At 44.7% G+C, this 104129-nt stretch overlaps 10 protein-coding genes across 14 annotated transcripts; 4 read left to right on the top strand and 6 right to left on the bottom strand.

Annotated features, from left to right (window-relative positions):
- Window positions 1-3603: 3603 nt before the first annotated feature.
- On the bottom strand, window positions 3604-26038 carry LOC132071669 (24-hydroxycholesterol 7-alpha-hydroxylase). 3 transcript variants are annotated; one of them, XM_059469348.1, is made up of 12 exons: window positions 25851-26038; window positions 19268-19403; window positions 18299-18473; window positions 16562-16711; window positions 15638-15731; window positions 14087-14185; window positions 12115-12205; window positions 10938-11071; window positions 10010-10105; window positions 8083-8171; window positions 5175-5262; window positions 3604-4462 (listed from the first exon to the last, which is right to left on the bottom strand). In XM_059469348.1, the coding sequence occupies exons 1-12, from the start codon at window positions 26025-26027 to the stop codon at window positions 4391-4393; spliced, it is 1401 nt and encodes a 466-aa protein (XP_059325331.1). In that variant the 5' UTR covers window positions 26028-26038; the 3' UTR covers window positions 3604-4390. The 3 variants fall into 3 exon arrangements, with proteins under 3 accessions (XP_059325331.1, XP_059325332.1, XP_059325333.1); XM_059469349.1 differs by having other exon boundaries at window positions 8083-8184; window positions 25851-26033; XM_059469350.1 differs by lacking the exon at window positions 8083-8171 and having other exon boundaries at window positions 25851-26033.
- A 3275-nt stretch (window positions 26039-29313) lies between these two features.
- SLC25A27 (solute carrier family 25 member 27) lies at window positions 29314-37062 on the top strand. Of its 2 annotated transcripts, XM_059469351.1 has the most exons (9): window positions 29314-29549; window positions 31050-31220; window positions 32017-32101; window positions 32767-32889; window positions 33596-33708; window positions 34341-34425; window positions 35016-35108; window positions 35405-35507; window positions 35930-37062. In XM_059469351.1, exons 1-9 carry the CDS (start codon window positions 29447-29449, stop codon window positions 35999-36001), a joined length of 948 nt encoding a protein of 315 aa, XP_059325334.1. In that variant the 5' UTR covers window positions 29314-29446; the 3' UTR covers window positions 36002-37062. The 2 variants fall into 2 exon arrangements, with proteins under 2 accessions (XP_059325334.1, XP_059325335.1); XM_059469352.1 differs by lacking the exons at window positions 35016-35108; window positions 35405-35507; window positions 35930-37062 and adding an exon at window positions 34573-34968.
- Window positions 37063-39477: 2415 nt separating this feature from the next.
- TDRD6 (tudor domain containing 6) lies at window positions 39478-49909 on the top strand. The gene is made up of 5 exons (XM_059467525.1): window positions 39478-46087; window positions 46539-46657; window positions 47558-47647; window positions 48069-48126; window positions 49536-49909. Exons 1-5 carry the CDS (start codon window positions 39478-39480, stop codon window positions 49595-49597), a joined length of 6939 nt encoding a protein of 2312 aa, XP_059323508.1. The 3' UTR covers window positions 49598-49909.
- Window positions 49910-50683: 774 nt separating this feature from the next.
- On the bottom strand, window positions 50684-60941 carry PLA2G7 (phospholipase A2 group VII). Of its 2 annotated transcripts, none has more exons than XM_059467527.1 (11): window positions 60470-60941; window positions 60173-60300; window positions 57993-58143; window positions 57319-57412; window positions 56617-56685; window positions 55985-56132; window positions 54482-54595; window positions 54115-54206; window positions 53533-53706; window positions 52386-52534; window positions 50684-52040 (listed from the first exon to the last, which is right to left on the bottom strand). In XM_059467527.1, the coding sequence occupies exons 1-11, from the start codon at window positions 60861-60863 to the stop codon at window positions 51937-51939; spliced, it is 1617 nt and encodes a 538-aa protein (XP_059323510.1). In that variant the 5' UTR covers window positions 60864-60941; the 3' UTR covers window positions 50684-51936. The 2 variants fall into 2 exon arrangements, with proteins under 2 accessions (XP_059323510.1, XP_059323511.1); XM_059467528.1 differs by having other exon boundaries at window positions 60537-60768.
- A 101-nt stretch (window positions 60942-61042) lies between these two features.
- On the top strand, window positions 61043-63166 carry IMP3 (IMP U3 small nucleolar ribonucleoprotein 3). The gene has a single exon (XM_059467529.1). The coding sequence runs from the start codon at window positions 61066-61068 to the stop codon at window positions 61621-61623; it is 558 nt and encodes a 185-aa protein (XP_059323512.1). The 5' UTR covers window positions 61043-61065; the 3' UTR covers window positions 61624-63166.
- Window positions 63167-68501: 5335 nt separating this feature from the next.
- Window positions 68502-75240, top strand: ANKRD66 (ankyrin repeat domain 66). The gene is made up of 4 exons (XM_059469380.1): window positions 68502-68553; window positions 68665-68881; window positions 70230-70458; window positions 74818-75240. Exons 2-4 carry the CDS (start codon window positions 68743-68745, stop codon window positions 74996-74998), a joined length of 549 nt encoding a protein of 182 aa, XP_059325363.1. The 5' UTR covers window positions 68502-68553; window positions 68665-68742; the 3' UTR covers window positions 74999-75240.
- Window positions 75241-77464: 2224 nt separating this feature from the next.
- LOC132071443 (taste receptor type 2 member 40-like) lies at window positions 77465-78424 on the bottom strand. Its single transcript, XM_059469023.1, has one exon. It carries the CDS (start codon window positions 78422-78424, stop codon window positions 77465-77467), a length of 960 nt encoding a protein of 319 aa, XP_059325006.1.
- A 2080-nt stretch (window positions 78425-80504) lies between these two features.
- On the bottom strand, window positions 80505-81458 carry LOC132071344 (taste receptor type 2 member 9-like). Its single transcript, XM_059468905.1, has one exon. The coding sequence runs from the start codon at window positions 81456-81458 to the stop codon at window positions 80505-80507; it is 954 nt and encodes a 317-aa protein (XP_059324888.1).
- Window positions 81459-84823: 3365 nt separating this feature from the next.
- Window positions 84824-85777, bottom strand: LOC132071355 (taste receptor type 2 member 9-like). The gene has a single exon (XM_059468916.1). It carries the CDS (start codon window positions 85775-85777, stop codon window positions 84824-84826), a length of 954 nt encoding a protein of 317 aa, XP_059324899.1.
- Window positions 85778-96037: 10260 nt separating this feature from the next.
- On the bottom strand, window positions 96038-96991 carry LOC132071452 (taste receptor type 2 member 9-like). The gene has a single exon (XM_059469032.1). The coding sequence runs from the start codon at window positions 96989-96991 to the stop codon at window positions 96038-96040; it is 954 nt and encodes a 317-aa protein (XP_059325015.1).
- Window positions 96992-104129: the final 7138 nt, after the last annotated feature.

Genomic DNA, 104129 nt, shown 5'->3' with positions numbered 1-104129 from the left:
CCCATGTGACAATCATTTGCCCATTTGCTATCACTCTTTCCTCACTTGCCTTTTTCAAAGCTGGAAAGATAATATATGGTGTCTCTAGAGCAGGGAGAGTGCAGCTAGGAATGTTAGAGTATAAATGTAGTTCCTACTCACAGGCAGCTGCTACTCAGCCTTCTAGACAATGCTCCTCCATTGGGATTGGTTTTATGAAAGGAAGTTATCTTTCCACTCAACAAGAAACTTGTCCATAGTCTTTAAATGCCAAGCTTTGCATTAAAAACAAATTATTTCTGAAGACTGTGGGTTACAGCTGTTTCATCATCCTCTTAAAAACTGTGAATTAAGAGATTTAAAATGCTTCTCCTGAGTGTTTTGACTGTAACTCTACAAGCAGCATAATTTACCAGCAGCACACATCAGGAGGACATGTAGCTCATCCAAAGCCTTCCAGCCAGCCATTGCTATCAATAACCAGGCAGGAGTGCTCTGATGAGTGGGAGCAACAGCTTTTAAGCCATACAGACTTTGCAGCAGTAGGTAATTGTCATTATTACCCCAGAGTGAGGAAAACAGGGATGAAGTGATTCACCCAAAGAGCACTGTGAGTCAATAGGGGAGCTGGGAATAGAGCGCAGAATTCCCTGCATTATCCATTGGAGGCCTCAGATAATATCATTTCATAAATGCTCTATCTTTGTAAAGACTTTAGTGCTATAATTATCTTCCCAGGACTCTCATGGAAACAAGATATTTATAACTCCATTAAGCCTTTCCTGGTAATTTTATGATCAAAGTGAAAAACCCAAATAATGCTGTGCCAATCAGTCGCATGCCCAATGTCATCCAGAAAGGCCACATGATGAAAGCCTCTCCTTGGCTGTTGCAATTAAGTGCTTGCTATCTTCTGACTGCCTTTTCTGTGTCCAATTCCCCTTCTACCACATGGTGGACAGGGAGTATTTTTTGCAGTGTGATGAGCCACACATTTAGAATGTACCAAATAACTGGGAAAGATGCTTGTTGCCAACAAAGCCTACTGGTTTGGGCTATAAATGCTTCCTAAAATCCTTCCATGTGTGCCAGGTTCACCTAAAATGAGCAAAGCCATCTCAGTATTTCCACTAACCTTTGTACGTCCTTAAAATTGCAATGCAGATGCCAAGACTAACTGTAAACAACAGGTTAGGGACTGAGGCTTTTGGACCCTGGTTCAGCAAAGCACTTAAGCCTGTGCTTAAATCAAAATCCATTCTTATTCCCCAGATCCATTTTAAGTGTTTGTTTAAGGCAAAACACATGCTTAAGTTGAGTTTTGCTTGGCAAAGTGCCTAAGTCCAGCACGGAGCAAGGGCCTTAAAATTAATTTCTTTTTGAGGGAAAGTCATTATTTTTAGCCCACCTCTCAATGGCACAGCACTATCTTTTAGTCCCCAGACAGCTATTTTGAGGAGGGTTATGTGCCAAGCTGAAAGATCTGGGTTCTGTGACAATCAGTGGCACAGAAAAAAGAAAGACCACTTGAAATACTTGGCTTGAGAGGGGCCTTTGGGGAGGCTCATTAGAGGGAAGACATGAAAGAAGTTGTGATTATTCTGGGAGGTGGCTGCTGATACTGTGGGTGATCTTTTCACTGTGCTGACTGGAGAAGATTCACTTACAGGAGGTCAACAATTTTAACTCAAAATGTTTTCAGAAGTTTTGTATTTCCACAGGAAATTCATTATTTCAGTGAAAATGTTTATACCCTCTTCAAAAGTATATAAAAGAATTGTCTGGAATGTGTTAGTTTCCTTATTTTTTTTCCCTGAAACACTTCTCTGAAGTACAATTATTAAAGGAAAATTCATGTAACAGAGTTTTATTTCTCATTCCTTGTAACACTACATTTCCTGTCCCATTAAGACAATTCTTACCATTGTTTCAATGACTTTGACACTGGAATTTATCAGGTAGATCTGGCCTTTGCCACGTCTGGAGGAGGAACAGTTACATTTTCTAAGATTTTTTTTTTGAGGGATGCTCTACTACTTTCCTTTTAACCCCCAGACTTCATATAGAAGGTAGAAATAAAAAAGGTAGCTTGAAATACATTTTATTTCTCTGTGGGCTTAAAAATCTTTGGCTTCTTACAGTCTTGTGGTAATGGCATGGATAAAACCTTACTCTGATTCCTGCTATGCCCTGATATGTAGGACAGCTTTCTAACAGCAGGGAGAGTCAGGTAAGAGGACAGATTTCCCATGGAAATTTGGCACTGCTGTATTTAAAAGCTGATTGAGCAAGCACTTGAAGAGGAATAATTTAGATACTCTTAATCCACTCCTGCACAGGGTATCTCAATGACCTTTTAATGCCCGTTTAACCCTGTCCCATGGGAAAGTCTTTCCCTCCTCCAGAAGCTTCTGGATTATTTCCAGGCAGAAGACCCCTTTTAGCTCTATCACTTGACCATCACATTGCTTTACTAATCCACCTCCCTTGTTTTTTTCCACCTTGGAAAATACAGTGAGTGCCTGGAGCTGTGATCCACAGCAGGGCAGTGATGGGAACCCACAGTCAGGCCCACTTTTCTTCACCTCTGCCATGAACAGGTATTTCTTTCCTGCCAAAAGCCTGCACTCGCAATAAAAACATGTCCTGCCTTTCAGGACCAATATTTTCATGGCTGATTCACAACTGATGGGGAGTTGCTAAATCCAGTAGCCCCAGAGAGGTGAGGCTGCTGCAGCTCCACGACTCTGCATCCAGCAGACACATCTACAGATGTGTAAATGTGTGTACCCACTGATGGTTCCAGTGGCCAGCTCAGACAGAAACACTCAGCACTCAAACAGCACCAGTGGCCTCAGCCTGCCCCCTGCTCTTGCAGATCAGGGTGGAGGTCTGGTCTGTGAGTGCAAAGTATTTATAAAAATCGTCACAGAACCACAGAATGGTTTGGGTTGGAAGGGACCTTAAGGATCACCCAGTTCCAATCCCTTGCCATGGGCAGGAACACCTTCCTCTAGATCAGGTTGCTCAGAGGCCCATCCAGCCTGGCCTTACAAATATTATGGTCATTTCCAAATTTTAAAAATAAAATATACACTTCCAGGTAATACCATGCATGAAATCCAAGGGAATGGCTTTCAGTTATGGAATAGACAGTGGAACAGCAATTAAGATTGCAACTCATACACAGTTAACCATTATGAGCTAAAATAAAAGTTGGATGAATCACTTTCCAGCCATATAAATCACTGAAGTTGTTCTATCCATCATGAAGGTAAGCCAACCATGTAATGAATTATACAATGTGTTATTTTCCTATGCATGTTGTTCCCATAGTTTGTTCTGCTGTTCAAAGTCTATTTGTATTTTTTGCAAATACTTTTAAAATGATGTATAATTACTTATAGGACTAAAAATACATGCCAGCTATTATTGTATATTCAATCTGACAGCAGTTAAAGTGTTGGTATCTGAACTTATTTGACAGCATCTTCAAACAACTTTTACTAGGTACTCTTTACAGGATTAAAAATTCTTAGATTTGTGCAATTTGTTCTATAACTCATGGAAGGGAAAGGAAAAGCATTCTAGATAAAATAGACAACCAGTCTCATGAGCAGGAACAGCTTTCCTTGCAATCATTTTTTATTGGGAGCTAAATATCGTCAAACTTTCATTGCAAATTCAGGCAAGGACCGATTCTGAATCCTGTGGAGCAAAACAAAGCTCAGCAGAAATTTCAGGTGTTCCAGTGGAACAAGATGCTACTTGCAATTTTTCCATTACAAATGCATTTTATTCACAAGATGCCGGCACTGGTTGCAGGCAGAGCAGGCCAGACCTTCACCTGCCCACACAGGCAGTGACACACAAGTCCCCACAGTTTATCAGGATGGAGCTGATCCAGAGGTCTCTGCTCAGACTGTCCTGGATTTTGTGCTCACCAGCACCAGGGAGCTGTTTGTTGTTACCAATGTGATTTCTTAGCATGAGGCACCAGTCTGGCCTTGGTTTGAAGCACCCTGCAGGAAGCAGTGACCTGGCCCAAGGGAGCTGCTTCTCTGCTGGTACTGGCACAGCTTCCACACAGGATTTCCAGACACTGAAGCTTTTTGTCCTGAATGTTTGGATGGTGAGTTCAGTATATCAGATTTGCAAAGTCAGTGAGTAACTGGCCCACAAATTATGAATGCAGCAGGAGAGCCTGGATTGAAGCACTGGGAGCTGGGCAGCCAGGGCAGAGCACAGGTATGACTGCACTGGTTTGGCACAGCACAATGTACAGCACTGAAAGCTGAAATCAAGAACTGTGCAGGCAGAGAAGCTGTCTGAAGATGTGGGATGAGGAAGCAGCTCAGTAGTCCATCCATCCAGCCTGGGCTGGCAAAGAAAGCTCAGTGCTGGACAACTCTCATTCCCGGCATTTATACCGGACCTGTAATGGTGCCATGGGTTGCTGTGTCCCCACCAAGTGTAAAGGGCTCTGAAAAAAGAAGAAATTCAGAAAAAACACATCAGTTAGTTGAGTTAATGGAATTACCATTGTGCTTTAATGTTAAGATATTCTTGCATCTTCAGTCTTAGAGAGCCAAGACCAAATAACAGTAATTATTTCTTGGCTTTGCTGAAGCCATTGAGTAGGACCTTCATGGTTAATTATTATTCCAGTCACTCTGTCAGGGTGACACATGAGCTCTTAAGAAATCTCCACAGTTTTGAATACTTTCAAAATATTCAAATAATGAAGTGGCAACTGTGCTGTTCTACCATAAGTGTAAAACCTTTCTGTGTCTCAGCTGCTCATTCAGTCTCACTCTAGTAATTTCCCTTCCACCCCTGAATGTGGAGTGGAAGAGCATTACAAGTGTTACTTCTGGTTCCATATCTTTAAAGTATTAGTGATCTCACTCCATATTTACTGTTTTTGTGAGCAACAAGTATCAAATCTTTGGTAATGTTTAGGCAACGATGAGACAAAATATTCTTGTAAGCTCTTGGTTATATAGCCAGTGCAGCCCCCACTAACTGGAACTGCTGGAATTACTCTGGATTTTCTGAGTTAAAACAAAGATACATGTTTTATAATACTCCTCTCAAAATTTATGTAAGCACATTTGAGCATGGTTGTTCAGCTGAGCCTGATGAATTAAGGGTATAAAGATGGACAATGCTACACAAGTGCATGGATCTCTTACCTCCTTTGGCACTGCATCCAACAGCACAAATTCATACTTGTACAGGAACAGCACAACCAACAGCTGGATTTCCATGATTGCAAACCACCTGCATGAAAAAGGAGGAAGCATTGACCAGACTGACCATGACATGTGTGTTATTATCAGGTAAGAAACAGGGTGTCTTTGAGACATTTTACACTCTGTGCTTTAGTTCTGCCTGAAAGTTTATCTTCCATAGGGAAACTGCTGTAGTTTGGGTTTGTTGCTCAGCAAAGAACACAAATGTGGCAGCTGCCCCTTCTTTCTCTGGTGAAACACTGGACTGACAGTATCCTTCTGACACCTATTTTAAACCAGCTCCTTATCATTATGGATTTTTCCACTGTATAAACATTTATGTTCTCCACTTGCTGACTTGAAATAACTTCCTAGGAGTGAGAAGGCAGTCAAACAGAAAAGGCCATATGACTAATTGTGCTATATAAAGTTATATAATACAGCTGGGAGCCTGGTGACATCAGAGAGCAGTGATAGTGGGAGTTATTATTTAATGCGTCAGCATTAGGATGCAGTAGGAGACCCAAGGGCACGGTTTCTTTTTTCCGTAACACTCTCCCAAAAGTATTTCTTAGGCCTGAGAAGATTTTGGATAATTGCAGGTGAAACACTCCAGGCTACTGGTTTTTAAAGCTTGTGTGTACAATGCTTTCTGCATTCACCAGTGTGCACCTATGCCAGGTCATGGGATTACTCACTTGCAGAGTTTAGACACAAGTCTTATATACCCAGTTAAAATAGTAACACCACCTTGCTCTTGTACAGAGAAATGCTGGGAAACCTGGATGAAATAGCTATGGGGGAATTCACAGGGGAAGAGGCTACATGACTGCACATGGAGTTGGCTGGCAGGTGTGAAGGGAAAATAAAAAGCCCCACAGACCCTAGGTAACTCCTGCAGAGCCACCAGGCTCTGCACATGGAGCCACCCTGGGCTCTGGAGTGGGATATCCTTGTTTGTTTCAGCATAGCTTCAGACGCAAATTATCCCTGTGATTTCACACTGCAATTGCCTTGAGCTTTTGGTGGCCTTGGCTCAGGGGAATGGAGTGCAGGGATATTCTGATGGTTGTTAGCACAGCTCAGGTGGGATGTAGCCCAAGCTCCAAGCCTGCAGCACCATGCAAGGCTGGGTCCTTCCAGTCCCAGCTCTGTTTGCACAGCAGGGCCCTGGAGCCCAGTGCTTGAGGGGACAACAACCCATGCAAGACAAGCACAGTCACACAAGCAGTAATCATCTGGTTTGACCAAAACAGTCAAACTGACATCAAATTTTTCTCTTAAGTAAAAAATATGGCACAGAAATGGCTATTTTGGAGCTCTTCCCACATCAGTTTGGTAGAATATTTGACAGCTAAGTTATTTACCGGCTTTCAGTTTGATTATAGTAGCTTTTAATTTTATGCTGAACTCTTGCAATGGAGAAACTAAATGTTACATATATTTAATTTATAACCCTCGTTAAGGAAATAAATAAAAATGCATCTTAAACTTGAAATAGCATTCAGTTGTATGAAGGTAATCTGCAACCTGAATCTTTGATACAACACTTGATTTATTTTTCTTTTTTTTTCAAGACCATCACATTATTCTTTTACAATTGTCGCTGAAAAACCTGAAGGTGTGTGTTACCACGTGGACTGCCAAAGGGTCTGAAAGGGCTTTTTTGTTTCTCAGCAAGAACAAGATTCTCTATCTGTGGTCTGTGTAGAAATGTTATACTTTCCTCTCTAAACAAAAACTTATTTGAAAGATGTTATCAGAGTCCAGAGAACAGCCTGAACAAAGATATAGGTCAGGATACATAAACAAGCAGCTTTCAGAAACATTGTTTGCAGCTTTCCCTGTACCTGCAGATGCCTCTTGTGAATTTTGCTGTTGCCCTTGCTGGGAATGAGGCTGTGCTCAGATTTAGCTCAGGAATGTGGTACAAGCCACCAAGGTACAGCAGTGAGTGAGCACTTCCCTCTGACAAGCCTAAATGGTGAAAGAAGTTTTATTCATTTTGCTCATGTCTTTAGTGCCTTCACAAAGTTTATCTGGCCCTCATCTCTAGCCTGCCATAGGGCACAGATTACAGAATGCAGATCCTCTGCAACACCCTCCTGATTCCTTGCTCCACATGGAACTCAAGGTAAAACAACTGGTTCTAAGCAGATTTTTGTCTCGGAGGAGCTCAGGTTTTGAAGGCAGAGGATTGAGCACAGAGATGTTTGAACACAGGAACAAGGAGCAGCTGGCTCCCTGGGACTTTTTCCAGGAAGAGGGACAGCAGAGAAAACAGCAGAAGGAATGCTGGAAGTACCAAGGCTGGCATTGCTGGAGGAGTGAAGTGAGACAGGATCTGCAATTTAAGCCATTATACAGTTCTGTGCGCCCTAATGCAAAGACCAGATTCAAACACAGAGGAGACAGTTAGGATACCTGAAGATCAGCAGAAATGTCAATAGCATCACAGAGAATGGAAAGAGTCTCAGACCTGAGAAATGTTCTGTAGGTCTGTTTAGAACTGGTTTAAGGCAACCTAAGTAACTGTGTCTGTAAAATGGTGTGTATGGAAGTGGAGCAACTCTCCTTTCATGAAAAGAAACCTCAGCAGGGGCAGAGCCAGGTTGAATTTCTTCCCTGGGTGGGGGGCAATATCCCTTGATACACTGGTCTCAGATTCTGCCTGTTCATTGTGACTTCACCTGTCTTTTCCAGGAGTGAAACCACTTTCAGATCAGTTTAAACAAGGTGCAGATGGTGCATTAGGAGACAGACAAAGAGCAAAGCAAACACGTTATCTCCAAGAGTAAGAGAAGCCCAGTTCAAGAGAGTTGTTCTCTGCAGGGTTTGGGAATAAATAAACTCCAGCTGTTTCACTGACCTTCCTGGACACTGATGCTTCCCTCCTCCAAATGCCACAAAGCTGTCCAAGAAAGCATTCTTCTCTAAATTTGCCTCTTTCCAACGATCCTGTGGGAAGAAACTTTTTTTTTCCAAATCAGCCTTATATAAATAAAGCTTAACTTTATTTCTTCAGGCTAAAAATGACCTTGGACAGCTAATCCTCAATACAAAGTTGCACTAATACCATTTTTTGCATTCAACCTGTTAGTATTAGAGTCTGGATCCAAAAGTCAACACTGAATCAGGGAAAGAAATGAGGGTCCCATTTGAAGCACATTTAGGTGCCTTAAAATGCTGGAGAAGTTTTCAAAATTACCCCTAAAGCAGTTTCCCTATACGTCCTCATTTCCTAAATCCTGCATCTTGAGCTATTAAAATGCAACCTTCTCTTTTTAAATGTATCTACAAATGCAAATGTTCAACCAGTACTGAGGGAAGCCTCAGCCACAGAAGTGTGCCACGACACACAAATAGCTCACACACATCTTGCACAGAAAAAACATTTCTAAGACAAATGCAAGGTCTATGAGCTTTAACTGGTGTAAGCCAGTGTGTGAGAAGATGAAAGACTCTCCACAAAAAACAGCTTGTCTGTACCCAAAGGGATCCCTGCTCCATCCTAAATTGCTTTGAGAGGAAAGGGACTACACAAGGAACAAGGCAATACTGACTGAAGTTCTGGTGGGTGACACTGAGAGAAGCAAATCTCATGACTGCTGGGTGACAAACTGTACCAGCCTCCACAAACTCAGTGCTACTCTGCCAAGTAACACCCTGTCAAGCTTCTGCTGGTGAACTCCTCTGATGAAGCTGTCCCAGAGAAGACATCATCTTGCATTTATCTACTTTAGAGGTTTTTTTCAGCTAGGGCTGATTAGAGATTTCTGAGGAAGAAACTTGTCAGCATCAAAATCCAATAAAGAAGAAAAAAAATCTCCATGGTGATGAAGCAAGGTCATACATTTGGAATGACAATGTCCAAGGGGCACTCATCTATTCCTCTTGAAAAAAAGGGAGAGTTTCTAAAAATCAAACTAACTTGCTCTTTAGAAAAAAAGTTACTAAAAAAATAAGCTGCTGCATCAGAGTTTCAGCTTCAGATTTCAAAGAAGCAGGAATTGTTAAAAGGGATTTCAAATCAGGAAGAGTTTGCTAGAAGGGAAGTTTTGTTTAAATTACTTCTTGATGTATTTCTATAAAAAAGACAAACTGTTCTATATTGGATGGTGCTAAAAAGAGCAGTTACAAGCCTGCCCACACAGCCACCTGCAGTGGAATAATAATCAAGAAACTAGATTAACTACTGAATTAGCAGAGATAATACCTACGAGAAATCATCCAGGAGGGAGAGGAGAATACTTGGAATCACAGAATTGGTTAGGTTGGAACAGACCTCTAAGATCATTGAGTCCAACATTAACCCAGCACTGCCAATCCACCACTAAACCACATCCCCAGCTGCCACAGCTACACAAATCCCCTCCAGGGACGGTGACCATTTTCCTGGGCAGCCTGTTCCAATGCCTGACAGCACTTTCAGTCAAGAAATTTTCCCTAATATCCAATCTAAATCTTCCCTGGCACAATTTGAAGCTGGTTCCTCTCATCCTATCAGCTCTTACTTGAGGGAAAAGACTGACTCCTACCTGGCTGCAATCTGCTTTCAGGGAGTTACAGAGAGTGATAAGATCAGGATCAAAACGACACTAAAATAGTACCATATTATCTGCAACATGTCACTGAAATTAAAAGACATTTTATTTCCACAGGCTCCTCCTTTATGTCCCTGTATTCAAGGCCATTCTCCAGCCAGATTTAAGCCCATTCATCCATATACTTTTATTGTAAAATAAGTGAATGGAAGAAAAGGCAGCAAAATATCCACACTAAGAGTGACAACTTACAGGTTTGAACATTTCTGGGTCAGGAAAATATTTTGGATTCCGGTGCAACCAATATGGTGACAACATCAGCATGTCACCTGCAGGGATGGTGAAATTCTGAAAAGAGAAAAATCTCTAAGAAAAGAACTAAAAATCTCACAAAATAGTCCCTCCTTGGTAGTTCTCTTCCATCAGCAGAAGATTCTAAGAAAAGACAAGTGAGGGTGATAAAGCCATGGTGGCCACATTACATGTCTGAAGTTTCTTCTTGCTGCTGCTATTTTTTTCCATAAAACCTAAACAATGGGGAAGTTGGAAAGATTATTTGTGTTCTAATTTGGGTTTTTATATATCAAAAGATCAGAAGCATTATTTCTGTCTTTCCTGCTTCTTGATTTATCATGTGAGCTGTTTTCTTTTTCCTAAATATTTTGTTAAATACTTCCTTCAATGCAAAGAAACTCAAAGAAAGCCTTCTATGACAATAGATAGATTATACTGATAATTTGATCAGTAATCTTAAATAGTCACAAGCACTGATTCCTTAAGAGAGTGGATTTTTTCCCAAACATTTCTTTGCCAGATTCCTGAATGCTGGCACCTCCCTTCTGAATGGTAGTGAATAGGACAAAAAAGGAGTCTTATCAGTAACTAAAATGTAGATCCTTCAACTATTTTTGTGGTGTCTGATTCCTCTTTTATATGCCATCAGTATCTGTAGTTCAATTCAATTCAATCTCAAATCAATTCAAAACTGAAGGCAAGACTGTGAGCCAGACAATCCAAACCACTCATAAATTAATGATAAACAAATCTATTAAAAAGAATATATATGTGAGGCTGGGGAATATCTCTGTCACTGTAATTTTACCCAGATCTATTGGGAGGACCTTTTCCAGACAAATCACACAGCATTCTTTGGGGGGAAAACCCCACAACCAAACCTCACCTTAATTCTAATTGGGTTTATGACTTTCTTGGTGATGGCACCTGGAGACCTCAGCCGTATGGCTTCCAAAGTGCACCATTTAATGAAAGGGATCTTCTTCAGGTCTTCCTCAGACACCTCCAGTGTATCCTTACCTGTTGTGGCATGAGAAAGAAGACTCCATGTAAAAATTACATTTCATACTTGCTTTGATACAGGCTGGCATGTCTTGCTTTAGGACTGTGGGTGAAATACTTCAAGACCTCAAGGCATTGTTTACACCCAAAAATTGTCTTTATATTTCAAAGTAAATAAACAGACTCAAATCAGTAACATTTAAGAAAAGCCACTGGACATAATTCAATAACTCTAAGGTATAGATATGGCATTAGATAGAAGGGGCCAAACAAAGTCATGTTGGAAGTTAAAAGTCTTCAGAGTTTTTCTGTGCTTTCACAGGACACTGCATGGAAATCTCAGGGACTGTAGGCACCAAGACAAGAAGCCATGGCTGAGCTCTTGGACTCTGTTAACGTTAGAAAATGAAACAAGACCAGGAGAAAGACTTCAGGAATTTTTTTTATTGGTTAATTACTGGCATGTTTTAACCCATGTCAACAAAGAGCTCCTCTGAAAGTTTAACTCTGGTCCAAGGGACTGCATATGGGAACAACTACTCCCAATAGGTGACTGCTTTTTGAGGGAAAGAGGTTACTCATGGGGGGTCAACCATGCTGGAAAAATTTGCCTCTGATGACAGAAAAGAACATTTCCTGGTCCATTTTTTAACCATGAATAGCTGTAACTCTGGTGAACAGCACACCATGAAAAGCACCTGAACTGAAAGACCTCAACTATTAGTTGCCTGGAAAAAGCAAAAAAACTAGGAAATACAAATACAAATCTAAGTTTAAGTGATAGGAATGAAGAAACACATAGTGTTCTTTTCTGATAGGAACAAAGAGACAAACACATACTGTTCTTTTCCTACTTCCTTCTGCTAACATCAGAGATGGGTTTGCTTAGAAATACATCTTGATCATATACTGAGTAAAGACCTGAGAGCTGTCTATGCTATCAGTAGCACCCTTAATTTGAATACTCATTGTTCCCAGCCACTGACCAAGTGTGCCCTGTGCTGGGCCAACACAGGATAAATCACTTCCAGCTTCCAGAAGGACAAAATCACATTTATTACCTGCTTTGCCAAAAACAGAAGCCAGGTCTTCCATGACTTTCTTGTAAATGGCAGGATTAGAGAGTATGAAAGCAAGGGTCCAAAATGCAACCTAAACAGAATGGAAATCCTTGAACTGAAGGACATGGAACAGAATGACAGTATCTTTTTAGCAAATCACAGAGGCAGGTGAAAACATTTGGCCTTTTTAGTGTGTGCCTCCTGTGTTTGAGATGCATGGGAAGCTGTGCTTCCTGGGTAAATCCACATCTAAGGGCTCAGCTCCTGGGAGATTATGTCTAGTCATCTGCTGTGTACTTATCTTTAGGGAACATTATATAGCTTTGGCCTTGAGCTTTGAAACACAGAATCCTTTATTTTCAAATAACTAGGTGTTAAATGAACTACTAAATCATCATGCATGATTAGTTTTAGCTGCAGGAATGAAAGAAAAATAAATTCATACATTCATACTAGCATTTGCAGAAATGAGGTAAAATAATTTGCAGGGCATTGTCATAGTGAGTCACACTAAAATGGGCAGGAAAAGTTTTAATTAACAGCAAAACAAGGAGTAATATATCCCCTTTAGAAATAATTTGCTAACTGATTATGCAATGAAGTTGAAAATCAAAAAACTTAGGATAGGAGAAAATCCTCTTAAGCAGGATGAAACCAGAAGGACTGGCAGCAGTGCCAGGAGTCTCTCTCCTCTTGCTGAGCTAGCGGGAGGTGCAGCCTGCACACAGATCTGGTCGTGGGCCATCTGTGCTGGTGAGGGATGAAACTCTGACTGTTATTTCCCAAACACACTGACATGGATGCAGCCCTCCTTCTGAAAAGCAAATCATGTAGCTTAGCCTTCCTGTACAGCACTTGGACACTGTGGCTTCTCTCCATGGGCTAAGAAGGGATAACTGAATTGTTTCAGATAAAAGGGTTTAAAGTGCTTGTAAAAAATGCCCTTGGAAGGTGAAAGGCCTTTTCTTTCGTCATTCCATTCCCCAGATCAGTGGTTGTTACTATTCTGAGAAACAGAAAAATATCTGTATGTCTATTTACAGCTGAATATTACAGAAGAAAGTGTTGTGGAAGGAATGTCAGTTATCCTGATAACAGACAGCAAGCTATGCCTCCCACTTATGCCAACACGTGAATCCACAGAAACCTCACTGAAATGGATGAAATTCCCTTAGGCTAAACTGCAGTAATATCCAATCTCCAAAAAACATAGATATATCCGTTAGGGGAACATATAAAAATAACTCACTATCATGTTTTTCTAAATCACATCTGTAATGGACATAACTGTGCTGGAAAGAGCTTAGTAGTCATGGTAAATAAAGGATGTTTTTGCTGCTATGGATTTTTCATCTGAGAAATTCCTGTAAATGTCTTTGGTCAGCCTAAGCTGTCTTAGATATATTGGGCTTGTTAGCATACTTATATCAGTATCATTAATCCAGCAAATCCTTTTCTAACACAGAAAAAACTTAACAGCTCTAGAATCAAACTACTGCTTTTCTTCCACTGGCATTTGTACAGCAGATTTCCCAAAAATGAAAGAGAAAAAATCCCTTGAGGGTTTACACACAGATGAAGTTACTCTATATTATGCTTTTGATATTCTTTACAATTGGTAACACCAGGGTATCTGAAATAGTCTTTTCTATAATACAGCCACAGTGCTTCAAAACAGAGTTAAATGCTCTTCACAGCTTAGGACTGTGATCTTAATAGCTGTGAGGCTTATGTTCCTGAAATGTTATGACAGGGGACAACATAATTTCGGAAAAATACAAGAAGAGCTTTTCTTGTCATTGCTTCTGTGACATTGCAGCCTGGGTATATTTGTAGTGATGCATGTGGGCGTGATAATCCCTTCTTTGGAATCCATGGAGTGTGTGTGACCTCTGCTTCAAAGCCTTTCCTCCCCAAATCCAGGCTTTGGAGCAGGAGAGAGAGAAGGTGTTTCTGCAGCTGATGTACTTACAGGCACAGCATTTGCTTGGGCAGCCCAGAGCATCAGGAGACCATACTTGGGAGCTAGATGTTTTCCCTGCAAGTTATCTAGGAGATGTTGTAGAAGTGTCTGTTAAAAATAAAAGAAAATAATCTGTATTTCCAAGAATATATTAAAATGTAGTTTGGGGCAGGGCTTACTAGAGCTCAAGGACTAGCTTCTCAAAGAGAAGTAATGTTAGTTATGGCTTTTTTGGAAGGCACAATGTAGAGATGACAGATATTAAAAGAAAGTGAGACTCACAGGCAGAGGGCAAGAGGAACTCAGTGCACCACTTGAATTCCTCCTGAATACTTTCACTGCTCTCCATTTCCTTAAAGTTTTAGAGGATTGAGTTCCCTCAGTCCCTATTGTTGCTTGTACGGAAAGAAAGGAAAAAAAAAAAATCTCTATTCTAATCCCTTCTCTACACCTCTGCTTTAAAGAACCTCAAAATGGGAATGAGCCAGTTGAACAAATGGAAATGAAGAAAATGTTCTCTCTGATCATGCCCAGAAGTGCTTGTTATAAAGAGATGGTCTGACACATCAGCAAACTCCCTAGTTCAGGCACCTTGTTGGCGACCTAAGCAGTGACTTCAATGGGCTGATATTTGGAACTATAGCAACTGTGCAATTAGGATCAGCTTTTGTTTATAGTATTTCCTTAAATGCAGGGCAACCATGCACTTGAGGCAAACCTTCCTGCCTACTTTTCAGAGGGGAAAAGGCCAATCTTGAATTTAAAAAATTGCTGATTTTTTCCAAATTCCCATCCAACCTAAGACACCAAGTTTGTGCTGCCCACTTCCTGCACCTTCTTTACCTCCCACCAGCTCCTCTCCAGCTTTCTCTTTCTTTCTGCTGATCTGGTTTATTTTATTAAATAAATTGCAGTATGTAAAGCTTTTGAAGTCTAAATAAAACCTGTTTTGTTTAATGATCTGTCCTACAACCATTTGGTAGATCAAAATTCCCAGGCCAGTCTGCCGTCACATCTGTCAGCCCTATCGGCAGAATTCCTGCCAGAGCTCAGGAGAATAACCAGGGGAACAACTTATCTCAGCTTTGACACAATCAATATTTAGGGTACTTGGCTCCCAAGCCAGTAATCTGCCATTTTCTACCAGTCTGGCTGTTGAAGGATCTCCTCACTCTGCACCAGGGTTTATAAATAGCACATGTAAGGTTTTGAAGTTTCACAGCACGGTGCCCTCAGTGGAACAACTGAAGGGTCTTTCTCTCACCTCTTTCAACTGCTCACTGCAGCGTGGGATTGCAGGCTCTGACCTCTTGCCTTAAAATTCCCCAGGGGAAGATGTTAATTCTCAGAATTGCTTAAAAGGAACTAAATGGAGGAACAGGAGTCTAAGTTATGGGTCTGTCCTTCTGCAGGTGCCAGCAATACTGGAACATTTGGGTATAACTATAAAAGCTGACATATTTGACTTACTCCTTCCAGTACTGAAGTAATTCCTGCCCTCCATTGCTTCAGTCAGAATATACAACAAAGTCATCTTATTTCCTAGCCTTGGATGTTTACCTTGGATGTGGTCTCTGAAGGGTTGGTCCTTTCAGCATCCAACACTACTTTCTCAAATAATTTTAGAAGCCATTTTTTGGATTTAGACCAGTTCCTGTAAAGAAAAGCAACAAACAAGAAGCACTTTACTGAGGCAACACAAACCAACATTTTCTTTTCCAGGAGAAGCCCTCCTTGGGTTGTTTTCCAAAAGCCCCTGGGCAGCAGTCAGCTGATGAACAGCCAAGTGATGACTGGCATGAGGAACAGCACGTCCAAGACCTTGGCCAGACCTCCTCTTGCAGCCAGGACCTGGGACTGCAACACTCCTACATCTTCATACTTTTTTATTACAGGTTTTCATTGTTGACTTGGACAGACTGCTTAGGCCAATCATCTTGAAGAAAATCAAGGCCATTTTTTTAGAGCATCCTCAATTCTTTCTGAAGTTATTCTGAGGTGCTAAAGGTGCAATGATGGCCCATGAGAGCACTGACACCGTCTGGAAGCACCTCCCCAGGGTTTAGGTGTTTCTACCCAAGGTCAGTTCTGTGACAGTGCAGACATGTAACCTGGGATTGGTATTGGGAAAACAGCTGAGGTGTGGAAAAGAGCAGACAGACACCTCATTGGAGGCCCCCTGAGCTTGGGACTCACATTTAGGCTCAGGCCTTTGCTCTTTACCCCATTCTGCTACTCCCTGATAGGTCCAAGCTGGGCTCTGCTCACCTAGCCAGGTTATTTCTGCTTTATACCAAGAAAATGCACAAGACAAAGTCAGAACTTTTTTGAAGCATTTAGCTAAAAACCTGCTTCACCTGAGGGCACACCATCAGTATAAACTGGGCAACATCCAGGGGAAATGTCTCCCCTCCTATGGTTGACCCTGCAGCAAGATAAATGTCTGTAGTGGGTACACCACAATCATCAGCTCTGCCCCTTTACCTCAAGAAGCACTCAGGCATCTGAGAAGCATATTCAAAGTCCTCATCATACTTCTGGAAATGCTCTTCAAACTCCTTGATTTCACTCGGACTGGTTGGGCAGATGCCCTTCCCAAACAGGGTGTTCACCACTGCTGGATACATGACATGCCTGCAAGGACAAGATGCCCAAGACTTAGGGGCCACAGGGAAGCTGTTGCAGCAGTTTTAGAGCAGGGTGCAGCATGTTGGATTGCCCACCCTGGAAGCTGTGGGACTCAAGGGTGACACCAGTATGGAAGGGTTGGCACAAGGCTCACATCTCCCACACTTATAAGCCCCACACTTATTTCAGATTTTAGACAGAGGCAGGAGATTCACAGAGCTCAGGCTGGTCCTCTACACATGGCTGAACTTCACCAGCTGGGGTTTTGTCACTCGAGTAGAAGCAGAAAGGCTCTGGCCACTGAGGTCCCCTTCTCCCCATGAACCACCCCTCTCATTTCAGTTTGACCCACATGAACCTTCTGGGCACTGCACAAACCCCTCTGGACCAAACATCCTGAAACATCCTCCCTCTAGCTGCAGCTTTCCTGGGCAGATAATGCTTTTTTGGTTTCTTTTCATCTCACTCTTTCATGCTTGCTCCTCTGTTATCCTGCAAACTCTGAGCTCCTTCCTCAGACCCTTCTGTACTCCAGGAAACTCTTGTGCAGCCTTTGCTGTGTTCCATGTGTTGCTAAATGGGTATTTCAGGGAACAGTGCTCACTTTTCTGATTTTCAGATTATTAGGAAGAGGGGGCCATCTGGTGGCTCTAAGGATTTAATTCTAAGACAGCTAAATAACATTTATTCAGAATGCTGCATTCCAATACTTTTACTTTGCCTTGTTTAGCAAAGCAGAACCAATCACCTCCTCCAAGATTTCAAAGCTGTCTCCTCCATATTTTTCCCAGTTAATCTAAATTGCAGTAACTGGAGTGAGAGGTGCCAAGTGATTTAACTGCACTAACAGCTGTATAATGCAGGAAAGGGCAGCAAAAGACAATGTGAATGTGAGGTGTTAGAAACAGGTCCAAACCAAAGGCAGTACCTGTCCCCATCCCTGGGAGTCTTCAAGGCCAGGCTGGATGGGGCTCTGAGTGACCTGCTCTAGTGGAAGGTGCCCATGGCAGGGGATGGAATAAGGGGATCTTTAAGGATCCTTCCAAACTAAACTATTCTAGGATTCCATGAATATTCAACTTGTAGTACAGATGGACAGACAAGATACAGGTGTTATCCCAGATAATCAGGAAGAAGAAAGAGTTAAAAGCTTTGTTGCTGTCACATGAAACAATTTTTTTTTAACGTGAAGTTCTGGCAGCCAAGTCAGTCGCAGAAGGTCATAGTTAAGCTTCAAGCTAAGCTTGGCTCAAACATGGAAACTTGTCAAACTGCAGAAGATTAAGCATTTTTTCTAAGTTCTTTATAAATAATGTGAAGCTTTTATCCCATCTTTTGGGAAACAGGGTTTGTTGGAACATGCTGTGTTTTCTTTTTTCTTCCAAACAGGCAGTTCAGATGCTTCCTCTAACTGGGAGAAACACCTTTCCATGAAACCCTGTCCACTCTGTGAGCCACTTTGAAACCATGAAGCTGTGATGAGCACCCTGACAAAACTTTTCTAAGACTTTTGAGCTCCAGCTGCTTTACAGAAATATTTCCCTTCCATGAAGGACATCCCTGAGTTAGAGATGTGCTGCAAGTCTCCCTTACCTTACCAGGGCATTGAGGTCTCCCGTGCCCTCTGTGCCCAGGTGAGCCATGTGCTCATGGAGCTCCTTACACAAAGTGCCTGAGAACATGTGCAGGTTACTGGGACTCATCTTCCCCTTCATCATGCTGTAGAGGTTACCATGGTTCTCATAAAATGCTTCTGCAGGAACAGAGACTAAATACAAAATGAAACAGAAACGTTTTGGAAAGCAGATTTTTCACTGAAAGATAGAGTGAACATTTTTACACTTAACTTCTAATTGAAATGCCTTAACCCTCATTATCCCAAAGTAAAATTCCCTGGAAGCTTCCTTGTAACCATGTAAAGATTTTGGTAATGACTCTGCTTCTCCCAGCCTGTGTAACATCTTCCTGCCTCGTTGAGCTTCAGTGCCAGAACCAACAATCCAGAGATTTCCCCCCAGTGGGAGGTACAGAGATGTGCAGGCAGCCACAAAACTGAATGAAGTGAAAAAAACCAGTTTGTGTCTCCATGCTATAGAAGTACATCCTCATAAACACCTCATCCTTTTCTAATGACTGTTGCACTACTGTGTAGCAACTAATTATTGCTGCAAGTAATTATTGCTGCAAGTAATTATTGCTGCAAGCTGATTTTCCAGTGAAGTGATAGAATTACCTACAACTGCTCTTAACAAAGTACATGCATGTGGGGTGTCCAGCCACAGCAAAGGACCTGATCTCAAACTGGGACTGCTGGATGGTGAAAATAGTAACATTCCCTGGATCAGAAACTTCTCATTCCTTGAGACTGAATCCAAACCCCTCAGCTGGTTTACAGTACTGGGTCATCATGGAGAAATTGAATTTCAGCATTCCACATCACAGTCATGGATTAAAATAAGCATTTAAGGCATGATCAAAAAGCCAACAGGCTTTTGGTTGGGATTTAATCTTCCTGGGTAACTAGATTTGGTTTCCTTTAAAAAAGAGACAGGTCTCAGTTACCTGTATTCTTGACAGCTTGCTGCACTGCCTGTTCAAAATTTAAGTCTTCAGATTTAAAAAATACTTCAGTTCCTTCTTCCTCAGTAACAAAAGTGAACCGTTTTCCCAGAGCAAATATTGTGAACACAGGTCCATGCTGGAACAAACAGAGATTTCCTGTCAGTACACTGTTAACACATTTTGCAGGAGCCCCAGCACGACTTCAGTGCTGCTGAGAGGTCAGGAGGGAGGACCTGGTCATTCCTGCCCTCTGCACACCTTGGCTCAGAACTGCACAGGATGAACATGAATCAGACCAAAATTTGCAGATTTATGACCAGAAGGGAATGTGCTATGTGTCTGACCTCTTGCAGAGTAAAGACATTTCTTCTCTTAAATTAACACTTTATATTTGAATTACCTTGCAGCTCAAGCAATACAACCTATGTGGATTTAGAGAAGTCAAGGTATGGGTTATTTTCTGCACACTCTGGCTGACACAGCAAAGTACCAATACTGTAAAAATCCATAATCCTACAGTTTCAGTCTACACTGTTTTAGCAAAAAGTCCATCCTCCTACATATTTTTAATATTTCCCTTCCCTTCCCTTCCCTTCCCCCTGTCTTTTCTCCTAATACCAATGATTTCTTTCTTGTAGAGATTAATATCAAAATAGCTAACAACCTTTGAGCAGAACAGATTGACTGACATTCAGGAAAGGTTTTTGATGCCATTAATCATTATTTCATCTTCCCTTAATCTAATATCCTATAGCGTTCTTGAAACTTCCAGCAATAGGAATTCAATTCTGAGTTCCTACACTGTCAAAATTAACACTGATGTTTGTAAATACTCTAAACTAGAAAACAAATGTGTAATATCTTCTGTCTGCCAGATGTAGGCATAAAAAGATCATTCTACCTTGCTCACATTGTTTATGCCATTGACTTAAACCATTTCTTTTGCTGTTGGTGTCTGTAGTGTAAATCCTTGCTTCATCAAAAGCTCTTTGAAGCCAAGGAGAAGATTCCTCCTGGCCTCAGCTGAATTTTGATTGTGCCCTTCAACTGCAAATTATTAAACAAAGAATGACAGTTCAAACTCTCTGGGGGATAATAAATAGAATATTGTTTTAATAACAAGTGTTCAAGGCCAGGTTGGACGAGGCTTTGAGCACCTGTCCACTGGAATTTGTCCCTGCCCATGGCAGGAGGTGGAACAAGATGAGCTTTAAGGTCCCTTCCAACACAGACCAATCTGTGATTCCATGACTCTATAATAGCTGAATTTCTAAGATGGCTTTTTGATGTCCATCTCCTCATCATCAGTCTGGATAAAAATCAGTGAATTTGTACCATGCTTAAAAATTAGATGTTTAAAATTTTAAATTAACATTAAAATGTACTTTAACTAATTTAAAAATAAAATTGAATTTGAACTAATAGCAGCCTGCAATAACACTTAATTATTCAATTAAGGTCACACTCAATTAACGATTGGAACACTTTATTTTAGGTGATTACATGTGAACAAGATGTCTGAGTTCCTATAATAGACAAAAGAAATGGAGTCTGTGCAGTCAGGGGATCCCGAACACCAATGCACCAGACCATCTCCTGCACTCCTGGTTTTGGAGGGAGCTGAGCTGCCCCTGGACTCCACTGACAGCACTGACTACCTGTCCAGAGACCATCTTGGTAACCTGCAAACACCCACACAACAATCTGGGTTTGAATCTCATCCAACTTCCTTCAATCAATTTAGAATCATTAAAATTAGACCAATATTTAACAAAACTGAAAAAGAAAGCTCCATAGATGGCCTTCTCCAGAATAAGTCAGCCTTACAGAGCAACACTGTCATGGCAGATATTCAAAAAAATCTTTCAGAAAGCAGAATTTTGTGTCCAAATAGATATGACATTTGATGAATGCAAAGCAAAATTAAACTACTAAGAAAGGTTTGAGAATCAAACTAATAAAGGCAATCTGCCTTAACAGAGGCAGATTAGAGACTTTTCCAAGCATGCCAGATGCAGGAAGTCTCCCAGTGTGCTGCTGAGCCTGATAAACACTCAAGGTGTAAGGAAACCAAGTGGGGAAGGAACCTGAGTTAGGATTACATCAGTGTAGGACCAGTCCCACCTTGGAGCCTTGCACTGAGAGTGAGGGACTGAGACCTTGTTTTAGAGGAAGTATTGAGCAGAACAGATTTAAACAAGTTCTAGGTAAAACAGTGATAAATATTTCAATTCAGAACTCTTGAGGAATTAAAATAAGAAGTTGCAGAACTCCCTACTGTGATCTGTTAAATCATTCTCAGCAACAGGAGGACCCACAGGCAAACATAGTGCCAGAAGGACCTGGGAAGCCTCAGAGTCACTTTGGTACTCAAAAAATTAGAGAAAGCATTATTAAAGATTGGAATTAGTAGTGGATAAATAGGATGTACTTCAAAAGAGCCCAGTACAGCTTTTACGGAGACATAAGGTTATGTGGCGTTAGAAGTATTTTCTAATTCATTCTTTGGAAGAAGAACTAAAAGTTTACCCGTGATCTGGAGTCATTTGAGAGTCTAAAAAATGAGAAGACCTAGAAATGTCACAGAAGAAGGCTTAGAATAATGACACTGAAATTACTCCAAAATCTATTTTGCAAGTGCTAATAAATGGCTTCAAACTGTAAGCAAGTAGGTTTGCACTGGATATCTGGGAGAAATTCTCTACTGTGAGGGTGGTGAGGCCCTGGCACAGGTTGCACAGAGAAGCTGTGGATGCCCCATCCCTGGAAGTGTTCAAGAGCAGGATGGATGGGGCTCTGAGCAACCTGGGATAGTGTAAAGTGTCCCTGTTGTGGCAGAAGGGTTGGAATGAGATGATCTTTAAGGTTCCTTCCAACCCAAACCATTCTATGATAATTAATCTGGAGCTCTTCTCTTGCTAGGAAAGGAGAGGAAAAAGGACAAGAAACATCTAAACCCATCCTGTGCTTGCATCTTTAATTTGTGTTTCTGCCCATTCCATCTCAGCGGGATATTCTGAGCTAGTCACAGTCAAAGGGATGCACAACATGCATGAATATTTCAATAAAAGGAGATTAAGTGAACTTAGATCCCAGGAAAAGATGAAAAGACAATCATTCTCAGTTCCTCATAATGTAAAAGCTAATGGGCTTGAGATTAGGAGTTAGATGGTTTAAAACCAGACAATACTTTATTTATATGGGTCATGATTAAATTAAGGATTCACTGCTGTGCATTGCTGTGAAGCCAAATTTATACATAGGGCAACAAAAGAGATTAGGTCAAATCATATAGATGCAAATTCCAGCCTAGCAAATCCCTAAACCAGGAGCTGGGAAGAAAAAGCAGGAGGACATACTCTCACCTGGGTGTGCTCCTTACACCCTGTGACTGAGCCTCTCCTGATGGCTGCAGTCCCAGACAGACACCTGAATAACCAGATATAAAATACCAGACTGCTCATCTGTCAAAATGTGTAATTACATTGATGTTACATTGCAATAAAATCAGCTCCTGGAATGCACTTGTTTTATGGGAAGGTACCAACAGAATGCAGGCTCTGCTGCCAACACTGCAGCCAGGTTACTGATCTGAAACAGCTTTAAGGACACTTCACAACACAGAGATATAGAAAGAAAAAAAAATCCTTTTAGGATTTATTGCTTTCACTCATGAAAGCTAATTTTTTTCCAAAGACTGGGAAACACTTCAGTGTCACAGTAAGAGACAGATTCAAGCCTAAAGAAAGTAACACTCCAGAGAAATAAAAACTTCTGAATTATGTTCTCCAAAATCCCAAAGGAAATCAGGGAAATAGTCATATTCCCCAGGGGCACTGACAGGGAGCAACCACTGTCAGCTGAGACAGCTGCACCGCACCAAGAGCTCTGCTGCGAGCTGGGAGCACTGGGTGGGTTTTCTCTCTCTCCCGTGGGTGTGCACACACACAGGGTCAATGCCATGTCCCCTCTCTAGCTCAGGGACAGCAGCATTTTGGTCTTCTACACCTGGGACCAGTCACAGACCTTCAGGGACTCAGCTGTGGACACTGAGTATGGAAATGCTCTGCCAGAAGCCTTCTCCAGCCTCCTCCCCTCCACGTGTCCCTGGCAGGGTAACCCAGTGAGCCATCCCTCACCCAGCCACACACAGAAAGGCCGACAGTCCTGGACACAGCACCTTGTCCCAATTCAGCACTGTCTCTGAGAGGGATGTATGGATCCCACAGGTCCCCACACCAGTGCACAACAATCTCCTGGGTTTAACTGAACTTTTCCTGTTTGCTTAATCAGCAAACTGAGGAGAAGAATTTGAAATTTCTTACTAACTCTTATCATGTTAGCCAGGAGAACTGGGGAGCCACCTTTTGAACCCCTCATTAAGCAGATCACCCTGTATTTTATGGGGCATGGTGGTTCTGGTTATTTCCTGTCCTTTCCACACTGCTACAAAACTTGTCTCACCAGGCAGCTTTAGGAGGAAGAGGTGGTATCTTTTATTAGATGAGAGATTAAATATTTTATTAGAGTAGGGGAACTTTCTTTTCTTAGTCCCAGTGATGACACAAGGGGGAAAGGAGACAATTCTTCCAGCCCACATGTTCTTCCGTGGGAGGAAAATAGAAGCAGCAAACTCCAAGCAAAGGGCAGGCTGGCAGCAGTGGAACTTTACTGTGTTATCCAGGGCTTGAGAGAAAAAACAGTGAAGGACAGACACAAAAGGAATTAAGGAAGAAAGGAGTTAAGAAAGACCTGAGTGTCACTTTGGCAGTCTGAAGGATTAATCCAGAGGAGGAATTGCAAGAGTCTCCCCTGAAGACAATGACCTTGCAGAAATGAGGAGGTTTCACACTGCCTAAAGCCTGTTTCTGTAACACCTTTTACGAGGGCAGCTCGCTCATATTAAGGACACTTAACCTTGTCCTGGCAGTATCAAGGAGCCTGGAATTATTGCAGATGGATTTTGCAAGCCCTGTAGTGCCTGTTAATGACCCCTCTGGCAGCAGCACGTGTTTGGTTTGGCTGTGCTCTCCAACAGTGCCTACTCTTTCAAAGGGAGCAGGCAGGAAAAGACTTATTTTCCCTGGCCTCAGGACAGTGTGCCAGTGTGGGAGGTGGGAAGGGAGGGAGACTTTCAGTGCCTGAGGAGGGTTTAAGGAGAGAAAGGGGACAACAAACAAGTGGCCTTCCTCAGAGGCAGGGAGACTGTCAGGTGATGGTGCTGCAGGCAGGTGGCTAACCTGGGAGGGATGGATGGAGACATCCCCCTTGGCCTAGGGGGACCACAGAGAGAGGTCAGAAGGAGATGCTGGACCAAAAGTCAAAGGAGAAGCCCTACCAGCAAACACACAGGAAAGGGAGGGATGTAAGAAAGCCTTCTTCTCCTTCTTTGCTTTGAGTTTTCAGCCATTGAGAATGTTTCTTGTTCTAGTTTCTGTCCCAACGAAACCAGAGGTTTATAAAGTCCTTCAGGTGTTCCTGGAGTGTGCAGATGTGTCAGCAGCTGCCACAGCATCATCCTGGATGATGATGAACACCAAAATTAATTAACCCAGAGCCAATGAGTGTGCATTTGCACAGATGAAAGCTACAGAAAAGACACAGTAATAAAAAAATAAAAAATTTAAACTGGCCTGGTCAAGCACAGAGAAGCCAAGAAACTCCAGATCATACCTCTAAGCTTACCCCATGATGCACCTAATGTGCTTTAATACAAGATTGACAAGCAAGCTCTTGTTGTTCTCAAAGATCAGATTTAATCCTCTGCTTTAACACCATGAGTTAATAACAAGACAAAAAGAAATACAAATATGAAATCTAGAAGCTCAAAATGAAAAAAGTAAATTTTAAACATCCAGTATTTATTGATGTGGGGGTTTTTTTTCCAAATTTCAGGATGTAACAGTTGTTTCATTTTTAGCTATTTTTTGCAAGTAATGGGGCTGTGTAGTCCTTCAGCATGAAACACTCAAGGTTGATGACACTGTAGTAGCAGGGGGAATATAATTCCTGAATGAAAGTGGGAAACTGGGGTTTATATCAGTTATTATTAAATATCTAGAAATTAAGAATTTGACCTCTTTCTATCCGACAGACACAGAAAAAGAAATTCAAGTCCAAGGGGTAAATCCTGACCCCTATGTTTAGTTAAGATTTTTAGGACAGAAAATTTGATCTGCCAAGCACATCTGTGTTGCTTGAATGCTGAGGGACTTTTTTCAGCTGGTGCTCAAAAATCTCAGCTAACTTTAGGCATGCAAATAAGTAGTTTCCTGGTCCCAGCACTTGGCATAGAGCTTTCCACATTATCTGAAACCAAGATTAACACACAGCCAGACTGCAAAAGCAAAACGGCAGAGGTCCAAACAGGATGATCACAGCACAGAGACCGTGCCTGGATCAGATCCACAACTCACCAATGCTGGTGGCACTAAGCCGATTCTTCACCATTTAAATGCTCCTGACGTTATAAAACATGACAGGAAAGGGCAAAACTGAAGGCAGGAGTTTCTGCTCGCCTTTCCCCCTGCAGGCAGCCACCCTGAGCACGCACCCACGAGCACCAGGCCAGCACACGCATTACCTCGTTCCTGGCTCGCTCTATGAACTCCAGAGGAGCTTTCCCGAACTGAAACGCAGCTCCGAACCAAGGGATCCAGCTCCTGATGCAAGGAGGCGAGCTCGGGTTTCTCAGCTGAAACAAAAGAGCCTTGACAATGAGAAGTCCCAGGAGCGCTGCCAAGAGCACAGCGAGATCCATTTTGCCTCTCGGCCGCTCGGCCCGGCCCCGGCCGCTGCTCCGCCTGCCCCGGCATGGCCGCGCTGGCCGCGCTCCGAGCTCATCCTCCCTGAGCGGCCCTGCGCTGCCACGGGGACAGCGGGGACAGCGTGAAAACCCTGAGCAGCGCAGGGCACAGCCCTTGTTCTGTTACAGGCAGAGCCAGTTCTGATCTGTTCTGGGATGAGGACCAACTGTGCTGCTTGCAAAACCTAGATATTGCTGTGGCAAAGCCTTGGACTTTGCAGTGGTTGCTGGAAGGCCACCCAGGCAGCCAGGGACACGGCCAGGGATATTGGCAAAGCAATGCAGAGCCTTCTTCAATTTAAAAAATATGCAGTATTGAGATTACAAAGCAGAGAGCCTGTGAGTTGCAGACATTTAGCTTTCAGCACGTCAGAGATGGCAAGAAACTTCTGCAGGCATCACCTGAAGCAGAAACCTTAAGAAAGAGATCTCTCACCTGTCTGAAATACCTCATAATAGGCTAGATGTGTGTCCAGTGTCTGAGGAGCAGAGACACTTCTGAGGTTGAACTGACAGATCAAAACCTGCTGGCCACCTCTATTATATCTGTGCCATGTCAGAAGACAAGGTTTCAGAGAGGTCAGATTAGTTTCTTTGCGTGTGTGAAAGCGGCACATCAAAATTACTTACAGCATACATTAAGTATAAAAAGCCCCTAGGAAGTGCTGTCAGCATCTACCCCCACACGCCCTCAGCAGCTTTGAAGAGAGTGTGCTGCCGCTCAGGGGGACCTCAGCCGGCTGGAAAATGGGCAAAGAGGGACTTTTCTCAAAATCAGAGAATAACGGCTCAGAAGGGACCCCAAGGATCCCCTGGTCCAGCTTTTCCTGACAATAAACAAACAAACAAACAAAAATAAAGGACTTAACGAAGTTTGGCAAAGGGAAGCACCAAGTTCTGCCACTGGGTAGGAACAACACCGTGCACCAGTACAGGCTGAGGGGGCACCTGGGTAGACGGGAACTTTGCAGATCTGGGGTCTTTGTGGACACCAGGTTGGTCAGAGATGAACCTTGAGCACCCTGGGCTGCATCAGGGAAAGTGCTGCCAGCAGATTGAGGGAGGTGATCCTCTGCCAAGAGTGAAGTGCCAAAAAGGGGTTGGAGCATCTGTCATTTGAGGAGAGGCTGAGACAGCTGGGACAGCTCAGTCTGGAGAAGAGAAGGCTCAGGGGATCTTCTCAGTGTCTATGAACACCTGAAGGGAGGGTGCAAAGAGGATGGAGCCAGGCTCTTCTCAGGGTGCCCAGTGAAAGGGCAAGAGGCAGTGGGCATAAACAAATACAGATACAAATACAGTTTAACTCATTTCCTATACAGGAAGAGGTGCACAAACAGGAACCTTTATACCTGTGCAGACAGGCAGTATGGTAAAAGTAGCACAGCAGAAATATACATGAATAGTAGGAGGTTGAGAGCTGTGAAAATTAGGTGTATGTTCTTCATTAAACAGTCATTTTGAAATACCTTGGGATGCTACATGTTGGTTGTAGGTGCAGAAGAACAAGCTCACACATGTCAGCTGTAAAAATTAAGGTGTTCTCCATTTTGCAAACTGTCTGGAACAAACAGATAAATCACTGTTAACTGTGATATTTCTACACTTCTGTGTTTAGCTATCACAGCTCTTTATATGTTTATTTCCTGGTTTTATTTCTCCATTAAAGTATTTCTCTTCCTATAAAGGGGTAAAGTGATAAGAGAGCTAAAGCCTTGTAATATTGGAGAAAATGCATCTTTTCATTATATGCATGGTATCTTTTCATTAACTGAGTAGTGAGTTTAAAGTGATTTATGTATACAGGTCAGACAATTCCTCAAGCTTCTGTGAAGACATTCATTAAAGGCTTTTGTGTTAGTTTTGGCCATTTTTGTTTCTTTTGTTTGGGTTGTACTTTTAGGGCATGATTTGGTGAAGCACATGAGATGCAAGGCACTGTTGTGAGGAGGACACAGCCAGTAGGAATGTGTAGCAGTCACTGCCAAGCTTTCCTCAGGCTGGGCAGTGGTTAATGTTTAATGGTTTTCCAAATGAACTAACACAGAGGCACTGGTGGGGGCACTGGGCAGTCTGGCTGCTTTCTCCAGCAGCACACAGCTGGCCCAGACCTGCTGCTGGGCTTCACCCCATCTGAAGTCCACACTCTCTCCCTCTGTATGCAGCCTTTGGTCAGACTGGCTTGGGACAGAAACCAAAAAATTCCATCTCACTGAGAATTTAAATAAATTAATAGGAAGGATCCTCTCTGCTGGTCCTGTCTTCTCAGAACTTGGGGATGTAGGAACTCCAGGTGTTTGATGGATCTCCATGAGTACTGGCCCTTCTCCACGCATCACAGAGCTGTCCATGCAAGCATCCACCTCTAGTCAGGCTCATTTCAAAGGTCCTGTGGGAAGAGAATATTCCTCTTCACAGCCATCCGCCAATCATCTGGTTTAAAAAAGAACCTATTTCTTCAGGCTAGAAATGACCATGGAGAGCTGCTCCTTCCATAGGATGCTGCAATGCTGTGAGGTTTATTTAAGGACAGATCTAGTTGTTGTTTTTTACTCCCTACAGCATGGTCATAGAGAAAACAGAATGACCCAGAGGTGTAGAGCTCAAGGATGGTTGTGAAACCTTCATCCTGGGAGGTTTTCAGGGGACCAAACAAGACCTTGGGCAACCTGCTGTAACTCCAAAGCTCTACAATAATTTAAGAGAAATTAGGACTGGCATACAACAGGACTTCAGCACTCCGCCAGGAAAAGCTTTAAACTTTTCACTTAAGAGCTCTGAGAAGTGATCAATTTCTGCCATCCCAGGCTCGCTGGGATCCTTGTTCAAGCTGCAGTGCTGCGTGCCTAATCCGCAGCCCCAGCTCGGCACGTAGCTGTTGCTAATGCAGCTCTTACCAAAGCAGATCTGGATCAATTAATCCCTCCCGGCTGCAGCCGCTTGACACGGGAACAGAATTTGGGGCTGCCCAGGCAGTGCTGCCAATGACTGCACCCCGCAAAGCAGACAGACCCCACGTGTAATCCTCAGCCTGATTAATGAGAACTTTAATTACTCTTTTTAATCTAGATAACGGACAAATCCGTGCGTGTGTCTGTACCTGCAGCGCCGGTTTCCAGGCACAGAGCAGCCTTGGTGACAGACTACATTTCCCAGGAGCCTGTTGAGTCGGAGTCTCTTGTGTCACTGCAGGAGGACCTGGCAGCTCTGCGGAGCCGCTCGGGCTGCTGCAGTTCCCGGTGCTGGCGCTGGAGAACCATGACCTTCCGCAGCTTGTCTCCTAAAGCACCCCGAGCTGACCTGCGCTAGGGCCCGCTCCTGCTGCGGACACAGCCGGGCAGGGTGGCTGGGTGCCCTCGGTTCATGTGAGATGCTAGATGTCACCCGCAGAAGAAGAGAGCAGCTTACCTCTTCCAGAGAGATGGCCCCGAGCCAGCAAATTCGCTCTGTCAGCCTGTGCAGCGGCTGTGGCAGAACTAGGTACAACTCACCGTGGTTTTCCGAGAGGGAAGGGGGGTCAGATTAACTTACGGGGGGCAGGGGGAACATCAGTCCCCGGATGCCTCATTCCTCAGTGTTCTGCTCCAGCAAATCTGCATTTCACTGTGCTAGTCGTGGCTGTTCCATAATCTTAAGTCTTTTATGCCACCTGACTGTGGCTGGAGGGAGGGTTTTCCAGGATGAAATCTTTGCCTCGGAGACCGAAGGGCTGCAGTCATTATTAACTCAGTGCAGTTGTGACTAATTTAAGCTTTGCACTGGCTGGGTTTCCAGGGAAGGCCTGAAGAGGCAGGCAGATCTGTTGCCTAAGTTACTAGCAAGGCCTTATTCCTTCAGGAATTTACTTTTCATAGTCAATGAAGGTTAATCAAAGAAAAATCAACTCCTAAGTTTCTGGTCACAGTGGAGATGTTTATAAAAATGGAGTCGGAAAACTGCTTGGTGAAACATGGAATAGAAGCCCACTGGCATTTGTGCATCACTGCTTTGTGACCAAGTAACTTATTTTGAGTATTTTTCAGCACTTTCTTTATAATTTCTACAGGATCTTAAAGGCAAGTCAGTCACATTTCTCTAAGAATTTGTAACTTCTCAAGCTTTGTTAATCTTTAAACATGCATACCAAACTTAATGCACAAATAGACTGTAAACCTGCTGAGGCTTTGAGCAGTGAGTGCCTTCCCCTGGCACCTGATCCTGCTTTGGAAGGACCCTGGTGTGTCTCAGAGGTATCAAACAAAGACAAGCCCTGCTCCTTCCCTGCCACAGGCTGGGAAGGTCCATCACCAGGCACTCCTGGCCTGGAACTGAAATGAGGGCCACAGATATGTATCCATACTGTTTCAGGAGCTGTCCTGGCAAGCTGAGATCACCTTCACTGGGCACCAGTTATTTCAGTGAGAGAAATAACAGGCTAGACATTATTCCTGTGCCTGTATAATGAAAGCAAGCATGCTTTAGGGTGGTTTGTAGAACAGATAGGTATGTAAGTTTGTAAGGGAGTCTGAAAGTATGTCACCATTATGATGACCTCTGTGGGGTTGTTCCTGACCATAACATGTGCTGCCACTGTGCTGGACAGTGGCTGGACAGAATTGGAAAGACCACATGATCAGTTGAGAGATATGACTGGTCTGTGTTCAGGGGGAGTAACTGCAATGGGATTTTTGATCTTGAGTCCCTCAGAAGGTACACATATTTGCATAACAAATCTGCAAAACTAAATATGGGAGAAAGTGTGTATGACAGGAATGTCATTTAGTTACTTGTGCCTAGAGCCACTTTTAACAGACCTGGATGAGAATTCTCCTTTTCTCCAGGGATCTCCTGGACCCTGTTGGGTACAGCCCCTGTTCCCTGCTGGTGCCTGCCCAGCCCCTCGGGCGCTGGCAGGGCGTTGTGGTGAGGCTGTTCCCGGCACGGGAGCTCTCCCTGCAGCCGCACTCCTATTCATGTGTGTTCCCGGCCCTTTGTTCCCAGTGACATTTCCCCTGGATCTCACGAAAACCCGGCTGCAGGTCCAAGGTGAAGCTGCGGCCGGGTCGGCGGTCCCGTACCGCGGGATGCTGCGCACGGCGGCTGGAATCGCGCAGGAGGAGGGGGTATGGAAGCTCTGGCAAGGAGCCACGCCGGCCGTCTACCGCCACATAGGTGAATATCTGCTCGTGATGGGACACGATGGGTCCTGCCTCCTGTGGCCAAGCCTTTTGGAGTGAGCTTGCCATGCTTTCTTGTACTTTAAATAAATCTGTGAGGAGTTTTCAGTCTAGCCCTGCAATCCCACTTTGAAATATACGAGATTTCAGATCAATAGCATCTCTTCCTTCCCTTTTCCAGTCCTTCATGGCCTTATTCTGGCTTCTGGGAAAACAAAATATAAGTTCTCTGTCATCTTTGCATGAAGGTCTTGTTCAGGAAGTCCAGATACTCAGAGTTCTCAGAAGAATAAATGTCTCATGTGTGAGGGAAGTGGAGACATATTAGGAAAAGGATGGGAAAAATTATGAGGTTGGAAGCACAAGGGAAAAATACAATTGCTTAAAAGAAATGCATCAGCGGTTTGCCACAAGTAACAGCTTTCTGTGCTTTAGTTGGAAATACAGTGACAAGAAGAAACCTCAAAAGCACTTGTGGAGGTTTTGTGCTTGGCATCAGCCCAGAAGGAGGTGATGCAGTCCCATATCCTTAGGGGGCAGGCAAAGCTGTGCTGCCTCCTGGCAGACTTTTGGCTCAGCAGAGAGATTTTTTTGATGCTAAGATGCCCTGGGTCTCCCTCTGACACCAGGCAAACCCCTCACTTTCCCCATTCAGATCACAAACATGAGAGCAGTGACCAGTTGACCCAGGCAAGCTCTGGAGTGCCATAAACCAAGGTCTTGGTCTCTCTCTCATTTTGACCTCCAGAAATGCAAACCCAAGAACTGTCTCCTGCTTTTGTTTCCCACAGTATACACTGGTGTCCGGATGGTTACTTACGAACATCTCCGTGACTCCGTGCTTGGCAGGGCAGAGGGTGAAAGCTTTCCTCTCTGGTAATGTTGCATATTCATGCATATTTATGGCTTGCTTGGGGATTGTGCTTACTGTAGGAGACCTACAGCCCTATCTTAGCTCTAAAATGTATTTGATTTTAGAATGGGATTGATAAAATCTACTACAAAATACTTGTCATACCCAGTGCTGCAGGAAGGGGGACCTATGGATAATACTGAAATTTCTGATTTTACTAAAATAAACAGACCCATAAATTAACACAGTTCATCTAGTAGCAGTGGGAGAGTAAGAAAAGTTTTATATATCAGCAAGCAGTTTGGAATTTTAGGTGGGCATTTAGTTATAATAAATGAAGCATCATCCTTTACTTGTGTACTTTGCCATCCTGCTTTTAAACCTTAAGCAAAGAGCAAACTGTAACCTTGTTTAGTTTTTTTTTTCCCTCAGGTAAGTTTTAACCCTTTTTGAAAATTGACAGAAATATTACTGACTACTTTAACAACCTGTAGCCACAATTATTACCTTTGCTTTGGCTGTTAATATATGGAATAACCATTTACACTTGTTCCACCTGGGTTGGGGTGCTGAACTCTTCAGCTTGAGCCCTGTGACCTGTGAGGATTTTCAGTGTATTCTGGAGCATAATTTCTCTCCATTTGGCAGGAAAGCTGTGGTTGGAGCACAATTTCTCTCCATTTGGCAGGAAAGCTGTGGTTGGAGGCGTATCTGCGGGTGCCATTGGACAGTTTTTTGCCAGCCCAACTGATCTGGTGAAGGTGCAGATGCAGATGGAGGGGAAAAGGAAGTTGGAAGGAAAGCCATTGCGGTTGGTTCCTCTCAGAGCTGGTGTTTCTCCCCCTGTTACTGATCACTCGTTAGCCCAGGGTGTGTTGCTCTGTGTTTTCTGCCACCCCTTCTCCCCAGCTGCTCTGTGCCCTTTTACAGGGAGAGCACCCAATTGCTCTGGGCAGTTAAAGGGGGAGGGATTCTAGACCTCCTCCTTATTCCATTTGTACTCATCTTCTTTATTCTGATTTATTGGTCCCAGGGACCACAAACCCATCCTCTGTGCTGCAGCACATCCATGCCAGCACTGCACCATGGGGAGGGAAGGACACTTTCTGAAGATGGAAGACAGCACGAGTGAAATGGCTCATGCAGGATGCATAGGCACAAGGAACGCTACCACACAGCAAGGCTTGAGACTCTTCTGCAAATACCAGGACATGCTGCTCTTTGCATTTCAAACTGCTGCCATCATTTGGTGTCACATACATTTTGTATTGTAACCCAGTGTGGGATCTAAGGCTTGTCTGCTGTTAGGGACCAGATCACTGCTTTGCGAGGCAACTGGTATCTCTGGTAAAATATTGTGGCATGAAAGTCAAAGACAAATCCAAAAATGGATCTGGAGTGCCAGATCCTTGCATGGATAAGTTCCTAATCTTATGTGAGGACCCTGTGCAGCAAAGTACTGGAACATGCAAAGATTTCACTGGGCCATCTACCCACAGGTTTCATCTTGATTTCAGGTTTCGGGGCGTGCACCACGCATTTCTGAAGATCCTGTCTGAAGGAGGAGTAAGGGGACTTTGGGCTGGATGGGTACCAAATGTCCAGAGAGCTGCTCTGGTGAATATGGGAGGTAAATGGAATAACTTGGCATGCAGCTTTTTAGGCTCCACCACAGCTTTAAGAAAAAGGAGCTCAGCTGCTCCCTTTGTCTTAGGGCCCTGTTTGGAGCACCCTGCAAGTGACCTCTGCCTCGTGCACCTGTGTTTTGGTCCTGTGGAAATCAAATGGCTTAGAAGTAACAATTTTTACCTGAATTTAAGGTAAAGTGAGCCAGAAGCTGAATGGGTCCCATGGCCAGCAAAGCAGGGACTTCACCAGCTTTGTGCCCAAGTGAGGTGAGCAGGGCAGAGCCAGCAAAGGCAGCCAGGCTCACCCAGATCCAGATCCGTAGGGAAGTGTGTGGTGATGAGGCAGGTGTGAGACCAAGCCAGGAAGCTGAGCCAGCAACAGGGCTGGTGAGGGTCACCGAGATACAGCTCAGCATCATCTGCAAGGTAAATCAGAGCAGATGGGAGCAGGAAGGAGAATGTACTCACAGGTCTAAAGACAGGACTCGGGTGCCATAGCCCTCATTAAAAACGGGGGCAGAGTGCCAGCTGTGCCAAAGGCAGGAGCCTCAGTGGAAATGAACATCCTGTGCTCTGAACAGCACACAGCATTCACTCCTGACAGTGCTGATTTTTCTCATTATCCTTTTTACAGATCTGACCACTTACGACACAGTGAAACACTTCTTGCTTCTGAACACGACACTTGTGGACAACAGTGTGACTCACAGTGTCAGCAGGTGCCATATTCTCCAATTACCCCTTTTCCACTGTGGAGCATTTCCAGCCTTGCTGTCTTCACCTGCCTCTCTGTGCCAGCAGAATACCCCATTCTTTGATTTTGATACTGCTGATGAAATGCAACTTTAGAATTATTTTTTCCTTAGAGAACATCACTTTATAGAAGACACAAGAGAAAGGATGCAACCATTGCTACAAAACTGCCGTCACTAGAAGTGCCTTGTTGGTACATTTAAACACCTTTGCTCTAATCTGTGGGAGCACAGTGATACAACTTCTGCAGAACATCCTCTTTTACTCTCTTAAGTGATGAAAAAATCTGCTTTATATAAACGATATTATGAATTGCCTATTGTGGGTCCTTCATCCCTGACTCAGAACTGCACACAGAGGTGAGGGCAGCTGGCTCTGGGAGGACATGTAAGCAAGAGCAGTATTAGTAAGCCTCCCAAATTGAGTTTATGAGTTATTACTCATGATTTGATGATTACTGTTTTAATATATCTTTATTATAAGAACTGGAATCACAATGCTGAAATTTTTATGACACATCTTGGTTTCTTCCTTAAGTATCTGTTGCTGTTGGCAGTGTCTGCTCTGGGCTGGTAGCAGCTGTGCTGGGAACTCCTGCTGACGTGGTCAAAACCCGGATAATGAACCAGCCAAGAGATAAGCAGGGAAGGTATGGACACTTCACAGACCACCTCAGCAGCCCATTGAAACCATGGGGCTGACTGATTTCACTGGGAGTGAAGTGCTAAGTTGATAATTTGCTCTTCATCATTCTAATCAGATGATTTTACTGATTTAGTAAATGTCTGGGGGGTGTTGTTGTGATGGCCACCTACTCCAAGGAGCTCACAAAAGCACTCTGGCTTGTAGAAAAATCTCACCACAAATTATTTTTATGAGGGGGATGTCTTATTTTTTTAATTGTGTATGTGTAATCCTAACACTGTTCTCCTTGCATGTTGCTAGAGGTCTGCTCTATAAATCTTCCATGGACTGCTTGATTCAGACTGTGCAGGGTGAAGGGTTAATGTCTCTGTACAAAGGATTTATACCAACCTGGATGCGAATGGTACGTGCTTTTAAACTCTCTTTATGAGAACAATTGGCATTAAAATGTGAGGAGTGTGGATGCAGCCCTAACCCTATGTAAAATTAAAATTTTTGTATGAAAGACATAATCATAGAATTGGTTTGGGTTCAAGAGACTTTAAAGATCATCTCATTCCAAACCCTCTGCCATGGGCAGGGACACCTTCCACTTGCTCAGAGCCCCGTCCATCCTGGCCTTGAACACTTCCAGGGATGGGGAGTTCAGGGATGGGGAGTTCTGCCTCTCTGAGCAGACAGAGGCTTGGGAATCTCTCTGGGAACCTGAGCAACATGAGACTGAACTTAAAAATATGATTTTTAAGAGGAGACAGTTTAATCTAATGGACTTCTTTTTGGGTTACTTTTGTTTTAAGCCTCTAACTTCAGTGTTTGCTTTCACAGGCACCCTGGTCACTGGTATTCTGGCTTACATATGAACAAATCAGAAGGCTGTGTGGAGTTACTTCTTTTTAAAACCTTCAATATTCACAGAGAAGAGCAGTAAAGCTGAATTCTCATTCCACAGGGTAGTAGGATCACATGCATAGCTTGTTGCTCCAAATCCAGTCCTTACTGGTTGGGAACAGCCATGACTTAAGGATACTATTTGATTGTCAGACTCCTACATGAAATTTATATTATCCACAGGATAAAACTGTCCCAACAATACTTCAGCTACCAGCCAGCATCAGCTTTCTGAACCAGAAAGCAGGAATAAAAAACATTCTACCAAGCAAATAGAACATAATACTGTCTGTTTGATAATGGAGATGGTTTCTATTGCTAAAAAACAAGAGCAGGTTGATCAATGCACTGAATAAGTTCTGTGGCTAAACATCTATAAAATTAATTGTGAATTTTTGTTGTTAATTTGCACACAGATCAAAAACTACCTCTCATTAGTTTGATATGTCAGCAAACCAAACCTGTAGTGCTAGGTATTAAAAAAGATAAAAGCAGTTACCTGATTCCAAATCTGCTTTGCACAAAAAGTGGAAGGGTTTGTGTTTCTCTTACTTCCCCAGAGACTGCCTGACCTCTCCACTCAACTCTTGAAGTAAGATCATGATTGAAATGCAGTCCTGTCCTCAGAAAATCAAAATCCTGGTTTGTTCTGCAATGCTCAAAGGTCTCAGGATATTCCATAGGACCAAGGTGAACTACTTGTCCCGTGACAATCTCAGTGCTGATGTGGCAGGCTGGGTCATTTTCCATGGGAGTGTGCACTCTGCCCACTTTACATCTCAATGGAAATACAATGTTCTCTTCAATAATGCAAAAGGTTTGAAAAGGTTTGAACAGGAGTGATTTATTTATTTTTAAACCTAAAGCCTTCCAAATTTCACAGAGAAGGAGACTACTGCTGTTTGTCACTAGGTTCACCTTTGGCAATCAAGGGTCAAAAATGCAGTATTAAATGCAGCCGTGAGTAGATAAAACAAAGCTGGCTTTGATTTAGTAATATCTAGTAATTGAGTTAATGTAGAAAATGTGGCTCTTTGAATAAATACCCAGGATTTCTTCTAGTCTTTGCAGCCAATGTCTCCAATGTGCCATTTTCTCACTGAACACAGTTTGGGTGTTTTCTTGGCTTGCTCTTGTTTTTTCTGATTATACTGTAGTTCAGTTGTGGCTGTGTGCATTTGGGGTGTGCTTCCAGCTTGGAAAACATTCATCTCACCATTATTAGGGAGTCACAGAACCACAGAATGGGGCAGGCTGGAAGGGAACACAGTGGCTCATCTGGTCCCACCTTCCTGCTCAAGCAGGGTCAGCCAGAGCACAGGGCACAGGATTGCACCCAGCCAGTTCTGGAATATCCCCAGTGAGGGAGACTCCACAGCCTCTCTGGACAATCCACTCCAGGTCTCAGTCACTGCACAGTAAAGTTCTTCCTCATATTAAGGCAGAATCTCCTGTGCATCAATCCAACGGTTTTCTTCAGAAATCCTGGTATTTTTCTGTCATCCTGAGAAACAAGTCCCAGTTCTTTCTGTCCTGTACTCCAGCACCAGCAATGACAAAGCAGCAAAGCTGCTGCTTCAGTTCCATCCCAAGCACTCCTGCCTGCCCTCCTGTTAGCCTGATAAGCCAGTGACGGATACACAGCTTTACCTTTCTCACAAGACAGAATAAGTACTTTTATCATACAATCATAGAACAGTTGGGGTTGGAAGGGACCTCTAAGATCAGTTCCAACCCCTTGCCATGGCAGGGACACATTGCACTATCCCAGATTGCTCCAAGCTCCGTCCAACCTGGCCTTGGGACACTTCCAGGGATTGGGAATCCACAACTTCTCTGGGCAGCCTGTTCCTGTGTCTCACCACCCTCACAGGGAAAAATTTCTTCCTAATATCCAATCTAAATCTGTTCTCTTTCAGTTTGAAGTCATTCCCCCTTGTCCTGTCACTCCAGGCCCTTGTAAAAAGTCCCTCTCCATGTTTCTTGCTGGCTCTCTTCAGGTACTGGAAAGCCACAATCAGGTCCCCTTGAAGCTTCTCTTCTCCAGGCTGAACAATCCCAACCCTCTCAGCCTTTCCACGAAGGACAGCTGCTCAACCTCTCTGATCATCAGAGCCAGTATATTAACTATAAGCAGTGTGTAAAACCACTTTTAGCCTGCATTCCTCAAAGTTGCCATAAGCTACTTTTATGGGCACAAGCTTGTGAAAAATCACTGAAACTCTTAAGTTTTGTTAGAATAACCTTGATACACTTCAATTAATAAAGCTTGAAAGAAGAGAGGTCTATTGATGAAACTGGATACAAGGAGTGCACAATTTATGGACCACAAAGACATTCTGCAGAAAACAGCAGACAACAAAGAGACTAACAAAGACTCAGTATGTGTGCTGGAAAGTCCCTACCTGGGAAAAAAGATAATAAAGAGACTGAAAAATTTAGACTAATTTGCAAAAGTGAGAAATCAATATCCAACAGAAGACAGAATACTAATTAATGAACAAGAATTCTGTAATTTAGAGCCAGTGAATATTAATTTGCTTGCTAAAACCACATACATAAATAAACATAAAAGTTCTGTATCTGCATCTGTGTAGAGATCAGGATTTTGTCAGCCAGACCCACAGGACCCCCTCTTGGCCAAGAATAAAGTAATGCCTGACACGCTAACACTAAAAAGACAGTGTTAGAGGGTTTATTTATCCCAATGATTTCACAGGATTTGGTGTCACTCAACTAGGTGTCACTTGTAAACTTGCTGAGGGTGCACTCCAACCCTTCACCTATGCAATTAATGAAGATACTAAATAACACTGGTCACAATACGAACCCTTGAGACACAGCTCAAAATAAAAATGGCAAAAATGCCTCGTAAAAATCATGTAGTGAAAAACTTCTTTAACTCTTAATAAATCTCTCTCTTCAGCTGTGAATTGTTAGCGGTTCCTGACGGGTGCCTGGTGCGAGCTCCCCGCCCTCACACCACGCCCCGCCCCAGGCCGCCGCTGGCCAATAGCCGCCAAGCTCCGCACGCGTGTCCCGCCCTCTGCGCCGCTCTAACCAATGGGAGCTAAGCGGGCTCGGCGCGCTCTCCCCCTCATCCCGCCCCCGCCGTCCCGCCGCCACCCGTCCCTCGTGGAGCGCTCCACCGTGGGCGAGGGCAGCGCCGCCCGGCTCTGCCCTGAGTCCCGCGGCGCCCCGGACATAATTCCGTAACCCTCCTCTTAGTGGCGCCTCCGCGCACTCTTAGCGTAGCAGGAGCGGCCCCACGTCTCAGCTGGCTTGACCTCTCCTTTTCCCCTTTCGCTTCGCGCCGCTCTCCACCCCACCGAGAGGATCGAAATGGACTCGGCCGCTGGGGCAGCCGCTAACGGCTCCCCGTGGGTCACGTGGGCGGCGCGTGCTCTATATGAGGCCGAGGGGCGGAGGGCGTGGCGTTCATTCGCCTCGTGCGGGGAGCGGAGGCGGGCCGAGGTGGCTTCGCGATGAGCTCTGGGCCGGGGTCCCTCGGCCGGGGTGATACCGTCACCCTGCGGGTCCGCGCCGTGGGTCTGTACCCCGAGGTGCCCATCCTGCGGCTGTGGGGGCTTCTGGGGGAAAGCAAGGCTGACTATGCTCTCCTGTACCGCGAGATCCAGGCGGCGGCAGGGCCGCGCCTGGCGGCCCGCCCAGAGCCCGGCGGGCCGGGGGCCAGCGAGACCAGGCTGTGCCCGGGAGACATGGCGCTAGTGGAAGTGTTGGGTGCGTGGTACCGCTGCTGTGTGGTGAGTTGTAGCGCCCAGGGGTACCGTGTTTTCCTGCTGGACGAGGGGTACGTGGTGACCACGTCTGCCTATTACCTGGCCCGGGGCTGCGCAGAGCTGTTCCAGCTGCCCCCGGAGGTGCTGGGCTGTGTCGTGGCCGAAGTCATGCCCTGCCACAGTAACGAGGGGACAGCAAGTGGGGATTCACCCGTGTCCAAGTGGACCGTGGAGGCGATGGAGTTCCTCAGCTTCCTGCAAGGCAAGGAGGTGTCTGGTGTGGTGCAGGAGGTGATAATGCCGCAGGTCATCGTGCTCGAGCTGCCCCAGCTCGTGGCTCAGATGCAGCAGCTGGGCCTGGCCAAACGAGTCTCTCCCAGCTGGTTCTGCCAGGTGCTCAGGCGCTGCCTGCCCTCTGGCCAGTTAAAGAAGCAGCTCTGTCAGCAGCCTCCAGCGTGTTCCCTCAGAGCTTTTGCAGTTCCACAGCTTGTCCATGTGTTGCTCTCATACCAGCCTCTGTCACCTGCCTTGGATTACTACTACCCTCAGCTTCAGTTGGATGTGACAGAGCCTGTCCTAGTGACCCATGTCTCGGACCCACACCACATTTACTGCCAGTTGCAGTGCCTGTCACAGGAGATCTGTTGCCTTTCTGAGACCATGTGCCATGCTTATGACCAGTGGGAGCAGGACTTACTGCCCAAAGTGGGCTCGCCCTGTGCTGCCCGTGGGATGGATGGCCAGTGGTACCGTGCCATTCTGCTGGAGCTCATTGCTGGGGAGCAGGACCAGCATGCAGCTCTCGTGATCTTTGTGGACTATGGCAAGAAGGAGACTGTGAGCAGAGCGAACCTGCGCCATTTGCCTGCCGAGTGTTTCCGCATGCCTGTGGTCACTTACGCGTGTGCCCTTCAGGGTGTTTCGGATGGGGGCTGTGGCTGGTCCTCGCTGCAGGTTGATTTGCTGAAAGCGCTGGTGCTCGGCAGAGGAGTGAGTGCTCACATCAAAGCCTTTAACTCCTTTGAGCATCTCTATTATGTGACTCTCTATGGGGAAAATGGTGTTGATTTGAACCATCTTTTTGGGTCTCAGGCTTGCTGCCTGGCCAGCAGTCATGTGAGCCAAACTGAGGATCATGAGCAGTTGGAAGTAGAGGAATCCTTAGTTGAAGAGTTGGGATTGCCACCAGAAGCACCTCCTGTTTTAGCCCATGGAGATTTGGCTGCTGCTGGTGGTGTGTATCTGAAGACCTGGACATTGTACAGTGCACAGGTCTCCCACCTCCAAGACCCATCTGAGTTCTGGCTGCAGCTCCATGAGTATTACCAGCTCTTCAGGCAGCTGAGGCAGAGCATGTGGAATTTTTATTCCCATTCCACAAAGCTGGATGGTGCTGGGTGGGACCCACAGCCTGGATCCCTTTGTTGTGCCAGTGGGAACGAGGGTGTCTTTTATCGAGCAGTGGTTACCAGGGTGCTGGACACTGGGGTGGAAATACACCTGGTGGACAGAGGCAGTACAGAAACTGTGGATCTGTGTGCTGTGAAGGAGCTGCTCCCTCGGTTCAGGGAACTGCCTGCTTTAGCTCTGAAGTGTTGTTTGGCAGGTGTCTCCCCTCCAAGAGGGAGCTGGAGTGAAGCTGCTGTGTCTGCATTCAGGGAGATGGTACTGAACAAGGAGCTAAAGGTTTGGTTTTTGAATGTGCAGGGTGACAAATACATGGTTGAAATTTTTGACCAGTCCCAGTTAGGAGAGGGAAGAGTAAGTAAACTCATGGCCCAGGGGGGTTATGCTAAGTACCAGAGGTATGAAATACCCAAGACTTGCAAGAAATCGGATGAGTCTGTGACACAGGCCTCTCCCCTAGTGTGTGCTGCAGAGGAAAGCCAAGTAAATGTAGAGAAGAGGCTCAGAGAAGAATGCAATCTAAAGAGCAATGATAGAATATTTGATTCTCCCATGGGTGTGGTGGTCAGAGAGAGCCCTATTGCAGCCTTTCATAATTCTAAAAATAGTGAATCTCTTCTTTCTCGAGACTATGAGGGTAAGGAAAATCTGCACACCTCTTTGAGGCAGAACTATGTGGAAATTAAGCCAGGCTCCTCTTGTGGAGGCCATTTAGAAGTGGGAAGTACAGTTCATGTGATTTTGTCATATGTTGAGAGTCCCAGTTGTTTCTGGTGTCAGTTAAGTAGAAATTGCCAGGACCTTGAGATACTAATGGATGAAATTCAGGAGCATTGCAAGAATTCATCTAAGCCACATGTTTGGCCAAATCTTGTCTGTTTAGCCCAGTACTCAGAGGACAAGAAATGGTACAGGGCTTTAATAGTTAGTGAAGGAGTTTGTGCAGAGAAAGTAGAAGTCATCTATGTTGACTATGGCAACAGAGAGCAGGTGTGCCTAACGAAGCTGCGAGCAATTAACGAACGCTTCCTTAGGTTAGAGGCTCAGGCATTCAGGTGCAGCCTTTACAACTTAATCCAACCCAATGGTCAAAATCCTTTTGCTTGGGATGAAGAAGCAATTCGGGCCTTTCGTCAGTTTGTTGTCGATTCATCATCTGACCTTGACCTAAAGTGTACAATCTTTGCCTTGGCTTCAATAAATAGGGACCTGTTTAACATTGTAGATCTAATCACACCTTTTCAGAGTGCTTGCCAGTTTCTCACTGAGAGAGGTGTAGCCAGACCTTTGTTTCCTCAAAAGCATCTGGAATCTTTGGTCCAGCTTCACTCTTTCTATTATTCTAGTCATGGCATCAAAATTGGGAGTGAGGAAGATGTTTATGTTACACATGTTGAGAATCCATGGACATTTTACTGCCAGCTGGAAAGGTGTGGAGATACCTTGGCACAGCTGGCTGATAACATTGCTTCCCTGAGTGAGACAGTGGCCAGCTCAGGATCCTTGGGGAAGTCTGGGACCTTGTGTCTGGCAAGGTACTCTGACAGTCAGTGGTATAGGGGAGTAATTATGGAAAGGCAGCCTAAAGCTAAAGTCTTCTTTGTGGATTTTGGGAACACAGAGACAATAGAGACAGATGATCTGCTTCTTTTGCCCAATGATGCTTCTGATATCTTGCTTGTGCCAATGCAGGCCATAAAGTGTTCTGTGTCTGATGTATCATCTGTTTCCAAGGAAGCTGCAACATGGTTTAAGGAAGCTGTCCTGGAAAAGAGATTAAAAGCAATAGTGGTAGCAAAGGACTCTGATAATACACTGTTGGTTGAGTTGTTTGATAGAAATACTCAAATTAATACAAAACTGAAAGAGCTGAGCCTAAACAGTACAGGACTGCGTGGTCGTGTACACAATGAGACTTTGTGCACTGGAAATACAAATGTGCCTGAGAGGAATGAGACTGCAGGGTCCCCTTTCAGTGCAGGCAGGCCTCTAGAAAGAAGAAAATGTCGACCTGAAGCCCAGCAAGAGCAAGGGAGCAGAAGACACTTCAAAGAAGTTGTAAACCTTTTCCAGCACTCTGTGAAGGGTCATGTGGCAGCTGGATTGCTAGAACCTAATGAGGTGCTTAGCAGTAAGAACAATCCAGTCTTGCTGAATAAAGTAGGGGAGGAGTCTCTGCTCTTTTCCCCGACGGATACACTGTCAGATACTAAGTCTGATGCTGAAGGCAGGTGTATAATGCTTAAAAATGCATCTGATCTGCCTCCACAGAAGATAGTGCCAGCTCTTAAAACCTTAGTGTATGTGTCTTACGTCAGTGACCCCCAGGATTTTTATGTTCAACTGGGGAGTGATGAGGTTCAGCTTAACAACATTTTGGAAAGTTTAAACAATGGTAAATCAGTGAAAGACCCTTGTGGACAGCTTTTCCAAGCAGGAGATTTAATCAGTGCTGTTTATTCAGAAGACAGCCTGTGGTATCGAGCTGTAGTAAAAGAGAAGACTTCTGACAATTCAATAAGGGTACATTATATTGATTATGGTGACACTTCTGTGATCAGTGTCAATCAAGCACGCAGGCTCCCTAAGAACTTGTCATCTATTCCAGCAATGAGCATTCACTGCTTTCTAGGTGGACTCAAATGCAAAAAAAATGCTGGCTGGACAGAGAAAGCAGTGTTTTACTTCACCAAGAGAACAAGTGAAATCCTGCTGTCGTGTGAATTTGTAAAGAAGGTTGAGGATAAATGGGAAGTTATTCTCAGTGACCATCAAGGTATAATAACAGTGGATTTAGCTGATAAAGATCTTGCAAATAGAGAAAGACTTTTCTCAAGAAGGAAAATTGATAGAAGAGAGAACCATGATATGATCACTGGCTGTGAGTCTTTGCCTCCTCAGGTACAAAATGAGACTTCCTGTGTAAGTGATTGTAAATCATTTATCTGGAAATTTCCAGAGGCAGGTCAGACTTTAAAAATTTACGTCACAGTAGTAAATAGTCCAGGATACTTCTGGTGTCACCGTGCTGATACCAAAGACGTGAGCTACGTCGAGAAAAAAATAGAGGAAGCTGAAAAGCTTGGACTAAGCTCTCTGAATGATGGCAAATCTTGTATTAAAAGTGGAGATATTTGTCTAGCAAAGTACAGTCAGGATGGGTGGTTCTACAGAGCTCAGATCAGCAGTGTGAGTGATGACAGTGTCGTTGTCAGACACGTGGATTACGGAAGCGAGGAAAACGTCAGGCTGGAGATGATCCGACAGATGCCATGTGAACTGCTCAGAGTACCTGGGCAAGCTTTTGCATGCTGTCTCGCAGGTTTCAGTCCCCCAGATGGCTCATGGCTTAGTGAAGCAAATAAGAAGTTTTATGATATGACTGAAAACCTTGTATTAGAAGCTGAAGTTGTAGAAATTTGGGAAAATAAAGATTCTGAAGTCCCTCTGTGTGTTGTCAAGTTGGAAGCTTCTGGCAATAGTATTAATGAAGAGATGAAGCCATTTTGGAAGGCTAACAAAGAAACTGATGACAGTGATTTCTCAAACCTTTGCAACCCCCTAAAGGAAAACAGAAGTTCAGACAGCAATTTGGGTCTTTGTCTCAACAAAGAAAGTACTGCTCCTTGTGGATTAGCTCAGGAAGAAAGTCAAAGTGCTTTATTTTGTTCTGATCCTTTCCTGGGTGTAACTTCTGAATGCTTAGAAACTGCAGAAGCAAATGTGTCAGTGGGAGCTGCCAGTGGGAAGGCTGATGGTGGATGTGAAATAGGAGAGCGTGAGAACAGTTTTGATAAAGAGAGACCTCTGTCTGAAGGTGACAGTGATAACACTGTGCTGCTAGAACCAATGAGAAACTGCAGCCCTCATATTGTGGGCAATGGAATGAAAGCTCAAGAGCAAGACCTGTCTGAAATACTGTTTGGAGAGGAGGCTGAGCTGAAAGCAGAAGTGGCAGGCAGTGCTCCAGCAGCCAGCCTTTTCCTAGGAGAGGAACAGGAGCTGCAGAGATTGCCAGTGCTCCAGGCACAGCCATCTGCAAGCAATGGAACAGAGGCATTAGGACAACTGGGTCCATTAGAAATGCACTTACCATGTGATGATCTAAATGAGCTCCTACAGGGGCTAGAGGGAGTTATGGAAAAGCCCTCCTGTGGTGAGGGAACAAAGGAAGCACTGGAAGCCAAGTCTCTGGAAATGCGGGCAGCGTCAGGCAGTGAAACAAGAGAGACGGTGTTGAAGCAGGAATTGCTGGTGCTGCCAGATGTGAGGGAGGAGACAGGGCAGTTGACAGCTCTGAATTCTCTTGAAATTTTGCCATTACTTAATGAGAAAGAAAATCTGGTGCCTCCAGTTAGTGACAGAGAGAAGTCAGTAGAGCTGATTCCATCTGATGTTCGGCCTTCTTTGGGAGAGGAGACCAAGAAACTGCAAGCAAATTTGTCTGGAATTCATGAAGCAGAAGCTATGCTAGATGATTGGATGGAAGCAGACCATCCTTCCCTAAGGCTGTCATCGTCTGGTGGTAGACCTGAGAAAGAGCTGCCTCAGAAGATGCATGACAAGCAATTGATGCTAGGAGCCAAATTTGAGCCCTTTCTGGAACTGGTACTGCCTAATGCTCAGCCTCCTGAGGAAGACAGGGAGGAAGATTTGTTAGGGCTGGAACATGCTGTGCTACAGAGTTCTGCAAGTAGTAGAAGTCAGTTTTCATTTCTTTCAAAAGACTCAGCAAATCAAAGGCCTGTTTTCTCTGTGAAATCATGTGACTGTAAAGTTGAGAAACATAAGGGGTGGCAGAAGAAGAAAGATGACTCTGTGGAAGAATGGATGGAGCAAGACTTGACTGACTCATTTAAAGAGAGTGAAAATATGTGTGTTCAGTCTTTAGGCTGTAAGCCTGGGGAAGACAAAAAGCAAAATGAGAACTTGGCTGACTGCAGTGCAGGTAAAGTATCTGATTTTAAAGGGTTAAATAATCAAAATGTTGTGCCATTCAAAAATGAGAATAGCTTTCTTGTAAAAAACCCCAACTTTTATTCCCTAATAAGTTATTTTGTTAGTGTTCATGCTTTGATGAGTTAAGGACAGCAGACTGAGTTCAGTTTCTCATGGGTAATGTGACAGTCTCAGCAACTAGTCTTACTGGGGAAGATTAATGATTTTGAGTGGAAATCCATTCTGAACATGAAGTGCATTTGCCAGATTTGTTTGGGATGACAAATTTTTAACTTTCAAATATCAAGTAGTTTGAAGGGAGTGGGGCAGCAGTGTTTGAGGTATCTGAGAGTTGATTTTTGAGGGGTTTTTATAGGGTTGATTTTTGTGGCGTTTTGTGAGTTTGGTTTTTTCTTTTTTTTTTCCTTCCTCCTCCATTGCTAACTTACCATTTCTTGTAGCACACCATGACTATCCTTGTAATCTGAAGGGCTTTGCTGTTGGTTCCAAATGTGTGGTGTGGACTTCTCTCAAATGGTGTGATGCTCGCATTTTGGAGGTATCTGAGAAGGGTACCAAGGTAAGTGTGGTTTGAATACTCCTTCTGCACTCTTAAGATCTCATCCTTCTTTAGTCCTTCTTTAAACTCTTAAGTAAATCTTTTTCAAAAATTTTGTTACAGAATTTAAGTATTTCAAGGGCTGATTCTGAATTTATAGACTAGAGAGAAACAGTGGTGTTTCAAATAGAGTTGATGATAAATGTCAACACTTGATGTTCCTTTCACATCTTATTCTCTTGTATTGACTGGGAATACTGAAGGATCTCACTCCAGTTTGAGGCACACACGTGTGTGATTCTGTCTGGCCTTAAGTTAGTGTTCTGCAGTGGAGCTGTGTTACCATTACATGCTCATGAAACTTGCCATTATTTTATTGGTATTTTGAGGAGTTAGTGCTAGATCAGTAGGAACTTGGGAAGAAACTCAAACTATACTGCAAGTAATAATGAATCCACAACTATTACTGCTTCAGTGAAATGTGTGTTGCAAATCCAAAAGGTCATTACATAAAAGCATCCTTTTGAAAGATTAAATGTCTGAGATTGTGCAAGCCAGCTCTAGTGCTGGTAGATCCCTTGGGTGTCCAAAACTAAGCTCGGGTGCATTCAGATGAGAGACAGTGTCAGGGATTATCCTGTAATGATATCCCTATTCACCAGCTTCCTTCTGGTTCTGATCTAGTAGTTGTTTTGCAGCCCTTTTCTCACTATGCTTGGGTTAGGAGCCCAGAAGAGCCTTGAGCAGCCTCAGTCCCTACATTCAGTTTTATTGGAGATCAGCTTGTTCTTCTTTACAAGATCCAGACTTCTCAACACCTTCCCTGAGGCACAGAGTCCTCAACTGTGTTTTCCTACTGCTGTGTCTTGCTTGTAAGTGTATTGCTGCTGTGCTAGATCTCCTTTGGCTCTGTCTGTACAGGTTTTGAACCTCTGCAGTGGCAATGAGGAGATTGTGCATCCTGAGAACGTCTGGAACGGGATTCCTGACGGGGCTCGCAGATCATCTGAGGTACAGCAGTGTGGTACTGGGCTGGGCAGGACAGGGCAGGTTTTTAGAGAGGCTGCTAGCTAATTGCTAAGTCATGAAAAATACTTCTATTGTGGAGTAATTTGGAAGGAATAATAAGGTTGTCACCAGTGTTCTTCATGAAGGACCTACCAGTGGATGAAAAACTCATCCACTCATCCGGAGTTCAGGTCATGAGCCATGTTGCTGGTGATGATAACAGCATGAATTTCCAGTTTGTTCTTCATATGCAGCCTTTGTATCCAAGTGAAAAGTGGGCAGAAGACTAATGTAGTGAGTTATAAGGGAGGAAAACAATAGTAAATAGGAGTCCAGTAAGAAGTTAGTCTAGTATTAAAGGAAGCACCTCAATGGAAGTCATGGCAATAGTGCCAGCTTCCTAACAGGATCCCTTTTTGTGTAGGCATTTACCCCTGCAACAGAAAACTTGCAGTCCTTACCAGAGGAGTCCTTACTTCAAGGTAAGTCTGCCTCAAGGCCCCACATGGGTTGTGTACTCTGCGTTTGAATGGTTTCTAATTTTCTAGGAAATGCTTTATTTTAGAAAATACGTTTGAAACACTAATTTGAGCTTATGTAGTTGATACTGCTGGGGTTTTCTTGATGGCATTACGTTATGTATGTCAGTTTAAGGATGGCTACATGGAATGAAAGCTGCTACTGTGTCTGGATTACAAACCAATTTAGTATTTCTTTATTAATCTAATGAGTAGAGCCTCTTGGAACAGCTGGGGTGGTTGACCTAAGTTATAGATTGTGGCAGGGCTTTGAGTGTTGCCATCAGCATGCTGTTTTTGGTCATGTTTCTGAGTCAATGTGAGCAACTGCTAGGCAGACTCTATTAAGCATTTAGTTTAGCATTTGGGTGCCCCAGTTCCACAATGTATAAATCTAAATCCATACTAATACCATTTTAGTTGTTGTAAGGATAGTTTGTAAATAGTACATCTTTATTGTTACTTAAAAATTTTGAAGTGTTACTGGTAAACACATCTTAAGTGTACCAAATAAGTAGTACAGGCTCTTTTTGTTTATATGCTATTATGGAACTGTAAAGCAGTTCTGGTTGAAAGGGGCCTTTCCTGGTGGTGAAAGCAGGGCCAACTTAGATCAGGTTGGTAAAGAAAAGCCTTACTGCCAGTTCTGGAATCTGTCCAAGAATGGAGACTCCAAAACCTGTCTGGGCAGTTTGTTTCTGTGGCTGTCTGATGAAGACTAAACTGAGTTGAAGTGGGAATAGCGTTTGTGCTTTCAGGTGTTAATTGGTGATTGTATTTCAGTATAACTACTGGTTTATGGGTAACAGATTAGTAAGCTTGCAATAGAGATTGGGTTGCCTGTTGAGCAAGAAAAAGGTAGTTAAAGAATTTGATAAAATGTTAAAACGGTCAATCTACAAACTCTCTCCCAAAATTGCATCCCTCAAATGCAGGATTATTCTTGATTTTGTGGTTTTTTTTCTGTTCTTGAACGCTTTGCATGGAGTTAGTGTGTGCACTCTCAGCCCCAGCACAGGAAAGGTGAGTCAGGGTCATGCACCCACATGTCACAGAGCTGGAACTGCTGCACACACTGCCACTGCCTGGAAAGGCAGTTTGAGTAGGAGGAACTCAGGGTGCAAAACCTCCTGCAGTGGTTTATGCCAAGCCCACTGAGGGATGGAATAACTTGAACTCGTAACTGAAATCTGAGAGCACTGCTGCTTCATCTTCTGCTGTTTCAGCTGTTTTATCTTTGTATAATAAGTGTAGTCTTTTAACATGGTCCAGTATGTCAGTAGTATTTAGTCTGAAGCCCTTTTGATCTTTATGCCCTTATACACATTTATAGAAACATCTTGATGGGTCTAATCTGTGTTTATTCCTTATAGAAAAGCAAACTGGCTGCAGTAGCAATTTAGCTGAAGATGCTCATGTCCTCCAGCAGTGCTGAAACCAAGTGGCACGTTGACCCCATGAAACTGAATAAGTGCCTCTGTGTGAAATGTTCCCATGAAAATGTGTTTGTGGGAACAAAAATACCAGCAGAGCATTGAGTGGCTTATTTTTTCTACCTAGCTGACCAAATACTTGTCACTGCTGAACTTGCCTATAAAGGACTAGTGTTGGCAGACTGTTATTTTCAGCTTGTTTTCTTACAGCTGTTGTTGCTAGACTGTTATTGTTAGCTTGTTTCTTATAGCTGTAATTTCCTAAATAAGAATTTGCCTCTTGACTGGCTTTTTTTTTTTTTTTTTTTGACTGAGGGTGCACTGACTTCTATGGAGTTTTTCGTGGGTGGTTCTTTAACAGAAGTTTCTTGTGAGTTTCTGTATATGCTATTGTGTTGTACAGCACTGATTTCTGATGTTTGCTTTTGGAAAAGTTGCATTGTTAAGTGTTTGTTTTTTCTCAAAAAAAGTTGAGGAGGGTATTTTTGGGGGGTAGGGGTGGGGAGGTTTTTTCCCTCCATAGGGGAGCATAGTTGTTTTGGGTTGAAGTCTTGCATTTGCTGCTGTTGTAAAGCAATGGAAGAAGCTAGAATAAAGCTTTGCCTGGCATATATTGGTTTGTTTGTGTGTTTTAATGACTTGTCTGTTCCTGTGCAGAAGCCCAAATGCTGTGTGAGGGCTGTTCTGCAGTCACTGGTTGTGTGTTTTGACCCTAACCAGCTCTCTAGAGCACTGTGAGCTATGCTGAATGTTTTGAAATATTAATTGTACTTAATTAATTGAACTTGCTGCAGTTGTGCTAATGAAAGATGAAGCTTTTCCTATAAATGTGAAGAATACCCAGTGGAATGGTTTTGCTGCCACATGTGTGCAACATGCCCAGCTGTTTGAAGGACCTGCTGCTGTTTTAAGGACATCTCACCTTTTACTCTCCTTCTCAGGTGTTAAAAAGGGGGTGCTGCTTTATAGGGGTGTCCCATGTATAGCATAGCTGCTCCCTCCTCTTCAGAAGCTGTGGATTTTTCATGCTGAAACAAGGACTTAGGAACCCAAGGTGGCTGATAGTGAATCTCACAGTAGATCTCAAGTGTTAGTGCTGACTCAGTAAGACAAACACGTTTATTTGCTTAATAGAGACAATACAATTTAATTAAATTCTGAAAGATCTTAGGTGTTATTGCAATCTCATTTTAAGATCACGGATTATGTAAAATACTTAATTACACTGTTAATTTCTTAATTTGTTTGCTTCAGTGGTTTTGTTTATAACCTGATTTTGAAATGAACAGAATTTAGAAGACACCCTTCCATGGGGCAGCTTCAGGCAGTTCTGATCCAAAAAGGAGAACCTAAAAGGCCACCCAGGTGGGGGCTGACAATCTTTGTCCAGGTACTATCACTGCTGTCTGTATCTGTCAGTGGGAGCCAACTGGGTCCCCTAGAGACCATTGTGAGTACCTGGAGAAAGCTGAGTGTCTGGGGAGTGTTTCCTACCTGACCAGACCTCAGGAGCTGAAGCAGTGCTAACAAGGACCATGTAAAGGGAGCTGGAGAGGTGCCACATCTGTATTTCCCCTGCAGTCTGACTGTGTGATAGTGGAAACACAGACAAGGGAGGAGCTGCTGGAGCTTTGCCCACAGGCAATTACAGTTGCTACTAGTGTGACCCAGGGAAAAGCTTCTGAAATACAAACATCATCCTCTATGTATGGCACTAAACACATCTTAGGTTTAAGTGGATTAAGCTTCTGTGAGGAGTCCTGTGTCTGGACTTCCTCTGCTGTCAGCTGAAATCCTTCCTGTAGCTTTTACTGTGACTTATTTTAAAAAGACAGTCTTGAACATCACCCTCCACAGGCATCTCTAACTCCCAACTGTTGTCAGAGCACAGCTGAAATACTTAGAATCTAAACAGGAAAGTGGTGGTTTGGGGTTTTTTTTTTTTGTCTCTTTTCCCCTACCCTGCAGGAAAGGCTTGGTCGATGCAGACTGACATAAAGCTTGGTAAACAAACCTGTAGCTGAATTCCTTGGAGCTCAATCTGTCTTTCTGCAAACTTGATTCTAGTCAAAACCAGAAAGAGCATTTAAATTATACCCAGTGATTTCCCCAAGCTGCTTACAAAGCAGAAGTTACCCTATTACAGTATTTCAGAGCATCCCACTAACTCAATTGAACAGAAACCTCTGTTTTTATGATTATGTAACTTAGTGCCTTGCCTTTTTTTTTTGTTCCACGCCCCAAAAGCTTTGTTGGTGTTGAATGCCACCACATGTCTCAGCAATGTCTGACCAATATTAGTGTCCTGATGTCCATGGCATACAATACTCCTTTGTATTCCTTACTCAGGTTCAGCTGGAGATGTGTCAATGTTGGTTCCAGGAATAACATTGGGTCCTATGCCATCCACAAGTGAATCCCACTGATCAAAATCCTTCTTAAGACCTATAGGGTGGGGGAAAGAAAACCAAGTGGCCATGAGTTAAGTGACCAGCTTTTTGTCAAACTACACTGAAAAATGAAATCAATTTGGCAAAGTAGGGAAGGAAAAATGTTTTAAGGAGGGAAAAAATGATACTCCAGATTTTTTGTACCAGAACAAAATGTCAGTGATTTTCTCTGAGTTGCCAAGATTACAAAAGTAACTGACAAACCTCTAGAAGAAGTTTGACTTATTTTTTCCACTGACACACTTATTTTGATCTTGTTTTAAACTGAATGGTTATATAAAAAGCTTCACAGGAATGAAATATTAGTCAACTTCCTACTTTGCTGTAAACAGATACATACTCAGATGTTTCTGTAGGAAGGCTAATGAAGCATGATTGCTGATATCAATAGCTTCATTTGGATCTATTTCTCCTTTTAATTTGAAAAATCTTGCAATGATTCCTCCGCTCACAAAGGTGAAATCAGGAAAACTCTGATGTACTGACCCCCTGCAAAGAAAAATGATCAACAGCTTTGTAAGACTACATTAAATTGCCTGATTAAAAAATGTAAGACTTCGAATGTCGAATGTCTTGTGCTGTCTTTAAGATAAAACAGGTAATCTCACAAGCAAGATCAGCAGGAAATTCTGCCCTAACCACCGAAGGGAGGAAGGTTTGTACATGCTTGCTGTAAGTCACTGTAACTGCAACAGCAATAGAGAGCTGGTTTGGCAAAGCATCAAAATCAAGTTGTCTCCCTGCTCAGTGGTGCAGGGTAGAGCCATCCCTCCCCTGGCTGCAGAACTGCCCCCAGAAGGCTTTCAGCTGTTCAAATGCAGGTGCACAGGGCTCAGCACAAAGCTTGTGCCCCAGGGCAGGAATGCACACATTGGAGTGTCTTAAACTTGGGGACCCTGGCTGCTTTGAGATGCCTCTGTCCCTGCTGTGGGGGATGTATGGTTAATTTAAACATACAGTGAAAACCTGGGCCATGAGGACAGACATAATATCATTTAGGCTGGAAAAGACCTCTAAGATTATTAAATTCAACCATTAACCCAGCACTGCCATTCCAGCTCTAAACCATGTCCCTCAATGCCACACCTACATCTCTTTTAAACACCTTCAGGGATGGTGACTCCCCAGCTTCCCTAAACAGCCTGGTCCAATGCCTAACAACAGTTTAAATGAAGAAATATTTCCTATTATCCAATCTGAACTGCCCCTGGTATGACTTCAGGACATTTCTTCTTGTCCCCTGGGAGAAGAGCCTGACCCCCCACCTGGTTCCACCTTCCTGTTAGGGAGTTGTGAGTGAGGAGGTCCCCCTGAGCCTCCTTTTCTCCAGGCTAAACATTCCCAGCTCCCACAGCTCCTCTTCCTCCCCAGACTTGTGCTTTAGGGACTGTATGTCTGTCTGTCTGTCTGTCTGCAGTTACCTGTAACTGCACAGCTCCAACAAGAGCTTCAACCACAGATGGAAATGATAGCTCCTGAGCACTTACTTGATAGTGATCATCTTCTTGTTTGTGTCATTGGAGATGAGCTTCTTAATCTTTAAGATGTTCTCAGCCCACTGGAATTTTTCAGAGTTGATAAAAAGCAGTGGTTGCTGGACGCTGTTTTGGTAAATGTCATCACCTACAGGAAGCATCCATACATCGAGGGCAATGCCACACCTGCCAAACACATCTGGATATTGGCACAGAAGCAGAAAGCTTGGAAATTCTGAGCATGCTTTGAGTTGCAAGAGACATGGGAAAGAGAAAGTCTTTCTGATACTGAACAGGTAAATGAATCACTTTGTATCATAATTATCTCTACTCTGGGGGAAGAGAATTAGTCCATTCTTTCCATTTGTTGGTCTCCACTGACTGCAGGGTCCCACAGTATCATGATACAACAAGATGCAGCTGTTATGTTCCACCATATCCCCACACCTGGAAAAAGCATGGCTGGCAAAAGCAAGACATGCCAAACAACTCTCTTCTTCAGGAGTCAGTTAGTAGTTGGGGGATCCTAGGTAAAGTGCCCTGCTCCAGACCTCTCAAGTGCCAAATGTCTCTGGCCTTGTTTCGCATACTTACCTAAATCTTATTTCTTTGCTGAGACTTTCAATAACTGTAGCACCACCAAAAGAGTGTCCCATCACAGCTATTCTGCTAGTATCAACAGAATCCTGTCAAAAAAATCCAGGTGCTGTAAGAGACTTTCTTTCCCAAACTTAGGTTTTTAAAGGAAATAATTTTTTTAGACATTAGACCCTACTGAAGTAGGAGGAGCATAATTTCAGCTCTCTTATTCTCTATCCAGCTTTGGATGACCTGAGAATATTTTCAGAGATCTACACATTGATCTTCAGAATACTTTACATGAACCAGTTTAGAAATGGAAGGGGGAAATCAGAAGCATTATTAGATGTTTAACAAAATGCAGGTGGCATCTTCTACTCACTTTTAGGCTGTTCCAGTCAAAGTCTGAATGTAATACATTTGTTACTTCCTCTCCTGAATTGATTTTAAGAATGAGATTGAGAGCTTTAATACACTCCTGTGCTCTTTGCTGCACCTGGGGAGAAAGAAAGGGTGGGGCAGAGCAGTGGAAGGAATCATCAGACAACTGCCAGACCTGACAGCCCCTTGGACACAAGACTTACTCTGATAGTTTTCCCCCACTATTCTGAACTGCAGAATGGAGCCATCTGACAAACAACAAAATTGGTTTCTGGTGGTGTAAAGAGCTGAAGCTCTTGTGTAGAACCTCTGCACACAGAGGCATTTATCCCTGTAGCGTGCACCAAAGGCCATCAACTCCTTCATCCTGTCACTGCTTAAGAGAAGGGGTTGTTGGGATGTACAAAGGCTTAAGTTGTAAAACTCCAAGGAAGGCTGACTCACTGATGCTTCTCAGGCTGGATAAGCAAATGTCATTCCATCACTGCCCCATCACACAATAGCCTTGAAACTGTCTTTACACTGGATAAACCAAATGAAGAAAAAGTTAAGCCCATCCCATTTTTTATATATACTCATCCTTGAAAACTGTAGTGAAGCTGTTGCAAAAAAAGATTTTCATTGTTCCATAAGAACAGTTTTTAACTGGTGTGTCAGTAAAAGAAAAGCTTCAAGAAGAACCAAGGAATAATAGAACCAATGAATAGTAGTGATCTTGGGAACCAGTGTGTAGGCAGCCAACAAGATGTCTGTGCATCACTGAATTTCAAATAAATCCCAATCTCCCGACTTCTCTACTTGTGAAATTTGCAGACAACAGCTTCTGAAGGTTATTTCCAAGCTCAGATATTATACTCATGGGTAGGACATTTTACTCATCCAGGAAATGACTCTTGTACTATTGTCTGTATGGCCCAGGGAGATAAAGAGAAGCACCTCCCTGGCTAAGTTTTCATTAGCTGGAAAAACCACTCACATATTTTAAAGGTCAAGTGTATGCTTGGAAGAGCTTGTCAGTATGGCCACATTTCATCCAGCTTGGATACTGCTTATGATAAATTGGAAGTCTGCACTGTTTACATTGCTAAAATACACCTTCAAGTGTGGTAAGGACTATAAAACAAACATCCCACTCAGAGCAGACATGATTTATCATTCCATGGAACAGTAAATGAAAGTTAATGCAAGCCTAAGGCCACACAAACACTTGAGCTCAACTCTGTGTCACTTTTAGGCTGGGCTGGGCAGCAAAAGTATAAAAGACAGAGAAGAAACAGAAAGTTGATTGGAACCAGAAGAGAAACAGATGACTCAGCTCAAGAGTGCAACTTCAAGAAAAAGCTTTGTCGAGGGAGCAACTTGTGCTCTGAAGAAAGCTATTGTTGGCTGTTCCACAGGACTGGATCAATTTTCATATCTCTGCTCCCCTGGGCAAAGGGAGACTCTGCTAGCCCTAAACACAGCCCTCCTGCCACACTTCCCAGAGCAGAGCCAGCCCAGGCACCTGCTTATGGCGCAAGCAACGCTCCTCCTCGCCAGTTTTCAGTTTCCTGTAGTAGATCCACTCCTTCTCCATGTTAGGTGGAGACTCTTCCTGTGACTCAGAAACAGACCTTCTTTTACAATAATATGTGGCTGAAGCAGATTCATCTCTGTAATACAAGAGGAGGTTATTTCTGAGAGTGCATTCCATTTGGATTGAGATGCAGTCAGCCAAAGTTTCCAATTTCACTCATCTGAAGAGATTCAGCTATCAACCAGTGCTGTTGCAATTGCAACCCAAGTGCACACAGACTTTCTAAATAATACAATAACCCCACCAAAACTCCCACATCCTCTGTATTCTTCACCTACTTTATATTCTAACAAAAAGAGTGAAAAAAATAGCATATCTGAAATGCTATCTATGATAGCACAAATGATATCCAAGACTTTTCATTCTTGGGCTTATCTAAACAAAAGTCCCTTTGTTTGGAGAAGAGTTGAGCTACGGGCAGTGTGGGCAGGACTGAAAAAGAGATGTTAGTTTTTCTTTTTTAAAAAAATCCTGAAGCTCTTCTTTTAGAATAAATAACATTCTGTTCAATGTGAGAAAGTTGCTTTCCATCAGAACTCCCAAATGCACAGCACACTCACCTGTGCTCCACAGCAGCCACTATAAAGCCCTGAGAAGCCATCTCTATGCAAATAGCAGAATAGATTGTCCTGAAATAAAAACCACACTCAGGTGAGATGGCATTCTTTCAATTCCATTGCTCTTTAAATGCTGACCACACTAGGTATGCACTAGTCTCCACTCAATATTTGTTCTCTTTGAATCTGCTACCCAGCAGAGCAAGATTTCATATGTCAGGCACTAAAGCTTGTTCACAAAACCTTGGTACTGTTTTACTGTCTGTTCAGAAAGGAAGATGCCACTGATTTTTAATAAGTAGCACACACAGCACTTTGCATCTTCAAAGAGCTGTCCAAAAACTAACCAGCTAATTTTCACAACATCCTTATGGGCTGGTAAATATCTTCTCCTCCATCATAACAAAGGTAAAACACAAATGGAGCTCTGAGCAACCTGCTCTAGGGGAAGCTGTCCCTGCCCACAGCAGTGATGATCTTTAAAGGCCCCTTCCAGCCCAGGCTGTTCAATTATTCTGTGACCAACCATAGACCAGCCCTGCTGTTGTTTCAGTGGGGGCTAATGACACACAGCAGCCTGTTCTTCAAATCTGTTTCAGCTCCACAAAGATCTCACCCCCCTACTGAAATCTGTTCAGAACCACCCTTGGAGACTGCTGTCTCCATAGACAACAAAACCAGTTTATCAACAAACTGCAAAATTACCGAAAAGCTCCGAGTCCATGGGAAAAAACAAGAAGTGGGTATTTTTCTCCTGGCTTAAAAGCAGCATTTGACTTTGCAGGACAGGTCACTGAACCTAAATAAAAATGGAAGTGTACATCATTATTACTGGAATGAGAGAAAACATTTGTTCCTGTGTAAAAGATCCCAAAAATGTAGTGATCACTATTATCAGAGCAATCACCTAAAGATAAGGTGCCAAGACTCATCTTTAAAATAGAAAGCAAAAATGGATCTGCTTCTGAAAATACATTCTGCTTGGCAGAAAATACTTGTCTTCTCCCATCCACAGTCTGGCACAAGGTCTACATATCTCTGAAATCTTCATAGTCAGGCATCCAGGTCTTGCTGATATTCAGACCTTAGGATCTCTCTGACTTTTGTATATTTGCACATTTGCTTGTGGGATTTAAATCGCAACACACAGGTGCAGCTGACCTAGAGCAAACTGCCCAGACACTTCACACTTCTATCCACAGCAGTCAGGGGCTGCTGAGAGCTGGGGTCACATTCAGCACTCTCACTACACAAACCCATCCCACAAAACCACACTTTTTTACTAAAAACTCTTTTTCAGCCCTGCAGCAGTAACACCCTACTCATGGAGCATGGAGGCAGTGACAAGAATAAAGGAATAAAACCAGAAGGAGTCTTACCAACATAGTAATGGAAGAGCCTTTCTCCTACAACTCGGTACATATTAAGGAAGTCAGAGAGTCCCTGATAGTATTCTTTGTCTGGAATCCATCGTGCCTCTTCCATATCTGTGGCATCATATGCTGGATAGTACAGGCGCAAAAAGCTTCCCTGGGATTAGGAAAAAATTTTTTTACAAAAAGGAATATTGGTATTAATTTATATATGGCACAGAAAACGGAAGATTAAAACATTTATAGAAAAGGTTTTGGTAGCAAGAATGCAGTTCAAGAGAATGATGAGACTCTCATGAGAAAATTATTATCATCTACAGGCTTTGATGCCAATCCTACGTCAGAATCTTCCTGTGCCTACAATGAATTTAAAGTAACATGAGATAGACATCATCACAGGTGGAGATACACATCACCTTCTCTAGGTTAGCTTAAGGCTTATTAGAAATGCTTCATTTAATTAAGCTAATTATTACAAACACTCACTACCTCTTTGCTCAGTCCAGCATCTTGCTGAATCTTTTCTTCCATCTTCTTCACTGGGAATGGTTTGATGATGTGTTTTGGTAAGTTTTATAGGGCTGACTGTTAAGGGGTGACTGAAGATGACCTGAGAGCTGGAGCACCTCTCCAAGCATGACAGGCTGAGAGAGCTGGAGCCATTCAGCCTGGAGAAAATAAGGCTCTCTAACGTGGCTGTAGTGTTCCTGCCTGAACTGAGCAGAGGCTGTCAGCAAAGCCCTTGGGCAGCTGCACAGCAAGGGAGAACAATACATCCCTCTTCCTCCTCATCAAGATGTTCAGAAGTGTCTTGTAGTCCATCCTTCTAAACACAACTTTGTTAGCCTGTGTTTCATCTGCCTCTCTGTCTTACCACTAGTTCAAATCTCTTACTGTCTGCACTCCAGGTATCCCAGGAAAGTTCCCAAGCTTTCCACACACACAGGGACCTTCCATACCCCCTTGTCAATCTTTTTCCATCACAGACAGCAGCAATGTACCAATGCACAAAGCAGACTTCCCAGAAGATGAACTGTGTGCAGTTTGCATTCTTATTTCCTGGTTTGCAAAGGAATTTGCAACACCCCATTCAAATTCACTGTCTTGCTTTTGGTTTAGCAAGTTACAATCATGGCCAAAATAAACATGAGCTTTGAAATAAAGCCTGATTTCTTGAACACTAATTTATCAGTTTACCAAAAGTTTGTTTTATGAAGCTTGTTTTTATTCACTTATCAAACTTAAATCAACCTTTGACACAGAGACCATTGTGGAAGAACTTTCCTCCACATTGGTAGTGATATCAGCTTGATCTCAGAACAGTCCCAGTGAACCTCCCCAATGACTAACTGATTACCAGAAAGGGGAAGAGGTTCATTATTTATGCCTGAGAGAACTGCAGTTGTTCATAATGCTTATGTAAAAAAACTCACATGGGCTGACTGCAAAGAGAAACTCATAACTTCTCTGTGCTGATACAGAGTAAGCTCAGTAAAGGAAAGCATGTGAACCATCACAAACTGATCTCAAGTTCCACTCCATCTCGCTACTCTGTGGAGTAAAATCACAGTGTAAATGCAGGTGTATTCTCTCAAAGGCAAGAGGATTGGAAATGGAAACTCACAAGGAAGCTCACTACTTGTCTGGTTAACGCCCCTGTCTTATTATTGTGGCTTCTCACTGTGCTTACCTCTTGCAAAACTGATATCCTGTTCATCTCCAGTAAAATCTCAATAGACATCTCGTCTCTTACCCTGCAGCTGAAACACTAGATAGGCTCATCTCCCAACCCTGCCAAATCCTGTTGAGATCTTTGTGATGAGAGCAGCCACAGTCACAGAGACTGCATGTGGAGTCTCCTCAGGAGCCCAGCACAGGAGGCAGCAGTGGGGTGGGTGGGAAGAACCCCCTGGGTCTCAGGAGGACACAGTTTCTTTGCAGTATCTTTTGTAGGAGAGTCAGAAAGGCAAGGACGTTAGAAGAGGGAGGAATTGGCCATGGGAAAGGCTTGCAGGTTACATCCATCTGGTAAATGCCCAGCACACATCCTACACCAGGATGGAGAGGATAGAAAGCTCAGCTGTGAATGTCAGCATGGAGCACACAGGCAAGACCTTCTACTTTAAAACTGCAGCCATTTGTTTCACTAACATTGTGGCTTAAATCCAAACAGTCGAGAGCTTTACCTCAACTGCATTTTCTGTCATCAGGTCTGTACATCCAACTGAGTGTGGTCCCTTTCCTTCAGGGATCCTGTAAAACTTCTCAGTGCTGTTGGTGCCCCACATTTCTATTGGTGCCTTCACCGACGAATCTGGGGGAAAAAACAAAAGCAAATCAAGAGACCACCATGGCCTCTGTGACCAGACCACCCACTGTAACAAATCCAGCACGCTGAAAATCCAGAATTAGGGAAATGAAGATTGAGCCAATACGGAAATCTGCTCGTAAGAAACAAAGAAATCCCGAATTGTCAACCTGACCTGTTCTACTGGGGATTTTCCTTGTTGTATCCTGAATCCCAAGAAGGAGACAGCACGGTGCACTTACAGAAAAGCGGGATGAAACCTTTGGCTGGCGAGGCCGCGGCGGCACTCGGGAGATGTGCGGTGCTACGAACCGCACAGAGGGAGGATTCTGCTGCTCCTCGAGGAAAACCGGCCTGTGCATCAGGGGGAGTGGGATGTCACAGAGAAACACAACGCCGCTGCCATTCTTCCAGAAGGAATGACGAGTCCCAGGCTCGGCCCCAGGCGAGACGATGTCGGGCTGTCCGTGCCGGAGCGGGTGTCGGGGCGCTGTGGCCGTACCTGGGGTGACCCCTCCGCGCCGGGCTGGCCCCGGCGATGCGCAGAGCGCGGGGGAAAGCAGCCGCATCCCGGGTTGGGCTCTATCTGCCGGTGATCCCTTGGGGAAGGAGACACGGAGCCATCCTTCTCCCCGTACCCCGCCGCCCGGGGCGGGGCTCCCAGTGCCATGTCACGGCTGCTCCTCCCCGGAAAAGCCGCGGGGCCGGCGGCCGCTCCGCCCCGGAACAGTCCCTCTGAGGCGCGGCGCGGCGAATCCCGGTCCCGCAAAGATGGTGCGGAAACTGAAGTACCACGAGCAGAAGCTGCTGCGGCGGCTGGACCTGGTGAACTGGGAGGCGTCGGGCGGGAACTTGGCGGAGGTGCGGGCGCTGCGGCGGTACCGGGTGGGCCGGCGGGAGGATTACGTGCAGTACAAGGCGCTGGCCCGCGCTGTGCGCGCCCTGGCGCGGCGCCTCCGCGACCTGGGCCCGGCCAGCGCCGCCTTCCGCGCCCGCTGCGCCGCCGCGCTGCTGGAGAAGCTGTACGGGCTGGGGCTGGTGAACAGCCGGCAGTCGCTGGCCGTGTGCGAGAGCCTCTCGGCCTCCGCCTTCTGCCGCCGGCGCCTGCCGTGCCTGCTGGTGAAGCTGCGCATGGCGCAGAACCTGCGGCACGCCGTCACCTTCGTGGAGCAGGGGCACGTCCGCGTGGGGCCCGAGGTGGTGACAGACCCCGCGCTCCTCGTGCCCCGCGCCGTCGAGGACTTCATCACCTGGGTGGACGCGTCGCGCCTGCGGCAGAAGGTGCTCGACTACAACCAGGAGCGTGACGACTTCGACCTGGCCGCCTAAGCCTGCCATGCCTCACAGGACACGCTCACCGATAATACCACCACGGGATATTCACACACCTGCAAAGGGAGCCAGAAGGAAACTGTGCGCTTCCAGTGTCGTACTGACCTGCTCCTGGCTCCCTTTCACAGCTGATGCTTCCATTCATCCATTCAGAGGAACAACCTTTACACATCCCCTGCTTCAAGAATACATCCAGTGGCCTAGCTCCATCATCATCCCTGCCAGCTGTCCTGGTTTAGGGCAGATTTTTCTTCTTCCCCGCTTCACGCTCAGACCTAAAGGTGCAGAACTTATTTCTGGGCTCGATACAGATGGGGATACCAGCATCACCCCAGGACACATCTCAGCTCCATCATCGTGCCCAGCTCCCTCATCCTTAAAAGTGCATCTCCATCATCCTTACATCCCATAAAGCAAAAGTGCTTGGAAAAGTCTCTGCCCAGTTGCAGGAGAGGATTTTAGTCAGGCTTAAGTGCTTGGCAGCTTAACAGCAGCTGCTGGAAGGGGTTTTAAGCCAAGCTGAGCGACTGTTTGAAGACTGAGTTCAGCTGCTTCACTGCTCTTTTTCCAAGAGGTTGTTCTGGTTCCTCCTTTGGCTGTTGAATGCACAGGAATCAGTTACTTCTGGAAGCGTTTTCTTTTGCTATCAAGGAATAAGGAGAGGATTTCTCGGGGCCAGCAGTAAACAAGAAGGCCAAATACCATGTTTCTGGAACTGTTAAAAGTTTTAGCCAAAAACGGAATTAAAAACAAACCAAAAAAACTTTATTGTCATGTGAAGTTGTGAAGGGATGTTTGATGCTTTGAGTTGTGTCTTTGCTGTGTCGGCTTCCTGATGACCATTATGAATCATTTATGGATGAGGATCTAACTGGGGAGGTGTTGGAGCAAAAGCTGGTGTAACCATAACTGCAGATTTGGGGGAACTTTGCATTTAGTACATTAGCCAGGGTCTGTTGGGAACTTTGTTCATTTTTGATAAAAAAGCAGAAAAACAAAAATAAAACTGTTGGGTTTTTTAGTTGGTGAAGAAATGTGGGGACTGCTTTATGATATAGTTTCTCTGAGTTTATTCTGATTTTTAAATGGTCCAGTAAGCCCTGTTTCTGAACTTTTTTTTTATTTAAGTTTTTATGTAACTTATGTAAGTCTGGTTTTATTTTAATAGCTAGAAGGCTATTACTAAGTTGTAACATGTTTATCCTAGGAATGCTCTCTTTCCCTTACCTGGGGCTGTGAAAGGATTTGGCAGTAGGTTTAGGAGCAGAGCTGTGACTGTCCATCCCAAATCCAAAGAGCTGGAGTGCAGCTACTCTCAAAGCTCTGGATGTGGATGCCTTAGTGTGGCTTTTTTGAACAGAAAGTGTTCAGCTGAGGTATGTTTTGGAGGTACTGCATGACCATAATCTGTAACCAAATATTATGTCAGGCTTTTATAAGGCAAACAGAATGTTTACATTTCTTCCCAATCTCATAAGCCAGCTGTATTAAGCAGAACAATTAATAAAGCAATAGTAGATATTAAGAAAAGGACACTAAATGGGTGGATAAACCACTTGCCTACTACTGCTGTTTGTACCTGAATTTATTTCAGTAACCATAACCTCAACAACATCTTAACCTTTTTTCTTAGAGCATGCATCTTGCTCTAAGAAATGCAACCTGAAAAAAAGTTTCACACATGAAGCCTGACTTTTAAAGACCTTCCCAGCTTCCCTTTCCTCTAGAACAGTGCCATCATTTCTTGGGAAATTTAGAAGGTGCCTTATTCAGGTGCAGGTTAAAACAGTGCTTCTGCTGTGCTTTACTCTCTTGGGAGGAATTTAAGTAACAGCACAGTGACTGTGCAGGGCATTTTAGTACTGAGATGCTGAACTCCTGCTCTGCCCAGTGTGTCCAGCCCTTGGAGGAACTGTAGAAAAGGAAATGTCAAACCTCCAGCTTGTCAGCATCTGCAGTTTATATCATCAGCCCATTCCTTTTGTATGAAACCTACTTTTTATCATCAGCATCTGTAGCAGAAGAGAAATAACCCTGTAGACTGTTAAGCAGTGGGAATTGATTTCCCAAGAAATATGTAGGATAACAGCATCCATCACCCCTGCTCTCCTCCTATGGTACTGGAAATCAAATTGTTATGTTCTCTAAGAAATCAGGCTGTGTGTTTATATGTTTGTGTGCTTTAGCTCTGGAATTTCTTAACTGTGCTGGTTGTACAGTAGCTGAGACCTGAGATGAGTGTCCTGCTCCTCAGTTTGTAGCAGCTGGCATCCTCACACATCCCTGACCAGAGCTGGGTCCGCTTCAAGTACAATAAACAGATAAAATGGAAGTTCCAGCAGCACAGCCACATTCCTGCTGATGATGACAACCAGGGAAATAATGGCTTCCTTCCTTGTGTTCCACAGTGGTTTTGCCTTTAGTTCCAGGTTTGGGTTTGTTTTCCAGAGCTGACATGCTGTGGCCACTGCTGGGTGGTTCCCACTGCAGTTCTGGAGCTGAGGATTGAAAGGGCACTGGAAGCAGCTCCTACAGCCTTTCCCAACACTTGGATAAACATGGAGGCTTTTGTTAAATTCCAAGGCTGATCCAATGTCAGTAAATTTGGCACAGTTTCCATGGTCTTGTGTAAACTGGCATGAGGATATGATCCAACATTGCCCTTTTTTGGGCCAGGTCCTTCAAACTCTCCCCTCCAGAGCTCCGGGGACTTGCAGCAGGAGAACTTTGCATGTGAGAGTAACAGGATGGGGTCCTGGGTGTCACTGTGCTTCTTCCCTGTACCTTCTCAAGTGGGCTTGATGTTCCTCAGGTGCCCCAACATCTCCGTGTGTCTTGTGGGAAGTTGTTGCTGCAGGACAGAGGATGGTGGTGCTGGTGATGGGGCAAACTCACTCCATACCTGACAAAACCTGGCAAATGCCACCTCCATATGTGCCTGTCCCAGGAGCTGGGGGGTGCAGGGGTACCAGCTTCTCCAGAAAGGGAGAATGGGGCTGCAGGGGGGTCTGGGAAGTGCAAAAGCCATTGGAAAACAGCAAGCAGTTTCCAGGCAGGAGCTCTCACTTGGATAGTGGGCAGCAGGAAAGGAGATTTTACCAGGGCCTTTGGTTTTAGGTTCGAGGGGGTTATTTTTTTTCTCTGTTTTTTTTTTTTTTTCCTTTTTGTTTTTTCTCTTCTCTTTTTTTCCCTTTTATTGTTTCTTTTCTTTTTTTTTTTTTTTTTTTTCTTTCTTTTACTGACCTTGGCTTTCCCTTTATTTGAAAGCTGCCAAAGCAGAGAAGCTGAGGCTGAGGAATGTGGGGGAGCTGGAGGAAGGAGTCCTTCACACTGACACCTTTTGTGCTGCAGTGTGTAAAAAGCTGAGGCTGTCACTGAAATGCAAATGTGTGGCTTTTCACTGATCTAAGCTCCATTTTTTTCCCAGTAAACAAGAATGCTGCATGTTTTAAAGGCTGCTTTCATGACATTTTGGTGTGGCTTAGTGCTGACCTCAGTCAATCACTGACAGCACATCACCATGAGCCTTGGGGCTGAGGAAGGATGGTACATCCCCCCTCTCAAGATGGGAAATGGAGACTGAGAAACAAAGGTGGAACTGGGCAATTCCCAAGTTTTTGGGTGATGGTCCTATATCCTGGGCTAGGCCAGGGCCTCCCAGCCCTGCTGAAGGGCACTTCCCCATGCTCATGTCTGCAGCACTCCCCAGTAAGAAACCCCATAGCAGATGGAAGCATCACTGTCCCCTTTTTGAGCTCTGAATAAGGTTTTAAATACATCCCCTGACAGATCTGACCCTGGAGACTGCCATTTCTCATCACCAGGGAATGGGATCACCTTAGTCCCTATCCCAGAAGCCAAAACACTTCAATATTCACTGAATCTGGGGGATTATTATCTTAAGAGTTATGTCAACATTTACATGAGAGCCCCAGCTCTTGTCCCTGCTTTTAAATACACCATTTTAGGCAGTGAAGCATTTTTTCTGACCCACTGTTTGCTGTTTTAGGCCTGCAGCAGGACTTTGTAGCAGGAAACTTGCCTGCTGGGAACTACCCCCTCTCACTTCTCTGCAAGCACAGCAGTCTCTTCCTCCCTCGTATCAGCTGATTTTGAAGACAAAAAGTGTTTTGTTCCCAGCAGGCAGAGAAAGGGGAGGCTACCCATTAATGAGAGATGGAGATCTGAGCATGTCCCATTCCTTCTGGAGCTGCTATTAGGGGATCCCATGTGTCCCCAGCAGGGTGTCACCACAGTTTGATCCCACATGTCCCCAGCAGTAAATCACCACAGTTTCTGCGCTGCTGTGAACACGTCAGCAGGGTTGGTGAGTGCAAGCCCAGGCAGCACCACCACCCCAATCCCTACCCAGAGGAGCCACCAGCTCCTGAGAGGTTGGAATGGCTGTGTCACAGGGTAAAGTGCAGCCAGGCTGACCCGGCGGGTCCGTGTGGCTGACATGGCAGTCCTGAACTTGTCCCTTGTACCTGAGCTTGGACTTGAAACACACCAGGGGAGCCATGTCCTAAAACCACCTTCTCTCCACACCATCTCCAAGAGCAGCTGGGGCACAGGGTCCCGTGCATGTATGGGGATGCTGGGCTTGGAGAAGGTGAATGCTGTGCCCTCAAACCTCCTACACCTTGGAATGCTGTGCCCTCAAACCTCAAACCTGGAAGAGCCTTCAAACCTCCTACACCTTGGCCCTCTCAGCTTCCCCGAAGAATGTAGGTGGGGAAGGAACGCTGGAAGTCACCTAATCCAAACCCCTGCTCAAAGCAGGGCGCACATGGGGCTGCCTCAGGTCTGCATGTCTCAGTGCGGGACACCTGAAGCACACTTTAATCACCCTCGCTGTAAATTATATTTTCCTCTTCCATCTAGTCGAAGTTTCCCCTGCTGCAGCCTGGGACTGCTGCGTCCCATCCCCACGCTGGACACAGCCATGTTTGAGGCGGGTTATATTTCCCTGAATGCTGTCCACACACGGATAGGCAAAGCGACATGTCCTCTGTCACCCCTGTCACCCCGTTACCCGGGTGTCATTCCCACCCTTCCACAGGGATTTGGGGCTGGATAGGGGGCTGGAAGGAAGAAAGGAAGCGGAGGAGCGCGATCCCTCGAGGGCTGGGCACAGGGAGTGCGAGCACTGAAGCTGCGTGAGGTGCTGCGCAGAAATTAACTCCTTAAAATTCTCCTCACGTCACCATTGCTCCTCCCGTGCTCCCCCCAGATCCTCTTTTTGCTCTTTGCGGGGCTTCACGTACCTGCTGTGCGGTGTCCCGGTCGTCCCCTGCTCCCGTCCCGCCGTCCCAAGGAGCGGAATGTCCCCTCTGGCCACCCACGGCCCTCCGGAGCCGGGCGAGCAGCGGCTGCTCCCTCAGGACGCCGCCTCTGTCGCAGGCACAGCGACTGCCGGGCTCTCCCCGAAGGGGAGGGACCAAACTTTGCCTTAGTTTCCAGCTGAGACAATCTGAGAGAAATCCTCCCTGGGCCTGGAATACAAAGTTCTGCTATGGAGGCACGCCCAGCACTGCCTGCGCGTCCCGGCGGAGCCCGTGGCTGCTGAGGTGCTGGGCCGTGCCCCGGTAGGGCAGGGACAGAGTCATGTGCGGGCTCTTTGTGTGTGTGAGCTCGGTATCTCCCGGCTGGGGCTGGCTCAAGCAGCAGGAACCCCGAGGGAAAATTCCCCCGGATGGGTTGCAACACCCCGTGGAGGAGCTGCAATGCCTGTGGCCGGGTGAGCAGCGGAGGACGGCGCTTTGGCTCAAGGTTGTGCTGTAAAAATACAAATCTTTTCCTGTGTCCTTATAAAGCGGATAACCACAGTCTAGGGAGGCAGATCCCACTTTGGGTGTGACATCTGGGGTGGCTGCAGAGGAGTTTAGCACAGGTTCCTACCTGTGGGGCAGATCTGTACTCACCCTGCTTTGCATAGTCCTGGCGTTTGCCCCCTCAGTCATGCTGAATGCAGGGAGTTCGCCTGAAGTAATAAAAGATTAATTTTGTGAGAGATCCGCAGCTGTGAAATGCCCCAATGAGCTGCAAGGCTAGCAAAGGGAGGCAGCAGGGGAGGTAGAATTTGGCTTGGCTTAAATTGCTCATGAAGTTGCTCCTGTGGACTGTCCCCTTGGACAGCTGCTGAGTTCCTGCCTTGGGATCAGCAGCTTCCCTTCCCTAACAGTATGGGTATGAGCTGAAGCTGGAAAAGAATACAAAAGTTGTATGAAAAGGTCCAAGATTTTTTTTTCCTGTACTCTTGTCCAGACTTCATTTCAGTGATGGGCTGGATGCATTAAAGTTTGACATTTTCAGGATAGATTTGATGCTGGTGAAAGGTGTTGGAGAACAAGTCAGAAGATCTTTTTTTTAATCTAAAGGAACAGGTTCTTCAAGGTAAGTGAGAGACAATGAGGAGGAGGAAGCAGTACACAGGTGGTTAGAGTAACAGAGATCCCATGATACTTCTTTGGCCCACTAGGGGCTCCAAAATTTAATTTTCTTCTTTATATATTCAGATTTCCCAGATGTGCAGGAGTCAAACTCAGTAGAAGACAAATATGGGTCTTTCTTTTGGATCTTATCTACACAGTCCAACCACCCAGGTGTGAAACAGGCTATGAATCTTAGTTTAAGACCATTCATCCTTGCCCTATCATCTCTTTTTATATGCTTAATTATTATCCCTTTTTATCATTTTCACTAAAGAACATCAGAGGATGCTTGCATAGATGTTTCTGTTTCTGATTTTCTCTGCAATAAAATGCTACCAGTAATGCTGCAGCACTGGCAAGGGAGGAGCCAGTTCCCATGGTTAGTGAGCACAACAAACCTGTAGCAAATGTTCAACTTTAGCTGCAAGTCCTTTATATAAAGGACTGCACTTTGCTGCAGATTTCTGTGTCTACAGACCAAAACTCACCATCAGTATGTGATCACTGGTTTGAAGATAATTTATTTTTTTCCCCCATCATTCCTTTTTCCTGTTTTTTGCATAAATCTTGGTTTCTCATGGTGCCTGTCTCATTTTTAATCCAGGAAGCTGCTGAGAGGAGCTGACCATCAGTGCACACCACTGAATGAGCATCTCTCTGTCACCACGTGCCTTCCTGCAGCATGACAGAGCTCCATGAAGCCGTGGCTGTGGGTGACTATGACCTGGTTAAGAAGATTTTGAAGGCAGGGCGTTGTGACCCAAACCAGAAGGATGTTGACTGGCATGGCAGGACCCCCCTGCACTGGGCTGCTGCCAAAGGTAAGGGCACCCCCAGCTCTGCTGCCTCTGTGAATGGACATCATAAAAGGTGATGGTGATCACCTGTGATTGTATCTAGGCTGGCAAAATCTCAGCTTGTGTTTGGTAATTTTGTCCCTAATGTGCAAAAAAAAAAAAAAAGGTTAAATATGCATTTAAATGGGAACTTTGCCTACAAAATAGTCTATGAGACTGCTGTTAAACTGATTTTTAGCTTTTTTGCTTCCATCGCACAACAATTTGCAATTTACATGATGTACACATAGGGAATGGCTGCTTTTTCCCCCTTTTCTAAGAGATGACTCCCTGAGTTTGTTTCTCATGTACACCTGTGGGAAAGAGCAGGAGGTCAAACCCACTGTATTTACACCAGGTATTTATCAAACCAATTAGAACAAAATAATAACTGCATTTTTACATTGCTCTTTATATCCCCACCTTTTGAATGAACAATGCAGGACCAGAGCTGCTTGCAGCTCCCATTTGGTCCTTCACCTTCAGAAGTGTCTGGTAAACTCAAATATCCCTTTGCAGCCCAAAAAATAGATGATGCAACAATAAATAATGTATAATTCCACACAGTGTAAAATGGGAAACTGGACCTCTACTTCTCTGTGCTACAGTATTTGTTGGGATCTCATGTCATCACATCTGTCTTTGCTCAGAAATCAAGTGTGTGATTTCCTGTTTTACACTTAAGACCATGTATCCAGCATCAAATGGATTATTAGGCATTTGAACATTAGCAAAGGGGACTGAGCTACTTAACAAAAATGATGGTGAGAAGCTGACAGAGCCTAGATGTGATTTGGAGTAGTCTAGCTCAGTCAAGGCAGTGTGAAGTGGTTTAGAAATAACTTTTTTTTTTTTTTTTTTTTTTTTTTTTTTTTGCTTCTTTAAGCAATTCCACTAGTTAGAAAAATGTGAAAGTGAATGAAGAAGCAGTAGTTTCTCCACCTGCTATCAAAAAATCTTTGTTTTAGTAAAGCTGTTCACAGATTTTCCCATTCTCAATGTTTAAATTTTATTTTGCAATTGAACTAAAAATCAAAATGAAGCAATGAAATAGCCAATTGGTCAATGACTAATTGAGATGTGCTGTTCAGAAATTAGAAAGCTTTTTGATTTGGTTGTTGTTTTTGTTGTAAATTTATCCTGGAAAATGTCGAGTTTGAGAGAAAATAACCAGCATTTTCAGTTCAGTATCCCCGATATGATAAACCAGATAGTCAGGTGGGTGAAATCTGTGTCTGAGGGAATTATGACCAGCTGTGTGTGACCCCCTTGTGCATCCCGAAGGTATAAATTGTAAAGCATCTTCTCTGCTGGCTTTGCTGCGCGTTGCCAGGGCGGTCGGACCTGGTCAGGCTCCTGGTGGATCACGGTGCCCGGCCCTGCCTGCGGAGCGATGTGGGCTGGACCGCGGCGCACTTCGCTGCCGAGGCGGGCAAGCTGCGGGTGCTCCGCGCCCTTCACTCCCTGCACGCTGCTGTGGATGCCGCCGACCTCTTCGGAGACACTCCCCGGAGGCTCGCGGAGATCTACGGACACCGGGAGTGCTGCAGATTCTTGGAAAAGTGAGTAGTGGTGGCAGGTCTCGCTGCGGCTGCAGTGAAAATTAACTTCACTGCTCCACAGAGGACCAGAACACACAAGGTGTGTTACTATCTTCCCACCCAAAGCCTGCTAAAGCCCTGACACACAAGCTGTAGTGGACGAGCAAACACGGGCCTGTCAGGGGGAAGCCGTGAGAAGACATTCTTTTATTCCCCTGCCTCCTGCGGTTTCCCTTGGTATGTTTTCAAAATCGTTACCACTTCATGACATCATTATTTTTGTAAGGATGTTGCAGAGCCGTTATTAAGCAACTGAAATAAAAGCAACAACTGGCAAGTGTTAAGCCCTTACAGTGGTGAATAGCAAATGCACGGGTTGAATTCTTTAGGAACAGCCCTCGGCAGCTGTGTGTGTGTCTGTGTGTGTATATATATTTATATGTATATCATTTGGCTTTCTTATAGTAAAGAAAAAAAGCCACCCTATTTTTTACATAATCACTATAAATTAGACCACTTAATAGGATGGTCATATAGTACTTCCAAATTTTGGGAAAATCTTTGCTGTCTTAATTGCTTACAGTTAGCACTGTGGCAGCACATGCCATAATAAATACGTTTTTTAATGGTTCCCAATTACCATTCCTGTTTTTCAGCTGTTGGCTCGGCTCACAGGTATTTTCATCCTTGCAAAGGTGTTTCCCTGGATCAGGATGCTTTACTGCAGAGGTTTGAGCTGTGTCCCATCCTTCATCTCTGTAAAGGAGTGGGACAGATCACCAGAGGCCAACCAACTTGTTCAGTGCAAGCCACGGTCCCAACACTACTTTACTTCAACACACTGCCCACAAAAGACACATGTGCCAGACCCTGGAATGCTGAGAGCTCCCAAAAGTGTTTTCTCCCTGGATTTTTCTGTGACATTAGAGTCCCATCATCATCCTTCACTGGCACCACTTCCACATTCTCAAGACTGCTTTGATACCATATATATCTTGTTTGTTGTTTTTTTAATAGGCATTTATCCAACTCAAAGTCTCCAGCTTGCCAGTGCAGCACACAAGCTGCCAAGTTTGAAATCAGGCACGGTGACAGGCAGATATCTGAGGAGGCCAGTGCCTTACAAATGCCACTTTTCATTAATCCATATAAACTTTTCTGTAGGTACTCCTGTCCTTCTGCTGTACTTCTTCAGCTTGGTTCCTGCTGAAATGCCCCATGCCCACCTTTTATCTTGACACATCAGAGTCCTTCCAGAAGAAAAGACAGCCAAACTGGGCAAAATTTCCCTGTACAGAGCCCAGAAAACTTTGTAGTGGAGGCACAAGCTCTGGTTTCCAAGCTCTGGTTTCCAAACTCTGGCTGTTGGAAGCTGCTAATAGCTTTGCATTTTAACTGCCCACCCAACACAGAATCATAGAATGGTGGGAAGGGGCCTTAAAGCTCATCTCATTCCAACCCCTTACCATGGACAGGGACCCCTTCCACTAGATCAGATTGCTCAAAGCCCTTTCCAGTGTGATAGAGCTGAACACTGCCAGAAAAGGGCATCCAGACCATCTTAGAGCTAAAGTCTTTTTGGGTTTGGAACTGACACGCCGTAATCTTCCACTATTCACCACTTTCCTTCCACACAGATGTATCAGCTCTTCTTACTTTCAGACCCTCAGTTTAAAGGCATTTAGGCAGCCAGCAGCTGATAATGAAGCTTTGCAAATTAGATTTTTTTACTACCTATCCAGTGTCTAGGTAGTAAAGCTCAGGTCGGCCAGACCTCTGAGAATGGGGCATTGTCTTCAAGTGGAGATTCTCTTTATACTCTTCTCAGCTCTTGGCATACTTAGTTTCTACACCAGAACAGGTAAATATTATCTAATCCAGAAGATGAAAGTCTGCAGACTTCTGTCCCTTGGATGAAAAATTTATAGCAATTACTTGCCTATTCAATGCTGTCTGTTTTGCACTAATCTCACCAGTAATTCCTGCCAAGTCTGTAGAATTTCCTGTGCCCTGGATGTGCTCCAGAGCCATAGGAGCAGGGGGCAGGGGAATTGGCTGGATGATGCCAAAGGGCAATGCCTGTGGCAGGCAGAGGTGCCTGGGAGAATGATTGACAGGTTGATTGCCAGAATGATTGACATCATCATCTGAGACACCTTAGCAACAGCCCATGGTGACTCAGGTCAGCTGATGAAGGGCTTTCTGAGGTGAATGACTCAGATTTAAAGTGGAAAATTCATGATTTAAGGTGGAAAACTTGTCTTTCAGAATCACATGCTGGCCTGACTCATCCCAGAGCTGCATGGCTCAGCATGGCTGGGATATCTAATGACTGGAAGATGCTTCAAATGCCCAGTCTAGAACACACGCAGAACCTGTACAATCACCTCATGGCCATAACCCAGCCTGTGGGCAGCCACAAGTTTATCACTGAGGCTCAGGAATACTTTTTAAAACCAGCCACTATCATTTATGACCACAGTGGATGCTTTCACCCTCAGACTGGCATCACATCAGCCAACTTGGAGTAAACTAGGAGGAATGGTTGTCACTTGTAGTGTAATTTCGATTACTGTCTGCTCCTTCAGATGTGCAGAAGGTCCCAGAGGTGATGTCCCCGGTCAGGCAGTGCCAAAGAGTACAAGGCAGCACTGTGTATGCCTGAGACAGAGAATTAAGAGTGTGCTTGCACAAAATACTGTGCGGCACAGAGCATCTCTGCTTTCCACACAGTGGTGTGTGTGGGATATAAATATGAGGAACATTTTGTTACACACCATCCCTGTCATATTTGGATATTTGCCTGTCATGCAAAAAGAGAAAAAAGGAAATTTTTAAAACCATCTGAGGGTCTGCACCAACTGTAGGGCTGATGTGCATATCTACATAGGCTATGAGCATCCAAATCCTTCATTAATCCAAATTCAGCCCCCTCTAGCACCATGTGACCCTTGCATGCTGTTTGTTGGTCCCCAGGTGTTGCCAGCTGCCTTCCTGGGCCAGGCCACGGAATTATGCTGAGGACTGCACCCACATGGAAATATGACATGTATCAACATGTAAATATTATTAACTTGCAAATATTAGGAATATTCCGCTGCTGAGTATCAGTACCATTCACTGAGGTTTGCATGAACATGCAAAAGTTAGGAAACAGCTGCTTTCAAAACAGCTGCTTCTGAATAGCAAATGCGTATTTTACATTAGATTTGGCTTGCATGAAAAAGGCTTTACTCTTGATGCTATGAGACCTACCAAAAAAGGCACAGAGCCCATGTCTGCTGCCAGCCTCTCTGCAAAGTGCCAGCTGTTGAAATTGTACCCAAGGGTCCTGCTGTCTAAGATCAGGGCATATATATACTAATGTGTAAATAAATAAAGGAATCTTTATATTTAAAAGTTTTATAGAAAAAGGTTTCTTGCCCTTGGGAGCAGATACTTAATAGAAGACAATAGGGTAGTTCAGTTGGAAGGGATCTACTGCTAGTCCTATGTCCTGACCACTTCAGGACTGACCAGAATTTAAAGCATCTTAAGAAGGCCCAAATACCTCTTAAACACCAGCAGCTGTGGGGCATCAACCACCACTGTCAAACATAGGCCCTGTGGAGACCTTAGAGCACCTTTCAGTACCTGAAGGGAGCCTACAAGAGAGCTGGAGAGGAACTTTGGACAAGGGCATGGACAAGGGGGAATGGCCTGGGTAGGTAGGATTAGATATATTAGGAATCAATTCTTGACTGTGAGGCTGGTGAGGCCCTGGCACAGGTTGCCCAGAGAAGCTGCAGCTGCCCCATCCCTGGAAGTGTCCAAGGCCAAGCTGGGTGGGGCTTTGAGCAGCCTGGTCTAGGGGAAGGTGTCCCTGTCCATGGCAGAAGGTATGGAATGAGATAATGTCCCTTCGAGCTGAAACCATTCTGTGATTCTATGACATGGAAAGCCCACGTGATGAGATCCATCAATATGGAGCTGCTGACTTTGCTCTGTGCTGGCAGCTAGAACAGCATTGCACTCATGTGACAGAAATGCTCTCTTACAGAAAAGAAGGATTTTTCCTGATATTGGATGGTTTTTCTGACAGAGATTCCTGAATCCTGAGTGTCTACAAAATCAGAGCCCTGCAGGAGGAGGAAAGGGTTGGTCTTCTCCTTGGCAAGATTTACACTTGGAATGTCCATGTCTGGATGCAGGCAGTGCTGGGGCCCAGGGGCTCCCTGTGAGGGGAGGTTGGGGCTGCACCATGCTAGACACACTGTGGTCTTTCTCAATTGTGGGTGGCATCAGGGTTTTGACCTGACTGAGACACAAGCCCTGAGCCCCCAGATGGGCACCCGTGAACAGAGATGTGTGTGCTGTGCTCACTCTTGGTTTCTCTCCCAGAGCAGAGGTGGAGAGCAGGAACTACTGCAGGAAAGCTGCTCTGAGAAAAATCCCCTTAGACCAGAGAGATGAAGACTGGGAACTCAAGAAAGAAGAGCTTAAGAAAAATCCACCATGTTTTTGGGAGAAGGGTACAGCCTCTATTCTAAAGAAAAATGGGGGGAAAAGGGGGAAGCAGTAGTGTTTGGTGCCTGTTTGGTGCCTCTGAGCACTTGCAATGCAGAGCAAAGGCACTGGCAGACTTCAGGTGGATCTGTAGTGTGATATTTGTGTGAACAGAATAAGCAGAAGGCTACAAGAGTGCATCCTTAGAGACATGCTGTAAATAATCTCCTTAAGAGCTAGAAGAGCTTCAGCCTCTCTGTGTGTTTCTATGTATCTGATCTCTAAAATAAAAACAATTGAAGGATATGTTTAAATATACCAATACTGTAAATCACTGCAATGTTTAGAGTTCCTGCAATGGCAGTTACACATATTGCCAGGGAAAAAAATAGTCTTGATCCTACCTGATTCACAAAAGCATCTTGGATTGTGGTTCTGCTTGCTCTGCTGATGTCTGTGGCCTTTGCATCTTTACTTCTGTCACTGAGTCAACCAGGAGGCTCTACATGGACTTGCAGCCTCTGGTGATGCCTGTCTCATTTCTTGGAAGTGAGATGTACTTGCTTCTTCTGGATAAAGCTGAGATATTAATGCTAAGCTTTCACTTGACACATGGGTCCAACAGCCTGAATCTTCCATTCCTGGCCCAGTAAAAGGGAAAATATGCTCCTTCCTTGCTGCTTTCAGACAGCTGTGACTACCAAGGGTACTGGAGCACTGCCTTTTTTTAGCATTGTCCCCAGCCATATTCATGTTTCTGCAAATAGAAAGGGTGTGCAAGTGTTATTGAGTTCTGCTTCTGCTCATCAATGCTTTCCATGGCAAAAGCATTTTTAACACTTTCACTTCTCAGTCATAAAGACTTGGAATGTGACTCAGAGTGGTTTTCTATACTGTACCAGCACAGGGCAGCCCTTCCCATTGAGTTCTGACACCTGTCATGTGTCAGCTTCTCCAGGCTGGGCACATCCTGCATCTGTCCCCATGGGCTGTGCAGGGTGGTTGTGCTGATGGACACCCTGTCCCCTGCAGTGCCAGCTGAGTGGGGCTGGTGCACAGGAGTGGGATTCTGTGCTGGCTGTCACATTTTCATGGGGATGGAAGGAGGGATCTGCAGTGTGATTCAGTGGGACTGTGGTGTTTTATGTGGTGATTTTTGCAGGCTGGATTTTGCCTGCTGAGTCTTGAGGCATGTGAGATTGGGAGGGATAGATGTTGCACAAGATGTAGAGTATGAGATGGATCTTCCAGGGCTTTCCTGCAAAAGTGGTTGGGATTGTCATGTTAAAGGATGAAGATCATGAAGAGCAGCAGGGGAAGAAGGGATGTGTGGCTTTTTGTCCTTTCAAGGTCTCTCCCAGGGGAGATGTGTCCAGAAGAGATGCTTACAATCTGCCTTTGGACCTGAGCTGCTGGTAGAAGTGACCAGTTCAGGTTCTGCTCCATTCTGCATGTTTCACCTGCTGTGGTGGGTTGACCTCAGGAGCAGCTAGATGCCCACCCAGCTGTTCCTTCACTGTCACCCTTAAATGGGGTGGAAAATAGGATGGAAAGCTGATGGATCGAGAAAAATACAGTGAAATCACTAACCAGTTACTCTCACAGATGAAACAGACTTGATGTGCAGAAAATGAATTTATTTACCTACTAAAAGTACAATAGGATGATGAGAAATAAACACAAACTAGAACCCGCCGCCTCCACCACCCTTTCATCTGAAGCTCAACTTCCCTTCTTCATCTCCAGCTCCTCCACCTCCTCTTCCACAGCAGCACAGGGGGAAGGAAAATGAAATTGCAGTCAGTTCACAGTGAGTTGTCTTCTCCACTCCCTTTTCATGCTGTTTCCCTGATCCAGAACAAAACTTGGGTATTTCACTGAGCCAGAGTGCAGTGGGAAAAGCCAAGCTCATCTCCAGGTGAGAGCAGGCCAGGAGAGCAGTCCCACAGAGCAGGCAATCCTGTCCTTGCAGGCAGTGGGGCACAGAGGACACGCAGGGCTGGAGTGGGCAGGGGGCTCTGCAGCCCCTGAGCTCCCGGGGCTGTTCCTGCCTCGCTCTTTGTGGCTCAGTGACCACCTCTGGGGAGTGACAGGGCTCAGCGTGTTCACACTGAGCTGTCAGCCACTGCCAGGCACTCATACAGCCCATAATATATCACACAGAAGGAAAGGTAAACCAAAATACAGAGAAACCCTGCAGTTGATTTCCGTTGTTTCCATCAGAAAATGCCAGAGCATTTGGTGGCCAGTTTGCAGTATTTTAACTACACTTTTACGGCCAGCCCCTGTACCAGGTCTAAATAACTTTGTTACTGACAATAATTAAACTCAAATAATTATCTACATGAATTTATAATTGAAAATATACGGTGTAAGTCACATTAATTTAGTTCATAGTATTTTAATTATATATTTTTAATATCAGTGATGAGAACATTTGTATCATGTACAATGCTTGGAAAGTTGCACTAGAGATTAAACTACTTGTTTTCTATAATGTAGTATTACCATTTTGCATGAGCTCCAGATTTTATTACAGTCCCTAACTCATGCAAACCTTGCGTTTTACACTTCTTTCTAAGGGAAGAATCTTTAGCAGTGCCTTTTCTAATTTGGGGTTGCTGAAAACCAGAACAAGGGAGTGAAGACCCGGAAAAATGTACTGAAATACTAAAATGAGAAATGTCATATGATTTAACTTCTTTGTGACATAAACCATATTTAAGACCAAACATACAAAGTTGATGCTGTACACCACTAAGAAGGAGAAAATAGATTTCATGGCTCTGATGTGGGCATCCATGCTGAGGTCCTTCATGGAGTTGGTCTGCATCGTGCACTTGTGTCTCCAGAGAGAAAAGAGAAGGAAAACAGCAGAAAAGATGACTGCCATGAATGAAGCAGCATATTCAAAGCCAGCGAGAAAAAAAGAAGGGAAAAAATGTTTATCCATTTTGATATTTGCTGTCCCAAAGTTTCCTTGTCCTGTGGAATTGCTGTTGCAGTGCGGTGTATCAGCGACATCATAGGCAACAATGCCAACAGCCAAAGCTAAAATCCCTGATCCCAACAAGAGCCAGGGCACCATCCTGTCAATTTTTAATTTCAGGTAGATGAAGAACCTGTTCCTGAAAGTGGCAATTTTTATACAATAAAAACCACAAAGAGAGGCTGAAAACCACAAGTTGCAATGATCAAAAAAGGCTTGAAAAAATACAGCTAGTTGAAGTATGGTATGAACATAAAGGTAATTGGGATAAATAAAGGAAAGAAATTTATATATCCAGGCAATGCACAAATACCAAAACCTGGAGCATCCCAGCAGCAGCAAGATCTTCTCATTAGAGTTCAAAGTTTTCTTTTTGACACAGGCAATGCAAAGCACACAAACGATGAAAGCATTGATCCACATGCCAGCAAATGCCTCCAGGGTGATGATGGACACATTCAAGACCCCATATGAAGTGACATTGTATTGCTGTGTGGGATGACAAGCTTCCATGGTGCGAGCTGGTGATCAGAGCTGTGCTGGCCAAGGGGGCTGTGGCAGCAGAGCCTGAGGCAGGTCAGTGGCTGCTCTTGGTGGAGCGTCAGGGATGGCAACAGGAGCTTTATAGAGCTGCTGCTGCTGCTGCTGCTGGGGGGGTTTTGGTGCCGCTGCTGTGGGCACAGGGCAGGTGCAGGGATGTAAATGTGCTGGGTATCCCCTTACCCGGGGCCACTCTTGACTATTTGAATGTTGGTTTGGGGGGGCTGTGCTGGGTGTCACAAAGAGCAGAGATGTTTTTCTGCGGTGTTTTGATTTTGAGACTGATGCCTGTTTGATCAGTGTCAGGCTTGAGGATCTGAGTTCTTCTATTCCTTTGTCATCTACTATGTCCAATTTTTTTTTGATTGCATTAATTTTAAAATGTTATTTATTTTGTATTTTTTTTTACATTTATGATGGGCAGACTATATGCCTTGAGGGAGTTTTTGATTTCCTGATAATGCCTGTTCTCTGCTTAAGGCTTTGATATGAGTTTCCTCCTCTTTTTCTGAATTAATAGAAAACACTCTGTGGGGTTGTTGGGGTTTTTTTCCTTGTTTGTTTGCTTGCTTGATTGCTTCTTTCTTCTCCTGTCCATGTCTTTGTGAATAGAAGTTATTTCTATTACAACCTGTATATAGTTGAACTGTCTGTGCTGGGACTGTGCAAGACCACACATGGCTGAATTTTGGGCTCAGCTCTGCATGGGTAATCTGGCCTTTTGAAAACAAAAAAATATAAAATCACTATCTCAAATACCAGATTTTCAATGCATGGAATGTGTGGATTTGGTCTTTAAAACCCAGGGTCTGCTTTTAGTTCAAAGCCATCCCCTCCAGTGTCATTGGAGAAGGGGAGAGATTCACCAAGACTTTGTATCTGCCACCCTCTGTGGAGACTGTGAGGTCTTGGGAAAAGGAAATATTGTTGTGATTAAGATGTTACTGTGGTTTAAAACGTTGTTTCTCTCATTTCATGAACAGGAGCAAATCTTTTTGAAGGTGATAATATGAAAAATACACACCTGGCGCTGAGTATGCAGTAAATTGTCCCTCTGAGCCAGAGCTGGTGAAAGAAATTAACAGTTAGATTCTGTTCTGTTGATGTTGGAATTATTTAATTTTACATGACCTGCTGTGGATTGTTAAACTTGGACACCTGCCAGACCCTCAATCCTCTTTTTCACTCTTGCTCTGCAACAGTTCAAGAGGGAAAATAGAAGATGGAAAACTCATGGGTTGAGATAAAGATGGGGAGATCCAGTTACTGTCATGGAGAAAACAGACTCAAATTTCAAAATATTAATATAATTTATTGCTGTTTGAATATAGAGTAGGATGGTGAGGAACAAGCACAAAACTAGAGAACTGTCCTTCCACCCTTCTTCATCACAGCTCAAAATTCACTCTTTCATTCCCAGCTTCTCCACCTCCTCCCCAACATGGTGCAGGGTGACATTGAATAGGCGTTGCAGTCAGTCCATAAAAAGGTTTCTCTTCCACCCCTTCCTCTTCACTCTGTCTTCCCTGCTAGAGTGTGGACCCCATCTGAGGTCTGCAGTCCTTCAGGATCAGATGTCTCCAATATGGGCGCTCCTCAGACTGCAAGTTCTTCAAGATACAGCCACCCCACCCAGTGTAACAAGTGATAATATTGCAAAAAACAGAGACACAGCAGAAAGAAATATAAACCCAAACACAAATAAACCTGATGCTGAGTACAGTAATTTTTCAATCAGCAATTGCCAAAGCGCTTGAGGAAGATTTGCAGTACAATTATTGCCCCTTTGTAACCAGCCCACATACCAGATCTAAATGAATTTGTTATTGACAAGAATTGAACTCAAAGAATTACCAAAATGAAGTACTAGCAATAATCTAATTCATACTTATTTGACTCAAAGAATTTGAAATATTTATTCTTAACTTCAGTGCTAAAGAAAGAACATCTGTATCATCTACACTGCCCAGAGAGTTGCCCTAGAGATAAATTGACTTGTGTCTTATAATGAAATATCAAGATTTTGTGTGAGATCAAGCTTTTATTACACTTCCTACTTCATGCAATCCTTGCACTTGACACAGGATATAATCCTTATCAGTGTCTTTTCCAGTTTGGGATTGCTGAAAATCACAATAAGGGAATGAACACCTGGAAAAGCGTACAGAAATATTAAACTAAGAAGTGCCACATATTTTTCTTCCTTTGTTGAAGGAATTAGTGACAGAATCAAAAATATAAAGTTAATACTATACATTATAAAAAAGGAGAGAATAGATTTCATGGCTTTGATGTGGGCATCCATGCTGAGGCTGTTCATGGAGTTTTTCTGCATCTTGCATTTGTGTCTCCAGAGAGAAAAGAGAAGGAGAAGGGCAGAAGAGATGACTACTGTGAAAGATGTGACAAATCCCAAGCCATAGATAAAATATATCTGGAAAAAATTTTCACCCATTTTGTCACTAACTTTTGAAAAATTTCCTTGCCCAGTGGAATTGTGGTTGATACTGAGCTCTGTAACAGCGATATCATAGGCAATGATGCCGATAGCCAAGGCGGAAAGCAAAGATGCCAACAAAAGCCAAGGCACAATCCTGTCTGTTTTTAATTTCAGGTAGATGAAGAACCTGTTCCTGAAAGTGGCAATTTTTATACAATAAAAAACACAAAGACAGGCAGAAACCCACAAGTTGGAACAATTAGAAAAGCTTTGAAAAAGTACAATTAGTTGAAATGTGGGTTGAACAAAAAGGAAATTTGGATAAGTTGTTGAAAGGGAGCAATATACCCATGAGAAGCACAAATACCAAAACCTGGAGCATCCCAGCAGCAGCAAGATCTTCTCATTAGAGTTCAGGGTTTTCTTTTTGACCCAGGCAATGCAAAGCACACAAACGAGGAAGGCATTGATCCACATGCCAGGAAATGCCTCCAGGGTGATGATGGCCAAAGCCATGGCCCCATATGAAGTAACCTTGGGTTGCCGTGAAGGGTGACAAGCTTCCATGGTGTGAGCTGGTGATCAGAGCTGTGCTGGCCAAGGGGGCTGTGGCAGCAGAGCCTGAGGCAGGTCAGTGGCTGCTCTTGGTGGAGTGTCAGGGATGGCAAGAGGAGCTTTATAGAGCTGCTGCTGCTGCTGCTGCTGGGGGGGTTTGGTGCCGCTGCTGTGGGCACAGGGCAGGTGCAGGGATGTAAATGTGCTGGGTATCCCCTTACCCGGGGCCACTCTTGACTATTTGAATGTTGGTTTGGGGGGGCTGTGCTGGGTGTCACAAAGAGCGGAGGTGTTTTTCTGTGGTGGAGAGTGTTTTGATTTTGAGACTGATCCCTGTTTGATGTGAAAGACAGAGCTTTTCTCTTGCCCCCTGTCATTGAGGTGGCATAGAATAACCCCTGAGTGCTGGCCCTGCCCTTTCCTGACTGCTGTATCTTCTGAACTGAACCCTCTCCTGAACACGTGTATCATCTACCTGGAGATGATAAAAAAATTAACAAAAAAACATTACCCTGGCAAAAATTAACCCTGTCTTGGTCAGAACCAGGATAAAATATTACAATAACAGGATCACACTGTGACTGTGGCTTGGAATCAGCTCAGCATGAGGAATGTGGTACCTTAAAAAACTAAAGGTGTATATAAATCAGAATCTCCAGTGCTGAGTTTTCAGATCAAGGAAATAGGGATCAGGTGCTTGAAAGACAGGAGTCTGCTTTTTGTTCAAATCCATGCCCTCTGGCACCACTGAGGAATGGGAAGGATTCTGCAAGGTATTGTATCTACCAGCTTATGTGCATTTTCTGCGTGTCCTTGTGCATCTCAAAATGCATCAGACTGCTAATTTTATGCATAAGGAAGGACACACAGCTCTATTAGGATCTGAGGGACATGACACACAGCCCATATTGCTTCCATCTGAGTTTGGTTTAGGCTGAAAATCTTCCCTCTCCAGAACACTTCATTTTATAGGAAATCCAAGAGTATTACCCTTAGTTAGCTAACTGGTTAGGCTGTTAGTTGTTCAGTTTCTTCTGAGAAAATCTATTCCATCCATAACTGGCCTTCTATGTGCAGATGGCCATAATTGTTTCAGAATCCTGAAAGCAAAATGAAATCTCTTCAGGGCAGGTATCATGAACTTGTTATGGAAATATAAATTCAAATCCAAAAGCCTCCTAGCCCCAGAAGGTGGTTTAGCATGTTATCAAGTGGCTTTAATTATTTGTTTGCTTGTTTCTCGGCAATTACTGTTTAAGGAGAGTTGGTAGTTGGGTGAGGCAGCCTGCTAGTATGTATGGTCTTTGGAAAAAGTCATACTGCAGTGATTGAGAGGTTGCTCTGCCCTAAATGTTGGAATCTCTCAGTTCAGAAGCAGGGAGGAAGGTTTTTGCAGGTGAGATGAGCAATGCACACCTGGCACTGGGTGTGAGGTAAAATAACCCTCTGAGTGTGAGCTGGTAAAATAAATGACCAGTTCAGGTTCTGCTCTGTTCATGCTGGTGTGAAGGAAACTTTCCTGTCTCACCACCCAGGAGGCCTCTGACAGTCACGCCCCAGCACCAGAGACTGTCACTGCAGGCACCAAAGCCCCTTCACCGTGGGCAGCTGCTCCACTCCGCTCCCTGCACACACCACGCTCACAGCCAGACCAGGTTTCCTCTCCAGCTTGGCACTGGCTTTCCCATAGTGGAATCTCAGGCCTCTGGATCTTTCAAGCACTTTAGTCATGGCACAGTAGCACAGAGGCAGCTCAAGCTGGGTGCCTCTGAGGAGGTAAGCCAAACAATTGGATCCCTGGGATTTTGTGTCCTTCCTGTCTGTGCACATGATGACTGGGGTGTCCTGAGTGTCCAGTCAGCTGGCTGGTGCCACAGGTCCCTGTGCCCTTTGCTGTGCAAGGCCTGGCACCATGCTTGGGACACCCAGCACTTCCCCACAACCTGCAGCTCCCTCCCATTGCAGCTGCTCCCTGAGCTGTCTGCCCTGAATGTGTTCCTGCCCACTGGAACTATTTCACATTTCACTCTCATGGGGAGCTGTCCTCGGGCAGCTCTCAGAGCCCCACTCAGTCACTCCTTGACTCTCACTCTGGAATAGGACAGGGCTGACAAATAAGGTGGAACTGCTCATGAGTCAAGACAAAGACAGGGGAATCACTCCGCAATTATTCTCACAGACAAAACAGACTTGAGACAGGGAAAATCAGTGCAATTTATTGCCAATTGAAAACAGAGTAGGATGATGTAGAACATGCACACAACTAGAATATTTGATCTTCACTCCCCAGTAATCTCAGGCTCGATTTAACTCATTTAGACATTCTCTAGCACCTCCTCTCCTCAGGAGCACAGGAGGACAGGGAATGTTGTTGTCAGTTCATAAAACATTGTCTCCTTCATTTTTCTCCTGCTCCAGCATGGCTCTCTCTCATGGCCTGCAGTCCTTCAGGACTTCTCTTTTCCTAGAGGAGCCACAATGGTCGCTGATGAGATGAGCGATGTCTGGATTTGGGACCATTGGAGTGCCTGGAATTGGCTTTTCCCAGCATGGGACAACCTTGACCTCACCTGATTGAGACTTTACAGGCCCCCAGCTGTAGCTCCTGGCCCAGGCACCCCGTACATCTGCTTGTGGGTCGCTGTGAGATGAAGCTGTGGCTTCATTCCACGCTGCACCTTGCACAAAACCCACCTTCCTGGGGCTGTAAGTGAGCCAGAGTGCAGTGGGAAAAGCCAAGCTCATCTCCAGGTGAGAGCAGGCCAGGAGAGCAGTCCCACAGAGCAGGCAATCCTGTCCTTGCCGGCAGTGGGGCACAGAGGACACGCAGGGCTGGAGTGGGCAGGGGGCTCTGCAGCCCCTGAGCTCCCCGGGGCTGTTCCTGCCTCGCTCTTTGTGGCTCAGTGACCACCTCTGGGGAGTGACAGGGCTCAGCGTGTTCACACTGAGCTGTCAGCTACTGCCAGGCACTCATACAGCCCATAATATGTGCCACAGCACAGGGCCACAGCAGAAGGAAAGGTAAACCAAAATTGAGATTAAGCTGTTGTTTCATTCAGTCTATTCAATGAGTGAAAATCATAATTTTTGAGGCAGGTTTGCAGCATGATTATTGTCCTTTTGCATCTACCAACTGTACACAGTCTAAACAACTTTGCTACGTAAAATAATTTGATTCCAAGAGCTGTTTTAATTAAATTCAAATATAAATTCATTTGTGTCCTACTCATATTAGTTTAAAGAGTTTGAATTGTATATTCTTACCATCTATGCTGAACTTCTCTACAATCTATTCTGCCTGGGATTTGCAATGAACATTAATTCAAATTGTTTTCTCTAAAGATATTTTGCATGAGCTCCAGCATTTGTTACAGTTTCTACCTCATGCAAAACTTGCACTTCACACAAGAGAGAATCCTAAGAAGCGTCTTTTCCAGCTTGGGATTGCTGAGAATGAGAAAAAGGGAATGAACACCTGGAAAAGCATATTGAATTAATTGAGCAAGAACTAGCACGTGACTTTGGTACGCCATTGAATAAACTAGAGTCAAGATCAAAAACATGAAGTTGATGCTGTACATTATGAAGAAGGAGAGGACAGATTTCATGGCTCTGATGTGGGCATCCATGCTGAGGCTGTTCATGGAGTTTGTCTGCATCTTGCACTTGTGTCTCCAGAGAGAAAAGAGAAGGAAAACAGCAGAAATAATGACTACCATGAAGGAAGTGGTGAATAAAAATCCAATGAGAAAATAAAGAGGGAATAAAAGTTTCTCTCTTCCAATAGCTGTTTTCGAAAGGCTTTCTTGGCTGGTGAAATTGAGGTTTCTACAGACAGTTTTATCAATAGTGTTGTAGACAAAAATTCCAGTAATCAGGGAGAACATCACTGACCCCAACAGAAGCCATGGCACCATCCTGTCAATTTTTCCTTTCAGGTGGCTGAAGAACCTGTTCCTGAAATTGGCAATTTTTATACAATAGAAACCACAAAGACAGGCAGAAACCAACAAGCTGGAACAATTAAAAAAGCTGTAAGAACCTTGAAGTAGTTGAAATATGGGATGGACCAGAAGGTAATAGGGAAAAATCTCTGTGACAAAGACATATATCCACGAGAAACACAAACACCAAAACCTGGAGAATCCCAGCAGTAGCAAGATCTTCTCATTAGAGTTCAAGGTTTTCTTTTTGACCCAGCCAATGCAAAGCACACAAACGATGAAAGCATTGATCCACATGCCAGGAAATGCCACCAGGGTGGTGATGGCCAAAGCCATAGGCCCGTATGAAGTGACATTGGATTGCTGTGCAAAGGGAGAAGCTTCCATGGTGTGAGCTGGTGATCAGAGCTGTGCTGGCCAAGGGGGCTGTGGCAGCAGAGCCTGAGGCAGGTCAGTGGCTGCTCTTGGTGGAGCGTCAGGGATGGCAACAGGAGCTTTATAGAGCTGCTGCTGCTGCTGCTGCTGGGGGGGTTTGGTGCCGCTGCTGTGGGCACAGGGCAGGTGCAGGGATGTAAATGTGCTGGGTATCCCCTTACCCGGGGCCACTCTTGACTATTTGAATGTTGGTTTGGGGGGGCTGTGCTGGGTGTCACAAAGAGCGGAGATGTTTTTCTGTGGTGGAGAGTGTTTTGATTTTGATACTGATCCCTGTTTGATCAGTGTCAGGCTTCAGGATCTGGGTTTTTCTTTCCCTTCATAACCTCCAATAAAGAATTCAGTTTTGGATGTGTTAATTCAAAACTATTCTTTATTTTGTTATTTTTTTAAATAATGGTGGGCAAAGCATTGGCTTGAGCGAATTTTAATTTCCTGATATTCCTGTTGTCTGCCTTATGCTTTGATGTGGGTTTCCTCTACGGTTTTGCTGATAGAAGAAAAACATAGTATAGGATAGGCAATTTCCTTCCTTCCTTCCTTCCTTCCTTCCTTCCTTCCTTCCTTCCTTCCTTCCTTCCTTCCTTCCTTCCTTCCTTCCTTCCTTCCTTCCTTCCTTCCTTCCTTCCTTCCTTCCTTCCTTCCGACACTTCCTTCCGACACTTCCTTCCGACACTTCCTTCCGACACTTCCTTCCGACACTTCCTTCCTTCCGACACTTCCTTCCTTCCTTCCGACACTTCCTTCCTTCCTTCCGACACTTCCTTCCGACACTTCCTTCCGACACTTCCTTCCGACACTTCCTTCCGACACTTCCTTCCTTCCGACACTTCCTTCCTTCCTTCCTTCCTTCCTTCCTTCCTTCCTTCCTTCCGACACTTCCTTCCGACACTTCCTTCCGACACTTCCTTCCGACACTTCCTTCCGACACTTCCTTCCTTCCGACACTTCCTTCCTTCCGACACTTCCTTCCTTCCTTCCTTCCGACACTTCCTTCCGACACTTCCTTCTGACACTTCCTTCCGACACTTCCTTCCGACACTTCCTTCCGACACTTCCTTCCTTCCTTCCTTCCGACACTTCCTTCCTTCCTTCCTTCCTTCCTTCCTTCCTTCCTTCCTTCCTTCCTTCCTTCCTTCCTTCCTTCCTTCCGACACTTCCTTCCTTCCTTCCTTCCTTCCTTCCTTCCTTCCTTCCTTCCTTCCTTCCTTCCTTCCTTCCGACACTTCCTTCCGACACTTCCTTCCGACACTTCCTTCCGACACTTCCTTCCGACACTTCCTTCCTTCCGACACTTCCTTCCTTCCTTCCTTCCTTCCTTCCTTCCTTCCTTCCTTCCTTCCTTCCTTCCTTCCGACACTTCCTTCCGACACTTCCTTCCGACACTTCCTTCCTTCCTTCCTTCCTTCCTTCCTTCCTTCCTTCCTTCCTTCCTTCCTTCCTTCCTTCCTTCCTTCCTTCCTTCCTTCCTTCCGACACTTCCTTCCGACACTTCCTTCCGACACTTCCTTCCGACACTTCCTTCCTTCCTTCCTTCCTTCCTTCCTTCCGACACTTCCTTCCGACACTTCCTTCCGACACTTCCTTCCGACACTTCCTTCCTTCCTTCCGACACTTCCTTCCTTCCGACACTTCCTTCCGACACTTCCTTCCTTCCTTCCTTCCTTCCTTCCTTCCTTCCTTCCTTCCTTCCTTCCGACACTTCCTTCCGACACTTCCTTCCTTCCGACACTTCCTTCCGACACTTCCTTCCGACACTTCCTTCCTTCCGACACTTCCTTCCTTCCGACACTTCCTTCCGACACTTCCTTCCTTCCTTCCTTCCTTCCTTCCTTCCTTCCTTCCTTCCTTCCGACACTTCCTTCCGACACTTCCTTCCGACACTTCCTTCCGACACTTCCTTCCTTCCTTCCGACACTTCCTTCCGACACTTCCTTCCGACACTTCCTTCCTTCCTTCCGACACTTCCTTCCGACACTTCCTTCCGACACTTCCTTCCTTCCTTCCTTCCTTCCTTCCTTCCTTCCTTCCTTTCTTCCTTCCTTCCTTCCTTCCTTCCTTCCTTCCTTCCTTCCTTCCTTCCTTCCTTCCTTCCTTCCTTCCTTCCTTCCTTCCGACACTTCCTTTCCACACTTCCTTCCTTCCTTCCTTCCTTCCTTCCTTCCTTCCTTCCTTCCTTCCTTCCTTCCTTCCTTCCTTCCTTCCTTCCTTCCTTCCTTCCTTCCTTCCTTCCTTCCTTCCTTCCTTCCGACACTTCCTTCCGACACTTCCTTCCGACACTTCCTTCCGACACTTCCTTCCGACACTTCCTTCCGACACTTCCTTCTTCCGACACTTCCTTCTTCCGACACTTCCTTCCTTCCTTCCTTCCTTCCTGGAGGAGTAGGGAAGTTGTTTCTATTACAAGAGGATTGTGAATATGTATTGTCTATGATGGGACTATTCTTTATTTTGTTATTTTTTTATATTGATAGTGGGCAGAGCATTGCCTTGAGGGAATTTTAATTTCCTAATATTCATGGTGTCTGCCTTATGCTTTCATTTTTGTTTCTTCTATGGTTTTGCTGATAGAAGAAAAACATAGTATAGGATAGGGAATTCCCTTCCCTTCCCTTCCCTTCCCTTCCCTTCCCTTCCCTTCCCTTCCCTTCCCTTCCCTTCCCTTCCCTTCCCTTCCCTTCCCTTCCCTTCCCTTCCCTTCCCTTCCCTTCCCTTCCCTTCCCTTCCCTTCCCTTCCCTTCCCTTCCCTTCCCTTCCCTTCCCTTCCCTTCCCTTCCCTTCCCTTCCTTCTTTCTTCTTCCCATATGTCCGGGAGGTGTATGGAAGTTATTTCTATTAAAACAGGAATGTGAATATGAACTGACTGTGCTGGGACTGATCTTGTGCAGGGATATTAAATGAAAATTTTAATTAGGTAAATTAAATTGCAACACAATACCATGGTTGGGACCTGGCCTCAACTCCTTGTGGGGAATATTTCACCTTAGAAAAATAATGCTATAAAATCAGTGTCTCCAATGCTGAATTTTCAAGCATAAAGATACGGATCAGGTGCTTGACATGCAGGTGTTTTCTGCTGGTTCAAATCCACCCCCTCCAGTATATTTTGAGAAGAGGAAGGGTTATCCAACACTTTGTATCTCCCACCCATGAGCATATTTTGGATGCCCTTGTGCATCTCAAATGGCACAAGACTCCTGTTTTTGTGCGTCTGGATGGACACACAGCTGTATTGGCATCTGAGTCACATCATACAAATATTGAATTGGTACCATCTGTGCTTGTTCAGGCAGAGCTGCTTTCCTCTCCAGAATGAGTTTCTTTCTCCCTTTATGACATGGGGAATCCCAGATGATTAGCCTTAGTTAGCTGGCTAGTTAGGTGAATCATTGCCTAAATTCTGGCCCATTCCATTACTGCTGTGTATCAACTTCAATGCATAATGTTATGTTTATGTCCTTAACAACTGGAGAAGAATGCTCTGAGAAACAGTTCCCATGGAGAAAAATTTTCCATTGCCCCTATCCCAGATGACAGCCTGGGAAATAAGATTTTTTTTATTGTGGAATCCCTGTATGACTTGCCTTAGATAAAGCCTGCTTTTTCCAGATCTCCAGGCTGCCTATGTACCATTTTCAATGGAGTTATGGCTGTGTTACTGCTGGCCAGCCCGAGCAGTGCAGCTCTGCCCCAGCTGATATTCCTAATGTGCCCTGGTGATAACACAGATGCTGAGGAGTGACAGACTGAACTGCTATCAGTGAATCTGGCTGAGATCTCCATCCAGATAATGAGGCCAGGAAATCCTAATCTCAAGCTCCTGCATGCTGGTCTCCTGCACCCTTCTTGCCTTATCTCTTCTTAACAGTCCCAGCTCACTACAAGCAGGGAGGAAATGCAGAAATTTTGCAAGTAAAATAATTCAGAGCATCCTCCCTTCTTGTTTTCACCTAGTTTTGGCACTGTTTTAAATTCACAAAAAAAAAAAAAGTATAGTAACCTGACATGGTGCAGCAGTGCATCTGAGTCAAACCTCTGACTTTGCTCCATGCCCTCCACCAGCACAGCATTGCACTGATGGGACAGAGCTGCTGTATTAAAGAAAAAGGATTTTTCCTGATATTGGATGGTGTTGTGGAGAGAGCTCCATAAACCGTGAGTGCCTACAAAATCAGAGCCCTGCAGGAGAAGGAAAGGGTTGGTCTTCTCCTTGGCAAGATTTACACTTGGAATGTCCATGTCTGGATGCAGGCAGTGCTGGGGCCCAGGGGCTCCCTGTGAGGGGAGGTTGGGGCTGCACCATGCTGGACACACTGTGGTCTTTCTCAATTGTGGGTGGCATCAGGGTTTTGACCTGACTGAGACACAAGCCCTGAGCCCCCAGATGGGCCCCCTGTGAGTGCAGCTGTGTCTGTGCTGTACAGGTGGAGAGCAGGAACTGCCACAGAGGAAACCCCCTTAGACCAGAGAGATGAAGACTGGGAACTCAAAAAAGAAGAACTTGAGAGAAACCTGCCATGTTTTCTGGAGATCTGTACCACCTCTTCTCAAAAGAATACTGGAACTAAAACAGGGAAGCAGTAGTGTGTTGTGTCTCTGGTAGCCTCTCTGTTTTTTTGGTAGTGGGGTTGTGGTGCTGCTTCCCCCTCCCCTTTCCAGGCTGTGAGCTGAGAAATGCTCCTTAGGCCTCGGCCTTGATGAGCAGCACCTGGGCCCAGGTCCTCTTGAGCTTATCAGAGCTACTGTCTGCTCCCAGGAACTGCTGCTGCCTAATGAGATCCTGGGCTTTTTTTATGAACAGCCTAAGAAATCAGTGTTTTTGCCTGAATGGCAGAACATCCCGGTTCTCACACTTTCAAAGAAGCAGTGTTAAACTTGTTCTGCAATAGGCCAATGGGAGAATAGAAGGTCTTACTGTCATGTAGAAAACAGACTTGAGTTGAGAAAAATGAATTTATTTTATTGGCTATTGATAATAGAGTAGCATAATGAGCAACAAACATAAAACTAGAACCCTTTGCCTTCCCCTTCATCTGCACAAATCAAAATTCACTCTTACATTCTTGGCTTCTCCACATTTTCTGCCACAATGGTGTGGGGACAGGGAATGGGGGCTGCAGTCAGTCCATAAAAAGTTTTCCATTCCTTCCTCCTCACTTTCTTCCATGCTCAAGTGTGAATCCCATCCGTGGGCTGCAGTCCTTCAGGATCAGGCAGCTCTGACATGGAGTCACCGTAGGCTGCAGTCTTTCAAGTTGCACCCTCCCTACCCAGTGTTAGAAGTGATAATATTGCAAAAAACAGAGACACACCAGAAAGACATAGAAACCCAAACACAAATAAACCTGATGCTGAGTACAGTCATTTTTCAATCAGCAAATGCCAAAGTGTTTGAGGAAGGTTTGCAGTAATCTTATTGACCTTTTGCATCCAGGCCATGTACCAGATCTAGATGAATTTGTTATTGACAAGAATTGAACTCAGAGATGTTCCAGCCAGGGGGAGGAGCCAAGCATTCCTACCTGGATATACTCTGACATTTGGAACACCAGAGGCAGCCTTTTCCCACTGGATTCCCAGAGGAAGACAAGGCCCATCTACATCACCACTGCACCTTCAGAAGAAAACTACACCCTTCTACAGGATCACTGCTTCAACAGAACCACACCTGTCACTGCAGGAGGGCTGCAGCCACCATTCCACCAGGCTGCTACCAACACCCAGCCCCACAAGGTGTCAGGTCATGTTCTGACTCGGGGAGTAGGTTTTCTTGTACCTTCCATTTATATTTTTAATTTTCCTTGTAAAGAACTGCTATTCCGATTCCCCTATCTTTTCCTGAGAGCCCCTTAATTTCAAAATTATAATAAGTTGGAGAGAGAGGATTTACATTTTCCATTTCAAGAGAGGCTCATGCATTCCTTAGCAGATACCAGACTTTTCAAACCAAGATAGTGATTATGGCCACAGTTGTGGCCCTGTATGCAGTGACATTGAATTGCTGTGGAGGGTGACAAGTTCCATGGTGTGAGCTGGTGATCAGAGCTGTGCTGGCCAAGGGGGCTGTGGCAGCAGAGCCTGAGGCAGGTCAGTGGCTGCTCTTGGTGGAGTGTCAGGGATGGCAACAGGAGCTTTATAGAGCTGCTGCTGCTGCTGCTGCTGCTGCTGCTGCTGCTGCTGCTGCTGCTGGGGGGATTTTGGTGCCGCTGCTGTGGGCACAGGGCAGGTGCAGGGATGTAAATGTGCTGGGTATCCCCTTACCCGGGGCCACTCTTGACTATTTGAATGTTGGTTTGGGGGGGCTGTGCTGGGTGTCACAAAGAGCGGAGATGTTTTTCTGTGGTGGAGAGTGTTTTGATTTTGAGACTGATCCCTGTTTGATGTGAAAGACAGAGCTTTTCTCTTGCCCCCTGTCATTGAGGTGGCATAGAATAACCCCTGAGTGCTGGCCCTGCCCTTTCCTGACTGCTGTATCTTCTGAACTGAACCCTCTCCTGAACACGTGTATCATCTACCTGGAGATGATAAAAAAATTAACAAAAAAACATTACCCTGGCAAAAATTAACCCTGTCTTGGTCAGAACCAGGATAAAATATTACAATAACAGGATCACACTGTGACTGTGGCTTGGAATCAGCTCAGCATGAGGAATGTGGTACCTTAAAAAACTAAAGGTGTATATAAATCAGAATCTCCAGTGCTGAGTTTTCAGATCAAGGAAATAGGGATCAGGTGCTTGAAAGACAGGAGTCTGCTTTTTGTTCAAATCCATGCCCTCTGGCACCACTGAGGAATGGGAAGGATTCTGCAAGGTATTGTATCTACCAGCTTATGTGCATTTTCTGCGTGTCCTTGTGCATCTCAAAATGCATCAGACTGCTAATTTTATGCATATGGAAGGACACACAGCTCTATTAGGATCTGAGGGACATGACACACAGCCCATATTGCTTCCATCTGAGTTTGGTTTAGGCTGAAAATCTTCCCTCTCCAGAACACTTCATTTTATAGGAAATCCAAGAGTATTACCCTTAGTTAGCTAACTGGTTAGGCTGTTAGTTGTTCAGTTTCTTCTGAGAAAATCTATTCCATCCATAACTGGCCTTCTATGTGCAGATGGCCATAATTGTTTCAGAATCCTGAAAGCAAAATGAAATCTCTTCAGGGCAGGTATCATGAACTTGTTATGGAAATATAAATTCAAATCCAAAAGCCTCCTAGCCCCAGAAGGTGGTTTAGCATGTTATCAAGTGGCTTTAATTATTTGTTTGCTTGTTTCTCGGCAATTACTGTTTAAGGAGAGTTGGTAGTTGGGTGAGGCAGCCTGCTAGTATGTATGGTCTTTGGAAAAAGTCATACTGCAGTGATTGAGAGGTTGCTCTGCCCTAAATGTTGGAATCTCTCAGTTCAGAAGCAGGGAGGAAGGTTTTTGCAGGTGAGATGAGCAATGCACACCTGGCACTGGGTGTGAGGTAAAATAACCCTCTGAGTGTGAGCTGGTAAAATAAATGACCAGTTCAGGTTCTGCTCTGTTCATGCTGGTGTGAAGGAAACTTTCCTGTCTCACCACCCAGGAGGCCTCTGACAGTCACGCCCCAGCACCAGAGACTGTCACTGCAGGCACCAAAGCCCCTTCACTGTGGGCAGCTGCTCCACTCCGCTCCCTGCACACACCACGCTCACAGCCAGACCAGGTTTCCTCTCCAGCTTGGCACTGGCTTTCCCATAGTGGAATCTCAGGCCTCTGGATCTTTCAAGCACTTTAGTCATGGCACAGTAGCACAGAGGCAGCTCAAGCTGGGTGCCTCTGAGGAGGTAAGCCAAACAATTGGATCCCTGGGATTTTGTGTCCTTCCTGTCTGTGCACATGATGACTGGGGTGTCCTGAGTGTCCAGTCAGCTGGCTGGTGCCACAGGTCCCTGTGCCCTTTGCTGTGCAAGGCCTGGCACCATGCTTGGGACACCCAGCACTTCCCCACAACCTGCAGCTCCCTCCCATTGCAGCTGCTCCCTGAGCTGTCTGCCCTGAATGTGTTCCTGCCCACTGGAACTATTTCACATTTCACTCTCATGGGGAGCTGTCCTCGGGCAGCTCTCAGAGCCCCACTCAGTCACTCCTTGACTCTCACTCTGGAATAGGACAGGGCTGACAAATAAGGTGGAACTGCTCATGAGTCAAGACAAAGACAGGGGAATCACTCCGCAATTATTCTCACAGGCAAAACAGACTTGAGACAGGGAAAATCAGTGTAATTTATTGCCAATTGAAAACAGAGTAGGATGATGTAGAACATGCACACCACTAGAATATGTGCTCTTCATTCCCCAATAATCTTAGGCTTGATTTAAGTCATTCAGACATTCTCTAGCACCTCCTCTCCTCAGGAGCACAGGAGGACAGGGAATGTTGTTGTCAGTTCATAAAACATTGTCTCCTTCATTTTTCTCCTGCTCCAGCATGGCTCTCTCTCATGGCCTGCAGTCCTTCAGGACTCCTCTTTTCCCAGAGGAGCCACAATGGTCGCTGATGAGATGAGCGATGTCTGGATTTGGGACCATTGGAGTGCCTGGAATTGGCTTTTCTGAGCTTGGGACAGCCATGACCTCCTCTGGTTGAGACTTTACAGGCCCCCAGCTGCAGCTCCTGGCCCAGGCACACCGTACATCTCCTTGTGGGTCACTGTGAGATGAAGCTGTGGCTTCATTCCACGCTGCACCTTGCACAAAACCCACCTTCCTGGGGCTGTAAGTGAGCCAGAGTGCAGTGGGAAAAGCCAAGCTCATCTCCAGGTGAGAGCAGGCCAGGAGAGCAGTCCCACAGAGCAGGCAATCCTGTCCTTGCAGGCAGTGGGGCACAGAGGACACGCAGGGCTGGAGTGGGCACGGGGCTCTGCAGCCCCTGAGCTCCCCGGGGCTGTTCCTGCCTCGCTCTTTGTGGCTCAGTGACCACCTCTGGGGAGTGACAGGGCTCAGCGTGTTCACACTGAGCTGTCAGCTACTGCCAGGCACTCATACAGCCCATAATATGTGCCACAGCACAGGGCCACAGCAGAAGGAAAGGTAAACCAAAATTGAGAGAAACCTCTTCATTGCAGCCATTTCATTCTGTGAATACCAAAACATTTGTGGCTGGTTGGCAGAATTGTTATTCCATTTTTTACATCCAGTTTGTGTTCCAGTCTTGCACATTTTACGGTTCTATTTAGAGTGTAGAAATTTGGCAGAAAATAAATCCCTTGCTGGTCCTCAGTGATCCAAAGGCATGGGTGCATCTCAGTTGCATTTCTGATTCTGGCAAATTCAACATGTAAGTCCTGTAATGTTCAATAAGAACTTTCAGAGTCATAGAATCACAACTCATGCATTTTTTTGTAGAAATAGAAATTTGGAATTGCCACTAATAAATGCAGTCACTGTACTAGCTCTAAATATATTTATGAAAAAAGAAGCAAATAAGGAAGAGCAATTCGTAATTCATTATGCTCAACTTCACCACCAGGTGAGCCTATGAACAGAATTTCAACAGGGTACAATCTGACACAGTCAAAAGAGCAAATCTTAACCAAGGGCTGTTCCCTACTTTGGGGAGGAGAGCAAAGCAATCCTGCTGTCCTGTCTGCACAGTGGGGTCATATTCCCATCCTCTGCCAGGCAGGATTTGAAATGCCAAATCGATCCTTTTGGGAGAAATGCAGGTGAGGCTGCAGTCAAAACACCTCCTTGCTGCCATGGTGAATGGGGGTGGGCAGCCAGCTGCTGTGGAGATGAGGGATAGCCAGGGTTGGGATTGCAAAGGCTGTGAGTCTTGGGCAGGGGCTGAACACTCAATTAGCATCACTCCCTGTTCCACTGGGCCCAGGCAGAGGTGAAGGGGCTCTGCCTGATGATCCATCACCCCACCAGCAGACTCTCATGCCCGCATTGATATTTCACCACACAGGGGCTTAGGCATTATTCCTACCATCAGGGCTAAATTACTTTGTTAAAATACATATCTCAAAGATTCAGCTAAATCTACATATGAGAATAATGTATTTAGCTCACAATATTTTAGCTCAAAAGAAAAAAATTAAGTTTTCCTAACTTGGGTGTTGAAGCGTGAACATCAGTATCATCTACACTGCCTGGAGAGTTGCATCAGAAATTAAATTACTTGTTTTCTACAGTAAAACATCAACATTTTGCATGGGGTCTAGCTATTATCACAGCTCCTACTTGATGAAAAACTCACACTTCACACAGGAGAGAATCTTCAGCATTGCTTTTTCCAGCTTGGGATTGCTGAAAATTAGAATAAGGGAATGAACACCTGGAAAACCACACAGATAAATGGATATAAGAAGTGTCATGGTAGTTTCATCCTTCATGGTATAAATTATTGTCAAGACCAAACATACAAAATTGATGCTGTACATCACTAAAAAGGAGAGAACAGATTTCATGGCTCTGATGTGGGCATCCATGCTGAGGTCCTTTATGGAGTTTGTCTGCATCGTGCGCTTGTGTCTCCAGAGAGAAAAGAGAAGGAAAACAGCAGAAAAGAAGACTGCCAGGAATGAGGCAGCATATCCAAAGCCAGTGAGAAAAAAAGATGAGAAAAAATGTTTATCCATTTTGATTCTTGCTTCCCAAAAGTTTTCTTGGCAGGTGAAAGTCAGGTTGCTACTCTGCGCAGTTTCCATGAGGTCATAGACAACAATGCCCATAGCCAAGGCTACAATCTCTGACCCCAACAAGAGCCAGGGCACCATCCTGTCAACCTTTACTTCCAGGTAGATGAAGAAGCTGTTCCTGAAATTGGCAATTTTTATGCAGTAGAAACCACAAAGACAGGCTGAGACCCACAAGTTTGAATAATTAGAAAAGGTTTGAAAAATTGCAAGTAGTGGAAGTATAGTGGGAGCATAAAGATAGTTGGGATAAATTTTTGAAAGGAAGTGGGATACCCATGAGAAGCACAAATAGGATATCCTGGAGCATCCCAGCAGCAGCAAGATCTTCTCATTAGAGTTCAAGGTTTTCTTTTGGACCCAGGCAATGCAAAGCAGACAAACGATGAAAGCATTGATCCACATGCCTGCAAATGCCTCCAGGGTGATGATGGCCACAGCTGTGGCTCCATGTGCAGTGACATTGAATTGCTGTGGAGGGTGGCAAGCTTCCATGGTGTGAGATGGTGATCAGAGCTGTGCTGGCCAAGGGGGCTGTGGCAGCAGAGCCTGAGGCAGGTCAGTGGCTGCTCTTGGTGGAGTGTCAGGGATGGCAACAGGAGCTTTATAGAGCTGCTGCTGCTGCTGCTGCTGCTGGGGGGGTTTTGGTGCCGCTGCTGTGGGCACAGGGCAGGTGCAGGGATGTAAATGTGCTGGGTATCCCCTTACCCGGGGCCACTCTTGACTATTTGAATGTTGGTTTGGGGGGGCTGTGCCACGTGGCACAAACAGCGGAGATGTTTTTCTGTGGTGGGGAGTGTTGTGATGTTCAGGCTTTTCCCTGTTTGATCAGTGTCAGGCTTCAGCATCTGGATTCTTCTGTCCCTTTATCACCAATGATGATCTCTCAGAGTGGGGTTTGCACTGAGCAAAGCACATCCAGGGCAGTGAGATGAGTAATTAAGTCAGGGAATCATATTCTGAAAAACATTCATATTGACCTACTCTACCCTTTGTGTCTTTTCTCTTCCTACTAGTCTGACCTCAGTACAGGCCAAGGGAATCTGTAGATATTTTCTACGTAAAGTAATTCAGGGCATAATCTTTGCTGCCATCTGATTTTAGACACTATTTTAAGTTTTGAATTATACAGGACTAAAAACAAATAGTACATTCCTTTTTAAATCAAATGTATCTGTCCTGTTTTACTGGCCCTGAGCTCCAAGCTGACAACATCTCAGATTACATTATAACACACAATAAAATTTTCCAGTGGTACCTGAACAATGCCCTGAATGTCCAAAAGCCTGCTTGTTTGTCTCAGCATTAACAGTTTACCTAATGAAATATTATCTTTATGTGACCTTTGCCAAAATTACTCCAGTCAGGGAATTTTGCTAACCATCTTCCGCTCTTTTGTTCAGGAAGATATGTTTATATATGCTTCTATTTTTAATGTACACTTATTATTTTTTCCTATCTAGAATTACAGGTATTTATAATACTTTTAAAGCAGAGCAACTGCTGTCGTTTTCCTCTGCTGTGTATTTCAGATCTGAATGCTGGATTTGTGAACCTGTAGGTATTTGACAAGTTGAGTCTTGTGTTGATTTCAAGCCCTGCAAAAGTAAATAGACTTACCTAAAAATTGGGAAGCTTCATGGGTAATTTTTTAATTAAAAATGTGCTTGGTGCCAGTTTGATATGACTGTTTTTCCAGCTCAGGAGACATTTGCTTTTGTAGGACATACATTGCAGTACATTTCTGTGTCTGAGTTTCTCTGTGTTACAGTGGAGTTAAAACCAATGGAAGCAGATTAAGAAAAGGTATTATCTGCATTTAGTGACACCAGGTAGTGATTGTGTCCAGGAATCCAGGGTGGATCTGCACTTAGGTGTGGGAATACTGATGCGCAGCAATTTTGGGCACTTCATACAATGTGGAGTAAGAGACCAAAAGGCACCTGCTGTACTTCCCAGAGTGGAAGAGCAGCAGCTTTTCCCATCACCAAGTTTTTCCCAGAACTGCAGCCAATGGAATAATGTGCCTCCACTGCCCTCCAGAGAGGACAAAATGCAACTGGTGCTGGAGTCCCTCTGCTGTGGAGACAGGCTGAGAGCTGGGGCTGTTCAGCCTGGAGAAGAGAGAGCTCCAGGGAGACCTGAGAGCCTAGCACAGTGCCTAAAAGGCATCCTAGAGACCCCCTATATATATACCTAGGAAAGCAAACATATGTTCTCAGAATGACTTATCTTTAGACACCTGCTTTAGGTTCTTGAGTTATTTCAAAGTTAAGGGTACTAAAAACCAAGTGTTTCTCAGACAGCTCTGCATTTGAGTCATTTTTTTGCTTCCTTTCTCACATCCACTGCCAAACATGTAGAAATATTGCCTTGGTGCTGTGTTTTGACTCTCTTTGCTTGCCTGTGAAAACAGCCTTGACATGCTGTATCTTGAGACATGCTTATTTTGCTAGCAGTATGTCCTGTTCAGCTTAGGTGTCAGCAACAATCCTTCCTAAAAGAAAGTGTTAAAGAACATTTATTTATGTTACGTGAAGGATTAGTGCTCTGGGGCCCTTCTTCTCTAAACAAGAAAAGATCTCTGTACTTTTTCCTCTGCAATGTATCTCTTATGAATAGATTCCTACTTTGATTTGTTTAGAGAAAAATATGTTGCTTAGCTTAAAGGGCTGACTTCTTTCTAGCACAGGCCCATTTCCTACTCAAAACCCACTTAAGCTGCCTGCCTTGTGCTGCGGGCAGGGGTGTCATGGCACAAGCCCTTTTCTACCTGATTGCTGAACATAGCAGTGAACATCCTCACATCCATGACTTGTAATTTCAGATGTGAAATGGAGGAGCAGGATTCCATGCCTAAGCTAACGGCACTCAGGCACTGCAGGGATTTTGGGGCCACGACTGTGGGCACAGGGCAGGTGCAGGGATGTAAATGTGCTGGGTATCCCCTTACCCAGGGCAGTGTCACTCTTGACTATTTGAATGTTGGTTTAGGGGGGCTGTGCTGGGTATCACAAACAGCGGAGATGGGTTTTTTTTTGCAGTGGAGAGCGTTGTGATATTGAGACTGATCCCTGTTTGATCAGTGTCAGGCTTCAGGATCTTCTGTCCCTTTTTTGCCTATGATGATCATGCAGAGCCCTGGCTGTGCTCAGCAGGTCAGGGCACTCAGTGTCCTTTTCAGTCTGAGAGTCTGGGCACTGCAACATTGAGCTCAGATGCTGGAGAAGTGGAGTTCATTTTGATGCTTCACAGGCATTGAAATCCATGTTGGTTTTTCCAATGGCATTGCATTAAGCATAAACTGATGAGCCCCAAAGTGGGCCAGGTAATAGGAGCGAGAAATCAAAGCTGGATTTCTTTACAAGTTTAATTTGGGGCATAGGACGTAAAAGGGTAAAAATCGGGACAAGTCCCTGTGCCAGGATTCCCATCTCATCTGCTTGGGAAAGTGAAGCCTTTCAAAGATGGCACCATGCTGAGTTTCCCCACACTGCAGTGCCCTAAAGCTTCCAAATGAATTTAGACCCTGAAAGCTGTGAGACTTTTCCAAGAAAAATTGTGTCAAGCTCTGCCAGGCATGGACTGACCGTGCAATTTCGGTTAGCACAAGACCTGTCCCATTTGGCCTTGAACATTTCCTTAGGAAGTAACATTCCCTTTTGGGAAGGGAAACAAAATCTTGCAAACGTGAAAAGAAAAGCTTACAAACACTTTGAAAAGGAGATATGATCAAATGAAATGCAATTGAAAAAAATCTCAAAAATTGGGAGATTTAGTGTCTTCAAAAAATGGTCTGTGCGGAAGTAAACTGCAGTGCAAAGGACCAAAACATGCCAAAACTAAGCTCACAGATGTTGCAAAAGCAGGGGAAAATTCAAGGAGAAGACACAACTTGGAGGAGAAAATACAAGGGACACGGCATGGCTACTGAAAACAAAAAGAAATATCAAAAATCAATCTTTGCAAAAGTGAAAGCCATCAAAAGGCCTGGCTTGCCATTCAGTGCAGGGACATGGACCAAAGCTTTCTAAAATTGATTCATAAAGCTCCCAGGAAGAGAAAAGGACTTACAAATACTCTGAAATGGATGCATGATGCAAAGAAATGCGATGGACAGAAAATCAGAAAGAAAATTGGGAGTTTTAGTGACTACAAGAAAGTGGTCTGGGAGAAAATGAGGTGCAGTGCAAAGGACCAAAATATCTCAAAACTAACCTCTCAGATGTTGCAAAAGCAGATGAAAAAATCAATGAGGTAGGGATTTTTTAAATTGTATTTGAAAAGTTTCATAATTTATTGGCAAATTCTCATGGGCAACTCCTCACAGCACTGACTCCTTCTTCCTCACAGCACAGCCAACAAAAAACAGATCTGTTATCAGCCACCTAACCCGCTTTTTAGTAGCACTCATCCTTACTAGTCACAGCTGCTGCGTATCGAGGGCAGGCCTGTTCCTAATCTTTGGTAGTTAGTACAGCTGCAACTCCTCAGGGGCAAGATTACCTTCTGCAGCACTATCTTTATTTTCTTACATTCTATCCCCCCACAATTTCCCCTTTTCTTTAAATTATAAAGTTGTAGCATCTCTAGAAAGATATGTTTGAGTAAATTTTTATTATGAAGTATTCACATATCTCACTTAGTGTACAGATGTTCAGGCAACATGCCACAGTAAGGTCATACCTTTCTAAGTTCTGATTTAGTTTTGCTTTTCTCAGTCCAGAACATCACCCTAAGGCTTTTCATAAATTAATGTTGTGTTTACTATCTTTTGCCGGGCCCTTTGCAAAAGATAGTAAACCCAGTACAATCATCTTCTGCGTAATTTCCATTTGTCTTTGGAATGTGTCTGTGCGCTGATCTCGATTCATTACCCAAACTTACATTAGGTATCATCAGAAACCCGTACACTTACACTTCTAGAATATAGACAATATCAATAGCTGTACAACCTTATAAGACAACCCACAAGAATAAGTTAAAGGCTATATATTAGGGTAGTAACAAATCAACAGTTACATCATTTTATCAATAGCTATACAACTTGAACAACATCAATCCAATACCTGTTGACTGTACTTATGCTTACAGAATATAAACTTTTACACTTATGCCTAATCAAAGATCAAGAGTTGTAATTCACACACTAAATGCATGTGTTTTACCAGCAAAAAAATACACCATATTGAATGGTAGAGCTACTCTGTCCCCAGCTCCCACTGCTGCTTTAATAATTTGCTTCTTCCTTTTAGTTTTTTGTTGTATTAGTTGGTTACTGTAAGCCTCTCAGTTTTCCATGTAGATAAAACAATCTGTTCTTCACTTGATATATTATTTCACAGTGTCCCCAGTGGGTCACTGTACCCCAGATGTCAAAATCTGCCAGGTCAGGACCAGGCAGCATCCTCTGCTGCTCTCAGTGCTACGCTGGGCTCCATCTCCGGCTGCACCTCTCCCTAGAGCCCAATCCCGAATCACATTGAGTTACTGTGGAAATGGCCACTATACAGTTTTAGAGAGCTTCTCTTACATGTTGTCTGTGCAGCTCTGACTCTGCCTCTGAGAGCTCCATTTTGCTTTTGTTCCAGTGCTCATGTAGCAGTGACTTAGCAAACCTCCCCCTGTACTCCTCAGGGGCCATGCCATTGCTGAGGCACTGGCTGCTGCTGTGGCCATGCCATTTGCCACTTCTGTCACGCCACTCCTGTGTCCTGCTGCACACTCTGCCATTCAGAGGGAACGCAGCACTGCCCTGGGTCCTCTCTGGACTGCAGCCATACCTTGGAAGGGGGTGTGGGGCTCACTCCAACACACGAAATAAGCAAAGTGTGTAGTGTCCGCTCCTCATATCCAGCACTCTTCTTCTTAGGGGTGGTATCTCATACATTGTCCAGACTTCTAGGCTCCCAGGTCTGCTTGGCTATGACTCATCTAGGTTTTTAGGCTCTTAGTCTGTCTGCTTAGCTCCAAGGCTCCTGGTTTGCCTAGCTCCACCATCTTAGTGCTCTTAGGTCTGCAGTCATTTTCCTAAAACCCCTCAGGATGATGTCACTTAATATTTAATTCCTTTTTTCACAACCACCATGGGATAATGTCTTTACAGTTCTCTCTGCAGTCCTCTACCCGAATCAACACAGGATCACCAATTATTTTTATATTACTGCAAAAGTTCCATACTTTCTAGGCTAATTCTCATGGGCAGCTCCCCACAGCACAGATTCCTTCTCCCTCACAGAACAGCCAACAAAAAACAGATCTCCTCACATTCAGCTAAGCCACTCTGTTATAGCACTCATCCTTGCTAGTCGCAGCTGCAGCCTGGGCAGGCCTGTTAAGGGCAGGCCTGTTCTTAATCTTTGGTAGTTAGTACAGCTACAAATCCTCTGGGGTGAGATTACCTTCTGCACTATTTTTATTTTCTTACATTATATCCCCCCACAGGACACAACTTTGAGGGGAAGATATGAGGGACATGGCATGGATACTTGAAAAAAAAAAAATCTTCATCAAACTGACAGCCATCAAAAGGCATCGGATGCCATTGGATGCAGGGATGTGGAGCAAAGCTTGCCCAATTGATCCCCATGGAAATAGCAAGATTTCGTTTCCCTTCTTAAAATGAAATAACATTTCAGGACCACAGTAACCCAGGAGATTTCATCTGACGCTGTGGTGGAGGCAGGAGAAATGAAAGCCCAAGCAAGAGCTCTATGGCTACAGGAAATGAACCCCCAGCATTTTCTCTCTTCCAAATGCTGATAGTCATGTTTTCTGTGGGATAGAACAGCCAGCAGGATGTTACATGAATATTCATATCACATGCTCCTAATTGCATTGATTGGCCGCCATAAAGACTTGGAATGTGACCCAGAGCAGTTTTCCATTCTGTTCCAGCACTGGGCAGCCATTCCCCATTGAGTTCTGACACCTGTCATGTGTCAGCTTCTCCAGGCTGGGCACATCCTGCATCTGTCCCCATGGGCTGTGCAGGGTGGCTGTGCTGATGGACACCCTGTCCCCTGCAGTGCCAGCTGAGTGGGGCTGGTGCACAGGAGCGGTATTCTGTGCTGGCTGTCACATTCTCAGGGGTTTCATGGGGATGGAAGAATGGATCTGCAGTGTTGTTTTCTGGGACTTTGTGTGGTGTTTTGTGTGGTAAGATGTGCAAGATGCTGGATTTTGCCTGCTGAGTCTTGTGGCATGTGAGGAGGGATGGATGTTGCACTGGATGTAGGGAATGAGATTGATCCTCCAGGGTTTTCCTGTGAAAATAGACAGGATTATCAGATAAAATGATGAAGTGCAGGAGGAGCAGCCATGGGGAAGAGGGGTTTTGTGGCTGTTTCTGTCCTTTCAAGGCCTTTCCCTGGTGAGATGTGTCCACCAGAGATGCTTACAATCTGCCTCTGGACCTGAGCTGCTGGTAGAAGTGACCAATTCAGGTTCTGTTTTGTATTTGTTGGCACTATTTCATGTTTCACCTACTGTGATGGGTTGCTCTCAGGGAGCAGCCAGAACTCCACTGAGCTCTACCTTCTCTCTCACCCACAGGAAGGGCAGGGATGAAAAAAACGGTGGGAACACTCAGGGTTCGTAATAACAGCAGGGAAGACACTCACCAGTTATTGTC

This window comes from Ammospiza nelsoni, chromosome 3, assembly GCF_027579445.1.
Source record: "Ammospiza nelsoni isolate bAmmNel1 chromosome 3, bAmmNel1.pri, whole genome shotgun sequence".
In the NCBI taxonomy this organism is placed as follows: Eukaryota; Metazoa; Chordata; class Aves; order Passeriformes; family Passerellidae; genus Ammospiza; species Ammospiza nelsoni.
This window is presented reverse-complemented; position numbering and strand designations above follow the sequence as displayed.

What these genes read in the sequence shown, in the direction of transcription:
- LOC132071669 (XM_059469348.1), bottom strand. Translation starts at nt 26,027, where the DNA reads ATGGATCTCGCTGTGCTCTTGGCAGCGCTCCTGGGACTTCTCATTGTC. An exon ending in ATGCCTGAGTGCTTCTTGAG is followed by an intron (nt 15,732 to 16,561) that starts GTAAAGGGGCAG and finishes TTTTCTTTACAG; the next exon opens with GAACTGGTCTAAATCCAAAA. An exon ending in TGGATGCAGTGCCAAAGGAG is followed by an intron (nt 4,463 to 5,174) that starts GTAAGAGATCCA and finishes TTCTTTTTTCAG; the next exon opens with AGCCCTTTACACTTGGTGGG.
- SLC25A27 (XM_059469351.1), top strand. Translation starts at nt 29,447, where the DNA reads ATGTCACCCGCAGAAGAAGAGAGCAGCTTACCTCTTCCAGAGAGATGG. An exon ending in CCAAGAGATAAGCAGGGAAG is followed by an intron (nt 35,109 to 35,404) that starts GTATGGACACTT and finishes GCATGTTGCTAG; the next exon opens with AGGTCTGCTCTATAAATCTT. An exon ending in TACCAACCTGGATGCGAATG is followed by an intron (nt 35,508 to 35,929) that starts GTACGTGCTTTT and finishes TTGCTTTCACAG; the next exon opens with GCACCCTGGTCACTGGTATT.
- TDRD6 (XM_059467525.1), top strand. Translation starts at nt 39,478, where the DNA reads ATGAGCTCTGGGCCGGGGTCCCTCGGCCGGGGTGATACCGTCACCCTG. An exon ending in TATCTGAGAAGGGTACCAAG is followed by an intron (nt 46,658 to 47,557) that starts GTAAGTGTGGTT and finishes CTGTCTGTACAG; the next exon opens with GTTTTGAACCTCTGCAGTGG. An exon ending in GGGCTCGCAGATCATCTGAG is followed by an intron (nt 47,648 to 48,068) that starts GTACAGCAGTGT and finishes CTTTTTGTGTAG; the next exon opens with GCATTTACCCCTGCAACAGA.
- PLA2G7 (XM_059467527.1), bottom strand. Translation starts at nt 60,863, where the DNA reads ATGCGGCTGCTTTCCCCCGCGCTCTGCGCATCGCCGGGGCCAGCCCGG. An exon ending in GCTCTTCCATTACTATGTTG is followed by an intron (nt 57,413 to 57,992) that starts GTAAGACTCCTT and finishes ATTTTTATTTAG; the next exon opens with GTTCAGTGACCTGTCCTGCA. An exon ending in AAGAAGATGATCACTATCAA is followed by an intron (nt 52,535 to 53,532) that starts GTAAGTGCTCAG and finishes TTTTCTTTGCAG; the next exon opens with GGGGTCAGTACATCAGAGTT.
- IMP3 (XM_059467529.1), top strand. Translation starts at nt 61,066, where the DNA reads ATGGTGCGGAAACTGAAGTACCACGAGCAGAAGCTGCTGCGGCGGCTG.
- ANKRD66 (XM_059469380.1), top strand. Translation starts at nt 68,743, where the DNA reads ATGACAGAGCTCCATGAAGCCGTGGCTGTGGGTGACTATGACCTGGTT. An exon ending in GCACTGGGCTGCTGCCAAAG is followed by an intron (nt 68,882 to 70,229) that starts GTAAGGGCACCC and finishes GCGCGTTGCCAG; the next exon opens with GGCGGTCGGACCTGGTCAGG. An exon ending in TGCTGCAGATTCTTGGAAAA is followed by an intron (nt 70,459 to 74,817) that starts GTGAGTAGTGGT and finishes TTTCTCTCCCAG; the next exon opens with AGCAGAGGTGGAGAGCAGGA.
- LOC132071443 (XM_059469023.1), bottom strand. Translation starts at nt 78,424, where the DNA reads ATGGAAGCTTGTCATCCCACACAGCAATACAATGTCACTTCATATGGG.
- LOC132071344 (XM_059468905.1), bottom strand. Translation starts at nt 81,458, where the DNA reads ATGGAAGCTTGTCACCCTTCACGGCAACCCAAGGTTACTTCATATGGG.
- LOC132071355 (XM_059468916.1), bottom strand. Translation starts at nt 85,777, where the DNA reads ATGGAAGCTTCTCCCTTTGCACAGCAATCCAATGTCACTTCATACGGG.
- LOC132071452 (XM_059469032.1), bottom strand. Translation starts at nt 96,991, where the DNA reads ATGGAAGCTTGCCACCCTCCACAGCAATTCAATGTCACTGCACATGGA.